The sequence below is a fragment of the Mesoplodon mirus genome, assembly GCF_964341445.2.
Source record: "Mesoplodon mirus genome assembly, contig: HAP1_SCAFFOLD_752, whole genome shotgun sequence".
NCBI lineage: Eukaryota > Metazoa > Chordata > Mammalia > Artiodactyla > Ziphiidae > Mesoplodon > Mesoplodon mirus.
The window spans coordinates 96,034-240,212 of NW_028295281.1; the positions used below are offsets into that span (position 1 = coordinate 96,034).

Genomic DNA, 144,179 nt, shown 5'->3' on the forward strand with positions numbered 1-144,179 from the left:
CCCCCGAGATATGGAAATGTTCCAGAACCTTCGTGGCGTGGTAGTTGATCTGGAGCCAAGCTCACTCTGGTGTGTGTGGCTCTGAGCATTAAGGCAATGCTGGAGGGTAACCCTGACCAGCAGAGCTTGGAGTGCTTCTTGTCTCTTCCTGTTCTACCTCATTTGCTTTATCCCTTCCAGGGAGAAGAAAGGACCCTCGGGAGAGTAGCAGACAGAATGCCGTGGTCTGAAGGAGGATGAAGGGACCGGCACTCAGTCTAACATCATATGACAATAGAAGCGTCCTATGCAATAAAGGGCATTTTCCAAACCTTTCCTGGAGCTTTGATTTAATGACATTTTTCTATCTATGCATCTATCTGTCAGCTACATCTGTATCTTTCAAGGTTTGTGAACAAGCTTTCACATAAGCGCTTCAGACGTCCGCCAGCATTTTCCAGAAGGAGGCCAGGGAATTGCTGGGGACTTCTCACAAATAGGGAATGGCAACAATCCCTGCCACACAGACTCTGCGCGTGGCCCTCCTGACTTCCTCCCACTCTCTCTGAATTTCCCGAGGTCTGACATGAGGGTGCTGGCTGGAGGCAATGATCCCGTGCAGGCTGAATCTTCTCCAGATTCTGATTCTCTTCCTGGGCATATCGTCCTCAAGCACAGTTTCCATGTCCCTGGCCACACTGATCTCTCTCCTTCAGTCCTTCCCTCCCTCCCTCTCCTGCCTCCCAGTGCAGAGAATACTTTTTTGCATTTGAGACGACATTTATTTTTTGTTCACAGAATTCTCACCTGTTCTACTGTGGCCTCTGTTTTGAACATTCCAAACCTGAGAATTTTCTTTTTTTCTCCCTCATTTCTGATGAGTCTTTACGTTCCTAATGCAGTGAACTCACAGTGCCTAGCTGACTGGATCAGGAAAAAAATCCAGGGAGCAAAGAGACATAAAAAAAGAATATATCAGTTAATTTTTCATAGTGTTATCCAACTACATATTTTTAAAATTTTGGAATAATATTAGGAATCTTCTCTTTATAAAAATCTGAATTATTGGGCCTCCCTGGGGGAGCAGGGGTTAAGAATATGCCTGGGAATACAGGGGACATGGGTTCGAGCCCTGGTGTGGGAAGATCCAACGTGCCATGGAGTAACAAACCCCACGCGCCACAACTACTGAGCCTGCGCTCTAGAGCCCGTGTGCCACATCTACCGAGCCCACGTGCCACAACTACAGAAGCCTGCATGCCTAGAGCCCATGCTCCGCAACAAGAGAAGCCACTGCAATGAGAAGCTCGTGCACCACAGCCAAGAGTAGCCCCCGCTCTCTGCAACTAGAGAACGCCCGCTAGCATCAACAAGACCCAATGCAGCCCAAAATAAATTAATTAATTTTAAAAAATTGAATTAGTTTCAAGGGTACAATGTATAAAAGTACAATAAAAGCCCCCCTTCATAACCCCCCAACCCCACTCTCAAGATGGAATAGATATGCTGTGATACAATTTATAGTCGTAGTACTACTACTCCTCCCACCACATCCGAAATCCTCTGAGCCAGGTGCAGCAGCTTCCTTTCACAATGCTAGGACCCGCCACAAGACAGATGATAATCCCTTTGGACATTTCAAGGAGCGGCACCAGGGGAACAGTTCCTGGGAAATGCCACTGACAGCTCAGAATATCCATGGCATTTCTAGAGCCTCGGCACTGCTCACGCTCTGGGAATGAAGGTCCAAAAAGCACATCGGAGAATGTTCATAGTTGTAAACAAGCTCCACCTTTGAAACACAATCTACATAGAACCACATATACAAGCCTGCACAATGGATGAAGCCAACGTCTCCTCCATGATTGACCTTCTAACCACCTTATTGTCTCCTCAACCATAAAAGTTCAACTTCAGACTCACGGCCTTGCCTTGCCACCAGAAACATCCAAGCTTGGATCAGTCTTTCTAAGAGCAGATATTTGCTCTGTGAACTATTAGAGACTTGTCACATACACAGAAGTAAAACAGGATTGTTTCTATCTACCTGGGGACCTGGAGTCTTTCACATTGCTCCTGTTAAAACTCTCAGAGCACCAAAACTTTACCTACAAAGGGTTCAAGCTATGACACTCCCAATTTTCACAAACCTCCTCAGCTCTTGTGAGTCACATGCAGCCAATTCCAGGAATTGGACACATGGTTGTGAGGATGAAACTGACTTTGGGGCTCCCCTTGGATATGGTCTTCCAGACTTACCAAAAGGCCATTAAGAGGAAGGTTTACCCCACCTCAGGGAAACCCGAGGCAGTACTTGCAGTCAAGGGCTGGCCATGGCTTCTGAGCTACATCCAAAAAGAATTTCATACTGTACCTGGATCTGCTGATGCCATTTTTGAGTGTCCAAGAGCCAGCATGTACCGTTCCTGAACTGCCTTCATTGTGGATCATCAGTAGGGCTGTCACCTTTACTAAATAAAAATACAGGATACCCAGTTAAACTTGAACTTCACATGGATAATAAGTCATCACTTTTAGTATAAGTAGATCCTATGAACTATTTGGGGCATACTTACCTTAAAACTGTACTCGTTGTTTTTCTGACATTCATATTTAACTGAAGAGCCTATATTTTATCTGTCAACCCTACTCAGCAGAAATGCTGGAGGCTTATAGAGATCCAAGAGATGCCTCAGAGCATCCTCAGCTTTTATTTCTATGTCCTGGACTGTGAGCCCGAGCTTCCCACTCCCATTAATTTGCTATAATGGAGTATAGTCTCCATTTTAGAGGTTTTGCTACTTGTCATTGTTATTATCTTCCTCTCACAGCAGTGAGAGGCCCGCATATTGCAAAACAAACAAACAAACAAACAAACAAAAAGGAATAAGCTTGAATAATTCCTCCAAATCTCAGTGGTTTAAAACAACAAAGTTTCATTTCCCGCTCGTTGTACATGCCCATCATGGGCTGCCTAGGAGTTCTGCTCTTCGTTTTCCTTATTCCTGCCCCCAGCTTGACAAAGCCACCTCTCTCAGTCATCTTTGTAGAGAGAAAGAATTCTGGAGCCTCACACTGGCAGTGTGAGTTCTCGCCCAAAAGTAACACACATCACTTCCACCCAAAATTGTTGACCACAATCTTATTTTTAGGGAAACCACTGCCCAAAACTGCCTGCCCTGACCAGGCCCGACAGTAACCACTTTCACGAGTTATCTTAAAACAGGAGGTCCTGGTAAGGAACGCGGAACTAACCAACTACCACCAACCGGAAGAATTAGGGAAAGGTCAAAAGGAGAGAGGAGACTCCTGTCCATATGTCCTACCAACCTCCCAGAATCCTTCTCTCTGGAACCTATCTTAGCTGAGCAATGTGTGCACCACCAGAAAGGATCCTGAGTCAGAATGACTGGCCGGAGACAACCCAGAAACTAACCCCATCACCATAAAACCTGAGACTGCGAGCCACATGGCAGAGCAGTTCTCCTGGGTTCCCTTCCCCTCCTGCTCTGCACCCGGACACCCCCTTCCCAATAAAGTCTGTTGCTTTGTCAGCACGTGTGTCTCCTCAGAAAATTCTTTTCTGAGTGGTAGACAAGAGCCCACTCTTGGGCCCTGGAAGAGGTCCCTCTTCCTGCAACATTATCATGTGTCTCTCCATTTTCTAAACTCCTTAGGCAAAAGTAATTGTGAACAATACTACTGAATAGTACAGAAACCATACAGAAAAATTCTAATCCCTCCCTGTTAAATAGGAGACTTGACAAAACCACCAAGCTATGCATTCACAAAACTGGGTCTAGAACTCACATCTCTTAGGTCATGATTCAGAACCTTTGCCCACTATGCTATATGTTAGGATTTTTACACCAAGACAATGTAGTTGGGTTAATAATGCCTTTCATTTTTTGTTTTTGTTTTTTTTTTTCATAAATGGATTCAGGAGGGAGGCTTTGGAAGCCCCTAAAACACTTGCCTTAAACTGAAAAGCAACTGGAAAATAATCCCACTGCCTTTTGAAATGTTTGACCTAGTAAAGATTAGATGTCTGGGAGGCTTTTATGTTCTGAATATAAGGAATAAAAAGGAAACAATCTTCCTAAGACTTTAGGAAACAGGCGGAAAAACTCTTGACTCCCACTTTGTTATTTTGATTAGCTCGTTGACACTTCAGTTCTTTGACTAATAGCAGTGGCAACAGCTGGAGTTTAGCCAAGATATAAGTATATATAATAGGGTGGCGGCCCCTGCAGAACCACATACCACTGTAAATGCTTTAGCTCAATCCTACTTGCTCATAGGTCTGTGTAAAGTAACAAATGGTACTGAAACATTTATTCCAAATAGCTTTCTTATTATTACTTTAAAGATAACTTGGCTGCCAAATACTTGCTCCCTGGTGAAAAAGAATGCATATATGGGAGGAGGATTTATGTATCAAGATATGCTGCTTATTTCCCTCCTGCTGATACAATGCACATCTAATGAATTAGAGATAATCTTCCTCTCTTCCCCAAATTGTAGGTAAATGAGTATGTCGTTTCTCCCTCCCTTCAATTCATCCTGGTCATAGTTATTTTCTTTAAGAATATTATTCCCCTGCTTAAATCTTAAATGGCTTCCCAGTGCGAGAAGAAGAAAACCGAAAAGAGTCAACCGAACGTTCAAAGCCCCGTAGGGTTGAAGACCCTGCCGAGTTTTCCAGACTAAGCATAACACTCACCTTCCCGCCTCCACTCAACTAGGCCAGACTTCTCTCCCTCCATCAGAGGACAGGCGCTTGCTCAACTCAGTTCTTTCAAGAGCATAATTTTTCAAAGTACAAATTGTTTTTAAGTTCAATTAAAATCCCACTTTCTACAGGAAGCCCTTCCAGATATCCCAGTGAGAATGGACCACACATTTTCCCAGCATGTTAGTTGTACCTCTGTGATAACTCTTTTCACATCCTTCAATCGGGCAGACTCTTAATGAATGCGTCTGATTTCCCCCACAACATAGAGTAGGAGCCCTTGGAAAGTAAGAGGCCATGATTCCTTATCTCTGGATTTTCCACATCTCCTTGCACTGAGGATGATCCCTAGCAGGACCCTGTGGGCTCCTGGGCACAAAGCCTGTATCGGTGTCCCCCATTTCTTGATTACAGGAAATAGGCTTCATTCAGCCTCCATGACCTTCCCTGAGTTCCAAGGAGCAGGTTCAAACAGTTGCTAATTAGAGAAGGGAGGGGATGCGAGACAAGGGAGGAATAGTCAAAAGAAACACTAGTGCAGCCTTCGGGCAGGGTCTTGGTTCCCCCTTAAGGGATACACATAACAATATCTTTGAGCTGTTTTGCAGATACTGAAACCCCCACTAGGTGGGAGAAGTTAATGGTGTGCTACCCACAAACACGCAGACCCCAGAACCAGTTGGAACCGTAAGGTTGATGATGCTGACACCCACTTACCACACCACCAACCAATCAGAGAAATGTCCATGAGCTGATCATGCTCTCCTCTTTGAACGATTACTATAAAACTCCTCACTACCCTCTCCAGGTCAGGGACACAGAGTTTTGAGGGCAATCGCCTGCTCTAGCCCCCTTTGCCTGGCAAAGCAATAAAGCTATTCTTTTCTACTTCACCCACAACTCTGTCTTGAGATTTAATTCAGTGTCAGGGTATGGAGGCCGGATTCGGCTTCAAGTATGAGCTCCCCTACTTGCTCCTCTATCCCGCAAAAAAAAAAAACAAAAGCTTAAATAAATTACCAAAGTACTGGATCTTCTTCCTCCCTAGGCAAAACAATGTCCTGACCAGTGGCCTCTCTTCCTTTTCCCCATACCAGCACAGGAATGCCATCTCTGCATTTATGCTTGCCTGTCACCATGTTCATGTAACTGAACAAAAGTGACAGCCCTCGGGCTTCCCTGGTGGCGCAGTGGTTGGGAGTCCGCCTGCCGATGCAGGGGACACGGGTTCGTGCCCCGGTCCGGGAGCATCCCGCATGCCGCGGAGCCGCTGGGCCCGTGAGCCATGGCCGCTGGGCCTGCACGTCCGGAGACTGTGCTCCGCAACGGGAGAGGCCACAACAGTGAGAGGCCCGCGTACCGCAAAAAACAAAAAAAGTGACAGCCCTGTTCATCCCATGTCCTGTGTAATCCACCCAACTCCCTTCGTCTCCATCTAAAACTATTTTTTACACTCCCTAAAATTTAACCATAGAGAATCAGGACTTTGAATGTTTACCCTTCAAAGATTTTTATTAAAATACAAGTAACCTCATGAGAAGTGGTGCCTTAACTTACACCATCATCAGCCACTGTTTTAGCAAGGACTAGGGGAAAACAGGCTGAGAATTGGGCCATTTTTTAATGGCATTGGAAATGTAGAGACAGGAAGAAGAAGAAATGGTATCTGATCAGGAGGTAGATGTTGGGGAGGTGGTGAAAAAGTACTAAAAATAAATATTCAACTTCCTCATAAATTTGCAACAGACAAAATCTTCCTGAGCTGGTGCCCCTGTGTGAAGCAATGTATTAAGGACATAAGCCACAGAGATCCACTGCAAATTAATCATGTTAATAAACTGAGCTGAGACTCAGAGAGTTCAAATAACTAGGGTTGAGAAGAATATTCGAAGTTTATTTTTAAAGGAGCCCAGAGATTGAGGTAAAACCCACAGCTGTAAAGAACATCTTTGCATCAAGGACTTAGCTTCTATGTATGAATTGTAAGTAAGGGAAGCAGCCTTAGAAAGCAGAATCAGATGATTACTGGTGCCTAGGAAAACCTCTGGCCTAAAGAAGTCATCTGAAGTTAGCCCCATCTTCCTCTAACCCCATTTGGTAGGGTTTTGAAAATCTCCTCCATGAACATAATACACTTGACATGAATTCATGGAAGTAAATGAGGTTAACAGGATCTGACCAACACCTTAGTGTCTCTTCCAAAGGATGGGCAGTGTATCCATAATGAGGAAAGGGATATGAAATGCTCACAAATCCCATGATGAAAATGCCTCTTGGTCTATAAATCATGTTTCCCTGCTGTTCATAGCTCTGAAAAGGATTAGAGAGAAACCTACTCCTGGGTGTGACAACTGGGGTCACTGAAGATTAGATGTTGCCATGAGCCCACAGAGTCTGCCCTGCAGAAAGCAGTAAAATGATCAAACCCCCACTCCTTCTGCTGGAATATTTACTGTTGACACAAGAGTTCAGCTGTAGACTATGAGCAAAAACCTTCTGTCAATCACTTTCAGTCCTTAATTGGATAAAAAGAGCTAGAGATCTTTCAAAACAGTTGAAGATTGCTACCTGACGGGGGGGGCTGGGAGTAGTGCAACTGGCATATGGGTAATTTTTAAGGCTACTTTTAAGTGTGAAGCCCTTTGACTGGTTCTCTGTCTCATGGGTGTCCCAAAATTTCCATCTCACTGAAATTTGGAAAAGAATTCAGGTTCTGTCTTTCCCCAGAGAGGGGAGGCAGCCACAAGCTTTACAGACCTAGCGTTTGTACATACAGCGAAGTTAGATTCGCTTACTATTGGAGCCTGACAATACTTGATACCTGATAAAAATCACTGTCAAATAACATTTATAAGAACCCAATTGCATGAGATGGGGTACGATGTTGAGGATCACAAGCAGTTACAGCAAAGGCCTCCAGGTGCCCAGAGTTTAGGGCAAGCAAATGAGTATATAGGAAAGGCAAAATTTAAAAATGGCAGACCAAACTTGAATGGACCAAGTAACTGCTTTGTCATTGTACATTCTTCCTATTCCCCGTCACCCATCCATCTATCCATCCCCCCAAAACATACCCCAACCCTAGTGACAAAGGTGGAGGCAAAGCCTGGAAGGACAGTCCACAGGTACTGAGATGCTCAGGGTTGGGAAGGACTTTGATGCTTGTGAAATCCAATCCACGGTACCTTTGAATTTCCTCTGCCATGGCTCCACCAAGTAATTACTTGGCACATGTCCTAGGACCTTCAGGGACTGGGAATCCACCACTTTCTAAAACAACAGCAAAACTCAACATATTTAGGCAGATAAAACATATTTAGGCAGATAGAACAAAAAATTCTTCCTTGTAAGGACAAATCCACTTCCCCAGAGCCTGTGGCTTCTGGTTGCATCTTTTAGGGCCACAGAGAAAAAAAAATCAACATTCCTCTTCCACAAGACAATCCTTCTAATATTTGAAGACTGTTATCTCAGCCCTTCAAGTCTTTTCTTCAGCTGCACAGCCCTATTTCCCTAAACGTCCAGATTTCATTTCCTCATTGTGATCCAAACTTTCTCCTGAATGTGGGTCCTAGTTGCTTTAGATTTATCTTAGTCTACAGTCCCCAGAACTTAACACAGTATTCCAACTAAGGTCTGACCAAGGCAAAGTAGAGTGGGGTTCTTACCTCCCCCACCAGAGATACTTCTCTTAAGACTGGCTTTTTGGTAGCCACATCAAACTGCTAACTCCTACTGAGCTGATACAGCCACTTTAAAGTAGCCAAGTCATACTTCAAAACCATTATTTCTCACCAAGTAATGGAGCTATCTGGGTTATCCAGACCTCTTCTATCCCTCACCCAAAGACCATCCATAAGCCTCACCCCACCAACATAAAAGCACAAGAAATGGGTAAAGTTTTCTGTTTTGTACTTTCCTTGGAAAAAGCTGAAAATTATTTGATTCGCCCAAGACTCCTCAAAATACCCCAGGTCAGGGGCTTCCCCGGTGGCGCAGTGGTTGAGAGTACGCCTGCCGACACAGGGGACACGGGTTCATGCCCCGGTCCGGGAAGATCCCACATGCCATGGAGCGGCTGGGCCCGTGAGCCATGGCCGCTGAGCTTGCACGTCTGGAGCCTGTGCTCCGCAACGGGAGAGGCCACAACAGTGAGAGGCCCGCGTACCACAAAAAAAAAAAAAAGAAAGAAAAAAAAATACCCCACGTCAAAAATTGTCATCTCAAAACGTTATGCAACTCGGTGAGCTAATTTCGTGAATCTTTAAATCCCATGAAGGATACCTAATACGTTAGACCATTAAGTGGATCCTGCCTAATTAACAGCAAATCCTAGGGGAAAGAGTGCAGGTCTGTCATTAGAGTCACCTGAGTCTGAATCTCAGCCATATTCATAAAGTGCTGTTGGCCCAGGACAACTTACTCTGAGTCTTGCTTTCCTCCCCTAGAAATGGGGCTAATACATCCATCTTGCCATGGCCTTGTATAAAGTACTTGACACAATGCCTGGCCTGTGGCGGATGGGCAGTAAATGCTACGTTTCCCCTCGCAGCACAGATTATTACAGCTTACACCCCATTTCCCTTAGTAGATTCCCAGCTCTTAGACAAAGGGCCCGGGACTTGCTTGTCTTCACATCCCCCAGACCCTCAACACCAGCGTTAAGTAGACACACATTCCTCTTGAATATAAATGCGAGCATTTGGCTTTAAATTCAGTTGTGTATCATCTAGAAATAATTACATTTCTGCTCTGGCCTCTCAGTTTCAAAGGGGTATTTTTTAATTCCCAGGGAATAGCTAAGATTACCTATTATTAAAAAGAAAAAAGATAGACTCTACTCAAGTCTCGGGCAATCGTGTTCAAATGGTGCTCTAAGTCTCGGAGAACAGGTTGACATTGACATTTCTAATATTCTTAATGTTGACCCAACTTTAAGCTCTATTCCTCTCCTCAGGTAACCGCGTTTCAAGACACAGCCAGAAACAGGAGGGGCAAGACGAGGCTCTGACGGGGAAAGCCAACCTCTGATATATCCAATTTCTGACCTATGGCTCAGTCAGCTCAAGGAAAGTTTTGTGGGTCCCCAGTGTCTTCCCAGGGCGACAGACACTCCCACACGGCCTCAACCAGGCTGAGGTAATTGTTACTGTTATGGCTTTAACGATGTGAGTGGGAGAACATGAGAATTCTGAAAGAGATTTATTTACTGCAAAGCATCCCAAATATCTCATTAATCTGCTTTTCATTTGGCAAACTCTTCCTTCGTTGAAAGTGCCACACTCTGCTCTGCGGTTTATGACAAAGCAAAAACGTCTCTGGGAGGCAAAGCAGCAAAATGGAAAGAATGGGGGCTCTGGAACAAATCAGACGTGAGTTTGATTTCCAAGTGTGCTATTTACTTGTTCTGTGACTGTGGGCAGTTTTCCTTAGCCTGTTAGAGCCCCATCTTCCTCATCTGTCAAGAGAAGGTGATTGTCCTGTGCTGGTTTATGAATATTGAGATCAGCCCTGGGCCATAGGGCACTATGTTTGTTTCTCCTTTAAGGTTCAGTGGTCACCTGCAAAAGGAAGATCATTATATTACCAACTTCATACACTTCGTGATGAGGATTTAAATGGGTGAATGTATGTAAACTAATTAGAACAGAGTCTGGCACAGAGGAAGTTCTATACAAGTGTGTGTTATCATCAATAAGGATTAAATGACACACATAAAGGACGCTTTGAATGGTGACTTGCACCTGTTACATATGAGGTGCTCAATACATGTACGGGAAAACATCTCCCCTCCCAACTAGAGACTTTTCCTCGGGGTCTGAAGAAACTCCTTGGATGGGAGGAGCTTTTCAAAATTATATACTCAGGGCTTCCCTGGTGGCGCAGTGGTTGAGAGTCCGCCTGCCGATGCAGGGGACGCGGGTTCATGCCCTGGTCCGGGAAGATCCCACATGCCGCAGAGGGGCTGGGCCCGTGGGCCGTGGCCGCTGAGCCTGCACGTGTGGAGACTGTGCTCCGCAATGGGAGAGGCCACAACAGTGAGAGGCCCGTGTACCGCAAAAAAAAAAAAAAAAAAAAAAAAAAAATATATATATATATATATATACATATATATATATATATATATATATATATATATATATATATATATATATATATATATATATATATATACTTTCTTGCTCTACCATTTGAAAATAAGTTCCAGACACCATGACAGTTCATCCCTAAATATCACACATCTGCTAAGAATGAGTGTTCTCCTATATATTCAGAGTATCACTTTCATATATCCACATTCAAATTTCCCCAGTTGACCAAAATTGTTTTTTTTAATTGTTTTACTTTTTCAATCTAGGGTCAAATCAAGGTTCACACATTGCCTTTGATTATGTCTTTTAGTATCTTATCTTTTTTTTTTTTTTTGCTGTACACGGGCCTCTCACTGTTGTGGCCTCTCCTGTTGCGGAGCACAGGCTCCAGACGCGCAGGCTCAGCGGCCATTGCTCACAGGCCTAGCCGCTCCACGGCATGTGGGATCTTCCCAGACCAGGGCACGAACCCGTGTCCCCTGCATGGGCAGGCGGACTCCCAACCACTGCGCCACCAGGGAAGCCCTGTCTTTTAGTATCTTACATCTTTTCCTGAAGAGCATTCTTTTTGTTTCTGTTTCTATCTTCACAACATTGAAAAATTCAGGACAGTTGTCCTATATTATGCCCCACATTCTATATTTAATTGTTCTTCACCACAAGAATCAGGTTAAATATTTTGGCATAAGTACTACATAGCACACAGGGGACACTGTATGCCTCCCATTGTGTCAGGTATCTATTCTAAAGGTTAATTTTCCTTGGCAATGGAAACACATAATCCATGGGATAATACCTCTTGCCACCTCCAACAACATTTTACTCAAAAGTTTTAGTATTCTTTGATGATCTTTGCTTGAATTGCATTCAGGTGCAAAATGGTGATTTTTAAAAAAATTCTCTCCTTTTTCTACATTTACTATAATCTTCTGTAAAGAAGAGCTTTCCTACTTATTTCTTCTCTCTCCCTCTCTTTCCCCTCTTCTTTCTATCACTCTAGATTTATGTTCAATGTGATATAATCTCGTACCATCATTATTCTTTTCAATGCTCAAATTGTCCCATTTTGACAAGTGGAAGCCCCTTCATCCTGGCTTCTGTTATTCTTTTGACATGATCCCATTAGTCTTGGCACTTCCCTGCTTTACAGTATGACAAGATATCCCAGACTTACCTTGTATTGTCCTTGCCCCAAACCTGGACTTAGTTCTCCAAGAAACCCTGGTTCCTTTCAGTACACGCCAATATCTGTGCGTTGTAACCACTCTGATGAAACAGAATGGATCTCCCACCCCAAATTTGGTTGGAATGTCAAGACTGATGACACACAGGAAGAGGGTATGAAAGGTTTATTACTTACTTAATGAGGCTTTCTGGGGAGAGCAGGGTAGTCTTCATAAGCTGGACTGAAAATGGTTTGTGAGAGCTGGAAGAAGACCTGCGGGGGCTTTTATGGTGGTTAGAGGGTGAGGCTGGTATGAGGGCCTCTGTGCACAGGCAGGGGCTTGTGTGGCTTGAACTTCCCATCAACACCAAAGGTGGAAGCACTCAGACTTTCTTTTTTTTTCTGTTTTTTTTTTTGTGTGTGTGTGGTATGCAGGCCTCTCACTGTTGTGGCCTCTCCCGTCGCGGAGCACAGGCTCCGGACACGCAGGCTCAGCGGCCATGGCTCACGGGCCCAGCCGCTCCACGGCATGTGGCATCTTCCCGGACCGGGGCATGAACCCGCATCCCCTGCATAGGCAGGCAGACTCTCAACCACTGGCGCCACCAGGGAAGCCCTCACTCAGACTTTCTTATCAGATTTCCCGGAAGTGGGGCACAAGGGGAGGAGGGAAGGATGAGGTTTAAGATGTCAGCAAACATCAAATAAATGGGGTCAGATAAAATTTAAAGTAAATAAAATCTAAAATATTTTTAAAATTTGTTTAATTTAAAAATCGTTAAAAATAGAAAAAATTTTAAATTTTTAAAAGTATTTTTAATTTTAAAAAATCAAAATAAATTAATTAAAATGCTTTACAAATGCGGTCAGACTATTACACTGGGCTACACTTACATTCTTTTACATAAGTCTATGAGATAGAGATCTGTTACATAGGTACCATGTGTGCCCAAATCACCTTCACAGGGTACATGTCAAGTACCTGGAATAAGAACACAAGGCACTTCCAGCTCTTTAAGTGGGAAACAACCTCTATTAATACACAGTAGCAGCAGCAAAATCATTATTCCTTTGCAAGTTACCTGACATTTTCCAATTGTTTCTAAATCAGTTATGGACCGGGCTATCAATTTTCTGTTTAGAAAATCAACTTTAGAAAGGATATGTGATTTCATGATGTCAGAGGGCTCCCCAGAGGGTCAAAAGCATTTAAACTTCTCTCTCAGTCAAGACATCAAGATAATTCTAAGAGCCTCTGTATTTCATAAAAATGTCAGATTAGAGCAGCTCATCACTAAATTCAATTAATAGAAATAACCATTACATTTAAACACTCAAAAAATAAACCTACAGATCTTTGTCAAAACATATAATGATAATAACAATAATATTAGCAGCTAACATGAATTGAATGTCTTTATGTTCCAAACACATTACAGTCATCCTCGTAACAGTTCTTTGGATTTACTATTATCTCAAGTTTGCAATGAGGAAATTGAAGCCCAAAGAGGTGAAGTAATGTGACCAACATCCCACAGCAGGTAAGTGAAGAAGTGAGAATTCAAACACAAAGCAGAAAAATAACATTGAAAATTCAACATTTCGGGACTTCCCTGGTGGTCCAGCGGTTGAGATTCTTTGCTCCCAGTGCGGGGGCCCCAGGTTCAATCCCTGGTCAGGGAACTAGATCCCGCATGCCGCAATTAAAAGATCCCACACGCTGCAACAAAGACTCTGCAGGTCACAACTAAGACCTGGCACAGCCAAATAAATAGACAGACAGATATTTTTTTAAAAAAGAAAATTCAACATTTCATAACTGTATTTTAGCTCTGAAACTAGAACACAGATTGATTTCCACTCAAGACAGAAAGTACCAGACTGGCTCAGATTTTAACCTAGTCAGCATAAACTTTTATTCTCTGCTCTTCTATTTTTACCTTAGAATATTAGGGTCCAGCATCCAAGACAGCCAGTAGCCAAATGACCAGGGATGGGGCAGATGAACTGTTTGGACTTTTCCAATCCAAAGGATCACATCAGCAATCAGTTTGGAATTCAGTGAAGTATGCCCTGTTGCGGTCTTGAGGTGATTTTTTTTCGGCTGAAATCCAGATTTCTCTGTGTTGTAACCACTCTGAAGAAACAGAATAAACCCCCCACCCAAAATCTGGTTGGAAAGTCAAGACTGATGACACACAACAAGAAGGTATGAAAGGTTTATTACTTACATGAAATGAGAGGTATTGAGTTCAAAAGTACCTGCAGACTAATGGGTTAAAAAAATTGTTCAACCACTGCTTGACCTTCAGCTTTGGAGATCTCAATATCACATGGGTAGTGTAATAGTCTACATGACATAGCTTTCAGAGCACTTGTACACACATCTCATTGAATCACCTCAATAACTGAGTGTGAATGACAGAAAATTTACCTATGCAAACGTGAAGCAAATATCTCATGGAATCAATATGTGTATTCCTGTAGGCAGAAGGTGCTAAACACCTTTATAACCCCTTGGCGCACGGCTTTGCTCAAATGGCTGTGGCAACCAGCTGTGCCGCAGATATAACCTTTGACAAAATGACACACCTCTGCTGCACTGCCCGTCACTTGCTTTCTGGCCCAAGCTTCTCTGTCCACTGAGATTCTGGGCTGTGATGGGTCATGTGCAAAACTGTAAGTACAAGGAAATTAACACCCCTGAAGCAACGCTTGATTAACATAGGATAGGAACTGGGAAATAAACACTCACCTTTCCCCATCCCTGGTGGACGATTCTGAGGCATATTCTGTATAACTCCAGTGCGGCCCTGCTAGCATTGAGCCCCAGCTGCACCCGGCCACCCTCTTAAAACTGCATCCTTGGATTGGCTTCCTTTCTTCCCTGTTCCACTCTTCCCAATCTGCTGTGCTTATCCTGCTTTATCAGATTTGGCTACAGTCGTTAATTAATAAATCGTTAATATACACTTCAAGAAAAATCACATTCCCTAGGGACCATTCATCAAGCCCTTGTCATAGAATCTGCTTTAGGGGGGAACCCAAACAAAATCAGAGAGTTTAAGTAACTTAAAAAAGAGTCAGTTAACGTTGCAGTTAGAAAATAGCTCTGCTGTCTCCTTATGGGATGTGATTAAAAGCACAGGCACTAAAGTCACATTCAACTGGGTCTCAAACTAACTGGTGTACCTTAAGAATGTGACTTGATTCTTCTGATGCTCAACCACTTAACTGGAATATTAATATAAATGGTAATAACAATGGCCAGTCATTATTGAGTGCTTCCATGTGTACACTCTTTGCATATGTTAACCTTCTAATCCTCACCGTAACCTTATGAGATATATATATATATATTTAATTCAAGACCCATTTATTCTCTAATTCTGCCCACATGGAGACACTCTCCTGGAAAAGGCATTGAATCCTTCCATTCACTTTAACACCTTGTGCTGAAAACATGTGTTCCGAGGTTTCACCTATGAGATCCACATTCTTAAAGCACTGATTCTTAAACCTCATCTAGATTTCTCCCCTTGGATGGGGGGAGACGACGCAAACACAGTGAAGAACAGCTCAGGACTGTGGGCTCTGCTCACCCAGAAGACCTTGCAGCTCCCCTGACCACCCGGCTGGATCCAGGACTAGGGCCCTGAGACGAGGGGCGCCTGCTGGGCTGCTGCCAGCGCCCCCGCCCCCAGCTCCTGTCCTCTTCACTAGGCTGGCTGTCGCCTCTAGTTTCCCTGGAGCTCGGGGATTCCAGACGCTCTCCGCTCACACTTCTGTGTCACGCCTGCTGCCTCAGCACTGCTGATCCACACCAAGGGGGAAAAGCACACAGAACTGCTTTTCAACCCACCAACGTTCCACACAAAAGTTATTTTATAAGCCTGCGGGTTCTTTTACAGCAGGAGGAGACTCCCAAGGCCATGACTTCCCCCGGCTCCCCACTGCCCTTGCCGGCAGACTGGACGTGCGTGGCCACCGTGCTGAGCCGGGCAAACACCCCCCCCCGGCTCCACTCCGGAGCACCCTCCTGGAGAATCCAGGACGGTTCCCTGGCCTCATCTGTCCTGAAGCCAGCCCTAGAGTGACAAGAGCCACACCTGCAGGTCTATTCCACTGACCAGCCGCACAGGACCGAGCTGGGCCCACGGACCTTGGTCTGGATTGTGTTGGCTGGTCATTCTTGTCTAGGTTCACAGGCCAACAGCCAGTGTCCTTCCTTCCCTGCTCATCACTGCACCAGCGGCTCACTCCTACCTGCTGCCGTCACACGCTTGGCAACCTCGTGTTCGGGGCCAGCCAAGAACTGAGACCCCAGCAGGCCCCTAGTTCCCAGCAGGCAAACTCCCCGTTCAACTACCGCTGCCTGGCCGTATTCTCGAGGCTTCAGAGCCGGGAAAGTGCGGAGGGCAGAGCAAGGCGCGGCGCCCCCAGCCCCCGACCCGCCATGCTCCGCGGAGGCGCCGGATCCTCGCCGCACCACTACCCCCAACACAAGCGACCTCGGCGCCTGCCTGTCCCGCGGACCCGGATGCGCCTCCGGCCACCGCGACCCAGGACGGAAGCGCGGGGCGTGGGGCTCGGCGCGCGGCGGGCGCGCGGCGGACGCTGGGGTGGGCGGGGACCCCGGGTTCCGGCCCCGAGGCCGCGCGGACCCGCCAGGCCCACCTGCGTCCCAGCCGCCCGGAAAGCGAGATATAGTAATAATAATATTCATAATAATAATAGTATTACTAATATAATAATATTAAGAGATTAGGTTAATAATAATATATAGTTATATAGTATATCATAATACTATGATAATGTTGGTATTCTATTATTAATAATAATAATTATTATATATTATTATTATTGCCACTATTCTGCAGATGAAGAAACTGGGGTACAAAAAGCTTACTATGCCCAAGATCATAGAGCCAATAGGTGACACCTCAGGTATTCCAACCCCAGACGATCAAACTCTAGGGCTCACACATTTAATCATTATTAAACACATTTAAACACTATTAGCCTCCTCACAGGGCTGTAATAATAAAATTTAAAATAAAGCATCTAGCACAGTGCCAGTTGCATCAACAAGTGCTTATGAACATTAACGCAAAAAGGAAAGAAAAATACTTTTTAAAAAGTTTAAATCCTGATGAAAAAATTGACAAATACTTCTTCTCTGTTCATTTATCTTTGTTTCTCTAATTTCATTTTTTCTTGGACTCTCTTCCATTAAAATGTCAGTGCCCTTCCACCACTGTGACTCACTGATGTTTTATCTTTCCCTTGTTCCTGGTCCCCAATCACCTGCTCCAACTACACCCATTTCTTCCTTTCAAAGCTCATTTTTCTCAATTTCAAGGCTGCTGACACATCAGCTTGTGAAACATTAGAGAGTTTATTTTCATACCATTCCCTTCAGAATATCACCAGAATAAACGTGTTTGTGGTACTTGAGACAAACACCCCAAAATACACGGACAGTTGCAATCAGTATTTGTCAGACCCTTCAGTATGTAAACAGAGGCTTCTCCAGTGAGGATAATTTGCATATGCAAAAGATTCACTCAGGGAGCTTTAATTAAGGTCCCTGACAACTTCTCCGATTGCATTTTTCACAACTGCCAAGAAACAGTGAACTGCAGTGCGGACTTCTTTACCCTGGTGGAAGAATATTGTTTATAGAATTCTGAATGATTCAATGATCACTAGTGAAACATCAGCAGATGACACATAGATGATTCCACAACTGATGCACTTTGTCTCCTTAGGCAACCTTGAATTATCCTATGTTTTAGGAAAGCAACATCTGTAACAGCTTGACTCTTCTTTGGAACTAAGCCGAGTATGAATTAATTTAGTTTAGTTTAATTATATTAGGTGTTTCCCAATGAAGAAACATTCCCAGGCACTGTAAGTAAACTTGCAATTTAGGATCTCCCATTGATATAGCCAATATTTTATGATAAGTGTCAATGAGGATAACCTTTAAAAATCGTGAAACACTACATCATAACTTATATAATATTGTACATCAACTATACCGAAATTTCTTTTAAAAAAGACCTTCCATTGAACAACCTTTTCAAGGTGGTTGGCACATTGACATTTCCAAGGTTTGCACTGGTTCCTCTATTCCTGTGGAAAACAGCCATTTGCTCTGACTTCTGCACAATGGTTAATTAATAAAAAAAATTAATCTACACATCAAAAGACCTTAATGGATCCACATCTCACACTGAAATATTCCCCCAGCTGAAGAGCTGACTACATATTGCCTACTCTTTCAGTCATCACTTGTTTCAAATGAGTAATTAAAGGAAAAGCAAAATTCTCAGGACCCACATATTCAATGGTATCTGTGTTTGTCTCATGTCCAGGATGTGCACTTCCTTGCACTTTAGGGGATAATATTTCCATGCCAAATATCAATATACTTCAGTGGTAATCATATCGATGTCTATAATTTCAATTTTCTCTCTGTGTTCCCCGTCTAGTTACCTCAAATATAGAACCCCATCTTAAACATTCTGAAACAGTGTGTCCTCCAGCTGTATCAGTTGAGGAAGTTGTACTGAACTTTAAAATCTACTGACATATGATGCTTGTAAAGGGGAATTCTTAGCACCACTTTCACAGAGCACTCTCGGTACAGGAATCACAATGATTAGCGGTGCCTTTTTTGTTTCTTGTTCTAAGAGACTTCTCATTTGGGGCTCATGCTTGCACCTCTAAATAGATTTCACGCTCCACGCTCAGAGAAAGAAAAGCACACACAGCTCTCCTAGTACCCAAATGATAATCTCTTCACTCATCATCACAAAGGTCCAATCTCTATCCCAGAACCTATTAAATTAACTACAAACTCTTTGCTGGACTCGAGGTCTCATCAAAAAAGCCTGTCTGTGAGGACACTGTACTCATTTAACCTCACTATTCTACAGGATGTTCCTACATTCCAGAATGTACCTGAAAGGGTTAAAAAAAGTCCTTTCCTGTGATCCTCTGAATTAATCATAATGACTGCTCTCAATGACAAAGAAGGTCCCACATGAGGAGAGATCTGAGTGTAAGAACTACTGCTTGGTAAAAGCTCTGGCTTAGGGATATGCCATCACTTAGCCATAGGAAGTTCAACTTATTATAGTTCAAAAACAAGAAAGGGATTACTTGCAGAATCCAACTGAAGATGCTAACAATCCAAGAGGCAATTGATTCCAAGGGAGGCACTGACGCCAAAGCTGAGCAGGGCTCTAAGACAATAGCCAACATTGGAGGTCAGAAATCGGGTCATAGAGTAAGGGTATCAGGAGGGGGCCGCAGGCAATCAGCTCAGAGGACACCTGCTCCCCAGGAGTGACACACCCCCACTGGTCCTTAAAGACCCACCACAGCAATGGTGCCTGGCAGGAAATATTCACGAGAGATGAAAGCTTTTCCTTTTGAAGCTTTGATGGCTCTCCATAGCCTAGTACTACCCAGAATCAGCCTGTGCTGCTGGAAGGCATGCAGCTAACAAGTGAGAATGGCACTTTCATCCATTTGTTTCTCGATTCTAGAATGCTATCATTTTAAAAGAATATTCGAAAGAGATCTTACAGTGACCTCGGAGAAGGGGGACATACTGGGTGCAAGTATGTTGCTGTCACACACGCTCATTTAGGGCTGACTCCACCTCTCCCGATATCACCTTCCCCACAACCATCACTATCAGTCAGTTCACCAGGAACCAATAAGCAACATCACCCAAAGCTACCAAAAATTTAATTTTAAGTTCGAAATGGTCTCAGAGGGTGTCAAAATTGTTAATGCTGCAGGGCCTAAGCCAATGCTTCTCAAACTTTAATGTGCACACAAATCTCCTGAAGGATCTTGTTAAAATTCTAGAGTTCTGGGGTGTTAACTGAGTGCTTGCATTTGTAACAAGCACTCAGGTGATGTCAAAAGCTGCTGATCTATGGATCACACCGTTGAGTCCCTTGGTGACTCAGAACCCCCATAATTGTCCAATACTCTTGATGCTCCTTCAGATTAGAATTCAGCCTAGAATCAAATCAAATTCTCCAAACCAAGGAGTCTCAAACTGAACTCCATGGGTCTCCAGCTCTGGCACCAGACTGTCTAGGTTTTCATCTCAGCTCCTCTGCTTACTTCCTCCATTTCCTCATCTTATAGAATGAGTATAACATAGAACCTGTCTCATCAGGTCATTGCTGGAATTAATTGAGATGACTCAGGTAACATGCATCACATAGTTCTTAGCATGGTAATCAGACAACAAAGGTTAGTTGTCCTTAGAGGACCCCAAGAAGAACTTCCGGGCACTCTACGAAGCCTTCCAAGTTATTTCTAAAATACTCTATGTGCTGAAATTCATTTACCCGAGAGAGAGTCTATGTCTTTCATAGATTCTCAATGGGATTCACAACCCCAAAAAGTTTGAGAACTGAATTTAACAGCACATTAAAAGTACTATACGGGCTTCCCTGGTGGCGCGGTGGTTGAGCGTCCGCCTGCTGATGCAGGGGAGGCGGGTTCATGCCCCGGTCTGGGAGGATCCCACGTGCCGCGGAGCGGCTGGGCCCGTGAGCCATGGCCGCTGGGCCTGTGCGTCCGGAGGCTGTGCTCCGCAACGGGAGAGGCCACAACAGTGAGAGGCCCACATACTGCAAAAAAAAAAAAAAAAAAAAAAAAGTACTATATACCATGCCCAAATGAAATGCAGTGATGATGAAACATATGAAAATCAATCATTGTAATACAGCAAATTAACAGAAGGAAAGACAAAACCACGTGATTATATCAACTGATGTAGAAAAAACATTTGACAAAAGTTTAATACCCTTTCCTGATAAAAACACAGTGAACTATTAATAGAAGGAAAGTACTTCAACATAATAAAAGCCATATATGAAAAACCAACAGCTAACGTCATACTCGGCAGTGAAAGACTTAAAGCTTTTCCTCTAAGACCAGGAAGACGGAAAAGATACCCACTCTCATCACTACTATTCAACATAGTACTAAATGTCCTAGCCAGAGAAATCAGACACACAAAAAAATAAAAGGCATCCAAATTTGAAAGGAAGAAGTAAAATGACCTCTGTTTACAGATGACATATTAGGCACAAAAATTCCTAAAGATTACACACACACACACACACACAAACAAACCTGCTGAACCCAAGAAATAATTTTAGCAAAGTTGCAGAATACAAAATTAACAAACACAATGCAGTTGCATTTTTATACATTAACAATGATCAATCTGAAAGAGAATTAAGAAAATAATCTCACTTACAGCAGCATCAAGAAGGAGAAAATGCTTAGGTATAAAATTAGCCAAGAAGGGGAAGAACTTGTACATTGAAAACTACAACACACTGCTTAAAGATATCAAGGAAGATTGTATTTGTATATAAATGGAAAGACATCCCATGCTCAAGGATTGGAATATCGTTAAAATGGCCAGGCTACCCAAAGAAATCTACAAATTGAATGCAATTCCGATCAAAATCCCAGTAGCAGAAAAATATCTTATGATTCTTATGGAGCCTCAAGTAGCCATAACAATCTTGTAAAAGAACAAAGTTAGAAGCCTCACACTTCCTGATTTCAAAACACAGTACAAAGCAACAGCAATCAAAGTGGTATGGTACTTGTAGAAAAACATTTAGACCAGTTTAACAGAGTAGAGAGCCTAGAAATTAACCCTTGCTTATATGGCCAAACGATTTTTGACAAAGGTGCCAAAAATACACAATGGGGAAAACACAATCTCTTAAACAAATGATATTGGAAAACTGGATATCTACTTGCAAAAGAATAAATTAAAGAACGAAGTACAGGGGTTCCCTGTGGTGCAGTGGTTGAGAGTCCACCTGCTGATGCAGGGGACATGGGTTCGTTCCCCTGGTCCAGGACGATCCCACATGCCGCGGAGCGGCTAGGCCCATGAGCCATGGCTGCTGAGCCTGCGCATGTGGAGCCTGTGCTCCACAACAGGACAGGCCACAACAATGAGAGGCCCGCGTACCGCAAAAAAAAAAAAGAAAGAAAGAAGTACAGGACCAAAACTATAAAACTCCTAGAAGCAAGCATAGGGTAAAAATTTTAGGACATTACATTTGGCAATAATTTCTGGGATACGATACTAAAAGCACATACAACAATGCAAAAGTAGACAAATAGGACTACATCAAATTTTAAAACTTCCATGCAGGTAAGGAAACAATCAACAGAATGACAAGGCAACCTATTGGAATGGGAAAAAATATTTGAAAATCTTATATCTAATGTGGGATTAATATCCAAAATATCTGAGGAACTTCCACAACTCAACAAAAAAACCCACAAATAACTGATTTTTTAAGTGCAAAGAACTTGAATAGACAAGTCTCCAGTGAAGATATACAAATGGCCAACAAGCATATGAAAAGATGCTCAACATCACTAAACTTAAGAGAAATGCAAATCAAGGCCACAATGAGACATTATCTCACACCCATTGGGATGGCCACTGTCAAAAGAACAGAAATAACAAGTGTTGGAGAGGACACGGAGAGGTTAGAACCCTGTGCCCTCTTGCTGGGAATGAGAAATGGTGCAGCCACTATAGAAAATAGTACAGAAGTTCCTCAAAAAATTAAAAATAAAATTACCATATGATCCAGCAATCCCACTTCTGGGTTTATATGCAAAATAATTCAAAGCAGGATCTCAGAAATAAATCTGCACACTCTGCAACATTATCCACAATAGTCAGGAGGTGGAAGCAAACAAAATATTCCTTCACAGATGAATGGACATACAAACAATGAAATATTATACAGCCTTAAAAAAAAAGAAGGGAATCCTGTCAAATGCTACAACATGGATGAATCCTCAGGACATGATGCTAAGCAAAATAAGCCAGTCACAAAAGGACAAATACTGTATGATTCCTCTCATATGAAGTATGTAGAGTACTCAAAATCATAGAAACAGAAAGTAGAAAAGTGGTTGCCAAGGAAGGGCTGGAAGAAGGAGGGTGGGGGAATTAGTGTTTAATGGGTATCGAGTTTCAGTTCTGCAAGATGAAAAAGTTCTAGAAGTCTGTTGCACAACAATGTGAAAACACTTAAAACACTAAACTGTACGCTTAAAATGACTTAGATGATAATCACTGTCATGTGTTTTTAGTACAATTTTTTAAATATATACTGACATCTGAGTGCTAACCACAGAGAATATCATTTAATTTGTCTGGGATGCAGACTGGACACTGGGATTTTATTTTATTTTTTTTAATTTTTTTTGCGGTACGCGGGCCTCTCGCTGTTGTGGCCTCTCCCGTTGCGGAGCACAGGCTCCAGAGGCGCAGGCTCAGTGGCCATGGCTCACGGGCCCAGCCGCTCCATGGCATGTGGGATCTTCCCGGACCGGGGCACGAACCCGTGTCCCCTGCATCGGCAGGCGGACTCTCAACCACTGCGCCACCAAGGAAGCCCGACACTGGGAGTTTTTAAAGGCCTCCTGTAATTCATCAGTGCCATACAGGACCATGGGCCTAGTGTCACATGTTATGATTTTTCCAAGACAGGCTAAAATCAAGATTTTTATCTTTATTTGTAATGTTTATATAAACACTGCTGTTTTTTTTTTTAACGCTGGCAACTAACTTTTTAAATTCTGTGCAAACCAAACACACCACTCTTGCTGCCTCTTGGGCTACCGATCTCCAAGTTCCTTTCTAGTTTAAAATGTCTGTGGATCAAAATTAAGTTTCCTGTGTCTCAGTAGGTGGCCTCCTTACCAGGGGACTCTCCTCTGGCTTTTGAATCTTCCTATGTGAAATACTCATCAATAAAATGGGTCACTATGCACAATGGGGTGTCCCAAGAAGTGTATCATGTATCATGGTTACAAGTCCTTGGCATGTGTGGGTTATCGTTTTGGTCAGTAAAGTCGATTGGAGGTTTCTGAACAACAATTTCAGGCAGAGAAACCTGGTTGTTTTGAGGGGGTGGGGGGATGTTTGTTTATTTGATTTCCAGTTTGAGAGAACCCTGTAGTTTAAGCTGAATAGTACATGGATTCCTAAATACATTTACCATACAAAAGTTGAATGGCTTTGATGTAAGTAGGACTGGAGAAGTGGGAAGTGAATGACTGTAATTCATCTCCTGCCTTATCAACAGGCTTTTCTGTCCTGAGCAAACTCGGCTCCACAGAGCCTCCATCCAGGTTCAAAGGGAAAGGTTCAAGGGCTGGAGGAGGGAAAGCAGTGAGCTGAACATCTTCATTCCCTGCTCCTGAGTAACCACTGCTCTTACCCACTGTACTGAGCTTCTACTTAAGCTTTTGTTAGAAAAGGGGTTCAAGTGCTTTAAAGAAAGAAGTTAAAAAAACCCTGACCTAGATGAGGGTATCTAGAATACTCATTAATTTTTCAGATAACACTAATAGAAAAGTAACTGCACAAATAGAAAATACAAGCACCAATGAACAGTGAATACATGGATGGAAAAGAAAGTGGAATTCTGAGGCTATCCAACAAACCAAATCATACGTTATTGTTTATAACACAACTTCAACCTAGAGAAAGCCTAAGTAAAAGCATGGGGATGTAAGGTCCCTTGCAGCCTGCCCACTCACCTTCCGCGTGGAGCAACACTCCAGGCTAGATTTTAGTGTCTGTGAGAGTGAAAAGCATGCTTAGCAGTGAGGTTAAGTAAAGGTCTATAACATGAATCTTGAGGAAAGAGTAAAATAACCAAGATTATTCTTTCAAGATAAAAACACTATAAAAGATTGAATCTAAAAAGACAAAGGCTGCAGAAGCAGCCAAAGAAAAAAAAATAGGTAAATTGGACTATATCAAAATTTAAAACTTTTATGCATCCAACTTTTGTACTATCAACAAAGTGAAAAGGCAGCTCTTGGAATGAAACAAAATATTTGCGAATTATATGTCTGACAAAGGGTTAATATCAAGAATATAAACAGAACTCCTACAACTCAACAACAAAACAAACAAACAACTCAATTTAAAAATGGGCAAAGGACTTGAATAGGAATTTCTTCCAAGAAAATATACAAATATCTAATAAGCGCATGAAGAGATGGCTTTACATCTCTAATATTAGGGAAATACAAATCAAAACCACAGTGAGACACCACTTCCCATTCGTCAGAATGGTTATTATCAAAAAAAACGGAAAATAACTATTGGTGAAGATGCGGAGAAATCGGAACTCTTGTGCGCTGCTGGTGGGAATATAAAACAGTGCAACACTGTGGAAAGTAGTGTGGCAGTTCCTCAAAAAATTAAAAATAGGATTACTATCTGATCCAACAATTCCACTTTTGGATATATACCCAAAAGAATTGAAAGCAAGGATGTGAAAAGATATTTGCCCACCCACATTCATAGCAGTAGTATTCACAATAGCCAAAAGGAGGAAACAACCCAATTGTGCACCAACGCATGCATGGATAAAGAAAATGTGGTATACACCTAGCGTGAAGTATTATGCAACCTTAAAAAGGAAAGAAATTCTGACACATGCTACAACATGGATGAACCTTGAAGATAGTATGTGAAGTGAAATAAGCCAGTCACAAAAGGACAAATACTGTATATTACCTCACCTATACACGATACCTAGAAGAGTCAAATTCATAGAGACAGAAAGTAGAATGATAGTTGCCAGGGGCTGGGGGAAGGGAGGAAAGAGGAGTTATTGTTTAATGAGTACCGGGTTCCCATCTTACGAGATGAAAAAAGTCCTCGAAGTGGATAGTAGTGATGGTTGCACAACAGTGTGAATGCCACTGAAGTGTATACCTCTTTATAAAATGGTTAAAATGGTAAATTACATGTTATGTATATTTTACCACAATGTTTTCAAACATTTTTTAAAAACAAAGACTATAAAATCATGAAAGCATGTTAGCCCACATGCCAAGTGAGTTTCATGAGATGCCAGCCATACGGACTTAACGTATTTCTTCTTTACAATATCATCCCACTTCATTTGATAGACATGAGAACCTGTGATCCACCAGGGTGAACTCTGAGTGCACCTGCAATGGCAGGACTGGTCATAGGGACTGTGACTTAGGAAGGAAATCAATGGAAACATTAAAGAAAGCTTAGAAGGGCTGGTTGAACACAATGAGGTGAGCAGGAATACTGAAAACATTTCAGCCCAAAGGGATTTTAGTGAACCTGATGATTCTCGAACATTACTGGCAAGGCTACTTATAACAGACATCAAACTACTTATTATAACAGGGGAGATAAAAGTCAACTGGTACAGTTTGTGAGAATGAAGTCTTTAGACTACTAACAGGACAAAAGTGTAGACAGTAGGGACTGTTTATCAGACACTAAATGTAATACAGAGAGAAACTAAAGGATCTCATTCCAAAAACACATAAAATTGCCTCATGGATGCTGAAACAATCTTGCGGTTGGAGACAGCAATGATTTCACACATTTTACAATATTAGAAGGTCTGGCCCCCCTTCCTCTGGAAAAGTGAAGATGCTGATTTTTTTTTCATCCTCTCTGCTTCAGATGGATCTGAGAAACTCAGACGTGTTTGGCATGACGTGTACCACCATTAAATATGCTTAAAGGAGTTACAATATCAACGGATAATGAATAACGTAAAATTAACCATGAATAAAAGACAGACCAAATTTGATACTTCCACGAATTGAGAACTAAGAGCAAATTCACAGCAAGTAAGAGAAAGCTCCAACAAAGGAACCTGGAAAAAGCTCCAAAAGATTTAGTTATAACGTAAAAAAGAATTTTCAAGAAAACGTGTCAATTAAGCTTTTGGCAAGATTTAAGAGCAGAGGCAAAGCTCTCAAGTTCATGGTGGTGCTAGAGGATCCAATCCCCCTGCTGTGCCTGAGGTAGGCAGTGAGGGAAGAAGATAAAGACATGATGCTTCGTGGGAGCAGGAAGATACACAAAGAGCTGCCAATGAGCTCCATCAGCAAGTGGCCCCCCAGCCCACTGGCAGCACAATGGGAACCAGACACCTGCGCACAATGCCTGAAGCACACACCAGAAGGATGCTCTGCGTCCAGAGACATGCCAAGCTTCAGCGGCAAAGACCTCTCCAGGTGGGAAAAATGTAATTGACCTATGTGCTTTTCTTCTTTTCATTCCTCTTTTTATTGATGTCAGGTCACTGAATATTCATATCATAAAAGCTATGTTCCATTTCACAGAGATAGCCATTTCAGGGTTTGGGATTTAGACAAATGATCTACTTCACAACAACCATCCGTAAGACCCACATCACTTTACTTCTCAGTATTCAACCTTCCTAAATCCTCCCAGATGGCTACATTTTACCAAAAGACGTCTCTCCATTCACAGGAGCAGGGCTTCATGGGGGAGCAATTGTTCACACTTTCTGTGACTCGCCAACCACGTTTCTTGTGAGTAAAGGTCACCACGGCTTAATAACACTTTCTGTGTAGAATACGGAGAGGAACACAATTGCATTTTATAATCAGATCTACGTTTGTCCTTGTGACATAGCAACAGAGGAGAATAAAACATTCACTGACTGTCAAGCCTCGAAAGATGACTTTAAATCACCCAGCTTTCTGTTTCAGTGGCCTTTCTTATTGAAACATAATCAACTCATATTTGATGAAACAGACACAAGACTATGGGAAGAACAACGATTCCAAATGTGGAGAAGGTCTGGACTTCTTACTGTTTGTTATTTCAGTAATTTAAGCATTTTGAGATTCAGGTCTATGAAACTCCTTTCTAACCCAAGTCAAGGACTTGGTCTCTCTCCAAAGTTTTTTAAAGAAAACACGGATTGAAAGTCAATGCACATCAGTCATGTGGGGGAAAGGCGGCTTTTGTAGTGAGATATGGATCTGAATCTCAGCCTTATCACTTATTAGTTACATGACCTGACATTAGTGTCGTTACCTCTCTGAGCCTCAATTTTCTGTCTGTAACATGGTGCTGATAATGCTTACTTCTGCTGCTTGCTGAGGATATTAAATGGGGTAATGAATCAACATTACCTGGCACAGAGCCAGGGACAGGGCCAATGTTTTAAAAATTGAAGGTAAAAAGAGGTTAGGACATTTCTGGCTTCTATATGTGCTGAGGAGAAGGAAGAAGGTGGGGAGAGAAGGAAAGAAAAGAAGGAGTATCACAGCACAATGCACTGATACCCCTAAGATACGTCACTATCCTAACATCCTTTCTAACAGAAACACAGAATAGAATCGAAGACCCATCTTATGCAGCCAACTCATAAAGCAGGTATAGGACTCCCACCATAACATCAGGAGTCCAACGGGTTCCACTGTAATTAACTTGGATTTGTACTCAGACCATTCAGATGTGAGGATAAAATCATTTCTTAAATAAACTAAAGGGAACTTAAAGCTATCCCTCTACCCCCAGTCTCTACTGCAAGGGCTAAAGAATTTCCATATTCGTCTCCCTTTCCCACTCACTTCAGACATGCCATGTCCCACCAAGATGCAGTTATCCTACTTCCCTCTCTTCCGTCTCTGTTTGGGTGAAAAAAAAATCATCCATTCCTGTATTGGTTCAGTCTTTTGGACCATTTCTAACCGATTTTCTTCATATCTCATCACAGAATGATAACTTTAGGCAAGGCTTGAAGAGTAAACTGCAGCCAGCTAGCAAATTCAAAACAAGCCCAAGGTCAGCAGCACACCAGTGAGACCAGGGTTCATTACTTAAACGTTAGAATCATTTCACATGAAAATGAAAAGGGGGGTTAATCAGTTAATGAATCTGGCACGGCAGCATCCAGAGCGGCAGGGGAGGACAAAACACTGAATGAGTTCAGAAACCAAGGAGACATTATAAACAAAGAGGGCCATTGCCTACATGTCCCTGCTTCTCTCCTTAAGATCTGAATGTCCTTTGAATCCTAACATTTAAGAGTGCAACCCTTTCCAGCTCTGGGAGGCTTGAATGCCTCTAGTGAAATGCCAGCGTTAATGAGAGTCTAATATACCTTTCCACCTGCAGCACCTGTGCAGACAAATTGTACCAGGCTTCAGACAAGCTGAAAAGCCTCCGTGTGCTGTAGATGGAACAGCTGGTAGAGTCAGTGTTCATTTGCTGAATGGTTCCTGTAGTCCCAGCTTGAGCTGGATAGGAAACTCTACAAAGGTAGCTAACTCGGAGCTTCCACGCAAGAAACATCTGTCAACTAAACAACTTTGTGTGAGACGCCTGCCTTCTCGGCTGTGGCGAATGACGACAAAGACTGCCACCAGATAGACTGACAATGGTAGTCAACGCGTCCTTTCTGAAGTGACACAGCAAGACTCCATCGCCACTAGCTCCAGTTGTTAAACAACATCTGGCACAGAACCAGGGTCATTTACCCAACCCCCTCCTTGGAATAAAATGAACACTTGGTTATTCACAATGCATTTGGTCCCCTTCCATTGAGAGGTATTTTAGCTACCTATTTGTTCTATCTATTGAGTTTATTCTGCATCATTGTATCTACTCTACAAAGCCTGTAAGCACTATTATCCAAAAGAAAGATGAAAAACACCTTTTCAGGAACAGAGTGGTAGAAACCTTCAAACCACCCAACTAACTTCAAAGCATTATCTAACTCCCAGAATTACCCCAGTGGGTACAAGCACATACTATGGAGAGAGTGTATTTTTCAATAAAATATTCCCTTTGTGGGCTGAAACATGCCCTATCTTCTTATGAAATTATTAGTTCATTATTAAAATTCTTCAATTGAACTATTTCTTGAGATCTGTTCCTCTGCTGACTCATACCCACTATCACTGATCCTAATCCCACCCTGTACCAGAGATTCTCAGTAAAAGGAAACGAGAAGATTGTACATACACAAAGCCTACGTTCACACCTTCTCTCCAAAACTAATACACCAATAAAGCCAATAAACCAGTTGAAAATCAACAAAGAGAAAAAGAGATCCTTCCATGCTCCATGCCCACCTGATCTCACATTGTCCTACTTCTACTCTCAGCTTTGTCTTCCATTTCTAGATCTTTTCCTACCTTTTGGGAAAATCTGAACTTATCTTCTGAATGAGAAAACTAAATGCCTTTAGTGAATACTCACCCCTACATCTTCCTTCACTACACAAACTTCACCATGCATTTTCAAGGCAAGCACCTTATCTGAGCTCCCCCTGACTCTCCACAATGAGGGAAGGGGACTGTCCAAAATTTCCCATCAGAATGAAGTTGGATGCAAACAAAGAGCCATCCGAACTTTAAGGCTAGAATAGGTTGTTCTGAATTTCACTCTTTGAGGAAAAGCATTTCTTTAAAGGATGGTCCTTTAAAATGTTAATCTATTGCCAATGTGCTTCAGCATCACTTTAGGGAAAATCAAATGACACTCTGTTTCCTATAGACACTTTACAGTCTACAAGCTGAGGTGATCAACGCTTGATATTCAGTACAACATGGTGGCCCAAAAGCTAATAAGAAGCTCATTATGAATGACTTCACAGCCTAAGACAGTAGCCTACAATTCCTTCCCATTACTGGTTCTGTCCTCCAAGTCTAATGAGTATTCCTGCACATAACTTTACACTTTGAATTTTTATCATTACCAAGCCATCAGACATGGATTAGGAGCAAAGTCAAAGTAATAGGAAGTTATATCCCAATATTATTTTTGAGCAACTAACAGTTCTCACTTGAATGAAATGAATTTTATTTTACACCAAACTCAATGATATAGCTGTCGTCTGGAACTTCAGTGCTATACTCTACTTCCTGGAAGTTTAGCTCATTGGATTCCTGGATTTCAGCACAGAAACCCTGAGTTCCACTCTTCAGGCCTGCCATTGAGTTACTATGTAATCATGCCTAAGTCATTTTTTGATTTGTTTGCTTTTTCTCCATTGGTAAAATGGCAATAATCCAAATTCTCCAAGCCAGGGACCTCATTTTAGGATTTATTTTTAAGCTATGTTTCTAGAAGCCCTAAAATTCTGCATAGTTGTTTCAGGTGTTACATACAAATAATTTAGTCCAAATTTTTTATTTTTAGTGTATATTTTAACACTGTGGGAATATTCTAGGAGTCACTGACTCACAAGTGATATATATTAGGTTTTAACACATTTTGGTGAACCCCCTTGCAAGGCATGTCTGGTTAACTCATTCTTGTCTGCAAATCTCAGTGTAAGACTCCTACCAAATGTGTGTATATAAATGACCTTACTTTAAATATGTTATTGATTAGTAAGTGTGTAGATTGGCCCTGGTCATTTTTTTAAAACAGCAGTACCTGGTTTGCTCTCATTTCTAAAGATGTGTAATCAAGTCCTCATGTCTGTGAAAGCCTTTGTCAAAGCCTACATGCTAAACCAGTCCATATGGGGCATGTGCAGTACCTAGTCTTATCATGCAACCTTTGGGCAATGAGGCAAGATGGTGCTAGTGGTATAGTGAGAAACTGCTAGAGCCAGGTTACAAGGGCTGCTTGATTAATGGCAGATTTTGCAATCATGTTGGGGAATCATGCTGGATTTTCAGGGTGACAAACAGTTTTCAGGATCATAAAGGGTTAGATGAGACACCATTCTGGGTTTCATGCAACTGGATAGGACCTCAGAGAATGGAAAATCCATGTTCCTTGAACATCGCACAGACTGGCCTATTGGTACAATTGGCTAAGTACATATCATCTAAGTTTATCACGGTAAACTGTCCCTTCTCTAAGATTTATATAATAAGAGAATTCCGTTTTCCCCTATCAGTAACCCACTTCTACAATAACATGCCCCTCCAATTTCTATACCATGTAAAATTCAGACTCATCTACCTGGAACCCAGTCTTATCACATAATAGTCAATTACTCAATAACTAATTTCTAACAGATAATGTTTTAATATTACTTAGTTATAAATCTTTTAGTACTTATTAGAAGTTTTGTGTGCTTCTTCCCTGACTTTGATGCTTATGATAAGAAATACAAGGGCTGGGCCTCCCTAGTGGCACAGTGGTTGAGAGTCCGCCTGCCGATGCAGGGGATACGGGTTCGTGCCCCGGTCTGGGATGATCCCATATGCCGCGGAGTGGCTGGGCCCGTGAGCCATGGCCGCTGGGCCTGCGCATCCGGAGCCTGTGCACCGCAACGGGGGAGGCCACAACAGTGAGAGGCCCGCATACCGCAAAAAAAAAAAAAAAAAGAAATACAAGGGCTTCCCTGGTGGCGCAGTGGTTGAGAGTCCGCCTGCCGATGCAGGGGATGCGCACTTGTGCCCCGGTCTGCGAAGATCCCACATGCCGCAGAGCGGCTATGCCCGTGAGCCATGGCCGCTGAGCCTGCGCGTCCGGAGCCTGTGCTCCACAAAGGGAGAGGCCACAGCAGTGAGAGGCCCGCGTACCGCAAAATATAAAAATGAAAAAAAAAAAATACAAGCAGTAGTTAGGCATTGTTGGTGATGCAATTTTGAAATGGGATTTCTTACTATACCTCCCATGGGTTTCTGGGTAAATAATAACTGCAGAGTGTCCTGAGAGCACACAGCAGTCCATTACCATTTTCAGCTACCTGCCTGTCACATCAGTATTTTCATAATATAGTTTATACTATGGAGTTCTAGAGAAAATTATATTTGTAAAAGGAATCAATCACTGGGGGGGAAAAAGTTTGAAAGCTGCTATTTTGACGATACAACCGCTGGCATCATTTGTAAATCAACCTGATAGATAAAACCAAAACATCCAACGTGTATTCCATGTTGTATTTTGTCTGAGTTATGAGTAGGCATACCCACTGAGAGGGAGACTGCTTACTTCAGCCCAACTCAAAACACAGATGGAACAGCTCTCCAAAATCAATTATGCAGTCAATGCATGAAAATAGAAAAAGTAAGTTTTGTGGGGAGACAGAAAATTTGGGTTTCATCTGAATCAGAAAGAATACACAGAGGTCTCATGATGATACTATCATGTCACTGATATTTATTATAAATATTGGATGCCTCTGGCCTGGTTGTATATTTATGATAAGGAATTAAACCAGTTGTTAAACGCCGAGCTGTGATTACACATGGGTTCTGGTCAGATTCAATCTTTTCTTTTCTTTTCTTTTTTAACATCTTTATTGGGTTATACTTACTTTAAAATGGTGTGTTAGTTCATGCTTTATTAAAAAGTGAATCAGCTATATATATACATATATCACCATATCTCCTCCCTCTTGTGTCTCCCTCCCACTCTCCCTATCCCACCCCTCTAGGTGGTAACAAAGCACCGAGCTGATCTCCCTGTGCTATGCGGCCGCTTCCCACTAGCTATCTATTTCACATTTGGTAGTGTATATATGTCCATGCCTCTCTCTCACTTCATCCCAGCTTACCCTTCCCACTCCCCGTGTCCTCAAGTCCATTCTCCACATCTGTGTCTTTATTCCTATCCTGCCCCTAGGTTCTTCAGAACCTTTTTTTTTTTTAGATACCATATATACGTGTTAGCATAGGGTATTTATTTTTCTCTTTCAGACTTACTTCACGCTGTATAGCAGTCTCTAGCTCCATTCACCTCACTACAAATAACTCAATTTTGTTTCTTTTTATGGCTGAGTAATATTCCATTGTATATATGTGCCACATCTTCTTTATCCATTCATCTATCGATGGACACATAGATTGCTTCCATACCCTGGCTGTTGTAAATAGAGTTGCAATGAACATTGTGGCACATGACTCTTTTTGAATTATGGTTTTCTCAGGGTATATGCCCAGTAGTGGGATTGCTGAGTCGTATGGTAGCTCTGTTTTTAGTTTTTTAAGGAACCTCCATACTGACCTCCATAGTGGCTGTATCAATTTACATTCCCAACAACAGTGCAAGAGGCTTCCCTTTTCTCCACAGCCTCTGCAGCATTTACGGTTTGTAGATTTTTTGATGATGGCCATCCTGAGTGGTGTGAGGTGATACCTCATTGTAGCTTTGATTTGCATTTCTCTAATGATTAGTGATGTTGAGCATTCTTTCATGTGTTTCTGGGCAATCTCTATATCTTCTTTGGAGAAATGTCTATTTAGGCCTTCTGCCCATTTTTGGATTGGGTTCTTTGTTTTTTTGATATTGAGTTGCATGAGATGTTTGTGAATTTTGGAGATTGATCCTTTGTCAGTTGCTTCGTTTGCAAATATTTTCTCCCATTCTGAGGGTGGTCTTTTCATCTTGTTTAGGGTTTCTTTTGATGTGCAAAAGCTTTTACGTTTCATTAGGTCCCATTTGTTTATTTTTATTTCCATTTCTCTAGGAGGTGGGTCAAAAAGGATCTTGCTGTGATTTATGTCATAGGCTGTTCTGCCTATGTTTTCCTTGAAGAGTTTTATAGTGTCTGGCTGTATATTTAGGTCATTAATCCATTTTGACTTTCTTTTTCGTATGGTGTTAGGGACTGTTCTAATTTCATTCTTTAACATGTAGCTGTCCAGTTTTCTCAGCACCACTTATAGAAGAGGCTGTCTTTTTTCCATTGTGTATTCTTGCCTCCTTTCTCAAAAATAAGGTGACCATATGTGCGTGGCTTTATCTCCGGGCTTTCTGTCCTGTTCCACTGATCTATATTTCTGTTTTTGTGCCAGTACCATACTGTCTTGATTACTGTAGCTTTGTAGTATAGTATGAAGTCTGGGAGCCTGATTCCTCCAGCTCGTTTTTCTTTCTCAACATTGCTTTGGCTATTCAGGGTCTTTTGTGTTTCCATACAAATTGTGAAAATGTTTGTTCTAGTTCTGTGAAAAATGCCATTGCTAGTTTGATGGGAATTGCACTGAATCTGTCGATTGCTTTGGGTCGTATAGTCATTTTCACAATGTTGATTCTTCCAATCCAAGAACATGGTATTCCTCTCCATCTATTTGAATCATCTTTAATTTCTTTCATCAGTGTCTTACACTTTTCTGCATACAGGTCTTTTGTCTCCTTAGGTAGGTTTATTCCTAGGTATTTTATTCTTTTTGTTGCCATGGTAAATGGGAGTGTTTCCTTCATTGCTCTTTCAGATTTTTCATCATTAGTGTACAGGAATGCAAGAGGTTTCTGCCCATTTTGTATCCTGCTACTTTACCAAATTCATTGATTAGCTCTAGTAGTTTTCTGGTAGCATCTTTAGGATTCTCTATGTAAAGTAGCATGTCATCTGCAAACAGTGACAGCTTTACTTCTTTTCCAATTTGGATTCCTTTTATTTCTTTTTCTCCTCTGATTGCTGCGGCTAAAACTTCCAAAACTATGTTGAATAATAGTGGTGAGAGTGGACAACCTTGTCTTGTTCCTGATCTTAGAGGAAAGGGTTTCAGTTTCTCACCATTGAGAACGATGTTAGCTATGGGTTTGTCATACATGGCCTTTATTATACTGAGGTAAGTTCCCTCTATGCCTAGTTTCTGGATGCTTTTTATCATAAATGGGTGTTGAATTTTGTCAAAAGCTTTTTCTGCATCTCTTGAGATGATCATATTGTTTTGCTCCTTCAATTTGTTAATATGATTTATCACAATGATTGATTTGTGTATATTGAAGAATCCTTGCATCCTGGGATAAACCCCACTTGATCGTGGTGTATGATCCTTTTAATGTGCTGCTGGATTCTGTTTGCTAGTATTTTGTTGAGGATTTTTTCATCTCTGTTCATCAATGATATTGGCCTGTAGTTTTCTATCAATGTGACATATTTTTCTGGTTTTGGTATCAGGGTGATGGTGGCCTTGTAGAATGAGTTTGGGAGTGTTGCTCCTTCTGCTACATTTTGGAAGAGTTTGAGAAGGAGACGTGTTAGCTCTTCTCTAAATGTTTGACAGAAGTTGCCTGTGAAGCCGTCTGGTCCTGGGCTTTTGTTTCTTGGAAGATTTTTAATCACAGTCTCAATTTCAGCACTTGTGATTGGTCTGTTTATATTTTCTATTCCTTCCTGGTTCGGTCTTGGAAGGTTATGCTTTTCTAATAATTTGTCCATTTCTTCCAGGTTGTCCATTTTATTGGCATAGAGTTGCTTGTAGTCATCTCTCACGATCCTTTGTATTTCTGCAGTGTCAGTTGTTACTTCTTCTTCATTTCTAACTGTTGATTTGCATCTTCTCCCTTTTTTTCCTGATGAGTCTGACTAATGGTTTATCAATTTGGCTTCTCTTCTCAAAGAACCAGCTTTTAGTTTTATTGATCTTTGCTACTGTTTCCTTCATTTCTTTTTTGTTTATTTCTGATGTGATCTTAATGATTTCTTTCCTTTTGCTAACTTTGGGGCTTTTTTGTTTTTCTTTCTCTAATTGCTTTAGGTGTAAGGTTAGGTTGTTTATTTGAGATTTTTCCTGTTTCTTGAGGTAGGATTGTATCGCTATAAACTTCCCTCTTAGAACTGCAGTTGCTGCATCCCATAGGTTTTGGGTCATCATGTTTTCATTTCACATAACTGATGTGTCTTAGATGCTTAACATGAAAACAAATATTCTAAAATCAGCAGTGTCCTTTTGCTTTTTGTATCACTTCTATATTATATCATTATTTAAACAATACTGTAGCCAATTAATGTGCATAGGGAAAAATGAATCGACCATAAAGAAAGCTTAAGTTTTTCTAGTATTTAATATCTTTTCATAGAAGGCAACTTGACAACTGTTTTCTCTCAAGAAAATGACTTCCTATGGGTTCTCCCAGAATCAAACCCAGTCATAAACATTCCAGTTCAAATAGTTAATATGAGAAATGGAAGAAACTCCAATAGGAAAGTGAGATAGGGAAGAGAAGGCAAGCATTAAATACTGTGTTATAGCCAGGTAATAGTGTGGAAAAGTGGAGGTAATCCACAGACAAACTCTGGGAAACACAAGCTTCCAACTTGAAGGGCCAGGGAGCTGGGGCATTTAGATGCCCACTCCCATCAGTCCTTGGTTGAGGACTGCTGCTGGGAAGCTATTAATTCCCCTCACTTCCTTCCTGCCATCTACACAGGCAGAGCAGACTTCAACAGCTTCAGAAGTTCCTGGGCTGGAAAATGCCAAATAATGGCAATTGAAAGTTTGCCACATGCACAAAATGGTAGGGTCTAAGAAATATAGGAGGGACATTGAACAAATTGCCAATAGCAGGCAACTGGCAAATGCAAATTCAGAGGGCTTCACAAGTCATCTTAGCAATTAGAATAGATAATAAGAAACCTCTCTCAACAAGAGCCTGAGATGCACTATTCTTATCATTTGAATAATGAGTGCTGGTTTCCATTTATTAAACAGTTCTTATGTGCCAGGTACTGTACCAATGGCCCAACGTCCATGATCTCATTTAATGCCCACAACAATCTTATTAGTACATCACCAGTTTATAGATGAGGAAGCTGGACTCAGGGGCATTAAGTAATTTACTCAAGTAACAGACACCAGCCCAGGTCTCTCAGTTGCCAAAATATTTTCTCTTTCTGCCTCCCACTGTTTTCAGCGTCCCTAGATGGACAGATATATTTTCTTTAGCTTGAGTATGTCATTAGCTCTGGAAATTCTATCTAAAAAACGTCACAGTCCGCCCCTTTCAGAGAAAGACCTGTGTCTTCATATCTTGGAAATTCCAGCCTGTGTACCAAACATGGAGAGACTTCCCACCTGGTGCCCCTGTCATCTCTGCCGCGTGGACTTTTACGAGAGGCTCTCATTTGGTGCTCTGCACCTGCCCCATGGTGGTTAGCACTTTCAAAGGGCTGCAGGCTCCAGGAATCACAAAACCATCTCTGCTTCTATGTCCTTTCCCACCTGATTTCCATTTGCTCTGCCTGGTCATGATGGGAAGTTTCTTTTTTTGTAGCATCATTCCAGTCTGACTTTTCTTTCACCTCTTCACATTCCACATTCCATCAAGTGGCAATTTTATTCTACGATCACCAGTTAGAACTTTAAAATAGATTTTCAAAGAATATCTGACTGTTAGAACTTCAAATAGCTCAAATATAACCATTTTCTTCAATAAACCTAAATTCTAATCTCTTTTAAATAGTATTTTGAGCAAAATAATAATTCATGCTCACTTGTATTAGTCCCTTTTCACTCCTGAGTCTCCAAGTCATTCTTAAAACCTTCAAACTTTAAGTCCTCTAATGCTATCACAGCACACTTTTAATTACTGGTATCAAAAGAAAGGGACTATCATAGGGGAAAAGCCTTCTATGTTATTTTACCAGCTTAATTTCTACACAAAAGCTTTCAAGTAATCAACAAAAAGAAGAAATGCGAATCCAAATAAGCCACAAACTGGGAAGACAGTCCAAGAATGAACAATGAAGGTCAAATCCAAGTACAACAAACCCCATGGAGAATACTGATGTTTTGCTGCAGTGACATTTCATGGTTAATTGGTGGTTTGTTAAAGATTACATTTTCAAGATCAAAAAGAATAATGACAAAACACACTCAGAAATGGAAAGCAAGGGCTCTAGAAACAGTAGCTGTTTGGAAATTATAAATGGTACTAAATGACTAATGAGGAAGATAGAGAGCTTACCAATTCTCAGGGAATTTTGTAACTTTCAAACCACAGACTGTTGTGGGCAGGATTTGATCAAAGGTCTCTAGAGTACACTTTCATCCTCATGAGGTTGGGGTCAGGAAGAGGAGAAGGTAAAGAGGACCAGGAGCTATAAGGCTGTGACTTGGAAAGGCCTTTTGCAGTCATCTACTTCCAGCATCCTGCCCCAGAATTCCTCAAATTCCATGTTTTCCCATAAGCTGTTATTTCCATCCAGGTGTTACATGTACCAGACCCCTTTTCTACAGCAATGGCCCTTTCAGGTCTTGAGGGAATTTAAAATCATACAAAGAAAAATCTGCCTTGCAGAATCTTAGGAGATTTCACTGATTTCACATTGCTCTTAATGGAACGAAGGCATGGCATCATCTGCCTAGCCTCATATAAAAAAGGAGGAAAAAACCAAAAAACATTCATTGCCCCATTGAATCTGGTGCCCTACATAGTCCCATGTGTGACACTGGTCCCACACAGAAAAATTTGAGCTTACTGTCCACGCTCATGCTCAGTTAAACCCACCCTATACACAGTCACCTAAGTGGCTTTTCTAGGACACAGTCTGATGGAGGCACTCCTCTGCCTTCACCTTCAATGAATCCCCATTGATTACAGAACAAAGTCTAAATGACAGAGCCATGGCTCTCGTTCCAGCCATATCTCCTATCAACCCCCTTTCTCAGAGTTCATGTCCCAGCCATGCTGAAGAACATACAATATCCTCTTTATCTTAAGGATTTTGTACAGAGTGGTCCCTCTGCCTGAAACTTCCTTCCTTCCTTCCATCTTTGCCTGGGAAGGTCCTGGAAAATTGCTACTCACCCTGCTGATCTCCACTATCACTTCGTTCAAGAAGTCCCTCTGGGTCTCCCATTCCCTACCTCCACAACTGGACTTAGTTAAATTTACCCTCCTGTTTACACCCACAAACACCTACTTCCTCTATCAAATGACTTATTTCCTATGTTGTAATTACCTATTTCTTTATCAGTCTCTCTGACTGAACTATACACTCCTTAAAGACCGAGAAGTTGTTTCCTTCACTATCGTATCACAAAACCTAACAGACTAACTGACACATGATAGTAACTCAGTAAATACGTGTTGGATGAATGAATGAATGAATGAACGAATGAACAACACACTAACCAGCTGTATGAGCTCAATCTCTAGTCCATCCCTCTGTCCCTTACCTGCAACCTAAAACAATCCCAGTACTTCTGGTTGACTTCCTTGGTCCTGGAGCATTTGTGAAATTGCAACATCATTCCCATCCCAGACAACACCACTTCCAATAATTTGTTGTCCTTGTCTATAGTAACACCAGTTACCTAAATTTGGCCCATCTACTCCAACCACATCCCAAATCCTCTGAGCCAGGAGCAGCAGCTTCCTTTCACAATGCTAGGACCCACCACAAAACAGATGATAATCCCTTTGCACATTTCAAGGAGCAGCACCAAGGGAACAGTACCTGGGACAGGCCATTGACAGCTCAGAATATCCAGGGCATTTCTAGAACCTCGGCACTGCTCTCGCTCTAGGAATGAAGGTCCAAAAAGCATGTCAGAGAATGTTCATAATTGTAAACAAGCTCCACCTTTGAAACACAATCTACATAGAACCAAATATACAAGCCTGCACAATGGATGAAGCCAACGTCGCCTCCATGATTGCCCTTCTGACAACCTTATTGTCTCCGCAACCATAAAAGGTGAACTTCAAACTCACGACCTTGCCTTGTCACCAGAAACATCCAAGCTTGGATCAGTCTTTCCAAGACCAGATATTTGCTCTGTGAGCTACTAGAGACTTGTCACATACACCCAGGTAGAACAGGATTATTTCTATCTACCTGGGGACCTGGAGTCTTTCACATTGCTCCTGTTAAAACTCTCACAACAGCAAAACTTTACCTACAAAGGGTTCAAGCTATGACACTCCCAATTTTCACAAACCTCCTCAGCTCTTGTGAGTCAAATGCAGCCAATTCCAGGAATTGGAAACATGGTTGTGAGGATGAAACTGACTTTGGGGCTCCCCTTGGATATGGTCTTCCAGACTTACCAAAAGGCCATTAAGAGGAAGGTTTACCCCACCTCAGGGAAACCCGAGGCAGTACTTGCAGTCAAGGGCTGGCCATGGCTTCTGAGCTACATCCAAAAAGAATTTCATACTGTACCTGGATCTGCTGGAGCCATTTCTGACTGTCCGAGAGCCAGCATGTACCGTTCCTGAACTGCCTCCATTGTGGATGATCAGTAGGGCTGTCAGATTTACTAAATAAAAATACAGGATACCCAGTTAAACTTGAACTTCACATGAATAGTAAGTCATCACTTTTAGTTTAAGTAGATCCTATGTACTATTTGGGGCATACTTATCTTAAAAATGTACTCGTTGTTTTTCTGACATTCATATTTAACTGAAGAGCCTCTATTTTATCTGTCAACCCTACTCAGCAGAAACGATGGAGGCTTATAGAGATCCAAGAGATGCCTCAGAGCATCCTCAGCTTTTATTTCTATGTCCTGGACAGTGAGCCCGAGCTTCCCACTCCCCTTAATTGCCTGTAATGGCGTATATTCTCCATTTTAGAGTCTTTTCTACTTGTCATTGTAATTATCTTCCTTATTTTAAAGAGATGTATATTTTTTTCCAAAGTTAATAGCTCATCCAAAAGTATTTGGAAGTTCATTCGACAAGGGAAAAACAACATGATTCTGACAAGCGAAGGAAGCCGCCTGGTGCTTAGTAAAGAAGTATTAGGGAGATTGAAAAAGCCAAACTTAATAAGCAAATCTCTCCAAGGGTATTTTCAGAGCTTGATACCCTCCCACACCCTGAAAATATTATTACATCAAGAAGGTAGAACCTGCTAACCAAATGTAAGGCTCCCATATGATTCTATCAAACTGAGGATGCTTCTTTAGTAAGCAGTGAGCCCACTTGCTGCCCCAGGGACCTTGGCAGTTGCAACACAGAGCTCTTCCCTTTGGGATGGAAACAGCAAGTTTTCCTGTGGTCTTCGCACTGGCCCCAAAAATACTACAGTCCCAATACTTGTCAAATTTAAGTATTTTTCTGCATATCTTCATTTTTCTGTTACTATTTGGACTACATCCTAGGCTTGACATTACATAAATTGCATTCAAGAAGCTATTTTTAAAAGTTGGTAGGAAATCAAAAATCTATAGCTTGCAGTCCCTGGCTTACTTTCATCCAGGTGCATAAGGGTTTTCAAAAGTACTCAGGTTAGTTACCCCGTATCACAGTCCCACGCTTGTGTCACAGATATGAAAATGGAACATGATATTTAAGGTTTTAGTTGCCAAATCATCAAGCCTCCCAGACAGAGGCAATAGAGCAAAATGATTACAGAGGCATGGATTTTGATTTGCTCCACTGTCTTGGGCAAGTCACTTGGCCTCTGTATTTATTTGTACTTATCTGCACTTATCTGTCACTTGGGGGTCATAATTGTACCTGGTCCATGGGTATGTTGTACAAATGATCTGTAAAGTAGTTAGAAGATACCGACACAGAGTAAGCACTCCACAGACATTGGCTATTAGCTACTGGAAATATTTCTCCATGAAACAGATGACTTTATCAGTGGATGACTCGGTGGGAGACAGTGAATCACAGAATCACAGCATGTTGAAAGTGACCTAGTTCACACTCTTATGTGAAAAAAAGAAAAGTGTGCATGTGTAGAAAATGTCTGAAAGTTTACATAACAAATAGTTCATCATGGTATCTTTGAGGATTAGAATAAATCAGGAAAGGAGGAAAGCAAAACTTGAGTGTAATTCAATTTCTACATCATTTGTGTTTCTACACAGAGACTCTGAATACATTGGAAGTGCAATTTTTTTTAATGTGGCGGGATAAAGGTTTTCAAGTTTTCCTGATCCATCCGTATTATTATCTCAGAATTGCTGGCATTTCTTGCCATCTTCGGATCTACAGGCATTTGAGTCAGGGGGCCATTCTGGACGGAGGAGATAATAGAGCAGAAGTGAAGTGAGAAAAAAGGAGAGAAAAGATTTTCTCTTTTCTCTTCAAAGAGGAAACGTCTTTGGAATGGGAACAACTCACAACCAAACTTTGGGGAAAGGATGTGATGGAAAATGAGACAAACATCCTACCCCTGTGATGAGAAGGATTCCCTGGGCTGGATGGAGGGAGGTCACAGGTGGCTGGACAAGGAAACCAACTAGGGAGAAACACACACAAGTGCAGAGCAAACACCCCGAGGCCACTCAGCCTGACTCCATGCAAACATGTGTCCAGCAGACAGCCCTTCACCTGTGGCTCCGCAGCAAGTCAGGTACCTCGGGAGTGCCAACTCATTCTGAGTCCATTATGCCTGCCCATTCATAAACTGCTGTCTAACGTGTGAGGAATAAACTCTAAATGTTTATGAGGAAGTTGGGGAAGGAGATTGAAAGGTTACTTAAACGGAAAAAAAAGAATTTCAGGAAGGCAGGATGGTAGAGAGACAAAAAAAAAAGACCTTAAAAGATAGAAAGGATTTGCCAAAGAAGAGAAAGAAAAAGAAATGATTCCGAATGGGTTAACCTGCAGCTAGGAAATTAAGGAAGATTATTGATGGGTGAAGACTATGGAATAAAGTGAATAAAATTTATCAGAAGTTGCTGAGACTATGGTAAGCAGCATGATTATCAAATTATGATTGGCTGCAATGGCATTCTAGGGGGACACTAGGAAGGGGAAGCAAATGTTCATGAGATGACAGTGGCAGGTGGAAAGTTGTTTCAGGGGAAGATCAGTCTTGCAGAGGGTGTATCAGAGGAGGGCAAGTGTGAGCAAACAAGGAAATACTAATTGTATACGATTCGTTCACTGAGTGCACCCAGCCCCGTGGTCAGCCTTGAGAACAAGCAGGACTTCAGGTACTGGAGCTACATTTCAGTCATCAACACTTGAGAAGACACCCTTAACTCAGGTCTTCTCTTCAAACTCCATCTTTCCTTCTTGACCTTCATTTGGCCTCTTCCCTTACCCTCAAGCTGTGCACTGAGGCCACAGAGCAAGACGGGTCACTAGTGTCCTCCATCCCCTGGCGACTGTGGTTCACATCAGTGGAGTACCAAAGGCAATAACCAAGTAACAGACACAAGAGTGTATGAAGAAGAAGAGATTCTGATAAGGCTTTCTGTGACAGTGTGGGCCGAGTTGGCTGTATATGCCTGCTATCACCTGAATGATGAGCAGCCTTAGGGGCGAAGTGCTCAGAAGGCAGAGCCTGGCTCTCTACAGGCTCTGCGTCCTCACAGGCTACTCGAAGACCTCAGTTGCAGCTTCGGCCACCAATCTCTCTCCCTCTGCCTACTCACAGTTTTTGAAGTCTTCTTTCCTCCACATTTCTCTTGAGAGGTGAAGGAGGAAGATGAGCTTCAGGCCAGCTCAGACTCCCCTGGGATCCCAGCAGGATGCCTATCATTAACCTCCCACCTTCTAGGAAGCTCCTAAGATCTCCACACTTGGGGGAGTTTTCATTTCATCAGTGCTTCAAATTGCTGGCTGGAGATGGCCTGTTGAAAGGTGGCTAAAAGCAAGTAGGAACCTTTGGGCAGCCTGGCCCTTCTCGACTGTCAGACATCTTCAGGGATATTCTAGGAAACATTGCTTGTTTTAGAGAAGGGAGGGAAACAATCCAATTGTCCAATAATGCTTGAATGGAAAATAAATGATGCTATACGAATGTGATGAAATAATACCAAACAGTCAAAAATAAAAGACCTAGATCTATATGGATTCACGTGGATAAATCTTGAAAACATTATATTGTTTGAAAGAAAATAAGATAAAGAATGTTAGATTATGATAACAGGTATGTAAGTATTTAAATATTTAAATCAATTCAACATATTGCTTCTATATATAGAGATGCAAGAAAATAAACTTTATCCAATGAACACATTATTTACATTTAATATGTTCATTTATCTAGGAAACCCAAAAGAACCCACCGATAAACTAGCAGGAACTAATAAGACGGTTCAACAAGGCACACACATACAAGATGAATAAATTTTAAAAGTCAATCACGCTCCTCTATACTGGACATAGCAAATTAGAAACTGTAAAAGAAAATAAGAAAAAATAAGATCTAAAAATTGTCACAAGAGCCATATAAATTACTTAGAACTAAGCATACGTAAAAGTAAATAAAACTGACAAACTGAGTACGACCACTTAAACTCCGCCCAACCCAAGGATTAGAAAACGACTGTTCTTACTTTATGAGAACACGCCCTCTTCCTAAGTAGCAGATCAGTACGTGAGAGTGAATCAAAGAAACACAGCATTTGAAAAGTCAACTAGGCCAAGCCTCTCGATCGCACAGACAGAAGCTGAAGCCCAGACAGGTTGAGTTACTTGGTAAAGGGCCCAATGTCCTGACTCAAGGACTAGCATTTTTCACTCATTCATAAGAAACAATCAAATTCAGTACCTTGGAAAGAGATGGGAAAAAATGAAGAAATCAATTATATAGTTACTCATCTTTAAGTACAGAAATAGCTGTGACAAAATTACACGTATTGAGGGAAAATTGAAGTGCAGAGTTTAAAATGTCAATAATCCACAGGGAAACTGGAGACCATTTAAAATATTCATATTAAATCTCTATATAAAAGACATTAAAAGATCTCCACTCAAAATGTTCATTTTATAATAGATATGGTATGATACAACTTATATTAGATATGGTATGAACCTTTCCCTTTCACGGGAAAGCTTCGGCTGGGAAACAGGAATTGTTCTTGAAAACGGGGCCTGTGCTATTGCAGACACTGTGCTCAACCTAGGTCCACCGAATGCTCTGATGTCCTCACTGCGGTCACAGAATTCCACTGTGCGCCTGGCAACTTTGCAAACATAACAGCCCTGGTGAGCACTAGGCAGTACTGCTGGTTCACTAAGTGGTACAAGTTTTTCAGCCATTTAGGAGACTTGACTATTTTTGTTTGTATTGAATCATTTCAACGGATTGCCCAAGAGCCAAGAAGGGCCAACCTGTAGGAAAGAGGAGGAGTTGGACATCTCTTGAGGCATCTTCTAAGGGAGACTTCTAGTTGGTACCATGAAACGGCGACAAAAGAGGAAACATCTGGAAAATGAAGAGTCCCAAGAAACTGCCGAGAACGGAGGAGGTATGTGGGGGGCAACTTGCTGGGGCACATGGGTTTCTGCCAAACTAAACCTTCTCTAGGATGGGGGGGACTGAGAACGTGTCACCTGTGAAGCAGGGAGCGAGAGACCTCGTCTCACTGAGGCTGCCAAATCCATCCGGAGCGTCCCTGTGGTGTGAGACGGCACAGAACGGCCAGATGCCCCTGGGAGATGGGAGGTCAGCTCTGCTGGTCTGGGGACTCTCTCCTGGGGCTGCCGGGCCTGGAGCTTTGTCGGACTCACAGCAGGCTGCATCCTGCTTGCACAGACCTAGAGTTGCATCTTTTCTCAATCCCCGATTTCTCTCTTATGCTCTTGGATCTTTCCCTGGGGTCATGAGGTGGGGGATGTGAAGGATGCAAGGATGCTGAGAGAGACCCATGAGTTGCTTGGCCTCTTTTACCAAAGTGGAAAGAGAAGCCCCATGAGTTGAAGGCCCTGTTGAAAAGTATGTTGACAAGTGGAATGCAGTTCGAAAGAAGATTGTTTGTCTAGGGATGGTGTCATATTGAAAGCAAGGAGGTTTTATTCCTTCAACAGGAAGAATTTCCCAAAGGAGATCAAGGGAAGGGAAGGGTTTTCCAGAGACTGAGACCGCGTGAGCGGGGGTGAGAAATGTCCTCAGGGTCCTGCGGGGAGCTCTGAGAGCCACGGGCCACGGGGTGCCTGCGTGCATTAAATGTAGGCGAGTAGCTTGCCCTGGGCGGAGGTGCTCACACCAGAGTTCCAGCTAGAGGCCTCTGCCCGAGATTAGAGCCCAGTAGCTCCTACCAGGCCCAGGATACTTGAGACTGTAGGGTGGGCCCTGGCAATGGAGGTCTAGACAGCAGGCAGATTTCCAGGCAGTGGCTGGGACAGGCTGGGGAAGGCAATGACTGCCCCTAGCCATTCAGAATATTTTTCTCTATGTTTCTGTGTGTGTGTGTGTGACTGTATCTGTGTGTGTGTGTGTGTGTGTCATAGTGCAGAGATTAGCAGGATGAATGGGGGTAGAGTGCTTATCAGATATAAAGTCTGCGTGGTAAAATTCTTGTCACCCTGCCTGGACGTGGGTGACACTCGGTGTACATAAGAGTGAATACAGAATTCTTGTTAGGGGTGTTTTATGAGACAGTAACTCATACACCCATGTACACTCTGATACAGCAAAAATATCACACACCCCACATATAACTTCCTTAGTAAACCACACACAGCACATAGAGGTATATACACACATCCCTCCTATACTACGTTCTCATACAACCCATCTGTACCACAATCCTGTCCTCCAACACCAAACGCTGGAGATGAGATATGTATATAGACACACACACTATATATATAGGACACACACACACAGACACACTATATATACATGTATCTTCTCAACTGTCGCACAAACACAGCTAACTTCAGCCATCGCTAAATACCTCTATAAGAACCAGTCACGTGTCATACACACCACACTTGGAACACATTCTTGAGTAATGCCAGACCCGCTTTGTACAAACCACAGTAAACCACAGTCTCAGTAACCCATGTCAGGGTTGCCAGAGAAAATATGGGCTATCCAGTTCAATTTGAATTCCAGATAAACAACAAGTAATTTTTCAGTATCAGTATGTCCCAAATATTGTATGGGCCATACTTACACTAAAACTAAGTCAGGCCAAATACTGCATGGGAATACTTACACTAAAAAATTATTCTGGGTTTATCTGAAACTGAAATTTAACTGGGTGCCCTGTATTTTTCTTCGCTTAGTTTGGCAACCCTTATATACTTACCAGCAGCTCAGGTATTATATATTTATTGTATTTTTGTTTAGTCTGTGTCTTCCACTACTAGAATGTGCAGCATTACCAGAGACTAGAACAATGGAAGAGTGCCGGATACACAGGAGTAGCTGCTTACTGAATCTTGGTGAATGAATGAATGAACACACACCATAAATACAAGCCACACCATGTAATGAGGAAAAGTTACATGTCCCAGAATTCCTGACTTGTGAACAGAAACCATGCACACAAAGGCCACAGACACAGATAAGACACATCTGCACCGTGCTCCCGATGCTAACCCCACACTTACCACAGACTTAACTGATACACATCACTCACTCTTCCCACATACTCACAGTCACCACCGAGGCCTACATTACCAACTAGACAGTGAGAGAATAAGTATTGATTGGAATTAAATCCTGGAGGATCCACTGGGAACCACACTCTCAACTGTGTGTATTCACTGCACCTGACACGTGTCACACACTCAGTAAATATTTGTGGACAGCGAACTGATGAACCCACCCTGAGCCTTTCATTCCTCCCTCAGGAATCTCGAAGTCACAAGAGGATCCCCCTCACCTTGGATCCACTGTGGTGGCCCAAGGCTGCAGCCCAGGGGCAGGGGAGGTCTCCTCTGCCCCTAAACACTTCTCCTGTGCTTCTTCTCCGCGCAAGCTCATCTACGCCGGTAAGGGCGCGGGGCTCCTCAGGTGAGGGGGTGCTTGGCTGTGAGGCAGGAGGCACACAGATCCCAGGGAGGCTGAGAGGAAACCCAGGGTCATCAGAGGTGATGAGGGCTCTGTGGAGGAGCCTGGGCAGGATGGCTGAGCTGTTACGAGGGCGTGGATGCCAGCTGTGTCAGGGGTGGGGGGCGGGTGTGAATCCTGGTACTACCATGGTGGGGAAGTCAAGGAGCAGGGGCCGGAAAGGTCTGGACTTGAGGTGGAGGGAAGAGGGACCAGATTAAGCATCTTCAGAGGAAAATGTAGGGTTTCTCTTTGCCTTTGCTTCCAGAGAAGGACAGAGTTCTGCATCATAGTCCTCCAGCCTGAGAGCAGGACCATCCAGCTCAGGTCCACACAGCTCACACACACATGCGCCCTCCAGGCACAGCCCTTCTCAGTGCACACATGAACCCCAAGCACGTGATCCACAGTACTCTCCTCCTGCACCACCGCCCCATTCCACAAGGAATGCACCACCGATATTCCCAAACTCACACTCCTCATCATACACGCATCCATCCGCATCCCTCACATACCACAGTCCTCACCACTGTACTCCACACCCGTGTATACCGACACCGCTCCAGTATCCCCCAACACGCAGAAAAAAGCCCACAGATGACACCAGATACACCACTGCCTCCTACGGCCAACAGACACCAAGCTCACAACATAGCTATTCCGTGCCAATGTCCCTCTCTCGTCTAACACACCTGCTCCCTCAGCTTCCGGCATGGCCCATGCATGTTATTATGTTTTTAATTTCCTTTTTCAGGAATCCGGAGATCACATCGAGACACTGCCCAGCCTACCGCACCCCTAGCCCAGGTTCAGGAAAAAGGGGAGACCGCTCCCCCATCACACTGTGTCTCCTCCTCACCCTCTTCACCCTGTAAGAACGATCTGCACACAGACAAAGAGGAAAGGGGCATGAAAATATACTACATGCAGGTACAAGTGAACAAGGGTGTCGCTGTCTCCTGGAAGACAAACAAACCCTTGGAGTTGCCTGAAAAGCAGCTGACGATAGAAGAAGTGACCCTTCCTGAGGATGCGTGCACAGTAGGCACTTACCCCTCTGATGTGTCCACCGAAAACCTCCTGTCTGACAGTGAGCCCACTGGGGAGGAGAAAGAGTATGAGGAAGGGGCAGAGCCAGGCAGCCCATCAGGGTCACCTGCCGTCGAGGAGACACCCAGGGCCAAGACACCGGACTGGATGGTGACCACGGAGACTGGCTTCAGGTGCATGGCCTGCTGCCGGGTCTTCCCCACCTTGGAGGTCCTCCAGCAGCACGTGAAGTGCGGCGTCCTGGAGGGCTTCAGCTGCCGTATCTTTCATCTCAACATGGCCCAGTGGATGGGCAATGTGGAATCCGAAATCACCCCGAGGAGGAGGACAAGGAGGACGAGGAGGACGAGGAGGAGGAGGAAGAGAAGCAAGAAGGCCCCAGCCCAAAGAGACCCCGTAGGCAGGCTCTTTCCTCTCTTTTGATTTCCACACAGCAACTGAGATTCATGGGACAGAAGATCCTGGAGACGGTGTGGTCTTGGAAGAGGTAAGGCTTGAGGCTGGCAGTCTTCTGAGCCTATGTCACGAGGGCCCAGAGGAGTCTAAGGGAAGGGGCCGCACACATGTGCTGGTTGACCTAATGGCTCTGCAGTTGCATCAAATGGGACACACCCAGCACTAACAAAGGCATTGACCTCTGTTGACGTAAACAAGAAGGTGGAGCCTTTTCCTAGGAGTTTTCTCAGGGTCTGCACGATGGACCTCAACTCTTAGAGGACGTACTGCCAGCAGCTCCTTCTCGGCAGAGAGAGCCAGGAGTGGTCTCAAGAGAGGACAGGGGCCCTTGCAGGACCAGAACTTTGAGGTCTGAGAGCCTTGGGCCTGAGCTGAGATCTCACCCGGACCACTGGACCTAGCCTTCTGTGACAAAGGGGAATAGGAAAGAGAGTCACGTGGAAATGAGGTCCCCCGAGATATGGAAATGTTCCAGCACCTTCGTGGCGTGGTAGTTGATCTGGAGCCAAGCTCACTGTGGTGTGTGTGGCTCTGAGCATTAACACAACGCTGGAGGGTAACCCTGACCAGCAGAGCTTGGAGAGCTTCTTGTCTCTTCCTGTTCTACCTCAGTTGTTTTATCCCTTCCAGGGAGAAGAAAGCACCCTCGGGATAGTTGGTAGTAAACCAGGGTATATCCTCCCTCAAGGGGACCCGGCCTGCCCTTCATTCAAGATGCTCTGGAAATGGGAACTGACTCATGTTATCGAAATGGCTGAGGGAGCACAACTCCCATGTTGATTCCGGTCAGACATGTTCATCAGACCTAGAGCTTTTCTCCTGATTCAAATCAAGTAGGGTATTAGTAGACTTCCCTATTATTTCAGCCCTAGAGATAGCACATGAGCAAATATAAAAAATCTCTGTGTATCAAAGCATTCTAATGAGCCCTTTCATTTTGCTGTTCATTGTGAAAAACACGCTCACTTTATCTCTGCCAATGAAGTGTTTCCACTTGACCCATGATGCCCCACGATCCCATTAGCCTCACTGAATTTAGGGAGCCCATTATGATGACATACTTTCCCTCTCATTCCTGGCCTGCAGAGAAGAGCAGCTACAGAGCATTCCAAGACTGCTAACGCTCCTCTCACCAATACGTTTCTTAAACCTCTGGCAAAGGAAGTGTCCTCTGAGCCCTCCCAGGGCACATAGGGGGTTTGGGTGAGCAGATCTTATGTGATAAACCCACTCCAGTGGTCTGGCATTCCTATGCCTTTGTAAACCTTCTACAATGGTGGTTCTCAGCTGGGGACACTTTTGGTCCCCCCTCCCAGGAAATATGTGGCAGTGTCTTGAGACTTATTTTTTTGTGTGTGGAATGCGGGCCTCTCACTGTTGTGGCCTCTCCTGTTGTGGAGCACAAGCTCCGGACGCACAGGCTCAGTGGCCGTGGCTCACGGGCCTAGCTGCTCCACGGCATGTGGGATCTTCCCGGGCCCTGGCACGGACCCATGTCCCCTGCATCGGCAGGCGGACTCTCAACCACTGCGCCACCGGGGATGCCCCTTGAGACTTTTTTCTTTAAGGAGCTGTGTTATGAATGAGCCCCACGTGGCTGGTGCACACGGATGTATCAAGGCACTTTTTTTTTTTTTTTTGGTATGTGGGCCTCTCACTGTTGTGGTCTCTCCCGTTGCGAAGCACAGGCTCCGGACGCACAGGCTCAGCGGCCATGGCTCACGGGCCCAGCTGCCCCGCGGCATGTGGGATCTTCCCGGACCGGGGCACAAACCCGTGTCCCCTGCATCGGCAGGCGGACTCTCCATCACTGCGCCACCAGGGAAGCCCTCAAGGCACTTTTTATTGTTACAACTAGGGTGGCAGGGAAGAGTATGTGCCACTGGCCCATCTTACATTGCACAGGACAGCTCCCAACAACAAAGAGCTATCCAGTTCAAAATGTCAGTCATGCCAACGTCAAGAAATTTTGCTACAACATACTTAGAAAGTCCTGGCATTTTGACTTTAGCATACGCTAACTTTGGGTACAGGTGTCAGTCATTTGAGCAAACTGTTGAAGGCATTCCCAGGTAGCCAAGCTAACACGCTGAGTCTGGAATGGGTGTTGAATGCACTCGTATCAACAAATCCAGCCTAACCCAATATTACATTACTCCCACCTGCTTCAATACCTACAAAATCCACACACATTATTTCTCAGGTTTCTATTGATATAAATTATACAATTCCTTATTTTAGCAGAGAGTGTCTCCTCATGGTCATCCTTTATACCCGGTGGGTACCCACCCCTTCCCTGCTCCCGTCCCCATTTCAAGGACTCTAGTCTGATTACTAGGTCTGGAAAAACGAGAGGTAGTGGAGGCAAGTCTTGAGGATCCACAGACCCCTGCAAGGAAACTATCTCAGAGTAGAGGCAGACTTCCTTCTAATAGCACAGCAGGCTCAACTAAGAGGTCACAGGTCAGAGGTCACAGGCCTCAGCTTTGTTGGAATCTGCCCATGTATTTCCACCTCAAATTTCCAGGATTCTACTCCTTCCCACTGATGCCCTAGGACATAAGAGAATCTACAAGGTTGTGAATCAATGTGTTGTCATTCAGCCACTGACTGAATTTGACTTTGGATCCCCTTAAAAAAATAAATAAATAAAAAGGAAGGAAAGAAAGATAGAAATGCTGATTATAACAAGTCCCCCAAAGTGTTGCTATGTAGCCAAGCTCAAAGCTAAGACAGAAAATCCCCAACGGTAAAAACAGATTTCGAGCTCAAGCTATCAACTGGGAGTTGAAACTGAAGGCCCTACAAAGGCCAATGGAACTGGATACAAAGCTAAAGATTTAGTCTTTAGCATAGGTGGGAGTCAAGGTTAGAGGAAGCCATGCACTGGGAGTGAGTTGTGAACTACTCAACACTAAGAATGGAAGAGCAGCTCTTTCATTGAATGTGAAGAAAGAAACAGGTAGTCCCTAGTTGCTACCACTGTCTTTGAACCAAACTAAAGAACAAGGTCAACCAGAAGGGCAGATATGAGAATCAAAAAGGAAACCTCTCTGGAATCCTCACTGAACCAAGTCTAAGTTCTGCTCTACTTGTGGTCTTTCACTTACAGAGACAAACCTTTTGGGCTTACCACAGGGATCAACAGACTTTTTCTCTCAAGGGCCAGAAAGTAAATAGTTTAGGTTTTGTGGGCCATCAGTGCTCGTCACAACCACTGAACACTGTCAGCACAATGGGAAACACTCAAAGATGGTAAATAAATGGATGGGCCAATAAAGAGCTTTTATGTTCCAATAAAGCTTTAAAGGCAATGAGCCAGGTTGGGCTCACAGGAGGTAGTTTTCCAGCCCTTGACTTAACTCACTAAACTACAAATTACCTTGAGAGTTGGTGGTTTGATATCTACCAAACCAAACCAAACAAGAAAGCCCTAGGATTTCTGACATCTAATTCAATGCAATTTGAGGTAGCATGGAATTTACATACACATGTGAAGGTGTGGTCTAGGAAACCAATCTTGGAAACCTGCCTCTCACATTAAATACATCTTTTGCTGAGTAAAGCCCTTTAACCAAGTAAGTGTTAAACATCAGTGAAATGACTAAGAAGTAGGAAATGGTATGCAAACCTCCTCCTTAACAACTTGTTCCCATCATTCTAGGTTTCTTCCCTATGCACATTTTTCCTTAGGGAATCGTTGATAAATTTTACCTCTAAAACTTACCTATTTCCACTATCTTCAGGATTTGCCCAATCACTGTTACTTTGTAAACAATTTTAAAAAGTTTTTTGGGGGGTAAGTTCCTTTTTCCCCACAGCTAATGGTTCTCTGTGTCATAGTGTCTGGAGCGACCCAGCTACTTCTCCAGTCAGACCAAGCACTTGAAAGGACAAGCCGGTACCCCGAGCTATCCATCCATTCACCCAGTAAGGAAGCCTGATGAGGAGAACTAGGATGTGTAAATTTCTACTGTTGGAATTAAAACAGAATATTCTGGGCTGCATGGATTTATCCTAAACTTCAAATGCATTAATTATAAATAGACCGTTACACTGACTACTATTCTGTATCTTTGAATAACCATATACATTTTTTCTTTTTATAACTGATTTCTAGAGGTCTATTCCTTAATTTTGGCCATATATATGTATACCTCATGATGATAGGATTTCTTACTGTGAGGGATTAATATGTTCTTAGTAATTTTTAATATTATATTTTACATTATTTTACTACCTATGTTACTATAAAAGTAACAGTATTTTACTGGAAAATTGATGCTCAATGAAAAATTTAAAATATGGAAGTTACATGTGGAAAAAATCCCTGAAAATCTTGCCACTGTTTACCTAAGGGTGAATATCCCTTTACAGATGATAGGATGCATTAACACACACACATACATGTTTGATTAAGGTATGTGATGTACCTACCTAAAATACATTAAACTGTTACATGCTTCTGTCATTAAGTTTAAGCCATCATTTTAACAGACCTGTTATTACATAACTATCTTAAAATATAAAGACATTCCTATTGAATATTTCACTTTTACAAAATTTAGTAACATTGACATGCTACTCACCTTTTCTATTTGAATTTCCTAATTATAAGGTCCTATTCTGTGATTTCTATATCAAAGGGACGCACGTTCTATGTTTTGATATGTACTCAGCAACTTCACTTTGAAAATCAATTTTTCAATCCACCGCTAGGAAAAAGTGTGCAAGTCAGTCGTTGAATAAATATGTTTGATGAAATTACCAGATTTCAACAAATAATTTTTTTCTTTTTATCTCAGGCCAGAGAGGAGTAAGGAGATAGAGAACTTGACAAAAGTAATCTACTTCAAACAGCCTCTTTTCTCTACTTAAGAAGTCTTGATGAAAGTAATGCTAAAACCCTTGGGAGACAATCACATCAAAACCTAGACGGAAATGTGGTGAATAAGAAACCAACGATCAGTTCATTTACTAAGAAATGTTTGTCCTCTGTCACTGTCATTAGTAACTCTTTCTGACACTTAAACCTCTGCCTTGACATTCTTGAAAAAAGGGTCAACAGTATGCTTTCTGTATTGCAAGATGAACAATCCATTTTCAGTAAGTCTATACTGTCACAAAAGATAACTAAATTTGTACTGTATAAGATTCACAGAATATTAGATAGACGAAGTCCAAGATAAGATCCAACTTGAAGCGAGGCTGGGGGGAGACAAATGGAGCTCATCATAACAGGACGATGCCACATTAATATTACAAATTGCAATACTGAGTGGTTTTCTAACACTTCAAATTTTTGTCTCCCTGAATTACTTTTAAGGCCAGATTTAGGTTAACTGCTCTGAATACAAATTTTTATGAAATTTTGGCGGGGATTGCAACATAATTTTCAAAAAGTTTTTCCTCATTCATTAACTGAACAAATATCGAGCACCTACAAAGTAGCTGACAATGTTCAGACTGTAGATTCAGAACAAACGTCGCTGCATTCGTGGAATTTACGTTGTAATGGGCATACATTTTGGCATGTTCATCATACTTTTGTACAAGGCCTGCTAAAACTCACACTAAGGCTTCTCCCCTAATATTTAATAGAGGTCAAAGTTCCAACTTACTACACCATTTACCAGAGTTCTCTGCCGTGTGGCCTCCTGACTACTGGGACATGTTGAGCTATGGCTGAAACACCGACTTTAATGAAACAAATGATTTTTTTTTTCTTTTGAACTTGATGACTGGAAGAATTCACATGACACCTGAGTTGTTTTTGTTTTTGTTTTACTCATTTTATGGAACTTTTCTCGTGTGTGGGCTCTCTGATGGTCTTACCACTCCTCTCACTTTTATAGGATTTATCAGCAGCATGGATTCTGTGATGAACTGTTAGACTGGAGCGCCAACTGAAGCTCTTACCACAGGTCTCACACTTGTAAGGCTTCTCCCCTGTGTGCACTCTTTGATGAGACTGTAGCTGTGAAGGCCGACTGAAGACCTTACTGCATCTGTCACATCTGTACGGCTTCTCTCCAGTGTGGACGCTTTGATGAAGCTGAAGACTTGAGGCCTGAATGAAGTGCTTCCCACACTCCCCACACTTATATGGTTTCTCTCCTGTGTGGACCCTCTGATGCATGTCGAGGTTCAGGCTCCACTTGAAGCCCTTCCCACACTCCTCACATTTGTATGGCTTTTCTCCAGTGTGGACTTTTTGATGGGCTTGAAGGTGTGAACTCCGACCAAAGCTCTTCCCACACTCTTCACATTTGAATGGTTTTTCTCTGCTGTGGACTCTCTCATGGGCCAGAAGATTTGAGGCCTGCCTGAAGACTTTCCCACACTCCTCACAATTACACGGTTTCTCTCCGGTGTGGATTCTGCAATGAATTTTAAGATCTGCTCTACGACTGAATCCCTTCCCACACTCTTCACATTTGTATGGTTTCTCACCGGTATGGATCAGCTGGTGGATCTGAAGTCGTGAACTCTGATTGAAGCCCTGCCCACACTCCTCACACTTGTAAGGTTTCTCTACACTGTGGGCCTTCTGATGGATTTGAAGATATGAACTCTGACGGAAGCCCTTCCCACATACCTCACATTTATAGGGCTTCTCCCCTGTGTGGACAACCAGATGAACTTGATAATGGGAGTTCCTCCTGAAGCTCTTCCCACACTCATTACATTTGTATGGTTTCTCTCCTGTATGGACTCTTTGATGTGCCTGAAGGTTTGAACTCAGAGTAAAGCCTTTACCACACACATTACGTATGTATGATTTCTCTCCAGTGTGGACTCCCTGATGGGCCTGAAGACTTGAAGGCCGACTAAAGCCTTTCCCACATTCCTCACATTTGTAGGGTTTTTCTCCTGTGTGGACCCTCTGATGAATGCATAGATTTGAGCTACAAATGAAGCCCTTCCCACACTCCTCACATTTGTACGGTTTCTCTCCCGTATGGACTCTCTGATGGGACTGAAGGTGTGAATTCCGACTGAAGCTCTTATCACATGTGTCACATTTGAATGGTTTCTCCCCAGTGTGGACTCTCTGATGGTCCTGAAGGTGAGAGGCCTGACTGAAGGCCCTCCCACACTCCTCACAATTATAAGGTTTCTCTCCCGTGTGGACTTTACAATGAATAGGTAAGTGCTGACCTACGGCTGAAGCCTTTCCCACATTCCCCACATTTGAATGGTTTCTCTACAGTGTGGACTTTCTGAGGAGTCTGCAGCTGTGAGCTCTGACTGAACTCCTTGCCACACTCATCACACTCACTGTGTTTTCCTCCCGCGTGAACTCTCTGATGAATATGAAGAACCGAGCTGTAACGGAAGCCTTTTCCACACTCACTGCACGTATGAGACTTCTCTTTTGAGTGCAATTGCTGGTGAAGATCAAAGGTGGAGCGATCGGTGAAGGTTTCTTTACGTTCATTACACTGGTAAGGTTTTTGTCCTGTGTGAATCATGGTATTCTGATCCAGTGTTGAAACCCTCGTGCTATCTTTTCTATAATCACTGTAGCCGTAAGATTTTTGACCCTTGTGTACTCCATGAGCATCAAGGTGATGTGAAATCCAACTGATGGTGTCAACATCCTCTTTACACTGACACCGTTTATTTTTCATGGAAATTTGCTGGTGTCTATGCTGATCATTCTGTGACTCAGCCAATGAAGTTTTCCTCCAAGAATCCTGGGCTCTCAAAGTTGCAAGCCTTGCATTTCCAGTACTACTGGGATCACCTGCTTTATCATTTCATAGACGGTTATCACCTTCAGAAATTTGAATAGAGTCCTGCCCCAATCTGGCAGGGGGAATCACCTTGTTTGTGGAGCTGACAACTATTTATCATGGAGTCTTGGCATCTGGTTAAGTCATTTGCAATTTGTTGCCAGATTTGCCAGCAGGAAAGCTCTTCACGTGATCCTCTGTCTTGAACGGCCCTCAACTCACTTTGATTGTTTTCTTCTAGAAGGACAGAGAATTCAGAGATGTGGACACGTGAAAGCTTTGTTCAAAGATTCAAGATTTTACACTTAAGACACAGTGTGAGACTTTAATGAGCCTCAGGATGGTTCAGCTCATCTTTCGCACGACAAATGAAGTTCTCTGGTTTATATACTAACAGAAACCAAGAGATGGTCTGTTAAACTCCCAAATACTTAGCATTAATGAAACCCATTTAAAACCAAATGACTACTCTGACATACTATTTAAATCATCTTTCAAAAATTACATGTCATTCCTACCATAACACAGTATCAATAAAGACAAGCATTTTGCTGTGCTCACAGCTTTAACAGTGCCTAGCAGTTAGTCAGGGCTCAAGAAATGCATGCACAGGTGAACTCAGTTTGATTTCTAGGATTCTCTACAATTCTGAATCCCAGGTTAAGTTTGAACCAAGTCAGAGAAGCGAAACAGCTTTTACAAGTCAGGTATCAGATACAGGAAAAGGACTGGAAAGTACAGTTTTGCTTAAGTTGAAAGGCTGCACCCGAGGCGGCAGCACACCAAGGGGGTTAGTGCTGAGGAGGATATGAAAGGGGCTAAAAACCGGGACTGCCCCGGTGGCACAGTGGTTAATAATCTGCCTGCCAGTGCAGGGGACACAGGTTCGAGCCCTGGTCCGGGAAGATCCCACATGCCGCAGAGCAACTAAGCCCGTGAGCCATAACTACTGAGCCCACGTGCCACAACTACTGAAGCCCACGTTCCTAGAGACCGTGCTCTGAAACAAGAGAAGCCACTGCAATGAGAAGCCTGCGCACCACAACCAAGAGCTGCTCCCACTCACCACAACTAGAGAAAAGCCCATATGCAGCAACGAAGACCCAATGCAACCAACAATTAATTAATTTTAAAAAAGGGTCTAAGAATCAGTGGGGTTAAAAAAGAGCATGAAGACCTATGCACTGGATCCTTCTCAGGCATTTGTGCTGCCTAATATGTTCCTCCACTCCCCCTGCCAAGCAGGAGTCAAAATTTAGAGGCTAGGGAAGAATGCTGTCTCTTTAAAAACAGCATGGAAAATTTTTGGACACAGATACATTGGTCTTTAACAAGAATGAGTTCCAAAGTGAAGAATGGGCTTTATGAGTGAGCTGGGAATAAATTCCATAGCCTGTGATAAGTATTGAGAAGAAACAGACTAGAAACTATTAAAGAATGATCAAAGCACTCAAGGTGACATTATCTAAAATGCCTTCTACAAGGTACATACAAATGCACACACACACACACACAAAATGTTTGTAGAGCTAACAAAGATCGATTTCTTATTAGTGAGGTGGGCTTTGGAGGAGGCAAATGGGACGCAGCGGGGCAAATCTTTTAAGGGAAAGGCTAACTCACCAGCTGGCTGTTTTCTGAGACCTGTTCTCCCCTGGTATAAGGGATAAGGAAATAGAAATTTCTTTCCTTCTATGGGACGGTTACCTAAGAAGTAGACATAAGAATCCTCATTCCAAACAGTATTTCCTCCCCAAATGAATTTGCTCTGCTACTGAGAGCTCAAGGAAAGTCACAGGGAAAGCATTTTACTCAGTTTGGTTATAATTACAGGTTCTATACATATTTTTTGTGCAAGTTGATGAGGGCCAACTTGTACAGAAAGGCAAACACACACATACACACATCATGGGCACCTGAGAAGTTAGAATTAGGCTAGGAATTCATTTGAAGACAAAAAAACATTTAGCAATATCCCTTATTCACTCGGATTTGTTCACCGCCTACTAGCTATTTTCATGGAAGGCTAATTTCTCTATCCATTAACTCATTCGTTTATTCAAGAAATATTTAAGAGTTCCTGTCATGTACCAAGACTATGCTAAGCACTGAGGCTAGTGAGCAATAAACATATAACAGCCCGAATTCCTCCTGCACTCCTGGATTACCCTCCAGTGGAAGACAGAGAGGTGAGAAACAGGTGAACAAAATGTACATGAGTGAAACGCTTAGAGACAAAACAAGGCAGGGCAGAGAGAGTAAGAAAGAGAGGACTGTATTTTCCATAGGGTGGTCAGAGGACAGCCACCTCCTCATCTTTAAGGTGACTGACTGAAAGAAGTAGAGGCCTAAAAGATTACAGGTGAAAGAGTATTCCAGGCAGAGAGAAGGACCAGGAAAAGGCTCTGTGGCAGAAGCATCCTTTGCAGGTCTGGAAAAGATAGGGTAAGAGGGAGGAGAGGTGGTGTATTCAGGGAGGTGGTGGAGAACGAACAGCAGCCCACAGAAGGCTCTAGAAGCCACTTTAAGTGGTTTTTATTCTAAGTAAAAGAAGCCACAAGAGAATTTTGAAACAAGAACATAACCTGACTTAAAGTTACAAAAGATCACTTTGCCACCTAAAGAACAAACTGTGGGAGGAGAAGGGTGGCAACAGGTGACCAGTACAAAGACTATGCAATAATCCTGGAAAGAGATTTCCAACTGGGACCAGGTGATGGACAGCACAGGGCTGGTGAGAAGCAAAACAGAGAGAGAGCTAACCACAGGAACTCACGGCTGCTTGGTTCTCACCTAAATTTCTATCTGGGTTGCTGAATTCATCAACCAAAGCCTCTCTTCTCTTTCTATATGTTTTGTATCTCGTTTGAAGAATGAGAACATGCAAAGTCACAAGTTCACATGAACGGGCTAGAGCGAAAGTTTACTAGAAATTTGAGTTCCAACTGCATATTCAAGGTATTGAAAGCTGTGTTTTTCAAACTTTGTATCACGACCCACTGAAGAAACAGCATTTATTTCACAACCTAGATACACAGGTAGAAAAGTATACATTACTAAAACGAAGCTTGAATGACCTATATCTAACCAATGTCTCCTTTCATGAAATCTGTTCCCACTGGCTCTCACACCACTCATGCCATCGCCCAGAGTTTCTGCTGCAATGTGTTGTACTCTTCCTAAGAAACTCTGATATTTTCTATACTATTTTATTTCATTAAAAAATCACACGTAGGGCTCAATAAATTGGCTTTATGATCCACTAATGGCGGGGAGGGAAATCTGAAGAAGAATACACAAGGTACAGCAAGATACTGTCGATTTACAGTTCTTTTACAAAATAATTGAAAAGGACCTGAAACACACTGTTTGGAAAGACCAGAGACATCCTCTCGTGTCCCACAGGAATTGCAAAAGTCTGGTCCCCAAACTCAGGGAACCACCTCAAGAGGCCCAAAGCCTTGAAACACCAAGGTCACAAAGACACTCGCAGAGAAAGGCTGTCCTCACCCACTGAGACCAGGTTCCGGAAGTTTTCCACCATCACATCCTGGTACAGCTTCCTCTGGGCCGAGTCCAGCAGCCCCAGCTCCTCCTCTGTGAAGGCCACGGCCACGTCCTTGAAGGTCACCGCCTCCTACGACAAACAACACCACCTCAATCTTATACCCAGTGGCCAGTGGAAGAGGGGCAGCCCCGAGGAGACGAGGAGGATGGGAAGTTGCTCCGGCTCCTGTGAGGTGTGCAGACTTCCCAGCACCCCCTCCTTCCATCCTGCCAATGCCACACACTGACTTTCCTCAGCCTCACCGGACGTGCAGCTATGAAAGAGAAAGCTTTGTGTATTTACCTGGGGCTCTCAGACAACTCATAAGTAAACTCCCTAGAATTCTAACCACTGGATCCTGAACTAAAAAGCTTTCACTCTTTAATTATTATTGCCAAGTGCCCCAGAAACAGTTACCAATTTAGTCCTGGCAGTATTTGATGGCACCTGCTTTCTCACTGAGGTGGGAACCAGCTGAGAAGGAGTGTTATATGTGGAAACTAACCAAAAGGCCGTGCCAGGTCTCTGAATGAAAACTCTCTCTTTCCCCGTTCCTGTCTTTCGCTTGAATGCAATACTCTGACTCCAGACCCTTGGTTTTCTGGGTGAGTCTGAGTTGGTTCCTCCTTTTCTCACAACCCCGATTCTTTATATTTAAAACAAAGATGAAACCAAGCACCTCTTTATACAACTGTTCTGAGCTGTCTATGCAGTGACAAGTGCTTTAAGTACCACTGGACTTTTTCAACTAAGGTCATGTATTACTCTGATTAGAAAAAAATATAAGATGGAAAAAGAAACAAACCAGTAAATAAAATACACAAAGGGTCTGACTCAAGCATGGGGAAGACTGAATCTAACTCTGGTCGAGAGAAAACTTCTAACAATACATGACTTTTTCTGCGTGAAGCAGCAGTTTGATCCTGCTGTGCTCTGCCGTATTTGGATATTCTACCAAAAAACATCCAAGGCACCACATGTAAAACATACCTCTTAAATTCTGAATACCTAAACCTACTATGTTAAGGGCAAAAAGGGGCAATATTCTTCAGAACAGATATTTTGAGAAACAGGTTAAATCAGGAACACCGTCACTGTAGTGCTCCTGAAACAGGAGAAGTCTTTAAACTAAATGTCTGTGAATGAAGAATAGTTTAAAAAATAGGTGCAGGGCTCCCCTGGTGGCGCAGTGGTTGAGAGTCCGCCTGCCGATGCAGGGGACACGGGTTCGTGCCCCGGTCCGGGAAGATCCCACATGCCGCGGAGCGGCTGGGCCCGTGAGCCACGGCCGCTGAGCCTGCGCGTCCGGAGCCTGTGCCCCGCAACGGGAGAGGCCACAACAGTGAGAGGCCCGCATACCAGAAAAAAAAAAAAATAGGTGCATAAGTTTGCAGGAACATGATAAAGCAATTAAAAGTGAACGTTAGCTAGTATTAAATGAAAAAAACAATTTAAAACTGTATCTATGTTATAAATACAAATACACATCCATGAATACATATGATGAAGAGATTACAGAAATATAAAAGCAGCTAATTTGTAAGCAGGTAAGCAGTAGACTGGAAGATGTCCTTCATTTCCCTTAATTTTTCTTTTACTTGTAAAATAAAAAAATGATGAAATAAAACAAATTAAAACCGAAACCAATTACATTTAACAGGAATTTTAAAAAAAGCACACATGGCACACTCAGTTCCTCATATGCTTAGACTCTCCTTGAAAGAGAAAACCCATATGGAACTATACCCAATATTTCGTAATAACCTATAAGGGAAAAGAATCTGAAAATATATGTATATATATGTATAACTGAATCACTTTGCTGTACACCTGAAATTAATACATTGTAAATCAACTATACTCCAATCAAAAAAAAAAAAAGAAAAAGAAAAAAGGAGGAAAACCTGTGTCCAACCTGAGTACAAAAATGGCGTTTTTAACAGCAAGAAAGGCAAGCTCTACTCACCTGGAATGTGCTCATTTTCTCTCTCCTTCTGGGGCAGTGCAGAGTCCTAGCAAGACAGACAGGGAAAGAAGAAGTCAAACTGGAAACTGGTTTAAAGAAAAAGAAGTCACTAACCCACGTGGTGCTAATTGTGAATTACCAAGGCTCCCAGTCCTCGGGGTGGCTACAGCTGACTATGCTTGATGAGCAGAGCCCCACGCAGATACCAGATGCCCCCGTGAACCCCCTCAGTGGCTGTGTGAGGAATGACCTGCCCATCCATACACAGTGGCCCCCTCACAGGGTGCCTGCAGCTTCCACAGGGGTCATTCTTATTCTGGGTATGGTGTAAACAGAGACCATGTAAGTCAGAGTAGGTTTTGGAGTCAATATGCATGGGCTCTGATCAGGCTACGCCATTCACGAGCAGTGTCACCCTGGGCAAGTTATTCACATCTCTTCGCCTCAGTTCTGTCCTCTGCCAGTAGGGGAGAACACGGGCATCCACCTCGTGAGATCGTCATAAGGTAGGAAGCTCTGAGAACACCACTGTCAGGGTTTCTTATTTCTTAGCAACTGCGGTAAAGCAGATGATATTTTAGTGAGAAATTATCCTTAGAGATGTGATTTCTACCAACAGAAGACTGTCAGACATGTGGAGGTCCTACGTTGTTGCCCTGTTATGTGAGAGTCTTTATAGACTTCCGAAAATCTCTGCTTGTCTTCCTAAAGATTTTGTGACTGCAACAATAATATTTAAATTGACATGGACAACTTTTTACAAAAGGTATAAAAAGACGTTAAGTTTCTTTTTAAACAGGAAGTACCCTTTTGACAATTATGCACAGAGGTAAAGAGAACTAATAAAAGCCAGGATTCTGCAACAACAGTAAAAAATAGTTTGACAGTCCATACCTAATTCAAATGAAAAAAAGACAGGAATCTGAATTGTAATTATATCATTATAAATATAGGAAAGTTTAAGAAATAAATGGGAGACTTCCCTGGTGGTGCAGTGGATAAGACTCCACATTCCCAATGCAGGGGGCCCGGGTTCGATCTAGTACAAAAGATGGCAATGATTCCACTCCCCAAAGCTTGGGAGAGAGATATCGTCACAACTTCTAACGACCTCCATTTTGACTCTACACTTGCTGTCTTCTGCTCAATTCAGGATTCTGAAAGGGGCCCTGACAGTTGACAATAATTAGTGGGGGAATAAAATCATTGGACTAAGTAGGCCTTTGGTGAATCCAGCTCAGTTTTATCTGTGACATCCAGCAGGGTCAATTTCCTCGGCCTCAGTTTCCAGAAAAGACCCTCTCTTGAGCTTCTCGAATTTTCAGGTGCATGTGAATTACTGTGGGATCTTGTTGGAACGCAGCCTCCTGGACCCCCTACGCAGAAATTATAAATCAGAAGGTCTCGAATGGGGCTCAAGGCTGGGCACTTCTATCCAAGTGATGCCAAGGCCGCTGGTCTGTGGACCACAATTTGAGTAGCCCTGCAGTGTAACATCAGTCCCACAAAAAAACAGCCTCCACTACACAGAAACATACACAAAGAGTAACCAGACAAAAAGGCACGAAAACATTAACAACTGGTATCTTTACATCCTAAAGTTACAGATAATTAAAATTTTTCTTTATGTATATATCTGCATTTTTCCATAATGATTATGCTACTTCTATGATATACATATTATTTGAAATAAAATAAATGACCCAGTTGAGAAAACTATCTTAAAAACTCATAAAATAGCCTACACCTTGCTCTCAAGGTCCCCACAATTAAGTCCCGACCTCCTTTCATGATATGATTCTAGCCAGTACCCTATGCTCAAAGAGAATATACCAAAGGGATTAGCAAACTCAGCTGCTGGACTCAAACTGCCTGGGTCCCAACCCCAGCTCTGCCTCCTACCATCTGGGTGAGGATGGGCCAACAGGGTTGTGTTCCCTGCCCCCAGCTCCTCAGCCTTAAAGTAGAGAAAACAGCAGTACCAATTCACAGAGCCACCGCCTGATGGAAAAGTGTTCATTTGCATAAAGCTTTTAGAATGGAAATTAGTGACCAAGGCTCAGTTATCATCGTTACCCATGTCTCATACGTTCTACAATTTATAGGAATACCTTAAGGAGAAGAATGCCAAGTCCTACTCACGTGGGGCTCTGTTGCCTCTTCCTCCGTGCAGTGCTTTGTGAGAAGCCAGGGCTGGGGAAGGAAAGGAGACTGTGAAATACCAGGGCTGTGTTTCCATCCCCACTAATTCATACCGCACCCCCTTCCGCCCCCGTACCAGCTACAAGTCCTCTCCTCCCAAAACAGGCCAGGAGTCCAGGACAATTCAGCTTCCTGGGCTCACAGAATCCCGCTGCGAAATGGGTGCCTCCCGAATTAGCGTAGTATTAATACCAACAATGTATCAGGCAGTTGTAGACCTTTTACTTGTGCTATCTCGTTTCTTCTCACAACACTATATTAACAAGGCGTTCCTTTTTCCCCCCTTTTACCGAACAGCAACCGAGGCACAGAGGAGTTAAGCAACTCACCCAGTGTGACGCCGTATGAAGCGGTAGGGCTAGCTCATAGGTGGGGGACGGGGTCAGGTTAGGGGTGAAGAAAACCGGGGAGACCCTCAAACCCCAGGAGGCACGACCTGAGCCCACCCCATCCCGGGTACGTTACCAAACGCAAAGAAGCTCCGCCCGCGGGACGTACATCACCACTCCAGGCCCTCAAACCTCCGCTTTTAGCCGCTCCTCCTCTTTCTCCCCAAATGAAAGGTCTGCAAAGGGGAAGCTTGAATGGGTCGTGAAGAGCGGACCTGAAACTCCGTCATCAGGCAAAACATGGCTGCTGCGTGTCCTCCTGGGGCGGAAGTGCCTGCGACTAACCCGGAACTCCTGGACCACATTTCCCAGAATTCCGCGGGTAAACCTTTACAGCGAGGCGTTACTGTAGCTGCAGTATATGGGACTACACGAGTTTACGAGCTCTGGACTACATGTCCCAGAATGCAAGGGTGGGTGCGGGGGTGTCTACCGGCACGAGCTCTGGACTACATGTTTTCACTCTGGTTTTCACTTTCCGGAATCCCTGAGAAGGTCTCAGGCCGTCTTGCCGTTCTACTGTGTAGGCCTCAGAAGAGTGTAGATTCTGTTCATTGAAAGGCGTACAAACTCAGTAGAATTTTGGACGTCTTCCAGAGGCTAAGCGACATAAAAGCATTACCAGCCACGAAGGCTTCCTGGTAAACCCCAAAGAGTTTCACCATTGGAATAAGGGGAGAAGGAAACTGGGCTTTCTTTGGCAGGGACTGAAGCCAAACGCCAAAACACCTCATTCCCTGAAATTGTGTAAAGGTGAACGTGTTTGGTTAGCATCTTACAACCCGTGCAGAAGCAAGGGAAAATCCTTTCTAGAGACAGACATCAACATCCTAGGTCTCAAGTTATTTCTGTAATTATCAAATCTGTGACATTGCTATTTGACCAAGTGAACTTTAAGGGGAAGGAAAAAGCATTAGTTGACATACGGAGGGACACTTCACAGTCATAAAAGTTTCAAATTCTCAGAAACTAATAACTTCAGCTGATACTTTATAAAGCAAACATTGACAGAACCATGAAGAGAAACATTCAAATTCATAATTGGATCTGGAGATTTGAACACATACATGGAGGGAAATGTTGAGCCTTAAAAGCATATATTAAAGTAGAAAGGGGGGCTTCCCTGGTGGCGCAGTGGTTGAGAGTCCGCCTGCCGATGCAGGGGACACGGGCTCGTGCCCTGGTCCGGGAAGATCCCACATACCACGGAGCGGCTGGGCCCGTGAGCCATGGCCGCTGAGCCTGGGTGTCCGGAGCCTGTGCTCCGCAACGGGAGAGGCCACAACAGTGAGAGGCCCGCGTACAGCAAGGAAAACAAAAACAAAACAAAACAAAACAAAGTAGAAAGGAAGTTGAAAATTGATTCAGAAAACATCCATTTCAGGAAATTAATAAATGAATAATAAAACTGAAGAAGGCAGATGGAAAAATATAAGATCAGATGAATGAAATACAAAATAAAGTAGATCCCACACACACCCACAAAACAGAAATTAAAGAAACAAACAAAACAAACAAAAAAAGATCATCCATAGTATAAACAAAGATTTTTTCAAAAATGTGTTCCAAATTCTTTCAGGAAAATATCCTCCAAGAACTATTCCTGACTTAAGCCAACATAGCACACAGGATTTCTTTCCACTACAAGTAAAGTGAAATCTTGGATATAGCATGATGAAATACGGTAACATGATTAAGTTTTATTTATTCACCTCCTGTTCCCTATGGCACCCTCCACTCCCTTCTCTACCCCGTAAGCTACCATTCTAATTTGTTTGATGTGTTTTCTTTTGGGTGTGTTCTTGTGCAAAATGTGCACTTGTGTATAGTTTCAATTCATATCAATAATATTGTGTCATAAAATTCATTCTGGTGTTTATTTCCTTCATTCAGGAGTATATTTTTAAGATTCACCCATCCAGGCTTCCCTGGTGGCACAGTGGTTGAGAGTCTGCCTGCCGATGCAGGGGACGCGGGTTCACGCCCCAGTCTGGGAAAATCCCACATGCTGTGGAGCAGCTGGGCCCGTGAGCCATGGCTGCTGAGCCTGCACGTCCGGAGCCTGTGCTCCGCAGCGGGAGAGGCCACAACAGCGAGAGGCCCACGTACCGCAGAAAAACAAACAAACAAAAAAAACATTCACCCATCTATCTAATTTGTTTCATAGAGTTCCATTTTCTGCACCCACATTTTACCTGTACTCTTCCAACTGCCATGCCAATGATAATAAAATAAACATCTTCTTACATTTGTTTATAGACGTATCTGAGAATTTCTTTGGAGTACATACCCGAGGGAAATTATTTCATAGCAAATATGTATACCTTAATAATATAGCCAGATTGACTTCCTGAACGGCTACACCAGTCCAGATTACCAAAGAGTTGCACGTCAGGTTTTTGTGCAACCACTTACCTTCATTTGGACGACTCATCACCATTTTGCTAGTGTATTAAATGTATAGTAGTATCTTGTTTTAGTTAAATTTCTCTGATTTCTAATAAGTTTGATCTTTTTTCAAATGCTTGGTAGCTTCATCTATAAGTGTCTACTTACAACTTTTGCCCCATTTTCTAATGTGGATGCTATCCTTTTCTTCCTCATTTCTATTACATATTCTGATTATTAATACCTTTTCAGTTTTACCAATTACAAGTATCCTTTCCTAATTGGGCACGTGTTTCTAAAATTTTTCTATTGTGTTCTTCATGGAATAGAAATCTTTCATTATAAGATAATCAACCAATAATTTCTTAATATCTGTGCTTCTGAAACTCCTCAGGTGAAAAAATATATTTCTACCTTTTAAAAATTAACTTTCTAGACTTATCTTTCACATGTAGGTCCTTTAAATATTTTGGAGTCTATTTATGTACATTTTATTACATGGGATCCACTTTTATTTTTCTCCAAGAGAAATTCTTAAAAATAGTGATATTCATGGCTTGAAGATTCAATATTACAAAGATATCAGTAATCCTCAAAATGATCTATAGGCTCAATCAAACCCCAATAAAAACATCAGCATTTTTTCCCTTGGAAATTGATGAGATGTTTACAAATATTATGTGGGAAAGCAAAGAGCTACAAGAAGAGCTGGGGGCTTCCCTGGTGGCGCAGTGGTTGAGAATCTGCCTGCTAATGCAGGGGACACGGGTTTGAGCCTTGGTCTGGGAAGATCCCACATGCCACGGAGCAACTAGGCCCGTGAGCCACGTACTGAGCCTGCGCGTCTGGAGCCTGTGCTCCCCAACAAGAAGCCGTGATAGTGAGGCCCACGCACCACGATGAAGAGCGGCCCCCACGATGAAGAGTGGCCCCCGCTTGCCACAACTAAAGGAAGCCCTCGCACAGAAACGAAGACCCAACACAGCAAAAATAAGTAAAGAAACTCCTACCCCCAACATCTAAAAAAACATAAAAATAAAAAATAAAAGAAGAGCTGGGACAATCTGAAAGAAGAATGAAAAGAAAGATATGAGTCACATTAAATCTTACTATAAATCTACAATATAAGATAGTCTGGTGTTTGCTCAAGGATAGACAAGATAATAGACATCAAAATCCATGTTGAAACAGACATTATAACAACGTGTAAAAAGAAAACACTGCAGGGAGCTCCCTGGTGGTCTAGTGGTAAGGATTTGGCGCTTTCACTGTGGTGACCCTGGTTCAATCCCTGGTCAGGGAACTGAGATCCTGCAAGCCACGCAGCACGGCCAAAAGAAACAAGAAAGAAAAGAAAACACTGCAGCAGAGAGGGGAAAGAACTCTTGCTAATACAGTTGATCCTTGAACTAGGGTTCAAGGGGGTTAGGGGTGCCAACCCTCTGCTAAGTTGAAAATCCAAGTATAACTTATAGCCAGTCCTCTGTACGTACATGGTTCCTCCATAATCGGCAATTCTGCATCTGAGGATTGAACCAACCTTGGATCGTGTAGTAGTGCAGTATTTACTATTAAAAAAAATCCTCGTATAAGTGCACTTGTGTAGTTTAAACCCATGTTGTCCAAGGGTCAACTCTTGGTTCTCAGTCAGCTGGATATCCATATGGGAAAAATATTAATCATTACTGCATAGGATATAAAAATATAAATTCCAGAAGATCTGCAGACTTAAATTTGAAAAGTAATCAATGATGCTTTAGGAAAGAAACGTAAGATAACAGCCTTTTTGCCTTGGAGTAGGAAGAATTTCTTAAGACCAAAAAAATCACCAACTGTGAAAGAAAAAATTGAAAAATTGGACTATTTCAAAGTTAAGAAACACCGTAAACCCAAACGCAGCACTCTTGGGCCAAAAGTGAGAGAGATTTTAAAAACATCTATGGAATAAAAGACTCAGATGCATCCCTCATGCCCATGCATTCTTCAAGGGTCAACTGTATCTACCAAAGTTGAACATATACCCTATAACCCTTTGGTTCCACCCATAGAAATATCCCTCAAACAAGTGCACAAGGCACATTCTAGATTGCTCACATCACCACTAACTGTGATAGCCAAGAATGGGGAAGTACCCAATACCCACCAATAATGGGATTAATAAATAGATTTTGATATGTTTACACACTGCAATAATATCCACCAATGAAAATGAATCAACGGTATCCACTCCCATCAATATGGATAAATGTCATGGATATACTGTGGAGCAAATGAAGCCAACACAAAATAGCACCTATTACATGACTCCATTTATATCAAGTACAAAATAGGCTAAGTGAATCTACACCATTACAAACTAGTGGCTACCATATGGAAAGGAAGGTTACTAGAAAGAGCCAAAAAGGGATGCTTCTAGGGTTTGGGGTTTGTCCTGGTCCTCCAAGAACTAGACGGCAAAGTGCTGAGAAAGACTTTAATGAACAAATATTTCATTAGGGGAAACATCGGAGAGAAAATGGCAGGGAGCTCTGGAAGGCTGGCAGAACTATCAGCGCATAGTGCAAGTCTGACCCTGAGTGAAGATTTGGAAGAAAGATTTGGTAAATCATCCGAGACTGCCTTGTCATCTACGTAAAATCCTTCAAGGCTGTCAGAGTCCTTGAAAACAGGTCACTGGACAGAGGAATGCTGGTCTCCAAGAAATGGCCTGCCTTAGGATCCCTGCTGTGCTGACTAGGAGCAATCAGGGGCAAGGCCGGCCTCCAGGCAAACGTGGTGATGGATTTAAGAGCAGCAGCTGGGACCTTTGGCCAGTTATGCTCCCTGTGGTCATAACTGTGAAACAGGAGACTCTCAACGTGGATGCTTCCTTGTGATAAGATCGGGTTGTTTATTTCTGTCAGAAATAATACTGAAGCAACGTTGCGTCCTTCTCAGTATATCATACCCCAGAGATCTAAAACGTTCGTTTGTTCTGTTATTGATAATGTTCACCTCTTGGCTAAGGTAGTGTTCACCAAATTTATACCTACTGTATTTCTTGTTGTGATCAATACTTTGTGGAGAGATATTTTGGGTTTTGTAGCATCCTGCTCCTTGTAAACTTTCAACCAGTAGTTTTATAATTCATTGATTACTCTTGCCAGAACCTATCATTACTATGATGGTTGTAAATAATGATTTTTACATTACGTCATTCCTTCTATATATTTATGGTTTGGCATTCTATTATGAGAGCCCTTCCTTCCCTCCCTTCCTCTTTTTTTATTCATATTCTGTATGATAATTATTTATTTTACGGTCAAATTGCTCAGATTTACCCAGTGTGAGTCTCTTCAAGCTGGATCTTTTTACACGTCCCACCACTCTTTCCTACTTTCTGGCACAGTAAATTTTCTCCAGGATCATTCTACACTTTCCTTGCTCCAGCCCTGAAATAGAAACGTGGATATACATGCTTATATACATCACATGCACATGTGTGTGTTTGTATATCCTCGCACTTCCATATCTACTTCTGTAAATACCTAGCACGTGCACTCACTCCCTCTCTCTCTCTACAGATGGGTGGACGGATGGATGGATGGGTAGACAGATCTGTATAAATAACTTATGGTCAGACTTCCATATCCGTGGTTCCTCTGTATCTGCAATTCTGCAACCATGGGTTCAACCAACCACAGATCATGTAGTACTGTAGTAATTACTATTAAAAAAAACCCTGCATATAAGTGGACCTGCCCAGTTCAAACCCATATTGTTCAAGGGTCAACTGTAACTTGCTAAATAAAGCCCTTTAACCAACTATATTAAAAATACCACCATTGGTCTGCGTATGGAATGCCATCCAAACCTGCTTTGTCCTTACTGGTTCCACATCCAGAGGGTCCTCTGCTATTATGCTCAGTTCTCTCCTCATGTGCATCTTTTCAACAAGAGAAAATTTTTTTTTTAAACCTCCACAATGTAGGTATATCCACTTTTGTTTCTAGCTCCAGGATTTTCCCTCTCCCTATTATGGATCTGTAGTTAAAGCACAGCATAAATAATAAAGCTTCAACTGTTGAAACTCATGAATTTTTCTGTGTATGCAAAATAATCTGAGAACTGTTTTGTTTTTGAAATTGGCTTCCAGAGTTCATACCATAATTTTGATCTTATATGCCTTATGACAATATAGAACAATCATATGAGGTCTTAACTGCAAGGGATAATTATTTAATACTTTTTCAAATTCTATTAAAATAATTTCCTGCTTTGGCAATACCCACTATTCAATGAAAAAAATATAACATGAAGCTATAAAATGGAAAAATATCACAAAATGCTCCTTGCCTAGGAAAACCACTCTGGAAGAGTATCCCTTTACACATGATCTTATGCATGTACACATACATGTGTGCACATGCACACATACACAAACACTAACAAAGATTTATGGTTGATTATACTATGAAGGCTACAATCTGTGACCTCTCAAAGCCCATACTGTGTACCTCCTGCGATTATGATATGTCATAAATTTTTAAAATAAATTTTTTATTTAATTAATTTATTTTTGGCTGCATTGGGTCTTCGTTGCTGCGTGCGGGCTTTCTCTAGTTGCAGTGAGTGTGGGCTACTCTTCATTGCGGTGCGCGGGCTTCTCATTGCAGTGGCTACTCTTGTTGCGGAGCACAGGCTCTAAGCACGTAGGCTTCAGTTGTTGTGGCACACAGCCTCAGTAGTTGTGGCACACGGGCTTAGTTGCTCCACAGCATGTGGGATCTTCCTGGACCAGGGCTCGAACCCGTGTCCCCTGCATTGGCAGGCGAATTCTTAGCCACTGTACCACCAGGGAAGTCCCTGTCATCATTTTTCCGGCTTCAGATTAATATAGGAATCTATCAAAACTCAATTTCTTACAGCTGTACACTAATTTCCATTAAAAAATTTAGTGACATCATTGATGTGGTGTTCATCTTTTTGGTATTTTAATCTCATAATCAATAACTTCCAATTCTATGATTTCTAAATCAAAGAGATCTAATATATTCTGATATATATACTCCTTTCCTGAAACCATGCTTTACTGCAACCAATAGGGAAAAGCACATAAATGTCAGTCTTGTCTCAATAATACACTGGATAATTTTATCAAATTCCTACAAGTTTTCTGGGTATTTGCCTCATGGATGTGGGGGAAGAATATGGCATAGCCCCTACCTGAGAAGTTTAGAAGAAATGCTACAATAATTAGAAGGCAAACATTTCAAAGTCTGGATGAAAATGCAGAGAATTAGAAATCAGTAAGTTCAAGGTCAACTAAAAATTTTTTTTCTAGGGACAAACAATTTTTGTGACACTTTCAAAGTGTTACAGTAAACCCTGCCTTAATATTGACAGACAAAAAATCAATTGTATACCATGCAGTTACTGTTGTTGCAAAGTTAATCATGTTTTTTCACTCTGTACCATCAGGAAAAAAAATCACAAGGTAGTTCAATTTCTACTGAACACAGTCCTTGGAAAACTAGACGGGTTCTCAAATAACCACACAACTTGAGAACAGAGGCTGCGGGAGGCAAGGAGTCAGTTGCGTTAGGCTAATAGCATATTAATATTGAAGACTGGGGGTCTTCCCTTCCCTGGTGGCGTAGTGGTTAAGAATCTGCCTGCCAATGCAGGGGACACGGGTTTGAGCCCTGGTCCAGGAAGATCCCACATGCTGCACAGCAGCTCAGCCGCGTGCCACAACTACTGAAGCCTGCACACCTAGAGCCCGTGCTCCACAAAGAGAAGCCACTGCAATGAGAAGCTCACACACTGCAATGAAAAGTAGCCCCCACTCACTGCAACTAGAGAAAGCCTGCGTGCAGCAATAAAGACCCAAGGCAGCCAAAAATAAATTTAAAAAATATATATTGCAGATTGGTTTTCTGCAGTGGTTTTCAGTATTTCAACAAAAGTTCATGTCCTGAATTAATTTTATTTGGCAGGTTTCCCCATCTGGATACAACTTTCATATATTATACATTTCCCCCTTTTGGTTTATTTAAAACACAAGTGGTGAGCACACCTAAAAGCACTAGTCAATGATAAGGTTGTGTAGATTCAGCAGCCAAGTCCCTGCCCTCATGGAGCGCACATTCTCATGGACATCAATTTTGACTAGCTCATCCTTACACTTTTGTTAAAGCCCAGACCAAACTCTTTTCCTTTCTAAGTGCTATCTCCTAAGTGACATCTGATAAATGTCAAAGTTCTGAATGCAGCCCTTACTGCACCACTCAGAAGGGATCTCTGCTGTGTGCTCTGCTGAACACTAGGATCTGTTTAGCTACTGCTTCAACACCAACTAATTTAAAATACTTTCTCTCCTATGAGACCTGACGCTTGCAAGAATTCACGTTGCACGTGAGTTTTTTGAAAACAACATTTTGTAGAACTTCTATCCTCTGACAGTTCCTTGATGTTCTTACCACTCTCGCTGCTTTCATAAAATGTATCCCCAGTATGCATTTTGTGATGACTTATAAGATTGGAGCACCAACTGAAGCTTTTACCACACGTCTCACACTGGTAAGGTTTCTCCCCTGTATGAACTCGCCTGTGATACTGAAGCTGTGAACACCGACTAAAGACTTTACCACACACATCACATCTGTATGGCTTCTCTCCAGTGTGGATGCTCTGATGAAGCTGAAGACTTGAGGCCTGACTGAAGTGCTTACCACGCTCCCCACACGTATATGGTTTCTCTCCTGTGGGGACCTTCCGATGCATGTCGAGGTTCAGGCTCCACATGAAGCCCTTCCCAGTGTCTTGGGCAAGTCACTTGGCCTCTGTATTTATTTGTACTTATCTACACTTATCTGTCACTTGGGGGTTATAATTGTACCTGTTTCATGGGTACGTTGTACAAAAGATCTGTAAAGTAGTTACAAGAAACTGACACAGAGTAAGCACTCCACAGACATTGGCTATTAGCTATTGGAAATCTTTCTCCATGAAACAGATGACTTTATCAGTGGATGACTCGGTGGGAGACAGTGAATCACAGAATCACAGCATGTTGAAAGTGACCTAGTTCACACTCTTATGTGAAAAAAAGAAAAGTGTGCATGGGTAGAAAATGTCTGAAAGTTTACATAACAAATAGTTCATCATGTTAACTTTGAGGATTAGAATAAATCAGGAAAGGAGGAAAGAAAAACTTGTGTGTAATTCAATTTCTCTATCATTTGTGTTTCTACACTGAGACTCTGAATACACTGGAAGTGCAATTTTTTTTAATGTGGCGGGATAAAGGCTTTCAAGTTTTCCTGATCCATCCGTATTATTATCTCAGAATTGCTGGCAGTTCTTGCCATCTTCGGATCTACACCCATTTGAGTCAGTGGGCCATTCTGGATGGAGGAGATAATAGAGCAGAAGTGAAGTGAGAGGAAAGGAGAGAAAAGATTTTCTCTTTTCTCTTCAAAGAGGAAAGGTCTTTGGAATGGGAACAACTCACAACCCAACTTTGGGGAAAGGATGTGATGGAAAACGAGACAAACATCCTAAACCTGTGATGAGAAGGATTCCCTGGGCTGGATGGAGGGAGGTCACAGGTGGCTGGACAAGGAAACCAACTAGGGAGAAACACACACAAGTGCAGAGTAAACACCCTGAGGCCACTCAGCCTGACTCCATGCAAACATATGTCCAGCAGACAGCCCTTCACCTGTGGCTCCCCAGCAAGACAGGTACCTCGGGGGTGCCAACTCATTCTGAGTCCATTATGCCAGGCCATTCATAAACCGCTGTCTAACGTGTGAGGAATAAACTCTCAATGTTTATGAGGAAACTGGGGAAGGAGATTGAAAGGTTAATTAAACGGAAAAAAAAGAAGTTCAGGAAGGCAGGATGGTAGAGAGACAAGAAAAAGACATTAAAAGATAGAAAGGATTTGCCAAAGAAGAGAAAGAAATAGCAATGATTCCGAATGGGTTAACCTGCAGCTAGGAAGTTAAGGAAGATTATTGATGGGTGAAGACTATGGAATAAAGCGAATAAAATTTATCCAAAATTGCTGAGAATATGGTAAGCAGCATGATTATCAAATTATGAATTGGCTGCAATGGCATACTAGGGGGGCACTAGGAAGGGGAAGCAAATGATCCTGAGATGACAGTAGCAGGTGGAAAGTGGTTTCAGGGGAAGATCAGTCTTGCAGAGGGTGTATCAGAGGAGGGAAAGTGTGAGCAAGCAAGGAAATACTAAGTGTATACGGTTCCTTCACTGAGTTCACCCAGCCCCGTGGTCAGCCTTGAGAACAAGCAGGACTTCAGGTACTGGAGCTACATTTCATACATCAAGACTTGAGAAGACACCGTTAACTCAGGTCTTCTCTTCAAACTCCATCTTTCCTTCTTGACCTTCATTTGGCCTCTTCGCTTACGCTAAAGCTGTGGACTGGGGCCACAGAACAAAATGGATCACTACTGTCCTCCATCACCTGGCGACTGTGGTTCACATCAGTGGAGTACCAAAGGCAATAACCAAGTAACAGACACAAGATTGTATGAAGAAGAAGAGATTCTGATAAGGCTTTCTGTGACAGTGTGGGCCAAGTCGGATCTATATGGCTGGTATCACCTGAATTATGATCAGCCTTAGGGGAGAAGTTCTCAGAAGGCAGAGCCTGGCTCTCTAGAGGCTCAGTGTCCTCACAGCCCACTCCAAGACCTCAGTTACAGCTTCGGCCCCAAATCTCTCTCCATCTGCCTGCTCACAGTTTTTGAAGTCTTCTTTCCTCCACATTTCTCTTGAGAGGTGGAGGAGGAAGATGAGCTTCAGGCCAGCTCAGACTCCCCTGGGATCCCAGCAGGATGCCTATCATTAACCTCCCACCTTCTAGGAAGCTCCTAACATCTCCACATTTGGGGGAGTTTTCCTTTCAGCTGTGCTTCAAATTGCTGGCTGGAGATGGCCTGTTGGAAGGTGGCTAAAGGCAAGTAGCAATCCTTCGGGCAGCCTGGCCCTTCTCGACTGTCAGACATCTTCAGGGATATTCTAGGAAACGTTGTTTGTTCTAGAGAAGGGAAGGAAACAATCCAATTGTCCAATAATGCTTGAATGGAAAATAAATGATGCTATATGCATGTGATCAAAGAATATCAAACAGTCAAAAATCAAAGACCTAGATCTATACGGATTCACGTTTATAAATCTTTAAAACATAACATTGATTGAAAGAAAATAAGATAAGACAAAGAATGTTAGATTGTCATAACAGGTATGAAAGTATTTAACTATTTAATTCAATTCAAAATATTGCTTCTATATATAGAGATGCAAGAAAATAAAATTTATCCAAAGAACACATTATTTACATTTAATATGCTCATTTATCTAGGAGACCCAAAAGAACCCACAGATAAACTAGCAGGAACTAATAAGACGGTTCAACAAGGCACACACATACAAGATCAATAAATTTTAGAAGTCAATCAGGCTCTTCTACACTGGCGATAACAAATTAGAAACTGTAAAAGAAAATAAGAAAAAAAGAAGATCTAAAAATAGTCACAAGAGCCATATAAATTATTTAGAGCTAAGCATACGTAGAAGGCAATATAACTAACAAACTGAGTACGAACAGTTAAACTCCGCCCAACCCAAGGTTAGGAAAAGACTGTTGTTACTTTATGAGAACAGACCCTCTTCTTAAGGAGCAGATCAGTAAGTGAGACTGAATCAACGAAACACAGCATTTGAAAAGTCAGCTAGTCCAAGCCTCTTGATCGCACATACAGAAGCTGAAGCCCAGATAGGTTGAGTTACTTGCTAAAGGGCCCAATGTCCTGACTCAAGGACTAGCATTTTTGACTCAGTCGCAAGACACAATCAAATGCAGTACCTTGGAAAGAGATGGGGAAAAAATGAAGAAATCAAGTATATAGTTCCTCATCTTTAAGTACAGAAATAGCCGTGACAAAATTACACGTATTGAGGGAAAATTGAAGTGCAGAGTTTAAAATGTCAATAATCCACAGGGAAACTGGAGACCATTTAAAATATTCATATTAAATCTCTCTAGAAAAGACATTATAAGATCTGCAAACAAAATGTGAACTTTATAATAGACATGGTATGATACAATTTATAATAGATATGGTATGAACCTTTCCCTTTCACGGGAAAGCTTCGGCTGGGAAAAAGGAATTGTTCTTGAAAATGGGGCCTGTGCTACTGCAGACACTGTGCTCAACCTAGGTCCACCGAATGCTCTGATGTTATCACTGAGGTCACAGAATTCCACTGTGCGCCTGGCAACCTTGCAAACATAACAGCTCTGGTGAGCACTAGGCAGTACTGCTGGTTCACTAAGTGGTACAAGTTTTTCAGCCATTTAGGAGACTTGACCATTTTTATTTGTATTGAATCATTTCAACGGATTGCCCAAGAGCCAAGAAGGGCCAACCTGTAGGGAAGAGGAGGAGTTGGACATCTCTTGAGGCATCTTCTAAGGGAGACTTCTAGTTGGTACGATGGAACGGCGACAAAAGAGGAAACATCTGGAAAATGAAGAGTCCCAGGAAACTGCCGAGAACGGAGGAGGTATGTGGGGGGCAACTTGTCTGGGGCACATGGGTTTCTGCCAAACTGAAGCTTCTCTAGGAAGCGGGGGACTGAGAACGTGTCACCTGTGAAGCAGGGAGCGAGAGACCTTATCTCACTGATGCTGCCATATCTATCTGGAGGGCCCCTGTGGTGTGAGACGGCACAGAACGGCCAGATGCCCCCTGGGAGATGGGAGGTCAGCTCCGTTGGTCTGAGGACTCTCTCCTGGGGCAGCCGGGCCTGGAGGTTTGTCGGACTCACAGCAGGCTGCATCCTGCTTGCACAGACCTAGAGGTGCAGCTTTCCTCAGTCCCCGATTTCTCTCTTATTCTCTTGGATCTTTCCCTGGGGTCATGAGGTGGGGGATGTGAAGGATGCAAGGATGCTGAGAGAGACCCATGAGTTGCTTGGCCTCTTTTACCAAAGTGGAAAGAGAAGCCCCATGAGTTGAAGGCCCTGTTGAAAAATATCTTGACAAGTGGAATGCACTTTGAAAGAAGATTGTTTGTCTAGGGATGGTGTCATATAGAAAGCAAGGAGGATTTATTCCTTCAACAGGAAGAATTTCCCAAAGGAGATCAAGGGAAGGGAAGGGTTTTCCAGAGAATGAGACCGCGTGAGCGGGGGTGAGAAAGGGCCTCAGGGTCCTGCGGGGGGCTCTGAGAGCCACGGGCCACGTGGTGCCTGCATGCATTAAATGTAGGCGAGTAGCTTGCCCTGGGAGAGGGGTGGTCACCCCAGAGCTCCAGCTAGAGGCCTCTGCCCCAGATTAGAGCCCAGTAGCTCCTACCAGGCCCAGGGCCCTGGAGACTGTAGGATGGGCCCTGGGAATGGAGCTCTAGACAGCAGGCAGATTTCCAGGCAGTGGCTGGGACAGGCTGGGGAAGGCAATGACTGCCCCTGACCATTCAGAATATTTTGCTCTATGTTCCTGTGTGGGTGTGGGTGTGTGAGTGTGTGTGTGTGTCTGTGTTTGTGTGTGTGTGTGTGTGGTAGTGCAGAGAAGAGCGAGATGAATGGGGGTAGAGTGCTTACCAGATATAAAGTCTGCGTGGTAAAGTTCTTGTCACCCTGCCTGGACCTGGCTGACACTCGGTGTACGTAAGAGTGTATACAGAATTCTTGTTAGGGGTGTTTTATGAGACAGTATCTCATACACCCATGTACACTCTAATACAGCAAAAATATCACACACCCCACATATAAATTCCTTAGTAAACCACACACAGCACATGGAGGTATATACACGCATCCCTCCTATACTACGTTCTCATACAAACCACCTGTATCACAATCCTCTCCTCCAACACCAAACGCTGGAGATGAGATATGTATATAGACACACTCACTATATATATAGGACACACACACACACACACACTATATATACATGTATCTCCTCAACTCTTGCACAAACACAGCTAACTTCAGCCATCTCTAAATACCTCTATAAGAACCAGTCACGTGTCATACACACCACCCTTATAACACATTCTTGAGTAATGCCAGACCCGCTTTGTACAAACCACAGTAAACCACAGTCTCAGTAACCCATGTCAGGATTGCCAGAGAAAATATGGGCTATCCAGTTCAATTTGAATTCCAGATAAACAACAAGTAATTTTTCAGTATCCGTATGTCCCACATATTGTATGGGCCCTACTTACACTAAAACTAAGTCAGACCAAATACTGCATGGGAATACTTACACTAAAAAATTATTCTGGGTTTATCTGAAACTGAAATTTAACTGGGTGCCTTCTATTCTTGTTCGCTAAGTCTGGCAACCCTTATATACTTACCACCAGCTGATGTATTATATATTTATTGTAGTTTTGTTTACTGTGTGTCTTCCCCTACTAGAATGTGCAGCGTTACCAAAGACTACAACAATGGAAGAGTGCCGGATACACAGGAGTAGCTGCTTACTGAATCTTGGTGAATGAATGAATGAACACGCACCATAAATACAAGCCACACCATGTAATGAGGAAAAGTTACATGTCCCAGAATTGCTTACTTGTGAACAGAAACCATGCACACAAAGGCCACAGACACAGATAGACACGTCTGCACTGTGCTCCCCATGCCAACCCCACACTTACCACAGACTTAACTGATACACATCACTCACTCTTCCCACACACTCACAGTCACCACCGAGGCCTACATTACCAACTAGACAGTGAGAGAATAAGTATTGATTGGAATTAAATCCTGGAGGATCCACTGGGAACCACACTCTCAACTGTGTGTATTCACTGCACCTGACACGTGTCACACACTCAGTAAATATTTGTGGACAGAGGACTGATGAACCCACCCTGAGCCTTTCATTCCTCCCTCAGGAATCTCGAAGTCACAAGAGGATCCCCCTCGGCTTGGATCCACTGTGGTGGCCCAAGGCTGCAGCCCAGGGGCAGGGGAGGTCTCCTCTGCCTCTAAATACTTCTTCTGTACTTCTACTCTGCGCAAGCTCAGCTACGCTGGTAAGGGCGCGGGGCTCCTCAGGTGAGGGGGTGCTTGGCTGTGAGGCAGGAGGCACACAGATCCCAGGGAGGCTGATAGGAAATCCAGGGTCATCAGAGGTGATGAGGGCTCTGTAGTGGAGCCTGGGCAGGATGGCTGAGCTGTTCCGAGGGCATGGATGCCAGCTGAGTCTGGGTGTCTGTGTGTGAATACTGCTACTACCATGGTGGGGAAGTCAAGGAGCAGGGGCCGGAAAGGTCTGGGCTTGAGGTGGAGGGAAGAGGGACCAGATTAAGCATCTTCAGAGGAAAATGTAGGCTTTGTCTTTGCCTTTGCTTCCAGAGAAGGACAGAGTTCTGCATCATACACCTCCAGCCTGAGAGCAGGACCATCCAGCTCAGGTCCACACAGCTCACACATACACGTGCCCTCCAGGCACAGCCCTTCTCAGTGCACATCAACCCCAAGCACGTGCTCCACAGTACTCTCCTGCACCACAGCCCCATTCCACAAGGAATGCACCACCAATATTCCCAAACACACTCCTCGTCGTACACTCATCCAGCCGCATCCCTCACATACTACAGCCCTCACCACCATACTCCACACCCCTGTATACAGACACCGCTCCAGTATCCCCCCTCCATGCACATGAAAAGCCCACAGATGACACCAGATACACCACTCCGTCCTACGGCCAACAGACACCAAGCTCATGACATAGCTATGCCATGCCAATGTCCCTCTCTCGTCTACCACACCTGCACCCTCAGCTTCCAGCATGGCCCATGCATGTTATTATGATTTTCATTTCCTTTTTCAGGAATCCGGAGATTTCTTCGAGACACTGCCCAGCCTAGACCACCCCTAGCCCAGGATCAGGAAGAAGGAGAGACCGCTTCCCCATCACACTGTGTCTCCTCCTCACCCTCTTCACCCTGTAAGAACGATCTGCACCCAGACAAAGAGGAAAGGGGCATGAAAATATACTACATGCAGGTACAAGTGAACAAGGGTGTCGCTGTCTCCTGGAAGACAAAGAAACCCTTGGAGTTGCCTGAAAAGCAGCTGAGGATAGAAGAAGTGACCCTTCCTGAGGATGTGTGCACAGTAGCCACTGACCCCTCTTCTGATGTGTCCACCGAAAGCCTCCTGTCTGACAGTGAGCCCACTGGGGAGGAGAAAGAGTATGAGGAAAGAGCAGAGCCAGGCAGCCCATCAGGGCCACCTGCCGTCGAGGAGAGACCCAGCGCCAAGACAGCGGACTGGATGCTGACCATGGAGACCGGCTTCAGGTGCATGGCCTGCTGCCGGGTCTTCCCCACCTTGGAGATCCTCCAGCAGCACGTGAATTTCGGCGTCCTGTAGGGCTTCAGCTGCCGTGTCTTTCATCTCAACATGGCCCAGTGGATGGGCAATGTGGAATCCGAGAGCATCCCTGAGGAGGAGGACGAGGAGGAGAAGGAAGAGAAGGAGGAGGAGGAGGAGGAGGAGGAGGATGAAGAGAAGCAAGAAGAAAAGGAGAATGAGGGAGAGCAGCCCACGGGGGAAGGCCCCAGCCCAAAGAGACCCCGCAGGCAGGGTCTTTTCTCTCCTTTGAGTTCCAAACAGCAACTGAGATTCATGGGACAGAAGATCCTGGAAGACGGTGTGGCCGTCCCTTGGAAGAGGTAAGGCTTGAGGCTGGCAGTCTTCTGAGCCTATGTCACGAGGGCCCAGAGGAGTCTAAGGGAAGGGGCCGCACACATGTGCTGGTTGACCTAATGGCTCTGCAGTTGCATCAAATGGGACACACCCAGCACTAACAAAGGCATTGACCTCTGTTGACGTAAACAAGAAGGTGGAGCCTTTTCCTAGGAGTTTTCTCAGGGTCTGCACGATGGACCTCAACTCTTAGAGGACGTACTGCCAGCAGCTCCTTCTCGGCAGAGAGAGCCAGGAGTGGTCTCAAGAGAGGACAGGGGCCCTTGCAGGACCAGAACTTTGAGGTCTGAGAGCCTTGGGCCTGAGCCGAGATCTCACCCTTTCCACTGTACCTAGCCTTCTGTGACAAAGGGGAATAGGAAAGAGAGTCAGGTGGAAATGAGGTCCCCCGGGATATGGAAATGTTCCAGAACCTTCGTTGCGTGGTAGTTGATCTGGAGCCAAGCTCACTGTGGTGTGTGTGGCTCTGAGCATTAAGGCAATGCTGGAGGGTAACCCTGACCAGCAGAGCTTGGAGTGCTTCTTGTCTCTTCCTGTTCTACCTCATTTGCTTTATCCCTTCCAGGGAGAAGAAAGGACCCTCGGGAGAGTAGCAGACAGAATGCCATGGTCTGAAGGAGGATGCAGGGACCGGCACTCAGTCTAACAACATATGACAATAGGAACGTCCTATGCAATAAAGGGCATTTTCCAAACCTTTCCTGGAGCTTTGATTTAATGACATTTTTCTATCTATGCATCTATCTGTCAGCTACATCTGTATCTTTCAAGGTTTGTGAACAAGCTTTCACATAAGCGCTTGAGACGTCCGCCTGCATTTTCCAGAAGGAGGTCAGGGAATTGCTGGGGACTTCTCACAAATAGGGAATGGCAACAACCCCTGCCACACAGACTCTGCGCGTGGCCCTCCTGACTTCCTCCCACTCTCTCTGAATTTCCCGAGGTCTGAGATGAGGGTGCTGGCTGGAGGCAATGATCACGTGCAGGCTGAATCTTCTCCAGATTTTGATTCTCTTCCTGGGCCTATCGTCCTCAAGCACAGTCTCCATGTCCCTGGCCACACTGATCTCTCTCCTTCAGTCCTTCCCTCCCTCCCTCTCCTGCCTCCCAGTGCAGAGAATACTTTTTTGCATTTGAGACGACATTTATTTTTTGTTCACAGAATTCTCACCTGTTCTACTGTGGCCTCTGTTTTGAACATTCCAAACCTGAGAATTTTCTTTTTTTCTCCCTCATTTCTGATGAGTCTTTACCTTCCTAATGCAGTGAACTCACAGTGCCTAGCTGACTGGATGAGGAAAAAAATCCAGGGAGCAAAGAGACATAAAAAAAGAATATATCAGTTAATTTTTCATAGTGTTATCCAACTACATATTTTTAAAATTTTGGAACAATATTAGGAATCTTCTCTTTATAAAAATCTGAATTATTGGGCCTCCCTGGTGGAGCAGGGGTTAAGAATATGCCTGGGAATACAGGGGACATGGGTTCGAGCCCTGGTGTGGGAAGATCCAACGTGCCATGGAGTAACAAACCTCACGCGCCACAACTACTGAGCCTGCGCTCTAGAGCCCGTGTGCCACATCTACCGAGCCCACGTGCCACAACTACGGAAGCCTGCATGCCTAGAGCCCATGCTCCGCAACAAGAGAAGCCACTGCAATGAGAAGCCCGTGCACCACAGCCAAGAGGAGCCCCCGCTCACTGCAACTATAGAACGCCCGCTAGCAGCAACAAGACCCAATGCAGCCCAAAATAAATTAATTAATTTAAAAAAATTGAATTAGTTTCAAGGGTACAATGTATAAAAGTACAATAAAAGCCCCCCTTCATAACCCCCCAACCCCACTCTCAAGATGGAATAGATATGCTGTGATACAATTTATAGTCGTAGTACTACTACTCCTCCCACCACATCCGAAATCCTCTGAGCCAGGTGCAGCAGCTTCCTTTCACAATGCTAGGACCCGCCACAAGACAGATGATAATCCCTTTGGACATTTCAAGGAGCGGCACGAGGGGAACAGTACCTGGGAAATGCCACTGACAGCTCAGAATATCCATGGCATTTCTAGAGCCTCGGCACTGCTCTCGCTCTGGGAATGAAGGTCCAAAAAGCACATCAGAGAATGTTCATAGTTGTAAACAAGCTCCACCTTTGAAACACAATCTACATAGAAACACATATACAAGCCTGCACAATGGATGAAGCCAAGGTCTCCTCCATGATTTCGTTCTGACCACCTTATTGTCTCCTCAACCATAAAAGGTGAACTTGAAACTCAGGACCTTGCCTTGTCGCCAGAAACATCCAAGCTTGGATCAGTCTTTCTAAGACCAGATACTTGCTCTCTGAACTATTAGAGACTTGTCACATACACACAGGTAGAACAGGATTATTTCTATCTACCTGGGGACCTGGAGTCTTTCACATTGCTCCTGTTAAAACTCTCACAACAACAAAACTTTACCTACAAAGGGTTCAAGCTATGACACTCCCAATTTCCACAAACCTCCTCAGCTCTTGTGAGTCACATGCAGCCAATTCCAGGAATTGGAAACATGGTTGTGAGGATGAAACTGACTTTGGGGCTCCCCTTGGATATGGTCTTCCAGACTTACCAAAAGGCCATTAAGAGGAAGGTTTACCCCACCTCAGGGAAACCCGAGGCAGTACTTGCAGTCAAGGGCTGGCCATGGCTTCTGAGCTACATCCAAAAAGAATTTCATACTGTACCTGGATCTGCTGAAGCCATTTCTGACTGTCCGAGAGCCAGCATGTACCGCTCCTCAACTGCCTCCATTGTGGATCATCAGTAGGGCTGTCAGATTTAGTAAATAAAAGTACAGGATACCCAGTTAAACTTGAACTTCACATGAATAATAAGTTATTATTTTTAGTATAAGTAGATCCTATGAACTATTTGGGGCATACTTATCTTAAAAATATACTTGTTGTTTTTCTGACATTCATATTTAACTAAACAGCCTATATTTTATCTGTCAACCCTACCCTTCAGAAATGATGGAGGCTCATAGAGATCCAGGAGACGCCTCAGCGCCTCCTCAGCTTTTATTTATACATCCTGGACAGCGAGCACGCACCTTCCACTCCCAGTCATTGGCTAGAATGGAGGATATTCTCTGTTTTAGAGCTTTTTCTACTTGTCATTGTTGTTATCTTCCTTATTTTAAAGAGATGTTTATTTTCTCCCAAACTTAATAGCTCATCCAAAAGTATTTCAAAGTTCATTAGACAAGGGAAAAACAACATGGTTCTGAAAAGTGAAGGAAACCGCCTGGTGTTTAGTCAAGAAGTAGTAGGGAGATTGAAAAAGCCAAACTTAATAAGCAAATCTCTCCAAGGGTATTTTCAGAGCTTGATACCCTCCCACACCCTGAAAATATTATTACATCAAGAATGTAGAACTGCTAACCAAATGTAAGGCTCCCATATGATTCTATCAAACTGAGGATGCTTCTTTACTAAGCAGTGAGCACACTTGCTGCCCCAGGGACCTTGGCAGTGGCAACGTAGGGCTCTTCCCTTTGGGATGGAAACAGCAAGTTTTCCTGCGGTCTACACACTGGCCCCAAAAATACTACACTCCCAATACTTGTCAACTTTAAGTATTTTTCTACATATCTCCATTTTTCTGTTACTATTTGGACTACATCCTAGACTTGACACTACGTAAATTGCATTCAAGAAACTATTTTTAAAAGTTGGTAGGAAACCTTAAATCTATAGCTTGCAGTCCCTGGCTTACTTTCATCCAGGTGCATAAGGGTTTTCAAAAGTAGTCAGGTTAGTTACCCCATATCACAGCCCCACGCTTGTGTCACAGATATAAAAATGGAACATGATATTTAAGGTTTTAGTTGCCAAATCATCAAGCCTCCCAGACAGAGGCAATAGAGCACAATGATTACAGAGGCATGGATTTTGATTTGCTCCAGTGTCTTGGGCAAGTCACTTGGCCTCTGTATTTATTTGTACTTATCTGCACTTATCTGTCACTTGGGGGTCATAATTGTACCTGGTCCATGGGTAGGTTGTACAAATGATCTGTAAAGTAGTTACAAGAAACAGACACAGAGTAAGCACTCCACAGACATTGGCTATTAGCTATTGGAAATAGTTCTCCGTGACACAGATGACTTTATCAGTGGATGACTCGGTGGGAGACAGTGAATCACAGAATCACAGCATGTTGAAAGTGACCTAGTTCACACTGTTATGTGAAAAGAAGAAAAGTGTGCATGGGTAGAAAATGTCTGAAACTTTACCTAACAAATAGTTCATCATGTTAGCATGGAGGATTAGAATAAATCAGGAAAGGAGGAAGGAAAAACTTGAGTGTCATTCAATTTCTCTATCATTTGTGTTTCTACACTGAGACTCTGAATACACTGGAAGTGCAATTTTTTTTAATGTGGCGGGAGAAAGGTTTTCAAGTTTTCCTGATCCATCCGTATTATTATCTCAGAATTGCTGGCGGTTCTTGCCATCTTCGGATCTACACCCATGTGAGTCAGTGGGCCATTCTGGTCGGAGGAGATAATAGAGCAGAAGTGAAGTGAGAGGAAAGGAGAGAAAAGATTTTCTCTTTTCTCTTCAAAGAGGAAAGGTCTTTGGAATGGGAACAACTCAAACCAAACTTTGGGGAAAGGATGTGATGGAAAATGAGACAAACATCCTACCCCTGTGAGGAGAAGGATTCCCTGGGCTGGATGGAGGGAGGTCACAGGTGGCTGGACAAGGAAACCAACTAGGGAGAAACACACACAAGTGCAGGGCAAACACCCTGAGGCCACTCAGCCTGACTCCATGCAAACATGTTTCCAGCAGACAGCCCTTCATCTGTGGCTCCCCAGCAAGACAGGTACCTCGGGGGTGCCAACTCATTCTGAGTCCGTTATGCCTGGTCATTCATAAACCGCTGTCTAACGTGTGAGGAATAAACTCTCAATATTTATGAGGAAACTGGGGAAGGAGATTGAAAGGTTACTTAAACGGAAAAAAAAAAGAAGTTCAGGAAGGCAGGATGGTAGAGAGACAAGAAAAAGACCTTAAAAGATAGAAAGGATTTGCCAAAGAAGAGAAAGAAATAGAAATGATTTCGAATGGGTTAACCTGCAGCTAGGAAGTTAAGGAAGATCATTGATGGGTGAAGACTATGGAATAAAGTGAATAAAATTTATCAGAAGTTGCTGAGACTATGGTAAGCAGCATGATTATCAAATTATGAATTGGCTGCAATGGTATTCTAGGGGGACACTAGGAAGGGGAAGCAAATGTTCATGAGATGACAGTGGCAGGTGGAAAGTTGTTTCAGGGGAAGATCAGTCTTGCAGAGGGTGTATCAGAGGAGGGCAAGTGTGAGCAAGCAAGGAAATACTAAGTGTATATGGTTCCTTCACTGAGTGCACCCAGCCCCGCGGTCAGCCTTGAGAACAAGCAGGACTTCAGGTACTGGAGCTACATTTCAGTCATCAAGACTTGAGAAGACACCCTTAACTCAGGTCTTCTCTTCAAACTCCATCTTTCCTTCTTGACCTTCATTTGGCCTCTTCCCTTACCCTCAAGCTGTGGACGGAGGCCACAGAGCAACATGGGTCACTAGTGTCCTCCATCCCCTGGAGACTGTGGTTCACATCAGTGGAGTACCAAAGGCAATAACCAAGTAACAGACACAAGAGTGTATGAAGAAGAAGAGATTCTGATAAGGCTTCCTGTGACAGTGTGGGCCAAGTCGGCTCTATATGGCTGGTATCACGTGAATTATGAGCAGCCTTAGGGGAGAAGTCCTCAGAAGGCAGAGCCTGGCTCTCTAGAGGCTCTGCGTGCTCACAGCCCACTCCAAGACCTCAGTTACAGCTTCGGCCCCCAATATCTCTCCCTCTGCCTGCTCACAGTTTTTGAAGTCTTCTTTCCTCCACATTTCTCTTGAGAGGTGGAGGAGGAAGATGAGCTTCAGGCCAGCTCAGACTCCCCTGGGATCCCAGCAGGATGCCTATCATTAACCTCCCACCTTCTAGGAAGCTCCTAAGATCTTCACATTTGGGGCAGTTCTCATTTCAGCTGTGCTTCAAATTGCTGGCTGGAGACGGCCTGTTGGAAGGTGGCTAAAAGCAAGTAGCAATCCTTCGGGCAGCCTGGCCCTTCTCGACTGTCAGACATCTTCAGGGATATTCTAGGAAATGTTGTTTGTTCTAGAGAAGGGAGGGAAACAATCCAATTGTCCAATAATGCTTGAATGGAAAATAAATGATGCTATATGCATGTGATCAAATAATATCAAACAGTCAAAAATCAAAGACCTAGATCTATATGGATTCACGTGGATAAATCTTGAAAACATAATATTGATTGAAAGAAAATAAGATAAAGAATGTTAGATTGTGATAACAGGTATGTAAGTATTTAAATATTTAAATCAATTCAACATGTTGCTTCTATACATAGAGATGCAAGAAAATAAACTTTATCCAAAGAACACATTATTTACATTTAATATGCTCATTTATCTAGGAGACCCAAAAGAACCCACAGATAAACTAGCAGGAACTAATAAGACGGTTCAACAAGGCACACACATACAAGATCAATAAATGTTAAAAGTCAATCAGGCTCCTCTACACTGGCGATAACAAATTAGAAACTGTAAAAGAAAAATAAGAAAAAAAGAAGATCTAAAAATTGTCACAAGAGTGATATAAATTATTTAGAGCTAAGCATACGTAGAAGGCAATATAACTAACAAACCGAGTACGAACAGATAAACTCCGCCCAACCCAAGGTTAGGAAAAGACTGTTGTTACTTTATGAGAACAGACCCTCTTCTTAAGGAGCAGATCAGTAAGTGAGATTGAATCAAAGAAACACAGCATTTGAAAAGTCAGCTAGTCCAAGCCTCTTGATCGCACATACAGAAGCTGAAGCTCAGATAGGTTGAGTTACTTGGTAAAGGGCCCAATGTCCTGACTCAAGGACTAGCATTTTTCACTCAGTCGCAAGACACAATCAAATGCAGTACCTTGGAAAGAGATGGGGAAAAAATGAAGCAATCAATTATATAGTTCCTCATCTTTAAGTACAGAAATAGCCGTGACAAAATTACACGTATTGAGGGAAAATTGAAGTGCAGAGTTTAAAATGTCAATAATCCACAGGGAAACTGGAGACCATTTAAAATATTCATATTAAATCTCTCTAGTAAAGACATTAAAAGATCTCCAATCAAAATGTGAATTTTATAATAGACATGGTATGATACAATTTATAATAGATATGGTATGAACCTTTCCCTTTCACGGGAAAGCTTCGGCTGGGAAAAAGGAATTGTTCTTGAAAATGGGGCCTGTGCTACTGCAGACACTGTGCTCAACCTAGGTCCACCGAATGCTCTGATGTCATCACTGAGGTCACAGAATTCCACTGTGTGCCTGGCAACCTTGCAAACATAACAGCCCTGGTGAGCACTAGGCAGTACTGCTGGTTCACTAAGTGGTACAAGTTTTTCAGCCATTTAGGAGACTTGACTATTTTTATTTGTATTGAATCATTTCAACGGATTGCCCAAGAGCCAAGAAGGGCCAACCTGTAGGGAAGAGGAGGAGTTGGACATCTCTTGAGGCATCTTCTCAGGGAGACTACTAGTTGGTACGATGGAACGGCGACAAAAGAGGAAACATCTGGAAAATGAAGAGTCCCAGGAAACTGCCGAGAACGGAGGAGGTATGTGGGGGGCAAATTGGCTGGGGCACATGGGTTTCTGCCAAACTGAAGCTTCTCTAGGAAGCGGGGGACTGAGAACGTGTCACCTGTGAAGCAGGGAGCGAGAGACCTTGTCTCACTGATGCTGCCGTATCTATCCGGAGGGTCGCTGTGGTGTGAGACGGCACAGAACGGCCAGATGCCCCCTGGGAGATGGGAGGTCAGCTCCGCTGGTCTGAGGACTCTCTCCTGGGGCAGCCGGGCCTGGAGCTTTGTCGGACTCACAGCAGGCTGCATCCTGCTTGCACAGACCTAGAGGTGCAGCTTTTCTCAGTCCCCGATTTCTCTCTTATTCTCTTGGATCTTTCCCTGGGGTCATGAGGTGGGGGATGTGAAGGATGCAAGGATGCTGAGAGAGACCCATGAGTTGCTTGGCCTCTTTTACCAAAGTGGAAAGAGAAGCCCCATGAGTTGAAGGCCCTGTTGAAAAATATCTTGACAAGTGGAATGCACTTTGAAAGAAGATTGTTTGTCTAGGAATGGTGTCATATTGAAAGCAAGGAGGATTTATTCCTTCAACAGGAAGAATTTCCCAAAGGAGATCAAGGGAAGGGAAGGGTTTTCCAGAGACTGAGACCGCGTGAGCAGGGGTGAGAAATGTCCTCAGGGTCCTGTGGGGAGCTCAGAGAGCCACGGGCCATGTGGTGCCTGCGTGCATTAAATGTAGGCGAGTAGCTTGCCCTGGGAGAGGGGTGGTCACCCCAGAGCTCCAGCTAGAGGCCTCTGCCCCAGATTAGAGCCCAGTAGCTCCTACCAGGCCCAGGGCCCTGGAGACTGTAGGATGGGCCCTGGGAGTGGAGCTCTAGACAGCAGGCAGATTTCCAGGCAGTGGTTGGGACAGGCTGGGGAAGGCAATGACTGCGCCTGACCATTCAGAATATTTTGCTCTATGTTCCTGTGTGTGTGTGTGTGTGTGTGAGTGTGTGTGTGTGTGTGTGTGTGTGTGTGTGGTAGTGCAGAGAAGGGCGAGATGAATGGGGTTAGAGTGCTTACCAGATATAAAGTCTGCGTGGTAAAGTTCTTGTCACCCTGCCTGGACCTGGCTGACACTCGGTGTACGTAAGAGTGTATACAGAATTCTTGTTAGGGGTGTTTTATGAGACAGTAACTCATACACCCATGTACACTCTGATACAGCAAAAGTATCACACACCCCACATATAACTTCCTTAGTAAACCACACACAGCACATGGAGGTATATACACGGATCCCTCCTGTACTACGTTCTCATACAACCCACCTGTATCACAATCCTCTCCTCCAACACCAAACGCTGGAGATGAGATATGTATATAGACACACACACTATATATATAGGACACACACACACACACACACACACACACACTATATATACATGTATCTCCTCAACCCTTGCACAAACACAGCTAACTTCAGCCATCTCTAAATACCTCTATAAGAACCAGTCACGTGTCATACACACCACACTTGTAACACATTCTTGAGTAATGCCAGACCCGCTTTGTACAAACCACAGTAAACCACAGTCTCAGTAACCCATGTCAGGATTGCCAGAGAAAATATGGGCTATCCAGTTCAATTTGAATTCCAGATAAACAACAAGTAATTTTTCAGTATCCGTATGTCCCACATATTTTATGGGCCCTACTTACACTAAAACTAAGTCAGGCCAAATACTGCATGGGAATACTTACACTAAAAAATTATTCTGGGTTTATCTGAAACTGAAATTTAACTGGGTGCCTTGTATTCTTGTTCGCTAAGTCTGGCAACCCTTATATACTTACCACCAGCTGATGTATTATCTATTTATTGTAGTTTTGTTTAGCGTGTGTCTTCCCCTACTAGAATGTGCAGCGTTACCAAAGACTACAACAATGGAAGAGTGCCGGATACACAGGAGTAGCTGCTTACTGAATCTTGGTGAATGAATGAATGAACACGCACCATAAATACAAGCCACACCATGTAATGAGGAAAAGTTACATGCCCCAGAATTCCTGACTTGTGAACAGAAACCATGCACACAAAGGCCACAGACACAGATAGACACGTCTGCACTGTGCTCCCCATGCCAACCCCACACTTATCACAGCCTTAACTGATACACATCACTCACTCTTCCCACACACTCACAGTCACCACCGAGGCCTACATTACCAACTAGACAGTGAGAGAATAAGTATTGATTGGAATTAAATCCTGGAGGATCCACTGGGAACCACACTCTCAACTGTGTGTATTCACTGCACCTGAAACGTGTCACACACTCAGTAAATATCTGTGGACAGAGGACTGATGAACCCACCCTGAGCCTTTCATTCCTCCCTCAGGAATCTCGAAGTCACAAGAGGATCCCCCTCGGCTTGGATCCACTGTGGTGGCCCAAGGCTGCAGCCCAGGGGCAGGGGAGGTCTCCACTGCCTCTAAAAACTTCTTCTGTACTTCTACACTGTGCAAGCTCAGCTACGCTGGTAAGGGCGCGGGGCTCCTCAGGTGAGGGGGTGCTTGGCTGTGAGGCAGGAGGCACACAGATCCCAGGGAGGCTGAGAGGAAATCCAGGGTCATCAGAGGTGATGAGGGCTCTGTGGAGGAGACTGGGCAGGATGCCGGCGCTGTTCCGAGGGCATGGATGCCAGCTGAAACTGGGTGTCTGTGTGTGAATACTGCTACTACCATGGTGGGGAAGTCAAGGAGCAGGGGCCGGAAAGGTCTGGGCTTGAGGTGGAGGGAAGAGGGACCAGATTAAGCATCTTCAGAGGAAAATGTAGGCTTTGTCTTTGCCTTTGCTTCCAGAGAAGGACAGAGTTCTGCATCATACACCTCCAGCCTGAGAGCAGGACCATCCAGCTCAGGTGCACACAGCTCACACATACACGCGCCCTCCAGGCACAGCCCTTCTCAGTGCACATCAACCCCAAGCACGTGCTCCACAGTACTCTCCTGCACCACAGCCCCATTCCACAAGGAATGCACCACCGATATTCCCAAACTCACACTCCTCGTCGTACACGCATCCAGCTGCATCCCTCACATACTACAGCCCTCACCACCATACTCCACACCCCTGTATACAGACACCGCTCCAGTATCCCCCCCCACGCACATGAAAAGCCCACAGATGACACCAGATACACCACTCCGTCCTACGGCCAACAGACACCAAGCTCACGACATAGCTATGTCGTGCCAATGTCCCTCTCTCGTCTACCACACCTGCTCCCTCAGCTTCCGGCATGGCCCATGCATGTTATTATGATTTTCATTTCCTTTTTCAGGAATCCGGAGATTTCATCGAGACACTGCCCAGCCTAGACCAACCCTAGCCCAGGATCAGGAACAAGGAGAGACCGCTTCCCCATCACACTGTGTCTCCTCCTCACCCTCTTCACCCTGTAAGAACTATCTGCACCCAGACAAAGAGGAAAGGGGCATGAAAATATACTACATGCAGGTACAAGTGAACAAGGGTGTCACTGTCTCCTGGAAGACAAAGAAACCCTTGGAGTTGCCTGAAAAGCAGCTGAGGATAGAAGAAGTGACCCTTCCTGAGGATGTGTGTGCAGTAGCCACTGACCCCTCTTCTGATGTGTCCACCGAAAGCCTCCTGTCTGACAGTGAGCCCACTGGGGAGGAGAAAGAGTATGAGGAAAGAGCAGAGCCAGGCAGCCCATCAGGGCCACCTGCCGTCGAGGAGAGACCCAGCGCCAAGACAGCGGACTGGATGCTGACCATGGAGACCGGCTTCAGGTGCATGGCCTGCTGCCGGGTCTTCCCCACCTTGGAGATCCTCCAGCAGCACGTGAAGTTCGGCGTCCTGTAGGGCTTCAGCTGCCGTGTCTTTCATCTCAACATGGCCCAGTGGATGGGCAATGTGGAATCCGAGAGCACCCCTGAGGAGGAGGAGGAGGAGGAGGAGGAGGAAGAGAAGCAAGAAGAAAAGGAGTATGAGGGAGAGCAGCCCACGGGCGAAGGCCCCAGCCCAAAGAGACCCCGCAGGCAGGGTCTTTTCTCTCCTTTGAGTTCCAAACAGCAACTGAGATTCATGGGACAGAAGATCCTGGAAGACGGTGTGGCCGTCCCTTGGAAGAGGTAAGGCTTGAGGCTGGCAGTCTTCTGAGCCTATGTCACGAGGGCCCAGAGGAGTCTAAGGGAAGGGGCCGCACACATGTGCTGGTTTACCTAATGGCTCTGCAGTTGCATCAAATGGGACACACCCAGCCCTAACAAAGGCATTGACATCTGTTGACGTAAACAAGAAGGTGGAGCCTTTTCCTAGGAGTTTTCTCAGGGTCTGCACGATGGACCTCAACTCTTAGAGGACGTACTGCCAGCAGCTCCTTCTCGGCAGAGAGAGCCAGGAGTGGTCTCAAGAGAGGACAGGGGCCCTTGCAGGACCAGAACTTTGAGGTCTGAGAGCCTTGGGCCTGAGCCGAGATCTCACCCTGACCACTGGACCTAGCCTTCTGTGACAAAGGGGAATAGGAAAGAGAGTCACGTGGAAATGAGGTCCCCTGAGATATGGAAAAGTTCCAGAACCTTCGTGGCGTGGTAGTTGATCTGGAGCCAAGCTCACTGTGGTGTGTGTGGCTCTGAGCATTAAGGCAATGCTGGAGGGTAACCCTGACCAGCAGAGCTTGGAGTGCTTCTTGTCTCTTCCTGTTCTACCTCATTTGCTTTATCCCTTCCAGGGAGAAGAAAGGACCCTCGGGAGAGTAGCAGACAGAATGCCGTGGTCTGAAGGAGGATGAAGGGACCGGCACTCAGTCTAACATCATATGACAATAGAAGCGTCCTATGCAATAAAGGGCATTTTCCAAACCTTTCCTGGAGCTTTGATTTAATGACATTTTTCTATCTATGCATCTATCTGTCAGCTACATCTGTATCTTTCAAGGTTTGTGAACAAGCTTTCACATAAGCACTAGAGACGTCCGCCTGCATTTTCCAGAAGAGGCCTGCAAATTGCTGGGGACTCCTCACAAATAGGGAACGGCCAAAACCCCTGCCACACAGACTCTGCGTGTGGCCCTCCTGACGTTCTCCCAATGTCTCTCTCTGAATTTCCCAACGTCTGAGATGAGGGTGCTGGCTGGAGGCAATGATCACGTGCAGGCTGAACCTTCTCCAGATTCTGATTCTCTGATTCTCTGATTCTGATTGGGCATATCGTCCTCAAGCACAGTCTCCATGTCCCTGGCCACACTGATCTCTCTCCTTCAGTCCTTCCCTCCCTCCCTTTCCTGCCTCCCAGTAGAGATAATACTTTTTTGCATTTGAGACGACATTTATTTTTTGTTCACAGAATTCTCACCTGTTCTACTGTGGCCTCCGTTGTGAACATTCCAAAGCTGAGAATTTTCTTTTTTTCTCCCTCATTTCTGCTGAGTCTTTACCTTCCTAATGCAGTGAGCTCACAGTGTCTAGCTGACTGGATGGGGAAAAAAAATCCAGGGAGCAAAGAGAAATAATAAAAGAATATATCAGTTAATTTTTCATAGTGTTATCCACCTACATATTTTTAAAATTTTGGAATAATATTAGGAATCTTCTCTTTATAAAAAACTGAATTATTGGGCTTCCCTGGTGGAGCAGTAGTTAAGAATATGCCTGCGAATGCAGGGGACATGGGTTCGAGCCCACGTCTGGGAAGATCCCACGTGCCACGGATTAACTAAGCCCGCGCGCCACAACTACTGAGCCTGCGCTCTAGAGCCCGTGTGCCACATCAACCAAGCCCACGTGCCACGACTACGGAAGCCTGCGTGCCTAGAGCCCATGCTCCGCAACAAGAGAAGCCACTGCAATGAGAAGCCCGTGCACCACAGCCAAGAGGAGCCCCGGCTCACTGCAACTAGAGAACGCCCGCTAGCAGCAACAAAGACCCAATGCAGCCCAAAATAAATTAATTAATTTTAAAAAATTGAATTAGTTTCAAGGGTACAATGTATAAAAGTACAATAAAAGCCCCCCTTCATAACCCCCCAACCCCACTCTCAAGATGGAATAGATATGCTGTGATATAATTTATAGTCGTAGTACTACTACTCCTCCCACCACATCCGAAATCCTCTGAGCCAGGTGCAGCAGTATCCTTTCACAATGCTAGGACCCGCCACAAGACAGAGGATTATCCCTTTGGACATTTCAAGGAGCGGCACGAGGGGAACAGTACCTGGGAAATGCCACTGACAGCTCAGAATATCCATGGCATTTCTAGAGCCTCGGCACTGCTCTCGCTCTGGGAATGAAGGTCCAAAAAGCACATCGGAGAATGTCCATAGTTGTAAACAAGCTCCACCTTTGAAACACAATCTACATAGAACCACATATACAAGCCTGCACAATGGATGAAGCCAAGGTCTCCTCCATGATTTCCCTTCTGACCACCTTATTGTCTCCTCAACCATAAAAGGTGAACTTGAAACTCAGGACCTTGCCTTGTCGCCAGAAACATCCAAGCTTGGATCAGTCTTTCTAAGACCAGATACTTGCTCTCTGAACTATTAGAGACGTGTCACATACACACAGGTAGAACAGGATTATTTCTATCTACCTGGGGACCTGGAGTCTTTCACATTGTTCCTGTTAAAACTCTCACAACAGCAAAATTTTACCTATAAAGGGTTCAAGCTATGACACTCCCAATTTCCACAAACCTCCTCAGCTCTTGTGAGTCACATGCAGCCAATTCCAGGAATTGGAAACATGGTTGTGAGGATGAAACTGACTTTGGGGCTCCCCTTGGATATGGTCTTCCAGACTTACCAAAAGGCCATTAAGAGGAAGGTTTACCCCACCTCAGGGAAACCCGAGGCAGTACTTGCTGTCAAGGGCTGGCCATGGCTTCTGAGCTACATCCAAAAAGAATTTCATACTGTACCTGGATCTGCTGAAGCCATTTCTGACTGTCCGAGAGCCAGCATGTACCGCTCCTCAACTGCCTCCATTGTGGATCATCAGTAGGGCTGTCAGATTTAGTAAATAAAAGTACAGGATACCCAGTTAAACTTGAACTTCACATGAATAATAAGTTATTATTTTTAGTATAAGTAGATCCTATGAACTATTTGGGGCATACTTATCTTAAAAATATACTTGTTGTTTTTCTGACATTCATATTTAACTAAACAGCCTACATTTTATCTGTCAAACCTACCCTTCAGAAATGATGGAGGCTCATAGAGATCCAGGAGACGCCTCAGCGCCTCCTCAGCTTTTATTTCTGCGTCCTGGACAGCGAGCACGCACCTTCCACTCCCAGTCATTGGCTAGAATGGGGGATATTCTCTGTTTTAGAGCTTTTTCTACTTGTCATTGTTATTATCTTCCTTATTTTAAAGAGATGTTTATTTTTTCCCAAACTTAATAGCTCATCCAAAAGTATTTCAAAGTTCATTAGACAAGGGAAAAACAACATGGTTCTGAAAAGTGAAGGAAACCGCCTGGTGTTTAGTCAAGAAGTAGTAGGGAGATTGAAAAAGCCAAACTTAATAAGCAAATCTCTCCAAGGGTATTTTCAGAGCTTGATACCCTCCCACACCCTGAAAATATTATTACATCAAGAATGTAGAACTGCTAACCAAATGTAAGGCTCCCATATGATTCTATCAAACTGAGGATGCTTCTTTACTAAGCAGTGAGCACACTTGCTGCCCCAGGGACCTTGGCAGTGGCAACGTAGGGCTCTTCCCTTTGGGATGGAAACAGCAAGTTTTCCTGCGGTCTACACACTGGCCCCAAAAATACTACACTCCCAATACTTGTCAACTTTAAGTATTTTTCTACATATCTCCATTTTTCTGTTACTATTTGGACTACATCCTAGACTTGACACTACGTAAATTGCATTCAAGAAACTATTTTTAAAAGTTGGTAGGAAACCTTAAATCTATAGCTTGCAGTCCCTGGCTTACTTTCATCCAGGTGCATAAGGGTTTTCAAAAGTAGTCAGGTTAGTTACCCCATATCACAGCCCCACGCTTGTGTCACAGATATAAAAATGGAACATGATATTTAAGGTTTTAGTTGCCAAATCATCAAGCCTCCCAGACAGAGGCAATAGAGCACAATGATTACAGAGGCATGGATTTTGATTTGCTCCAGTGTCTTGGGCAAGTCACTTGGCCTCTGTATTTATTTGTACTTATCTGCACTTATCTGTCACTTGGGGGTCATAATTGTACCTGGTCCATGGGTAGGTTGTACAAATGATCTGTAAAGTAGTTACAAGAAACAGACACAGAGTAAGCACTCCACAGACATTGGCTATTAGCTATTGGAAATAGTTCTCCGTGACACAGATGACTTTATCAGTGGATGACTCGGTGGGAGACAGTGAATCACAGAATCACAGCATGTTGAAAGTGACCTAGTTCACACTGTTATGTGAAAAGAAGAAAAGTGTGCATGGGTAGAAAATGTCTGAAACTTTACCTAACAAATAGTTCATCATGTTAGCATGGAGGATTAGAATAAATCAGGAAAGGAGGAAGGAAAAACTTGAGTGTCATTCAATTTCTCTATCATTTGTGTTTCTACACTGAGACTCTGAATACACTGGAAGTGCAATTTTTTTTTAATGTGGCGGGAGAAAGGTTTTCAAGTTTTCCTGATCCATCCGTATTATTATCTCAGAATTGCTGGCGGTTCTTGCCATCTTCGGATCTACACCCATGTGAGTCAGTGGGCCATTCTGGACGGAGGAGATAATAGAGCAGAAGTGAAGTGAGAGGAAAGGAGAGAAAAGATTTTCTCTTTTCTCTTCAAAGAGGAAAGGTCTTTGGAATGGGAACAACTCAAACCAAACTTTGGGGAAAGGATGTGATGGAAAATGAGACAAACATCCTACCCCTGTGAGGAGAAGGATTCCCTGGGCTGGATGGAGGGAGGTCACAGGTGGCTGGACAAGGAAACCAACTAGGGAGAAACACACACAAGTGCAGGGCAAACACCCTGAGGCCACTCAGCCTGACTCCATGCAAACATGTTTCCAGCAGACAGCCCTTCATCTGTGGCTCCCCAGCAAGACAGGTACCTCGGGGGTGCCAACTCATTCTGAGTCCGTTATGCCTGGTCATTCATAAACCGCTGTCTAACGTGTGAGGAATAAACTCTCAATATTTATGAGGAAACTGGGGAAGGAGATTGAAAGGTTACTTAAACGGAAAAAAAAAAGAAGTTCAGGAAGGCAGGATGGTAGAGAGACAAGAAAAAGACCTTAAAAGATAGAAAGGATTTGCCAAAGAAGAGAAAGAAATAGAAATGATTTCGAATGGGTTAACCTGCAGCTAGGAAGTTAAGGAAGATCATTGATGGGTGAAGACTATGGAATAAAGTGAATAAAATTTATCAGAAGTTGCTGAGACTATGGTAAGCAGCATGATTATCAAATTATGAATTGGCTGCAATGGTATTCTAGGGGGACACTAGGAAGGGGAAGCAAATGTTCATGAGATGACAGTGGCAGGTGGAAAGTTGTTTCAGGGGAAGATCAGTCTTGCAGAGGGTGTATCAGAGGAGGGCAAGTGTGAGCAAGCAAGGAAATACTAAGTGTATATGGTTCCTTCACTGAGTGCACCCAGCCCCGCGGTCAGCCTTGAGAACAAGCAGGACTTCAGGTACTGGAGCTACATTTCAGTCATCAAGACTTGAGAAGACACCCTTAACTCAGGTCTTCTCTTCAAACTCCATCTTTCCTTCTTGACCTTCATTTGGCCTCTTCCCTTACCCTCAAGCTGTGGACGGAGGCCACAGAGCAACATGGGTCACTAGTGTCCTCCATCCCCTGGAGACTGTGGTTCACATCAGTGGAGTACCAAAGGCAATAACCAAGTAACAGACACAAGAGTGTATGAAGAAGAAGAGATTCTGATAAGGCTTCCTGTGACAGTGTGGGCCAAGTCGGCTCTATATGGCTGGTATCACGTGAATTATGAGCAGCCTTAGGGGAGAAGTCCTCAGAAGGCAGAGCCTGGCTCTCTAGAGGCTCTGCGTGCTCACAGCCCACTCCAAGACCTCAGTTACAGCTTCGGCCCCCAATATCTCTCCCTCTGCCTGCTCACAGTTTTTGAAGTCTTCTTTCCTCCACATTTCTCTTGAGAGGTGGAGGAGGAAGATGAGCTTCAGGCCAGCTCAGACTCCCCTGGGATCCCAGCAGGATGCCTATCATTAACCTCCCACCTTCTAGGAAGCTCCTAAGATCTTCACATTTGGGGCAGTTCTCATTTCAGCTGTGCTTCAAATTGCTGGCTGGAGACGGCCTGTTGGAAGGTGGCTAAAAGCAAGTAGCAATCCTTCGGGCAGCCTGGCCCTTCTCGACTGTCAGACATCTTCAGGGATATTCTAGGAAATGTTGTTTGTTCTAGAGAAGGGAGGGAAACAATCCAATTGTCCAATAATGCTTGAATGGAAAATAAATGATGCTATATGCATGTGATCAAATAATATCAAACAGTCAAAAATCAAAGACCTAGATCTATATGGATTCACGTGGATAAATCTTGAAAACATAATATTGATTGAAAGAAAATAAGATAAAGAATGTTAGATTGTGATAACAGGTATGTAAGTATTTAAATATTTAAATCAATTCAACATGTTGCTTCTATACATAGAGATGCAAGAAAATAAACTTTATCCAAAGAACACATTATTTACATTTAATATGCTCATTTATCTAGGAGACCCAAAAGAACCCACAGATAAACTAGCAGGAACTAATAAGACGGTTCAACAAGGCACACACATACAAGATCAATAAATGTTAAAAGTCAATCAGGCTCCTCTACACTGGCGATAACAAATTAGAAACTGTAAAAGAAAAATAAGAAAAAAAGAAGATCTAAAAATTGTCACAAGAGTGATATAAATTATTTAGAGCTAAGCATACGTAGAAGGCAATATAACTAACAAACTGAGTACGAACAGATAAACTCCGCCCAACCCAAGGTTAGGAAAAGACTGTTGTTACTTTATGAGAACAGACCCTCTTCTTAAGGAGCAGATCAGTAAGTGAGATTGAATCAAAGAAACACAGCATTTGAAAAGTCAGCTAGTCCAAGCCTCTTGATCGCACATACAGAAGCTGAAGCTCAGATAGGTTGAGTTACTTGGTAAAGGGCCCAATGTCCTGACTCAAGGACTAGCATTTTTCACTCAGTCGCAAGACACAATCAAATGCAGTACCTTGGAAAGAGATGGGGAAAAAATGAAGCAATCAATTATATAGTTCCTCATCTTTAAGTACAGAAATAGCCGTGACAAAATTACACGTATTGAGGGAAAATTGAAGTGCAGAGTTTAAAATGTCAATAATCCACAGGGAAACTGGAGACCATTTAAAATATTCATATTAAATCTCTCTAGTAAAGACATTAAAAGATCTCCAATCAAAATGTGAATTTTATAATAGACATGGTATGATACAATTTATAATAGATATGGTATGAACCTTTCCCTTTCACGGGAAAGCTTCGGCTGGGAAAAAGGAATTGTTCTTGAAAATGGGGCCTGTGCTACTGCAGACACTGTGCTCAACCTAGGTCCACCGAATGCTCTGATGTCATCACTGAGGTCACAGAATTCCACTGTGTGCCTGGCAACCTTGCAAACATAACAGCCCTGGTGAGCACTAGGCAGTACTGCTGGTTCACTAAGTGGTACAAGTTTTTCAGCCATTTAGGAGACTTGACTATTTTTATTTGTATTGAATCATTTCAACGGATTGCCCAAGAGCCAAGAAGGGCCAACCTGTAGGGAAGAGGAGGAGTTGGACATCTCTTGAGGCATCTTCTCAGGGAGACTACTAGTTGGTACGATGGAACGGCGACAAAAGAGGAAACATCTGGAAAATGAAGAGTCCCAGGAAACTGCCGAGAACGGAGGAGGTATGTGGGGGGCAAATTGGCTGGGGCACATGGGTTTCTGCCAAACTGAAGCTTCTCTAGGAAGCGGGGGACTGAGAACGTGTCACCTGTGAAGCAGGGAGCGAGAGACCTTGTCTCACTGATGCTGCCGTATCTATCCGGAGGGTCGCTGTGGTGTGAGACGGCACAGAACGGCCAGATGCCCCCTGGGAGATGGGAGGTCAGCTCCGCTGGTCTGAGGACTCTCTCCTGGGGCAGCCGGGCCTGGAGCTTTGTCGGACTCACAGCAGGCTGCATCCTGCTTGCACAGACCTAGAGGTGCAGCTTTTCTCAGTCCCCGATTTCTCTCTTATTCTCTTGGATCTTTCCCTGGGGTCATGAGGTGGGGGATGTGAAGGATGCAAGGATGCTGAGAGAGACCCATGAGTTGCTTGGCCTCTTTTACCAAAGTGGAAAGAGAAGCCCCATGAGTTGAAGGCCCTGTTGAAAAATATCTTGACAAGTGGAATGCACTTTGAAAGAAGATTGTTTGTCTAGGAATGGTGTCATATTGAAAGCAAGGAGGATTTATTCCTTCAACAGGAAGAATTTCCCAAAGGAGATCAAGGGAAGGGAAGGGTTTTCCAGAGACTGAGACCGCGTGAGCAGGGGTGAGAAATGTCCTCAGGGTCCTGTGGGGAGCTCAGAGAGCCACGGGCCATGTGGTGCCTGCGTGCATTAAATGTAGGCGAGTAGCTTGCCCTGGGAGAGGGGTGGTCACCCCAGAGCTCCAGCTAGAGGCCTCTGCCCCAGATTAGAGCCCAGTAGCTCCTACCAGGCCCAGGGCCCTGGAGACTGTAGGATGGGCCCTGGGAGTGGAGCTCTAGACAGCAGGCAGATTTCCAGGCAGTGGTTGGGACAGGCTGGGGAAGGCAATGACTGCGCCTGACCATTCAGAATATTTTGCTCTATGTTCCTGTGTGTGTGTGTGTGTGTGTGAGTGTGTGTGTGTGTGTGTGTGTGTGTGTGTGGTAGTGCAGAGAAGGGCGAGATGAATGGGGTTAGAGTGCTTACCAGATATAAAGTCTGCGTGGTAAAGTTCTTGTCACCCTGCCTGGACCTGGCTGACACTCGGTGTACGTAAGAGTGTATACAGAATTCTTGTTAGGGGTGTTTTATGAGACAGTAACTCATACACCCATGTACACTCTGATACAGCAAAAGTATCACACACCCCACATATAACTTCCTTAGTAAACCACACACAGCACATGGAGGTATATACACGGATCCCTCCTGTACTACGTTCTCATACAACCCACCTGTATCACAATCCTCTCCTCCAACACCAAACGCTGGAGATGAGATATGTATATAGACACACACACTATATATATAGGACACACACACACACACACACACACACACACTATATATACATGTATCTCCTCAACCCTTGCACAAACACAGCTAACTTCAGCCATCTCTAAATACCTCTATAAGAACCAGTCACGTGTCATACACACCACACTTGTAACACATTCTTGAGTAATGCCAGACCCGCTTTGTACAAACCACAGTAAACCACAGTCTCAGTAACCCATGTCAGGATTGCCAGAGAAAATATGGGCTATCCAGTTCAATTTGAATTCCAGATAAACAACAAGTAATTTTTCAGTATCCGTATGTCCCACATATTTTATGGGCCCTACTTACACTAAAACTAAGTCAGGCCAAATACTGCATGGGAATACTTACACTAAAAAATTATTCTGGGTTTATCTGAAACTGAAATTTAACTGGGTGCCTTGTATTCTTGTTCGCTAAGTCTGGCAACCCTTATATACTTACCACCAGCTGATGTATTATCTATTTATTGTAGTTTTGTTTAGCGTGTGTCTTCCCCTACTAGAATGTGCAGCGTTACCAAAGACTACAACAATGGAAGAGTGCCGGATACACAGGAGTAGCTGCTTACTGAATCTTGGTGAATGAATGAATGAACACGCACCATAAATACAAGCCACACCATGTAATGAGGAAAAGTTACATGCCCCAGAATTCCTGACTTGTGAACAGAAACCATGCACACAAAGGCCACAGACACAGATAGACACGTCTGCACTGTGCTCCCCATGCCAACCCCACACTTATCACAGCCTTAACTGATACACATCACTCACTCTTCCCACACACTCACAGTCACCACCGAGGCCTACATTACCAACTAGACAGTGAGAGAATAAGTATTGATTGGAATTAAATCCTGGAGGATCCACTGGGAACCACACTCTCAACTGTGTGTATTCACTGCACCTGAAACGTGTCACACACTCAGTAAATATCTGTGGACAGAGGACTGATGAACCCACCCTGAGCCTTTCATTCCTCCCTCAGGAATCTCGAAGTCACAAGAGGATCCCCCTCGGCTTGGATCCACTGTGGTGGCCCAAGGCTGCAGCCCAGGGGCAGGGGAGGTCTCCACTGCCTCTAAAAACTTCTTCTGTACTTCTACACTGTGCAAGCTCAGCTACGCTGGTAAGGGCGCGGGGCTCCTCAGGTGAGGGGGTGCTTGGCTGTGAGGCAGGAGGCACACAGATCCCAGGGAGGCTGAGAGGAAATCCAGGGTCATCAGAGGTGATGAGGGCTCTGTGGAGGAGACTGGGCAGGATGCCGGCGCTGTTCCGAGGGCATGGATGCCAGCTGAAACTGGGTGTCTGTGTGTGAATACTGCTACTACCATGGTGGGGAAGTCAAGGAGCAGGGGCCGGAAAGGTCTGGGCTTGAGGTGGAGGGAAGAGGGACCAGATTAAGCATCTTCAGAGGAAAATGTAGGCTTTGTCTTTGCCTTTGCTTCCAGAGAAGGACAGAGTTCTGCATCATACACCTCCAGCCTGAGAGCAGGACCATCCAGCTCAGGTGCACACAGCTCACACATACACGCGCCCTCCAGGCACAGCCCTTCTCAGTGCACATCAACCCCAAGCACGTGCTCCACAGTACTCTCCTGCACCACAGCCCCATTCCACAAGGAATGCACCACCGATATTCCCAAACTCACACTCCTCGTCGTACACGCATCCAGCCGCATCCCTCACATACTACAGCCCTCACCACCATACTCCACACCCCTGTATACAGACACCGCTCCAGTATCCCCCCCCACGCACATGAAAAGCCCACAGATGACACCAGATACACCACTCCGTCCTACGGCCAACAGACACCAAGCTCACGACATAGCTATGTCGTGCCAATGTCCCTCTCTCGTCTACCACACCTGCTCCCTCAGCTTCCGGCATGGCCCATGCATGTTATTATGATTTTCATTTCCTTTTTCAGGAATCCGGAGATTTCATCGAGACACTGCCCAGCCTAGACCAACCCTAGCCCAGGATCAGGAACAAGGAGAGACCGCTTCCCCATCACACTGTGTCTCCTCCTCACCCTCTTCACCCTGTAAGAACTATCTGCACCCAGACAAAGAGGAAAGGGGCATGAAAATATACTACATGCAGGTACAAGTGAACAAGGGTGTCACTGTCTCCTGGAAGACAAAGAAACCCTTGGAGTTGCCTGAAAAGCAGCTGAGGATAGAAGAAGTGACCCTTCCTGAGGATGTGTGTGCAGTAGCCACTGACCCCTCTTCTGATGTGTCCACCGAAAGCCTCCTGTCTGACAGTGAGCCCACTGGGGAGGAGAAAGAGTATGAGGAAAGAGCAGAGCCAGGCAGCCCATCAGGGCCACCTGCCGTCGAGGAGAGACCCAGCGCCAAGACAGCGGACTGGATGCTGACCATGGAGACCGGCTTCAGGTGCATGGCCTGCTGCCGGGTCTTCCCCACCTTGGAGATCCTCCAGCAGCACGTGAAGTTCGGCGTCCTGTAGGGCTTCAGCTGCCGTGTCTTTCATCTCAACATGGCCCAGTGGATGGGCAATGTGGAATCCGAGAGCACCCCTGAGGAGGAGGAGGAGGAGGAGGAGGAGGAAGAGAAGCAAGAAGAAAAGGAGTATGAGGGAGAGCAGCCCACGGGCGAAGGCCCCAGCCCAAAGAGACCCCGCAGGCAGGGTCTTTTCTCTCCTTTGAGTTCCAAACAGCAACTGAGATTCATGGGACAGAAGATCCTGGAAGACGGTGTGGCCGTCCCTTGGAAGAGGTAAGGCTTGAGGCTGGCAGTCTTCTGAGCCTATGTCACGAGGGCCCAGAGGAGTCTAAGGGAAGGGGCCGCACACATGTGCTGGTTTACCTAATGGCTCTGCAGTTGCATCAAATGGGACACACCCAGCCCTAACAAAGGCATTGACATCTGTTGACGTAAACAAGAAGGTGGAGCCTTTTCCTAGGAGTTTTCTCAGGGTCTGCACGATGGACCTCAACTCTTAGAGGACGTACTGCCAGCAGCTCCTTCTCGGCAGAGAGAGCCAGGAGTGGTCTCAAGAGAGGACAGGGGCCCTTGCAGGACCAGAACTTTGAGGTCTGAGAGCCTTGGGCCTGAGCCGAGATCTCACCCTGACCACTGGACCTAGCCTTCTGTGACAAAGGGGAATAGGAAAGAGAGTCACGTGGAAATGAGGTCCCCTGAGATATGGAAAAGTTCCAGAACCTTCGTGGCGTGGTAGTTGATCTGGAGCCAAGCTCACTGTGGTGTGTGTGGCTCTGAGCATTAAGGCAATGCTGGAGGGTAACCCTGACCAGCAGAGCTTGGAGTGCTTCTTGTCTCTTCCTGTTCTACCTCATTTGCTTTATCCCTTCCAGGGAGAAGAAAGGACCCTCGGGAGAGTAGCAGACAGAATGCCGTGGTCTGAAGGAGGATGAAGGGACCGGCACTCAGTCTAACATCATATGACAATAGAAGCGTCCTATGCAATAAAGGGCATTTTCCAAACCTTTCCTGGAGCTTTGATTTAATGACATTTTTCTATCTATGCATCTATCTGTCAGCTACATCTGTATCTTTCAAGGTTTGTGAACAAGCTTTCACATAAGCACTAGAGACGTCCGCCTGCATTTTCCAGAAGAGGCCTGCAAATTGCTGGGGACTCCTCACAAATAGGGAACGGCCAAAACCCCTGCCACACAGACTCTGCGTGTGGCCCTCCTGACGTTCTCCCAATGTCTCTCTCTGAATTTCCCAACGTCTGAGATGAGGGTGCTGGCTGGAGGCAATGATCACGTGCAGGCTGAACCTTCTCCAGATTCTGATTCTCTGATTCTCTGATTCTGATTGGGCATATCGTCCTCAAGCACAGTCTCCATGTCCCTGGCCACACTGATCTCTCTCCTTCAGTCCTTCCCTCCCTCCCTTTCCTGCCTCCCAGTAGAGATAATACTTTTTTGCATTTGAGACGACATTTATTTTTTGTTCACAGAATTCTCACCTGTTCTACTGTGGCCTCCGTTGTGAACATTCCAAAGCTGAGAATTTTCTTTTTTTCTCCCTCATTTCTGCTGAGTCTTTACCTTCCTAATGCAGTGAGCTCACAGTGTCTAGCTGACTGGATGGGGAAAAAAAATCCAGGGAGCAAAGAGAAATAATAAAAGAATATATCAGTTAATTTTTCATAGTGTTATCCACCTACATATTTTTAAAATTTTGGAATAATATTAGGAATCTTCTCTTTATAAAAAACTGAATTATTGGGCTTCCCTGGTGGAGCAGTAGTTAAGAATATGCCTGCGAATGCAGGGGACATGGGTTCGAGCCCACGTCTGGGAAGATCCCACGTGCCACGGATTAACTAAGCCCGCGCGCCACAACTACTGAGCCTGCGCTCTAGAGCCCGTGTGCCACATCAACCAAGCCCACGTGCCACGACTACGGAAGCCTGCGTGCCTAGAGCCCATGCTCCGCAACAAGAGAAGCCACTGCAATGAGAAGCCCGTGCACCACAGCCAAGAGGAGCCCCGGCTCACTGCAACTAGAGAACGCCCGCTAGCAGCAACAAAGACCCAATGCAGCCCAAAATAAATTAATTAATTTTAAAAAATTGAATTAGTTTCAAGGGTACAATGTATAAAAGTACAATAAAAGCCCCCCTTCATAACCCCCCAACCCCACTCTCAAGATGGAATAGATATGCTGTGATATAATTTATAGTCGTAGTACTACTACTCCTCCCACCACATCCGAAATCCTCTGAGCCAGGTGCAGCAGTATCCTTTCACAATGCTAGGACCCGCCACAAGACAGAGGATTATCCCTTTGGACATTTCAAGGAGCGGCACGAGGGGAACAGTACCTGGGAAATGCCACTGACAGCTCAGAATATCCATGGCATTTCTAGAGCCTCGGCACTGCTCTCGCTCTGGGAATGAAGGTCCAAAAAGCACATCGGAGAATGTCCATAGTTGTAAACAAGCTCCACCTTTGAAACACAATCTACATAGAACCACATATACAAGCCTGCACAATGGATGAAGCCAAGGTCTCCTCCATGATTTCCCTTCTGACCACCTTATTGTCTCCTCAACCATAAAAGGTGAACTTGAAACTCAGGACCTTGCCTTGTCGCCAGAAACATCCAAGCTTGGATCAGTCTTTCTAAGACCAGATACTTGCTCTCTGAACTATTAGAGACGTGTCACATACACACAGGTAGAACAGGATTATTTCTATCTACCTGGGGACCTGGAGTCTTTCACATTGTTCCTGTTAAAACTCTCACAACAGCAAAATTTTACCTATAAAGGGTTCAAGCTATGACACTCCCAATTTCCACAAACCTCCTCAGCTCTTGTGAGTCACATGCAGCCAATTCCAGGAATTGGAAACATGGTTGTGAGGATGAAACTGACTTTGGGGCTCCCCTTGGATATGGTCTTCCAGACTTACCAAAAGGCCATTAAGAGGAAGGTTTACCCCACCTCAGGGAAACCCGAGGCAGTACTTGCTGTCAAGGGCTGGCCATGGCTTCTGAGCTACATCCAAAAAGAATTTCATACTGTACCTGGATCTGCTGAAGCCATTTCTGACTGTCCGAGAGCCAGCATGTACCGCTCCTCAACTGCCTCCATTGTGGATCATCAGTAGGGCTGTCAGATTTAGTAAATAAAAGTACAGGATACCCAGTTAAACTTGAACTTCACATGAATAATAAGTTATTATTTTTAGTATAAGTAGATCCTATGAACTATTTGGGGCATACTTATCTTAAAAATATACTTGTTGTTTTTCTGACATTCATATTTAACTAAACAGCCTACATTTTATCTGTCAAACCTACCCTTCAGAAATGATGGAGGCTCATAGAGATCCAGGAGACGCCTCAGCGCCTCCTCAGCTTTTATTTCTGCGTCCTGGACAGCGAGCACGCACCTTCCACTCCCAGTCATTGGCTAGAATGGGGGATATTCTCTGTTTTAGAGCTTTTTCTACTTGTCATTGTTATTATCTTCCTTATTTTAAAGAGATGTTTATTTTTTCCCAAACTTAATAGCTCATCCAAAAGTATTTCAAAGTTCATTAGACAAGGGAAAAACAACATGGTTCTGAAAAGTGAAGGAAACCGCCTGGTGTTTAGTCAAGAAGTAGTAGGGAGATTGAAAAAGCCAAACTTAATAAGCAAATCTCTCCAAGGGTATTTTCAGAGCTTGATACCCTCCCACACCCTGAAAATATTATTACATCAAGAATGTAGAACTGCTAACCAAATGTAAGGCTCCCATATGATTCTATCAAACTGAGGATGCTTCTTTACTAAGCAGTGAGCACACTTGCTGCCCCAGGGACCTTGGCAGTTGCAACGTAGGGCTCTTCCCTTTGGGATGGAAACAGCAAGTTTTCCTGTGGTCTGCACACTGGCCCCCAAAATACTACACTCCCAATACTTGTCAACTTTAAGTATTTTTCTACATATCTCCATTTTTCTGTTACTATTTGGACTACATCCTAGACTTGACACTACGTAAATTGCATTCAAGAAGCTATTTTTAAAAGTTGGTAGGAAACCTTAAATCTATAGCTTGCAGTCCCTGGCTTACTTTCATCCAGGTGCATAAGGGTTTTCAAAAGTAGTCAGGTTAGTTACCCCATATCACAGCCCCACGCTTGTGTCACAGATATAAAAATGGAACATGATATTTAAGGTTTTAGTTGCCAAATCATCAAGCCTCCCAGACAGAGGCAATAGAGCAAAATGATTACAGAGGCATGGATTTTGATTTGCTCCAGTGTCTTGGGCAAGGCACTTGGCCTCTGTATTTATTTGTACTTATCTGCACTTATCTGTCACTTGGGGGTCATAATTGTACCTAGCCCATGGGTACGTTGTACAAATGATCTGTAAAGTAGTTACAAGAAACCGACACAGAGTAAGCACTCCACAGACATTGGCTATTAGCTATTGGAAATAGTTCTCCGTGACACAGATGACTTTATCAGTGGATGACTCGGTGGGAGACAGTGCATCACAGAATCACAGCATGTTGAAAGTGACCTAGTTCACACTCTTATGTGAAAAGAAGAAAAGTGTGCATGGGTAGAAAATGTCTGAAACTTTACCTAACAAATAGTTCATCATGTTAGCATGGAGGATTAGAATAAATCAGGAAAGGAGGAAAGAAAAACTTGAGTGTCATTCAATTTCTCTATCATTTGTGTTTCTACACTGAGACTCTGAATACACTGGAAGTGCAATTTTTTTTAATGTGGCGGGATAAAGGTTTTCAAGTTTTCCTGATCCATCCGTATTATTATCTCAGAATTGCTGGCAGTTCTTGCCATCTTCGGATCTACACCCATGTGAGTCAGTGGGCCATTCTGGACGGAGGAGGTAATAGAGCAGAAGTGAAGTGAGAGGAAAGGAGAGAAAAGATTTTCTCTTTTCTCTTCAAAGAGGAAAGGTCTTTGGAATGGGAACAACTCACAACCAAACTTTGGGGAAAGGATGTGATGGAAAATGAGACAAACATCCTAACCCTGTGATGAGAAGGATTCCCTGGGCTGGGATGGAGGGAGGTCACAGGTGGCTGGACAAGGAAACCAACTAGGGAGAAACACACACAAGTGCAGGGCAAACACCCTGAGGCCACTCAGCCTGACTCCATGCAAACATGTGTCCAGCAGCCAGCCCTTCATCTGTGGCTCCCCAGCAAGACAGGTACCTCGGGGGTGCCAACTCATTCTGAGTCCGTTATGCCCGGTCATTCATAAACCGCTGTCTAACGTGTGAGGAATAAACTCTCAATGTTTATGAGGAAACTGGGGAAGGAGATTGAAAGGTTACTTAAACGGAAAAAAAAAGAAGTTCAGGAAGGCAGGATGGTAGAGAGACAAGAAAAAGACCTTAAAAGATAGAAAGGATTTGGCAAAGAAGAGAAAGAAAAAGAAATGTTTCCGAATGGGTTAACCTGCAGCTAGGAAGTTAAGGAAGATGATTGATGGGTGAAGACTATGGAATAAAGTGAATACAATTTATCAGAAGTTGCTGAGACTATGGTAAGCAGCATGATTATCAAATTATGAATTGGCTGCAATGGCATTCTAGGGGGGCACTAGGAAGGGGAAACAAATGTTCATGAGATGACAGTAGCAGGTTGAAAGTTGTTTCAGGGGAAGGTCAGTCTTGCAGAGTGTGTATCAGAGGAGGGCAAGTGTGAGCAAGCAAGGAAATACTAAGTGTATACGGTTCCTTCACTGAGTGCACCCAGCCCCGCGGTCAGCCTTGAGAACAAGCAGGACTTCAGGTACTGGAGCTACATTTCAGTCATCAGGACTTGAGAAGACACCCTTAACTCAGGTCTTCTCTTCAAACTCCATCTTTCCTTCTTGACCTTCATTTGGCCTCTTCCCTTACCCTCAAGCTGTGGACGGAGGCCACAGAGCAAGATGGGTCACTAGTGTCCTCCATCCCCTGGCGACTGTGGTTCACATCAGTGGAGTACCAAAGGCAATAACCAAGTAACAGACACAAGAGTGTATGAAGAAGAAGAGATTCTGATAAGGCTTTCTGTGACAGTGTGGGCCAAGTCGGCTCTATATGGCTGGTATCACGTGAATTATGAGCAGCCTTAGGGGAGAAGTCCTCAGAAGGCAGAGCCTGGCTCTCTAGAGGCTCTGCGTGCTCACAGCCCACTCCAAGACCTCAGTTACAGCTTCGGCCCCCAATATCTCTCCCTCTGCCTGCTCACAGTTTTTGAAGTCTTCTTTCCTCCACATTTCTCTTGAGAGGTGGAGGAGGAAGATGAGCTTCAGGCCAGCTCAGACTCCCCTGGGATCCCAGCAGGATGCCTATCATTAACCTCCCACCTTCTAGGAAGCTCTTAAGATCTTCACATTTGGGGCAGTTCTCATTTCAGCTGTGCTTCAAATTGCTGGCTGGAGACGGCCTGTTGGAAGGTGACTAAAAGCAAGTAGCAATCCTTCGGGCAGCCTGGCCCTTCTCGACTGTCAGACATCTTCAGGGATATTCTAGGAAATGTTGTTTGTTCTAGAGAAGGGAGGGAAACAATCCAATTGTCCAATAATGCTTGAATGGAAAATAAATGATGCTATATGCATGTGATCAAATAATATCAAACAGTCAAAAATCAAAGACCTAGATCTATATGGATTCACGTGGATAAATCTTGAAAACATAATATTGATTGAAAGAAAATAAGATAAAGAATGTTAGATTGTGATAACAGGTATGTAAGTATTTAAATATTTAAATCAATTCAACATATTGCTTCTATATATACAGATGCAAGAAAATAAACTTTATCCAAAGAACACATTATTTACATTTAATATGCTCTTTTATCTAGGAGACCCAAAAGAACCCACAGATAAACTAGCAGGAACTAATAAGATGGTTCAACAAGGCACACACATACAAGATCAATAAATGATAAAAGTCAATCAGGCTCCTCTACACTGGCGATAACAAATTAGAAACTGTAAAAGAAAATAAGAAAAAAAGAAGATCTAAAAATTGTCACAAGAGCCATATAAATTATTTAGAGCTAAGCATACGTAGAAGGCAATATAACTAACAAACTGAGTACGAACAGATAAACTCCGCCCAACCCAAGGTTAGGAAAAGACTGTTGTTACTTTATGAGAACAGACCCTCTTCTTAAGGAGCAGATCAGTAAGTGAGAGTGAATCAAAGAAACACAGCATTTGAAAAGTCAGCTAGTATGACTGATTCACTTTGTTATAAAGCAGAAACTAATAAAAAAATTGTGTAAAAAAAAAAATAAAATAAAATAAATAAAATCAAAACAAAAAAAAAAAAAAAAAAAAAAAGAAAAGTCAGCTAGTCCAAGCCTCTTGATCGCACAGACAGAAGCTGAAGCCCAGATAGGTTGAGTTACTTGCTAAAGGGCCCAATGTCCTTACTCAAGGACTAGCATTTTTCACTCAGTCGCAAGACACAATCAAATGCAGTACCTTGGAAAGAGATGGGGAAAAAATGAAGCAATCAATTATATAGTTCCTCATCTTTAAGTACAGAAAGAGCCGTGACAAAATTACACGTATTGAGGGAAAATTGAAGTGCAGAGTTTAAAATGTCAATAATCCACAGGGAAACTGGAGACCATTTAAAATATTCATATTAAATCTCTCTAGTAAAGACATTAAAAGATGTCCAATCAAAATGTGAATTTTATATTAGACATGGTATTATACAATTTATAATAGATATGGTATGAACCTTTCCCTTTCACGGTAAAGCTTCGGCTGGGAAAAAGGAATTGTTCTTGAAAATGGGGCCTGTGCTATTGCAGACACTGTGCTCAACCTAGGTCCACCGAATGCTCTGATGTCAGCACTGAGGTCACAGAATTCCACTGTGCGCCTGGCAACCTAGCAAACATAACAGCCCTGGTGAGCACTAGGCAGTACTGCTGGTTCACTAAGTGGTACAAGTTTTTCAGCCATTTAGGAGACTTGACCATTTTTATTTGTATTGAATCATTTCAACGGATTGCCCAAGAGCCAAGAAGGGCCAACCTATAGGGAAGAGGAGGAGTTGGACATCTCTTGAGGCATCTTCTAAGGGAGACTTCTAGTTGGTACGATGGAACGGCGACAAAAGAGGAAACATCTGGAAAATGAAGAGTCCCAGGAAACTGCCGAGAATGGAAGAGGTATGTGGGGGGCAACTTGTCTGGGGCACATGGATTTCTGCCAAACTGAAGCTTCTCTAGGAAGCGGGGGACTGAGAACGTGTCACCTGTGAAGCAGGGAGCGAGAGACCTTGTCTCACTGATGCAGCCGTATCCATCCGGATGGCCCCTGTGGTGTGAGACGGCACAGAACGGCCACATGCCCCCTGGGAGATGGGAGGTCAGCTCCGCTGGTCTGAGGACTCTCTCCTGGGGCAGCCGGGCCTGGAGGTTTGTCGGACTCACAGCAGGCTGCATCCTGCTTGCACAGACCTAGAGGTGCAGCTTTTCTCAGTCCCCGATTTCTCTCTTATGCTCTTGGATCGTTCCCTGGGGTCATGAGGTGGGGGAAGTGAAGGATGCAAGGATGCTGAGAGAGACCCATGAGTTGCTTGGCCTCTTTTACCAAAGTGGAAAGAGAAGCCCCATGAGTTGAAGGCCCTGTTGAAAAATATCTTGACAAGTGGAATGTACTTTGAAAGAAGATTGTTTATCTAGGGATGGTGTCATATTGAAAGCAAGGAGGTTTTATTCCTTCAACAGGAAGAATTTCCCAAAGGAGAGCAAGTGAAGGGAAGGGTTTCCAGGAGACTGAGACCGCGTGAGCGGGCGTGAGAAGGGTCCTCAGGGTCCTGCGGGGAGCTTTGAGAGCCACGGGCCACGTGGTGCCTGCATGCATTTAATGTAGGCGAGTAGCGTGCCCTGGGAGAGTGGTGGTCACCCCAGAGCTCCAGCTAGAGGCCTCTGTCCCAGATTAGAGCCCAGTAGCTCCTACCAGGCCCAGGGCCCTGGAGACTGTAGGATGGGCCCTGGGAATGGAGCTCTAGACAGCAGGCAGATTTCCAGGCAGGGGCTGCGACAGGCTGGGGAAGGCAATGACTGCCCCTGACCATTCAGAATATTTTGCTCTATGTTCCTGTGTGTGTGTGGGTGTGTGAGTGTGTGTGTGTGTTTGTGTGTGTGTGTGTGTGTGTGGTAGTGCAGAGAAGAGCGAGATGAATCGGGGTAGAGTGCTTACCAGATATAAAGTCTGCGTGGTAAAGTTCTTGTCACCCTGCCTGGTCCTGGCTGACACTCGGTGTACGTAAGAGTGTATACAGAATTCTTGTGAGGGGTGTTTTATGAGACAGTAACTCATACACCCATGTACACTCTGATACAGCAAAAATATCACACACCCCACATATAACTTCCTTATTAAACCACACACAGCACATGGAGGTATATACACGCATCCCTCCTATACTACGTTCTCATACAACCCACCTGTATCACAATCCTCTCCTCCAACACCAAACGCTGGAGATGAGATATGTATATAGACACACACACTATATATATAGGACACACACACACACACAGACTATATATACATGTATCTCCTCAACTCTTGCACAAACACAGCTAACTTCAGCCATCTCTAAATACCTCTATAAGAACCAGTCACGTGTCATACTCACCACACTTATAACACATTCTTGAGTAATGCCAGACCCGCTTTGTACAAACCACAGGAAACCACAGTCTCAGTAACCCATGTCAGGATTGCCAGAGAAAATATGGGCTATCCAGTTCAATTTGAATTCCAGATAAACAACAAGTAATTTTTCAGTATCCGTATGTCCCACATATTGTATGGTCCATACTTACAATAAAACTAAGTCAGGCCAAATACTGCATGGGAATACTTACACTAAAAAATTATTCTGGGTTTATCTGAAACTGAAATTTAACTGGGTGCCTTGTATTCTTCTTCGCTAAGACTGGCAACCCTTATATACTTACCACCAGCTGATGTATTATATATTTATTGTAGTTTTGTTTAGTGTGTGTCTTCCCCTACTAGAATGTGCAGCGTTACCAAAGACTACAACAATGGAAGAGTGCCGGATACACAGGAGTAGCTGCTTACTGAATCTTGGTGAATGAATGAATGAACACGCACCATAAATACAAGCCACACCATGTAATGAGGAAAAGTTACATGTCCCAGAATTCCTGACTTGTGAAAAGAAAAAATGCACACAAAGGCCACAGACACAGATAGACACGTCTGCACTGTGCTCCCCATGCCAACCCCACACTTACCACAGACTTAACTGATACACATCACTCACTCTTCCCACACACTCACAGTCACCACCGAGGCCTACATTACCAACTAGACAGTGAGAGAATAAGTATTGATTGGAATTAAATCCTGGAGGATCCACTGGGAACCACACTCTCAACTGTGTGTATTCACTGCACCTGACACGTGTCACACACTCAGTAAATATTTGTGGACAGAGGACTGATGAACCCACCCTGAGCCTTTCATTCCTCCCTCAGGAATCTCGAAGTCACAAGAGGATCCCCCTCGGCTTGGATCCACTGTGGTGGCCCAAGGCTGCAGCCCAGGGGCAGGGGAGGTCTCCTCTGCCTCTAAATACTTCTTCTGTACTTCTACTCCGTGCAAGCTCAGCTACGCTGGTAAGGGCGCGGGGCTCCTCAGGTGAGGGGGTGCTTGGCTGTGAGGCAGGAGGCACACAGATCCCAGGGAGGCTGAGAGGAAATCCAGGGTCATCAGAGGTGATGAGGGCTCTGTGGAGGAGCCTGGGCAGGATGCCTGAGCTGTTCCGAGGGCATGGATGCCAGCTGAGTCTGGGAGTGTGTGAGTGAATCCTGGTACTACCATGGTGGGGATGTCAAGGAGCAGGGGCCGGAAAGTTCTGGGCTTGAGGTGGAGGGAAGAGGGACCAGATTAAGCATCTTCAGAGGAAAATGTAGGCTTTGTCTTTGCCTTTGCTTCCAGAGAAGGACAGAGTTCTGCATCATACACCTCCAGCCTGAGAGCAGGACCATCCAGCTCAGGTGCACACAGCTCACACATACACGTGCCATCCAGGCACAGCCCTTCTCAGTGCACATCAACCCCAAGCACGTGCTCCACAGTACTCTCCTGCACCACAGCCCCATTTCACAAGGAATGCACCACCGATATTCCCAAACTCACACTCCTCGTCGTACACGCATCCAGCCGCATCCCTCACATACTACAGCCCTCACCACCATACTCCACACCCCTGTATACAGACACCGCTCCAGTATCCCCCCCCCACGCACATGAAAAGCCCACAGATGACACCAGATACACCACTCCGTCCTACGGCCAACAGACACCAAGCTCACAACATAGCTATGTCGTGCCAATGTCCCTCTCTCGTCTACCACACCTGCTCCCTCAGCTTCCGGCATGGCCCATACATGTTATTACGATTTTAATTTCCTTTTTCAGGAATCCGGAGATTTCATCGAGACACTGCCCAGTCTAGACCACCCCTAGCCCAGGATCAGGAAGAAGGAGAGACCGCTTCCCCATCACACTGTGTCTCCTCCTCACCCTCTTCACCCTGTAAGAACTATCTGCACCCAGACAAAGAGGAAAGGGGCATGAAAATATACTACATGCAGGTACAAGTGAACAAGGGTGTCGCTGTCTCCTGGAAGACAAAGAAACCCTTGGAGTTGCCTGAAAAGCAGCTGAGGATAGAAGAAGTGACCCTTCCTGAGGATGTGTGTGCAGTAGCCACTGACCCCTCTTCTGATGTGTCCACCGAAAGCCTCCTGTCTGACAGTGAGCCCACTGGGGAGGAGAAAGAGTATGAGGAAAGGGCAGAGCCAGGCAGCCCATCAGGGCCACCTGCCGTCGAGGAGAGACCCAGCGCCAAGACAGCGGACTGGATGCTGACCATGGAGACCGGCTTCAGGTGCATGGCCTGCTGCCGGGTCTTCCCCACCTTGGAGATCCACCAGCAGCACGTGAAGTTCGGCGTCCTGCAGGGCTTCAGCTGCCGTGTCTTTCATCTCAACATGGCCCAGTGGATGGGCAATGTGGAATCCGAGAGCACCCTTGAGGAGGAGGACGAGGAGGAGGAGAAGGAGAACGGTGAGGAGGAGGAGGAGGAGGAGAAGGAGGAGGAGGAGGAGGAGGAGGAGGATGAAGAGAAGCAAGAAGAAAAGGAGAATGAGGGAGAGCAGCCCACGGGGGAAGGCCCCAGCCCAAAGAGACCCCGCAGGCAGGGTCTTTTCTCTCCTTTGAGTTCCAAACAGCAACTGAGATTCATGGGACAGAAGATCCTGGAAGACGGTGTGGCCGTCCCTTGGAAGAGGTAAGGCTTGAGGCTGGCAGTCTTCTGAGCCTATGTCACGAGGGCCCAGAGGAGTCTAAGGGAAGGGGCCGCACACATGTGCTGGTTGACCTAATGGCTCTGCAGTTGCATCAAATGGGACACACCCAGCACTTCCAAAGACATTGACCTCTGTTGACGTAAACAAGAAGGTGGAGCCTTTTCCTAGGAGTTTTCTCAGGGTCTGCACGATGGACCTCAACTCTTAGAGGACGTACTGCCAGCAGCTCCTTCTCGGCAGAGAGAGCCAGGAGTGGTCTCAAGAGAGGACAGGGGCCCTTGCAGGACCAGAACTTTGAGGTCTGAGAGCCTTGGGCCTGAGCCGAGATCTCACCCTGACCACTGGACCTAGCCTTCTGTGACAAAGGGGAATAGGAAAGAGAGTCACGTGGAAATGAGGTCCCCCGAGATATGGAAATGTTCCAGAACCTTCGTGGCGTGGTAGTTGATCTGGAGCCAAGCTCACTGTGGTGTGTGTGGCTCTGAGCATTAAGGCAATGCTGGAGGGTAACCCTGACCAGCAGAGCTTGGAGTGCTTCTTGTCTCTTCCTGTTCTACCTCATTTGCTTTATCCCTTCCAGGGAGAAGAAAGGACCCTCGGGAGAGTAGCAGACAGAATGCCGTGGTCTGAAAGAGGATGAAGGAACCGGCACTCAGTCTAACATCATATGCCAAAAGAAGCGTCCTATGCAATAAAGGGCATTTTCCAAACCTTTCCTGGAGCTTTGATTTAATGACATTTTTCTATCTATGCATCTATCTGTCAGCTACATCTGTATCTTTCAAGGTTTGTGAACAAGCTTTCACATAAGCACAAAAGACGTCCGCCAGCATTTTCCAGAAGAGGCCTGCAAGTTGCTGGGGACTCCTCACAAATAGGGAACGGCCACAACCCCTGCCACACAGACTATGTGCGTGGCCCTCCTGATGTACTCCCACTCTCTCTCTGAACTTCCCGACGTCTGAGATGAGGGTGCTGGCTGGAGGCAATGATCACGTGCAGGCTGAATCTTCTCCAGATTCTGATTCTCTTCCTGGGCATATCGTCCTCAAGCACAGTCTCCATGTCCCTGGCCACACTGATCTCTCTCCTTCAGTCCTTCCCTCCCTCCCTCTCCTGCCTCCCAGTGCAGAGAATACTTTTTTGCATTTGAGACGACATTTATTTTTTGCTCACAGAATTCTCACCTGTTCTACTGTGGCCTCCGTTGTGAACATTCCAAAGCTGAGAATTTTCTTTTTTTCTCCCTCATTTCTGCTGAGTCTTTACCTTCCTAATGCAGTGAGCTCACAGTGCCTAGCTGACTGGATGAGGGAAAAAAATCCAGGGAGCAAAGAGAAATAATAAGAGAATATATCAGTTAATTTTTCATAGTGTTATCCAACTACATATTTTTAAAATTTTGGAATAATATTAGGAATATTCTCTTTATAAAAAACTGAATTATTGTGCTTCCCTGGTGGAGCAGTAGTTAAGAATATGCCTGCGAATGCAGGGGACATGGGTTCGAGCCCTGGTCTGGGAAGATCCCACGTGCCACGGAGTAACTAAGCCCGCGCGCCACAACTACTGAGCCTGCGCTCTAGAGCCCGTGTGCCACATCAACCGAGCCCACGTGCCACGACTACGGAAGCCTGCGTGCCTAGAGCCCATGCTCTGCAACAAGAGAAGCCACTGCAATGAGAAGCCCGTGCACCACAGCCAAGAGGAGACCCGGCTCACTGCAACTACAGAACGCCCGCTAGCAGCAACAAAGACCCAATGCAGCCCAAAATAAATTAATTAATTTTAAAAAATTGAATTAGTTTCAAGGGTACAATGTATAAAAGTACAATAAAAGCCCCCCTTCATAACCCCCCAACCCCACTCTCAAGATGGAATAGATATGCTGTGATACAATTTATAGTCGTAGTACTACTCCTCCTCCCACCACATCCGAAATCCTCTGAGCCAGGTGCAGCAGCTTCCTTTCACAATGCTAGGACCCGCCACAAGACAGAGGATAATCCCTTTGGACATTTCAAGGAGCGGCACCAGGGGAACAGTTCCTGGGAAATGCCACTGACAGCTCAGAATATCCATGGCATTTCTAGAGCCTCGGCACTGCTCTCGCTCTGGGAATGAAGGTCCAAAAAGCACATCGGAGAATGTTCATAGTTGTAAACAAGCTCCACCTTTGAAACACAATCTACATAGAACCACATATACAAGCCTGCACGATGGATGAAGCCAAGGTCTCCTCCATGATTTCCCTTCTGACCACCTTATTGTCTCCTCAACCATAAAAGGTGAACTTGAAACTCAGGACCTTGCCTTGTCGCCAGAAACATCCAAGCTTGGATCAGTCTTTCTAAGACCAGATACTTGCTCTCTGAACTATTAGAGACTTGTCACATACACACAGGTAGAACAGGATTATTTTTATCTACCTGGGGACCTGGAGTCTTTCACATTGCTCCTGTTAAAACTCTCACAACAGCAAAACTTTACCTACAAAGGGTTCAAGCTATGACACTCCCAATTTCCACAAACCTCCTCAGCTCTTGTGAGTCACATGCAGCCAATTCCAGGAATTGGAAACATGGTTGTGAGGATGAAACTGACTTTGGGGCTCCCCTTGGATATGGTCTTCCAGACTTACCAAAAGGCCATTAAGAGGAAGGTTTACTCCACCTCAGGGAAACCCGAGGCAGTACTTGCAGTCAAGGGCTGGCCATGGCTTCTGAGCTACATCCAAAAAGAATTTCATACTGTACCTGGATCTGCTGAAGCCATTTCTGACTGTCCGAGAGCCAGCATGTACCGCTCCTCAACTGCCTCCATTGTGGATCATCAGTAGGGCTGTCAGATTTAGTCAATAAAAGTACAGGATACCCTGTTAAACTTGAACTTCACATGAATAATAAGTCATTATTTTTAGTATAAGTAGATCCTATGAACTATTTGGGGCATACTTATCTTCAAAATGTACTCGTTGTTTTTCAAACATTCTTATTTAACTAAACAGCCTACATTTTATCTGTCAACCATACTCAGCAGAAATGATGGAGGCTCATAGAGATCCAGGAGACGCCTCAGCGCCTCCTCAGCTTTTATTTCTACGTCCTGGACAGCGAGCACGCACCTTCCACTCCCAGTCATTGGCTAGAATGGAGGATATTCTCTGTTTTAGAGCTTTTTCTACTTGTCATTGTTATTATCTTCCTTAGTTTAAAGAGATGTTTATTTTTCCCCAAACTTAATAGCTCATCCAAAAGTATTTCAAAGTTCATTAGACAAGGGAAAAACAACATGGTTCTGAAAAGTGAAGGAAACCGCCTGGTGTTTAGTCAAGAAGTAGTAGGGAGATTGAAAAAGCCAAGCTTAATAAGCAAATCTCTCCAAGGGTATTTTCAGAGCTTGATACCCTCCCACACCCTGAAAATATTATTACATCAAGAATGTAGAACTGCTAACCAAATGTAAGGCTCCCATATGATTCTATCAAACTGAGGATGCTTCTTTACTAAGCAGTGAGCACACTTGCTGCCCCAGGGACCTTGGCAGTTGCAACGTAGGGCTCTTCCCTTTGGGATGGAAACAGCAAGTTTTCCTGTGGTCTACACACTGGCCCCCAAAATACTACACTCCCAATACTTGTCAACTTTAAGTATTTTTCTACATATCTCCATTTTTCTGTTACTCTTTGGACTATAACCTAGACTTGACACTACGTAAATTGCATTCAAGAAGCTATTTTTAAAAGTTGGTAGGAAACCTTAAATCTATAGCTTGCAGTCCCTGGCTTACTTTCATCCAGGTGCATAAGGGTTTTCAAAAGTAGTCAGGTTAGTTACCCCATATCACAGCCCCACGCTTGTGTCACAGATATAAAAATGGAACATGATATTTAAGGTTTTAGTTGCCAAATCATCAAGCCTCCCAGACAGAGGCAATAGAGCAAAATGATTACAGAGGCATGGATTTTGATTTGCTCCAGTGTCTTGGGCAAGGCACTTGGCCTCTGTATTTATTTGTACTTATCTGCACTTATCTGTCACTTGGGGGTCATAATTGTACCTGGTCCATGGGTACGTTGTACAAATGATCTGTAAAGTAGTTACAAGAAACCGACACAGAGTAAGCACTCCACAGACATTGGCTATTAGCTATTGGAAATAGTTCTCCGTGAAACAGATGACTTTATCAGTGGATGGCTCGGTGGGAGACAGTGCATCACAGAATCACAGCATGTTGAAAGTGACCTAGTTCACACTCTTATGTGAAAAGAAGAAAAGTGTGCATGGGTAGAAAATGTCTGAAACTTTACCTAACAAATAGTTCATCATGTTAACTTGGAGGATTAGAATAAATCAGGAAAGGAGGAAAGAAAAACTTGAGTGTCATTCAATTTCTCTATCATTTGTGTTTCTACACTGAGACTCTGAATACATTGGAAGTGCAATTTTTTTTTAATGTGGCGGGATAAAGGTTTTCAAGTTTTCCTGATCCATCCGTATTATTATCTCAGAATTGCTGGCAGTTCTTGCCATCTTCGGATCTACACCCATTTGAATCAGTGGTCAAGGAGGCCGAGTTCCTTGACAAGTAGGCCGCGAGAGAACAGTTTCCCTGGAGCCGTTGCAGTGCTGAGGAAGTCTAGCTCTCCCCCAAGGAGGTGTGCTGTGCGTTGCCCCGCGCTCGGCATACACAGGGTGAGTGACTGGGAAGGGCTTCCGGGCCCGGATGCCGCTGAGCAGGCCAGTGGAGCCTGCCGGTACTCAGGGGTCTTGCAGGGAACAGGGTGCAAACGCGAGGGTCCTGGGTGTCCTGAACGGTGCACGACCTAGAAAAGAAAGCACAGCTGCGACGGAGGCCTCTTGGAAGGTGCCGCATGCCTCCGCTTCAGCAGGGCAATAAAGCGACTCTCCTCGAGGCAAGGGCTGACGTTCGGTCTCCAGCTAGGTCTAGAGCAGAGCAGCGTGAGCTCCCAGCCAGGCCCTGGGCGCACCCGGTTTCACCAGGGAGAGCTCACTTTCTTCCCAGAGCCATGCCTACCGTGACGAGAGGCCCGTCAGAAAGGGCGTCTCTCCGTGTAATTCAAGGCCGAGGGAGCTTTCAAACTGGGAAAGACGGCCTGTGCCTTCAGGCCCGCATTTCAAGCCAGACAGGCAGGAAACGTAAGCTGGCGATTCCACAAGCCGCAAACCACGCAAGGTACACAGTGGGCCCTTCCCTGAATCCACTTGTTTACGCAGGGTGTTCTGCGTGGAGCGAACGGCCTCAACCAAGGCAGGCTCTCGTTCGGCCTCTAAGCGCCTGCCTCTTCCGAAAGACTGAAGCGTTGCCTGAAGAGCCCTGCTTTAGTCGCCGCTGCAGTGCAAGCTGACTTTCTCCGCGAGGAGAGTGACTTTCCAACCGAGGTGCCAGAGGGCGTTCCAGGCAGACTCTTTCCTCAGGGCAGCCGAGAGACGGTCAATGTGGAAACCTTCCAGGGCACGGTGGACTGGCTAGAAATGCGTTCCGGATGCTGTTGGCGTGCCGAGGAATCGGAGCCGTCCCCTTTCAAAGCGCTGGGTGTGGTCCTTCCCTCGGCGTACACAGTAGCCCCTCTCTCAAGGGCCTAGGGGCCTGGGTGTGGCACAGCATGCCCACGGGGGCCGGGGGTTTCCGCAGGGCAAAGGCTGCGCACCTGAAGCGTCTAGGACTCCCGAAAAGGGCAGCACCGTTCAAATAAAGCACGGCAGGGACTAAGACCTCAGAGAGCTTGCTGTATGCTCCGTTCCTGCAGGGAGACTCAAAGCCTTTCTCGAGGCAGGCCCTCAAGTGGCCGTTCCCTGTAGTCCTACGGCCTGACAGGATGAGCTCCCAACACGGCTCCGGAAGCACCCTGGTTATTGAGAGAAAATTCCTTCTCTTCCCCGAGCCCTGCGTCCAGGGCCTAGAGGCCCCTCAGAAACCGTGTTCTGCAGGTGGCTTCAAGGCAGCATGAGGGGAGCTTTCACAATGGGGAGACGAGGCTTCTGCCCTCAGAGCCCCGCTTTCAGTGAAGCCGCGCTTCAGCTCCTTGCGATTTCTGGTAAGTGCACAGGGACACTAGCTACACACTCGCCCCTTCCCTGAATCCGCTTTTCTTCACCGGGTGTTCTGCATGGAGCCAACTCCCTCATCCAAGGAACCCTCTAGGTAAGGCTCTACGGGGCCTTAGCCTCTACCTGAAGGCCTGCAGTGTAAGAGGAAGCACTGTACTTTAGGGGCAGCGGGAACGCAAGCTGACTTTCCTCCCACAGCTATGGTGCCCTCGGCGAAGGGTTCCTAGGAGGCCTGCGAAGCAGACTGTTTTCCTAAGGGCAGCTCAGACAGGGGCAAGGAGGCCGAGTTCCTTGACAAGTAGGCCGCGAGAGAACAGTTTCCCTGGAGCCGTTGCAGTGCTGAGGAAGTCTAGCTCTCCCCCAAGGAGGTGTGCTGTGCGTTGCCCCGCGCTCGGCATACACAGGGTGAGTGACTGGGAAGGGCTTCCGGGCCCGGATGCCGCTGAGCAGGCCAGTGGAGCCTGCCGGTACTCAGGGGTCTTGCAGGGAACAGGGTGCAAACGCGAGGGTCCTGGGTGTCCTGAACGGTGCACGACCTAGAAAAGAAAGCACAGCTGCGACGGAGGCCTCTTGGAAGGTGCCGCCTGCCTCCGCTTCAGCAGGGCAATAAAGCGACTCTCCTCGAGGCAAGGGCTGACGTTCGGTCTCCAGCTAGGTCTAGAGCAGAGCAGCGTGAGCTCCCAGCCAGGCCCTGGGCGCACCCGGTTTCACCAGGGAGAGCTCACTTCCTTCCCAGAGCCATGCCTACCGTGACGAGAGGCCCGTCAGAAAGGGCGTCTCTCCGTGTAATTCAAGGCCGAGGGAGCTTTCAAACTGGGAAAGACGGCCTGTGCCTTCAGGCCCGCATTTCAAGCCAGACAGGCAGGAAACGTAAGCTGGCGATTCCACAAGCCGCAAACCACGCAAGGTACACAGTGGGCCCTTCCCTGAATCCACTTGTTTACGCAGGGTGTTCTGCGTGGAGCGAACGGCCTCAACCAAGGCAGGCTCTCGTTCGGCCTCTAAGCGCCTGCCTCTTCCGAAAGACCGAAGCGTTGCCTGAAGAGCCCTGCTTTAGTCGCCGCTGCAGTGCAAGCTGACTTTCTCCGTGAGGAGAGTGACTTTCCAACCGAGGTGCCAGAGGGCGTTCCAGGCAGACTCTTTCCTCAGGGCAGCCGAGAGACGGTCAATGTGGAAACCTTCCAGGGCACGGTGGACTGGCTAGAAATGCGTTCCGGATGCTGTTGGCGTGCCGAGGAATCGGAGCCGTCCCCTTTCAAAGCGCTGGGTGTGGTCCTTCCCTGGGCGTACACAGTAGCCCCTCTCTCCAGGGCCTAGGGGCCTGGGTGTGGCACAGCATGCCCACGGGGGCCGGGGGTTTCCGCAGGGCAAAGGCTGCGCACCTGAAGCGTCTAGGACTCCCGAAAAGGGCAGCACCGTTCAAATAAAGCACGGCAGGGACTAAGACCTCAGAGAGCTTGCTGTATGCTCCGTTCCTGCAGGGAGACTCAAAGCCTTTCTCGAGGCAGGCCCTCAAGTGGCCGTTCCCTGTAGTCCTACGGCCTGACAGGATGAGCTCCCAACACGGCTCCGGAAGCACCCTGGTTATTGAGAGAAAATTCCTTCTCTTCCCCGAGCCCTGCGTCCAGGGCCTAGAGGCCCCTCAGAAACCGTGTTCTGCAGGTGGCTTCAAGGCAGCATGAGGGGAGCTTTCACAATGGGGAGACGAGGCTTCTGCCCTCAGAGCCCCGCTTTCAGTGAAGCCGCGCTTCAGCTCCTTGCGATTTCTGGTAAGTGCACAGGGACACTAGCTACACACTCGCCCCTTCCCTGAATCCGCTTTTCTTCACCGGGTGTTCTGCATGGAGCCAACTCCCTCATCCAAGGAACCCTCTAGGTAAGGCTCTACGGGGCCTTAGCCTCTACCTGAAGGCCTGCAGTGTAAGAGGAAGCACTGTACTTTAGGGGCAGCGGGAACGCAAGCTGACTTTCCTCCCACAGCTATGGTGCCCTCGGCGAAGGGTTCCTAGGAGGCCTGCGAAGCAGACTGTTTTCCTAAGGGCAGCTCAGACAGGGGCAAGGAGGCCGAGTTCCTTGACAAGTAGGCCGCGAGAGAACAGTTTCCCTGGAGCCGTTGCAGTGCTGAGGAAGTCTAGCTCTCCCCCAAGGAGGTGTGCTGTGCGTTGCCCCGCGCTCGGCATACACAGGGTGAGTGACTGGGAAGGGCTTCCGGGCCCGGATGCCGCTGAGCAGGCCAGTGGAGCCTGCCGGTACTCAGGGGTCTTGCAGGGAACAGGGTGCAAACGCGAGGGTCCTGGGTGTCCTGAACAGTGCACGACCTAGAAAAGAAAGCACAGCTGCGACGGAGGCCTCTTGGAAGGTGCCGCATGCCTCCGCTTCAGCAGGGCAATAAAGCGACTCTCCTCGAGGCAAGGGCTGACGTTCGGTCTCCAGCTAGGTCTAGAGCAGAGCAGCGTGAGCTCCCAGCCAGGCCCTAGGCGCACCCGGTTTCACCAGGGAGAGCTCACTTTCTTCCCAGAGCCATGCCTACCGTGACGAGAGGCCCGTCAGAAAGGGCGTCTCTCCGTGTAATTCAAGGCCGAGGGAGCTTTCAAACTGGGAAAGACGGCCTGTGCCTTCAGGCCCGCATTTCAAGCCAGACAGGCAGGAAACGTAAGCTGGCGATTCCACAAGCCGCAAACCACGCAAGGTACACAGTGGGCCCTTCCCTGAATCCACTTGTTTACGCAGGGTGTTCTGCGTGGAGCGAACGGCCTCAACCAAGGCAGGCTCTCGTTCGGCCTCTAAGCGCCTGCCTCTTCCGAAAGACCGAAGCGTTGCCTGAAGAGCCCTGCTTTAGTCGCCGCTGCAGTGCAAGCTGACTTTCTCCGCGAGGAGAGTGACTTTCCAACCGAGGTGCCAGAGGGCGTTCCAGGCAGACTCTTTCCTCAGGGCAGCCGAGAGACGGTCAATGTGGAAACCTTCCAGGGCACGGTGGACTGGCTAGAAATGCGTTCCGGATGCTGTTGGCGTGCCGAGGAATCGGAGCCGTCCCCTTTCAAAGCGCTGGGTGTGGTCCTTCACTGGGCGTACACAGTAGCCCCTCTCTCAAGGGCCTAGGGGCCTGGGTGTGGCACAGCATGCCCACGGGGGCCGGGGGTTTCCGCAGGGCAAAGGCTGCGCACCTGAAGCGTCTAGGACTCCCGAAAAGGGCAGCACCGTTCAAATAAAGCACGGCAGGGACTAAGACCTCAGAGAGCTTGCTGTATGCTCCGTTCCTGCAGGGAGACTCAAAGCCTTTCTCGAGGCAGGCCCTCAAGTGGCCGTTCCCTGTAGTCCTACGGCCTGACAGGATGAGCTCCCAACACGGCTCCGGAAGCACCCTGGTTATTGAGAGAAAATTCCTTCTCTTCCCCGAGCCCTGCGTCCAGGGCCTAGAGGCCCCTCAGAAACCGTGTTCTGCAGGTGGCTTCAAGGCAGCATGAGGGGAGCTTTCACAATGGGGAGACGAGGCTTCTGCCCTCAGAACCCCGCTTTCAGTGAAGCCGCGCTTCAGCTCCTTGCGATTTCTGGTAAGTGCACAGGGACACTAGCTACACACTCGCTCCAGCCCTGAATCCGCTTTTCTTCACCGGGTGTTCTGCATGGAGCCAACTCCCTCATCCAAGGAACCCTCTAGGTAAGGCTCTACGGGGCCTTGGCCTCTACCTGAAGGCCTGCAGTGTAAGAGGCAGCACTGTACTTTAGGGGCAGCGGGAACGCAAGCTGACTTTCCTCCCACAGGTATGGTGCCCTCGGCGAAGGGTTCCTAGGAGGCCTGCGAAGCAGACTGTTTTCCGAAGGGCAGCTCAGACAGGGGCAAGGAGGCCGAGTTCCTTGACAAGTAGGCCGCGAGAGAACAGTTTCCCTGGAGCCGTTGCAGTGCTGAGGAAGTCTAGCTCTCCCCCAAGGAGGTGTGCTGTGCGTTGCCCCGCGCTCGGCATACACAGGGTGAGTGACTGGGAAGGGCTTCCGGGCCCGGATGCCGCTGAGCAGGCCAGTGGAGCCTGCCGGTACTCAGGGGTCTTGCAGGGAACAGGGTGCAAACGCGAGGGTCCTGGGTGTCCTGAACGGTGCACGACCTAGAAAAGAAAGCACAGCTGCGACGGAGGCCTCTTGGAAGGTGCCGCCTGCCTCCGCTTCAGCAGGGCAATAAAGCGACTCTCCTCGAGGCAAGGGCTGACGTTCGGTCTCCAGCTAGGTCTAGAGCAGAGCAGCGTGAGCTCCCAGCCAGGCCCTGGGCGCACCCGGTTTCACCAGGGAGAGCTCACTTTCTTCCCAGAGCCATGCCTACCGTGACGAGAGGCCCGTCAGAAAGGGCGTCTCTCCGTGTAATTCAAGGCCCGACCGAGGGAGCTTTCAAACTGGGAAAGACGGCCTGTGCCTTCAGGCCCGCATTTCAAGCCAGACAGGCAGGAAACGTAAGCTGGGGATTCCACAAGCCGCAAACCACGCAAGGTACACAGTGGGCCCTTCCCTGAATCCACTTGTTTACGCAGGGTGTTCTGCGTGGAGCGAACGGCCTCAACCAAGGCAGGCTCTCGTTCGGCCTCTAAGCGTCTGCCTCTTCCGAAAGACCGAAGCGTTGCCTGAAGAGCCCTGCTTTAGTCGCCGCTGCAGTGCAAGCTGACTTTCTCCGCGAGGAGAGTGACTTTCCAACCGAGGTGCCAGAGGGCGTTCCAGGCAGACTCTTTCCTCAGGGCAGCCGAGAGACGGTCAATGTGGAAACCTTCCAGGGCACGGTGGACTGGCTAGAAATGCGTTCCGGATGCTGTTGGCGTGCCGAGGAATCGGAGCCGTCCCCTTTCAAAGCGCTGGGTGTGGTCCTTCCCTCGGCGTACACAGTAGCCCCTCTCTCAAGGGCCTAGGGGCCTGGGTGTGGCACAGCATGCCCACGGGGGCCGGGGGTTTCCGCAGGGCAAAGGCTGCGCACCTGAAGCGTCTAGGACTCCCGAAAAGGGCAGCACCGTTCAAATAAAGCACGGCAGGGACTAAGACCTCAGAGAGCTTGCTGTATGCTCCGTTCCTGCAGGGAGACTCAAAGCCTTTCTCGAGGCAGGCCCTCAAGTGGCCGTTCCCTGTAGTCCTACGGCCTGACAGGATGAGCTCCCAACATGGCTCCGGAAGCACCCTGGTTATTGAGAGAAAATTCCTTCTCTTCCCCGAGCCCTGCGTCCAGGGCCTAGAGGCCCCTCAGAAACCGTGTTCTGCAGGTGGCTTCAAGGCAGCATGAGGGGAGCTTTCACAATGGGGAGACGAGGCTTCTGCCCTCAGAGCCCCGCTTTCAGTGAAGCCGCGCTTCAGCTCCTTGCGATTTCTGGTAAGTGCACAGGGACACTAGCTACACACTCGCCCCTTCCCTGAATCCGCTTTTCTTCACCGGGTGTTCTGCATGGAGCCAACTCCCTCATCCAAGGAACCCTCTAGGTAAGGCTCTACGGGGCCTTAGCCTCTACCTGAAGGCCTGCAGTGTAAGAGGAAGCACTGTACTTTAGGGGCAGCGGGAACGCAAGCTGACTTTCCTCCCACAGCTATGGTGCCCTCGGCGAAGGGTTCCTAGGAGGCCTGCGAAGCAGACTGTTTTCCTAAGGGCAGCTCAGACAGGGGCAAGGAGGCCGAGTTCCTTGACAAGTAGGCCGCGAGAGAACAGTTTCCCTGGAGCCGTTGCAGTGCTGAGGAAGTCTAGCTCTCCCCCAAGGAGGTGTGCTGTGCGTTGCCCCGCGCTCGGCATACACAGGGTGAGTGACTGGGAAGGGCTTCCGGGCCCGGATGCCGCTGAGCAGGCCAGTGGAGCCTGCCGGTACTCAGGGGTCTTGCAGGGAACAGGGTGCAAACGCGAGGGTCCTGGGTGTCCTGAACGGTGCACGACCTAGAAAAGAAAGCACAGCTGCGACGGAGGCCTCTTGGAAGGTGCCGCATGCCTCCGCTTCAGCAGGGCAATAAAGCGACTCTCCTCGAGGCAAGGGCTGACGTTCGGTCTCCAGCTAGGTCTAGAGCAGAGCAGCGTGAGCTCCCAGCCAGGCCCTGGGCGCACCCGGTTTCACCAGGGAGAGCTCACTTTCTTCCCAGAGCCATGCCTACCGTGACGAGAGGCCCGTCAGAAAGGGCGTCTCTCCGTGTAATTCAAGGCCCGACCGAGGGAGCTTTCAAACTGGGAAAGACGGCCTGTGCCTTCAGGCCCGCATTTCAAGCCAGACAGGCAGGAAACGTAAGCTGGGGATTCCACAAGCCGCAAACCACGCAAGGTACACAGTGGGCCCTTCCCTGAATCCACTTGTTTACGCAGGGTGTTCTGCGTGGAGCGAACGGCCTCAACCAAGGCAGGCTCTCGTTCGGCCTCTAAGCGTCTGCCTCTTCCGAAAGACCGAAGCGTTGCCTGAAGAGCCCTGCTTTAGTCGCCGCTGCAGTGCAAGCTGACTTTCTCCGTGAGGAGAGTGACTTTCCAACCGAGGTGCCAGAGGGCGTTCCAGGCAGACTCTTTCCTCAGGGCAGCCGAGAGACGGTCAATGTGGAAACCTTCCAGGGCACGGTGGACTGGCTAGAAATGCGTTCCGGATGCTGTTGGCGTGCCGAGGAATCGGAGCCGTCCCCTTTCAAAGCGCTGGGTGTGGTCCTTCCCTCGGCGTACACAGTAGCCCCTCTCTCAAGGGCCTAGGGGCCTGGGTGTGGCACAGCATGCCCACGGGGGCCGGGGGTTTCCGCAGGGCAAAGGCTGCGCACCTGAAGCGTCTAGGACTCCCGAAAAGGGCAGCACCGTTCAAATAAAGCACGGCAGGGACTAAGACCTCAGAGAGCTTGCTGTATGCTCCGTTCCTGCAGGGAGACTCAAAGCCTTTCTCGAGGCAGGCCCTCAAGTGGCCGTTCCCTGTAGTCCTACGGCCTGAGAGGATGAGCTCCCAACACGGCTCCGGAAGCACCCTGGTTATTGAGAGAAAATTCCTTCTCTTCCCCGAGCCCTGCGTCCAGGGCCCAGAGGCCCCTGAGAAACGGTGTTCTGCAGGTGGCTTCAAGGCAGCGTGAGGGGAGCTTTCACAATGGGGAGACGAGGCTTCTGCCCTCAGAGCCCCGCTTTCAGTGAAGCCGCGCTTCAGCTCCTTGCGATTTCTGGTAAGTGCACAGGGACACTAGCTACACACTCGCTCCTGCCCTGAATCCGCTTTTCTTCACCGGGTGTTCTGCATGGAGCCAACTCCCTCATCCAAGGAACCCTCTAGGTAAGGCTCTACGGGGCCTTGGCCTCTACCTGAAGGCCTGCAGTGTAAGAGGCAGCACTGTACTTTAGGGGCAGCGGGAACGCAAGCTGACTTTCTCCCACAGGTATGGTGCCCTCGGCGAAGGGTTCCTAGGAGGCCTGCGAAGCAGACTGTTTTCCTAAGGGCAGCTCAGACAGGGGCAAGGAGGCCGAGTTCCTTGACAAGTCGGCCGCGAGAGAACAGTTTCCCTGGAGCCGTTGCAGTGCTGAGGAAGTCTAGCTCTCCCCCAAGGAGGTGTGCTGTGCGTTGCCCCGCGCTCGGCATACACAGGGTGAGTGACTGGGAAGGGCTTCCGGGCCCGGATGCCGCTGAGCAGGCCAGTGGAGCCTGCCGGTACTCAGGGGTCTTGCAGGGAACAGGGTGCAAACGCGAGGGTCCTGGGTGTCCTGAACGGTGCACGACCTAGAAAAGAAAGCACAGCTGCGACGGAGGCCTCTTGGAAGGTGCCGCCTGCCTCCGCTTCAGCAGGGCAATAAAGCGACTCTCCTCGAGGCAAGGGCTGACGTTCGGTCTCCAGCTAGGTCTAGAGCAGAGCAGCGTGAGCTCCCAGCCAGGCCCTGGGCGCACCCGGTTTCACCAGGGAGAGCTCACTTTCTTCCCAGAGCCATGCCTACCGTGACGAGAGGCCCGTCAGAAAGGGCGTCTCTCCGTGTAATTCAAGGCCCGACCGAGGGAGCTTTCAAACTGGGAAAGACGGCCTGTGCCTTCAGGCCCGCATTTCAAGCCAGACAGGCAGGAAACGTAAGCTGGGGATTCCACAAGCCGCAAACCACGCAAGGTACACAGTGGGCCCTTCCCTGAATCCACTTGTTTACGCAGGGTGTTCTGCGTGGAGCGAACGGCCTCAACCAAGGCAGGCTCTCGTTCGGCCTCTAAGCGTCTGCCTCTTCCGAAAGACCGAAGCGTTGCCTGAAGAGCCCTGCTTTAGTCGCCGCTGCAGTGCAAGCTGACTTTCTCCGTGAGGAGAGTGACTTTCCAACCGAGGTGCCAGAGGGCGTTCCAGGCAGACTCTTTCCTCAGGGCAGCCGAGAGACGGTCAATGTGGAAACCTTCCAGGGCACGGTGGACTGGCTAGAAATGCGTTCCGGATGCTGTTGGCGTGCCGAGGAATCGGAGCCGTCCCCTTTCAAAGCGCTGGGTGTGGTCCTTCCCTGGGCGTACACAGTAGCCCCTCTCTCAAGGGCCTAGGGGCCTGGGTGTGGCACAGCATGCCCACGGGGGCCGGGGGTTTCCGCAGGGCAAAGGCTGCGCACCTGAAGCGTCTAGGACTCCCGAAAAGGGCAGCACCGTTCAAATAAAGCACGGCAGGGACTAAGACCTCAGAGAGCTTGCTGTATGCTCCGTTCCTGCAGGGAGACTCAAAGCCTTTCTCGAGGCAGGCCCTCAAGTGGCCGTTCCCTGTAGTCCTACGGCCTGAGAGGATGAGCTCCCAACACGGCTCCGGAAGCACCCTGGTTATTGAGAGAAAATTCCTTCTCTTCCCCGAGCCCTGCGTCCAGGGCCCAGAGGCCCCTGAGAAACGGTGTTCTGCAGGTGGCTTCAAGGCAGCGTGAGGGGAGCTTTCACAATGGGGAGACGAGGCTTCTGCCCTCAGAGCCCCGCTTTCAGTGAAGCCGCGCTTCAGCTCCTTGCGATTTCTGGTAAGTGCACAGGGACACTAGCTACACACTCGCTCCTGCCCTGAATCCGCTTTTCTTCACTGGGTGTTCTGCATGGAGCCAACTCCCTCATCCAAGGAACCCTCTAGGTAAGGCTCTACGGGGCCTTGGCCTCTACCTGAAGGCCTGCAGTGTAAGAGGCAGCACTGTACTTTAGGGGCAGCGGGAACGCAAGCTGACTTTCTCCCACAGGTATGGTGCCCTCGGCGAAGGGTTCCTAGGAGGCCTGCGAAGCAGACTGTTTTCCGAAGGGCAGCTCAGACAGGGGCAAGGAGGCCGAGTTCCTTGACAAGTCGGCCGCGAGAGAACAGTTTCCCTGGAGCCGTTGCAGTGCTGAGGAAGTCTAGCTCTCCCCCAAGGAGGTGTGCTGTGCGTTGCCCCGCGCTCGGCATACACAGGGTGAGTGACTGGGAAGGGCTTCCGGGCCCGGATGCCGCTGAGCAGGCCAGTGGAGCCTGCCGGTACTCAGGGGTCTTGCAGGGAACAGGGTGCAAACGCGAGGGTCCTGGGTGTCCTGAACGGTGCACGACCTAGAAAAGAAAGCACAGCTGCGACGGAGGCCTCTTGGAAGGTGCCACATGCCTCCGCTTCAGCAGGGCAATAAAGCGACTCTCCTCGAGGCAAGGGCTGACGTTCGGTCTCCAGCTAGGTCTAGAGCAGAGCAGCGTGAGCTCCCAGCCAGGCCCTGGGCGCACCCGGTTTCACCAGGGAGAGCTCACTTTCTTCCCAGAGCCATGCCTACCGTGACGAGAGGCCCGTCAGAAAGGGCGTCTCTCCGTGTAATTCAAGGCCCGACCGAGGGAGCTTTCAAACTGGGAAAGACGGCCTGTGCCTTCAGGCCCGCATTTCAAGCCAGACAGGCAGGAAACGTAAGCTGGGGATTCCACAAGCCGCAAACCACGCAAGGTACACAGTGGGCCCTTCCCTGAATCCACTTGTTTACGCAGGGTGTTCTGCGTGGAGCGAACGGCCTCAACCAAGGCAGGCTCTCGTTCGGCCTCTAAGCGCCTGCCTCTTCCGAAAGACCGAAGCGTTGCCTGAAGAGCCCTGCTTTAGTCGCCGCTGCAGTGCAAGCTGACTTTCTCCGCGAGGAGAGTGACTTTCCAACCGAGGTGCCAGAGGGCGTTCCAGGCAGACTCTTTCCTCAGGGCAGCCGAGAGACGGTCAATGTGGAAACCTTCCAGGGCACGGTGGACTGGCTAGAAATGCGTTCCGGATGCTGTTGGCGTGCCGAGGAATCGGAGCCGTCCCCTTTCAAAGCGCTGGGTGTGGTCCTTCCCTCGGCGTACACAGTAGCCCCTCTCTCAAGGGCCTAGGGGCCTGGGTGTGGCACAGCATGCCCACGGGGGCCGGGGGTTTCCGCAGGGCAAAGGCTGCGCACCTGAAGCGTCTAGGACTCCCGAAAAGGGCAGCACCGTTCAAATAAAGCACGGCAGGGACTAAGACCTCAGAGAGCTTGCTGTATGCTCCGTTCCTGCAGGGAGACTCAAAGCCTTTCTCGAGGCAGGCCCTCAAGTGGCCGTTCCCTGTAGTCCTACGGCCTGACAGGATGAGCTCCCAACACGGCTCCGGAAGCACCCTGGTTATTGAGAGAAAATTCCTTCTCTTCCCCGAGCCCTGCGTCCAGGGCCTAGAGGCCCCTCAGAAACGGTGTTCTGCAGGTGGCTTCAAGGCAGCATGAGGGGAGCTTTCACAATGGGGAGACGAGGCTTCTGCCCTCAGAGCCCCGCTTTCAGTGAAGCCGCGCTTCAGCTCCTTGCGATTTCTGGTAAGTGCACAGGGACACTAGCTACACACTCGCCCCTTCCCTGAATCCGCTTTTCTTCACCGGGTGTTCTGCATGGAGCCAACTCCCTCATCCAAGGAACCCTCTAGGTAAGGCTCTACGGGGCCTTAGCCTCTACCTGAAGGCCTGCAGTGTAAGAGGCAGCACTGTACTTTAGGGGCAGCGGGAACGCAAGCTGACTTTCCTCCCACAGGTATGGTGCCCTCGGCGAAGGGTTCCTAGGAGGCCTGCGAAGCAGACTGTTTTCCTAAGGGCAGCTCAGACAGGGGCAAGGAGGCCGAGTTCCTTGACAAGTAGGCCGCGAGAGAACAGTTTCCCTGGAGCCGTTGCAGTGCTGAGGAAGTCTAGCTCTCCCCCAAGGAGGTGTGCTGTGCGTTGCCCCGCGCTCGGCATACACAGGGTGAGTGACTGGGAAGGGCTTCCGGGCCCGGATGCCGCTGAGCAGGCCAGTGGAGCCTGCCGGTACTCAGGGGTCTTGCAGGGAACAGGGTGCAAACGCGAGGGTCCTGGGTGTCCTGAACGGTGCACGACCTAGAAAAGAAAGCACAGCTGCGACGGAGGCCTCTTGGAAGGTGCCGCATGCCTCCGCTTCAGCAGGGCAATAAAGCGACTCTCCTCGAGGCAAGGGCTGACGTTCGGTCTCCAGCTAGGTCTAGAGCAGAGCAGCGTGAGCTCCCAGCCAGGCCCTGGGCGCACCCGGTTTCACCAGGGAGAGCTCACTTTCTTCCCAGAGCCATGCCTACCGTGACGAGAGGCCCGTCAGAAAGGGCGTCTCTCCGTGTAATTCAAGGCCCGACCGAGGGAGCTTTCAAACTGGGAAAGACGGCCTGTGCCTTCAGGCCCGCATTTCAAGCCAGACAGGCAGGAAACGTAAGCTGGGGATTCCACAAGCCGCAAACCACGCAAGGTACACAGTGGGCCCTTCCCTGAATCCACTTGTTTACGCAGGGTGTTCTGCGTGGAGCGAACGGCCTCAACCAAGGCAGGCTCTCGTTCGGCCTCTAAGCGCCTGCCTCTTCCGAAAGACCGAAGCGTTGCCTGAAGAGCCCTGCTTTAGTCGCCGCTGCAGTGCAAGCTGACTTTCTCCGCGAGGAGAGTGACTTTCCAACCGAGGTGCCAGAGGGCGTTCCAGGCAGACTCTTTCCTCAGGGCAGCCGAGAGACGGTCAATGTGGAAACCTTCCAGGGCACGGTGGACTGGCTAGAAATGCGTTCCGGATGCTGTTGGCGTGCCGAGGAATCGGAGCCGTCCCCTTTCAAAGCGCTGGGTGTGGTCCTTCCCTCGGCGTACACAGTAGCCCCTCTCTCAAGGGCCTAGGGGCCTGGGTGTGGCACAGCATGCCCACGGGGGCCGGGGGTTTCCGCAGGGCAAAGGCTGCGCACCTGAAGCGTCTAGGACTCCCGAAAAGGGCAGCACCGTTCAAATAAAGCACGGCAGGGACTAAGACCTCAGAGAGCTTGCTGTATGCTCCGTTCCTGCAGGGAGACTCAAAGCCTTTCTCGAGGCAGGCCCTCAAGTGGCCGTTCCCTGTAGTCCTACGGCCTGACAGGATGAGCTCCCAACACGGCTCCGGAAGCACCCTGGTTATTGAGAGAAAATTCCTTCTCTTCCCCGAGCCCTGCGTCCAGGGCCTAGAGGCCCCTCAGAAACGGTGTTCTGCAGGTGGCTTCAAGGCAGCATGAGGGGAGCTTTCACAATGGGGAGACGAGGCTTCTGCCCTCAGAGCCCCGCTTTCAGTGAAGCCGCGCTTCAGCTCCTTGCGATTTCTGGTAAGTGCACAGGGACACTAGCTACACACTCGCCCCTTCCCTGAATCCGCTTTTCTTCACCGGGTGTTCTGCGTGGAGCCAACTCCCTCATCCAAGGAACCCTCTAGGTAAGGCTCTACGGGGCCTTAGCCTCTACCTGAAGGCCTGCAGTGTAAGAGGAAGCACTGTACTTTAGGGGCAGCGGGAACGCAAGCTGACTTTCCTCCCACAGGTATGGTGCCCTCGGCGAAGGGTTCCTAGGAGGCCTGCGAAGCAGACTGTTTTCCTAAGGGCAGCTCAGACAGGGGCAAGGAGGCCGAGTTCCTTGACAAGTAGGCCGCGAGAGAACAGTTTCCCTGGAGCCGTTGCAGTGCTGAGGAAGTCTAGCTCTCCCCCAAGGAGGTGTGCTGTGCGTTGCCCCGCGCTCGGCATACACAGGGTGAGTGACTGGGAAGGGCTTCCGGGCCCGGATGCCGCTGAGCAGGCCAGTGGAGCCTGCCGGTACTCAGGGGTCTTGCAGGGAACAGGGTGCAAACGCGAGGGTCCTGGGTGTCCTGAACGGTGCACGACCTAGAAAAGAAAGCACAGCTGCGACGGAGGCCTCTTGGAAGGTGCCGCATGCCTCCGCTTCAGCAGGGCAATAAAGCGACTCTCCTCGAGGCAAGGGCTGACGTTCGGTCTCCAGCTAGGTCTAGAGCAGAGCAGCGTGAGCTCCCAGCCAGGCCCTGGGCGCACCCGGTTTCACCAGGGAGAGCTCACTTTCTTCCCAGAGCCATGCCTACCGTGACGAGAGGCCCGTCAGAAAGGGCGTCTCTCCGTGTAATTCAAGGCCCGGCCGAGGGAGCTTTCAAACTGGGAAAGACGGCCTGTGCCTTCAGGCCCGCATTTCAAGCCAGACAGGCAGGAAACGTAAGCTGGGGATTCCACAAGCCGCAAACCACGCAAGGTACACAGTGGGCCCTTCCCTGAATCCACTTGTTTACGCAGGGTGTTCTGCGTGGAGCGAACGGCCTCAACCAAGGCAGGCTCTCGTTCGGCCTCTAAGCGCCTGCCTCTTCCGAAAGACCGAAGCGTTGCCTGAAGAGCCCTGCTTTAGTCGCCGCTGCAGTGCAAGCTGACTTTCTCCGCGAGGAGAGTGACTTTCCAACCGAGGTGCCAGAGGGCGTTCCAGGCAGACTCTTTCCTCAGGGCAGCCGAGAGACGGTCAATGTGGAAACCTTCCAGGGCACGGTGGACTGGCTAGAAATGCGTTCCGGATGCTGTTGGCGTGCCGAGGAATCGGAGCCGTCCCCTTTCAAAGCGCTGGGTGTGGTCCTTCCCTGGGCGTACACAGTAGCCCCTCTCTCCAGGGCCTAGGGGCCTGGGTGTGGCACAGCATGCCCACGGGGGCCGGGGGTTTCCGCAGGGCAAAGGCTGCGCACCTGAAGCGTCTAGGACTCCCGAAAAGGGCAGCACCGTTCAAATAAAGCACGGCAGGGACTAAGACCTCAGAGAGCTTGCTGTATGCTCCGTTCCTGCAGGGAGACTCAAAGCCTTTCTCGAGGCAGGCCCTCAAGTGGCCGTTCCCTGTAGTCCTACGGCCTGACAGGATGAGCTCCCAACACGGCTCCGGAAGCACCCTGGTTATTGAGAGAAAATTCCTTCTCTTCCCCGAGCCCTGCGTCCAGGGCCTAGAGGCCCCTCAGAAACCGTGTTCTGCAGGTGGCTTCAAGGCAGCATGAGGGGAGCTTTCACAATGGGGAGACGAGGCTTCTGCCCTCAGAGCCCCGCTTTCAGTGAAGCCGCGCTTCAGCTCCTTGCGATTTCTGGTAAGTGCACAGGGACACTAGCTACACACTCGCCCCTTCCCTGAATCCGCTTTTCTTCACCGGGTGTTCTGCATGGAGCCAACTCCCTCATCCAAGGAACCCTCTAGGTAAGGCTCTACGGGGCCTTAGCCTCTACCTGAAGGCCTGCAGTGTAAGAGGAAGCACTGTACTTTAGGGGCAGCGGGAACGCAAGCTGACTTTCCTCCCACAGCTATGGTGCCCTCGGCGAAGGGTTCCTAGGAGGCCTGCGAAGCAGACTGTTTTCCTAAGGGCAGCTCAGACAGGGGCAAGGAGGCCGAGTTCCTTGACAAGTAGGCCGCGAGAGAACAGTTTCCCTGGAGCCGTTGCAGTGCTGAGGAAGTCTAGCTCTCCCCCAAGGAGGTGTGCTGTGCGTTGCCCCGCGCTCGGCATACACAGGGTGAGTGACTGGGAAGGGCTTCCGGGCCCGGATGCCGCTGAGCAGGCCAGTGGAGCCTGCCGGTACTCAGGGGTCTTGCAGGGAACAGGGTGCAAACGCGAGGGTCCTGGGTGTCCTGAACGGTGCACGACCTAGAAAAGAAAGCACAGCTGCGACGGAGGCCTCTTGGAAGGTGCCGCATGCCTCCGCTTCAGCAGGGCAATAAAGCGACTCTCCTCGAGGCAAGGGCTGACGTTCGGTCTCCAGCTAGGTCTAGAGCAGAGCAGCGTGAGCTCCCAGCCAGGCCCTGGGCGCACCCGGTTTCACCAGGGAGAGCTCACTTTCTTCCCAGAGCCATGCCTACCGTGACGAGAGGCCCGTCAGAAAGGGCGTCTCTCCGTGTAATTCAAGGCCGAGGGAGCTTTCAAACTGGGAAAGACGGCCTGTGCCTTCAGGCCCGCATTTCAAGCCAGACAGGCAGGAAACGTAAGCTGGGGATTCCACAAGCCGCAAACCACGCAAGGTACACAGTGGGCCCTTCCCTGAATCCACTTGTTTACGCAGGGTTTTCTGCGTGGAGCGAACGGCCTCAACCAAGGCAGGCTCTCGTTCGGCCTCTAAGCGCCTGCCTCTTCCGAAAGACCGAAGCGTTGCCTGAAGAGCCCTGCTTTAGTCGCCGCTGCAGTGCAAGCTGACTTTCTCCGCGAGGAGAGTGACTTTCCAACCGAGGTGCCAGAGGGCGTTCCAGGCAGACTCTTTCCTCAGGGCAGCCGAGAGACGGTCAATGTGGAAACCTTCCAGGGCACGGTGGACTGGCTAGAAATGCGTTCCGGATGCTGTTGGCGTGCCGAGGAATCGGAGCCGTCCCCTTTCAAAGCGCTGGGTGTGGTCCTTCCCTCGGCGTACACAGTAGCCCCTCTCTCAAGGGCCTAGGGGCCTGGGTGTGGCACAGCATGCCCACGGGGGCCGGGGGTTTCCGCAGGGCAAAGGCTGCGCACCTGAAGCGTCTAGGACTCCCGAAAAGGGCAGCACCGTTCAAATAAAGCACGGCAGGGACTAAGACCTCAGAGAGCTTGCTGTATGCTCCGTTCCTGCAGGGAGACTCAAAGCCTTTCTCGAGGCAGGCCCTCAAGTGGCCGTTCCCTGTAGTCCTACGGCCTGACAGGATGAGCTCCCAACACGGCTCCGGAAGCACCCTGGTTATTGAGAGAAAATTCCTTCTCTTCCCCGAGCCCTGCGTCCAGGGCCTAGAGGCCCCTCAGAAACGGTGTTCTGCAGGTGGCTTCAAGGCAGCGTGAGGGGAGCTTTCACAATGGGGAGACGAGGCTTCTGCCCTCAGAGCCCCGCTTTCAGTGAAGCCGCGCTTCAGCTCCTTGCAATTTCTGGTAAGTGCACAGGGACACTAGCTACACACTCGCCCCTTCCCTGAATCCGCTTTTCTTCACCGGGTGTTCTGCATGGAGCCAACTCCCTCATCCAAGGAACCCTCTAGGTAAGGCTCTACGGGGCCTTGGCCTCTACCTGAAGGCCTGCAGTGTAAGAGGCAGCACTGTACTTTAGGGGCAGCGGGAACGCAAGCTGACTTTCTCCCACAGGTATGGTGCCCTCGGCGAAGGGTTCCTAGGAGGCCTGCGAAGCAGACTGTTTTCCTAAGGGCAGCTCAGACAGGGGCAAGGAGGCCGAGTTCCTTGACAAGTAGGCCGCGAGAGAACAGTTTCCCTGTAGCCGTTGCAGTGCTGAGGAAGTCTAGCTCTCCCCCAAGGAGGTGTGCTGTGCGTTGCCCCGCGCTCGGCATACACAGGGTGAGTGACTGGGAAGGGCTTCCGGGCCCGGATGCCGCTGAGCAGGCCAGTGGAGCCTGCCGGTACTCAGGGGTCTTGCAGGGAACAGGGTGCAAACGCGAGGGTCCTGGGTGTCCTGAACGGTGCACGACCTAGAAAAGAAAGCACAGCTGCGACGGAGGCCTCTTGGAAGGTGCCGCCTGCCTCCGCTTCAGCAGGGCAATAAAGCGACTCTCCTCGAGGCAAGGGCTGACGTTCGGTCTCCAGCTAGGTCTAGAGCAGAGCAGCGTGAGCTCCCAGCCAGGCCCTGGGCGCACCCGGTTTCACCAGGGAGAGCTCACTTTCTTCCCAGAGCCATGCCTACCGTGACGAGAGGCCCGTCAGAAAGGGCGTCTCTCCGTGTAATTCAAGGCCCGGCCGAGGGAGCTTTCAAACTGGGAAAGACGGCCTGTGCCTTCAGGCCCGCATTTCAAGCCAGACAGGCAGGAAACGTAAGCTGGGGATTCCACAAGCCGCAAACCACGCAAGGTACACAGTGGGCCCTTCCCTGAATCCACTTGTTTACGCAGGGTGTTCTGCGTGGAGCGAACGGCCTCAACCAAGGCAGGCTCTCGTTCGGCCTCTAAGCGCCTGCCTCTTCCGAAAGACCGAAGCGTTGCCTGAAGAGCCCTGCTTTAGTCGCCGCTGCAGTGCAAGCTGACTTTCTCCGCGAGGAGAGTGACTTTCCAACCGAGGTGCCAGAGGGCGTTCCAGGCAGACTCTTTCCTCAGGGCAGCCGAGAGACGGTCAATGTGGAAACCTTCCAGGGCACGGTGGACTGGCTAGAAATGCGTTCCGGATGCTGTTGGCGTGCCGAGGAATCGGAGCCGTCCCCTTTCAAAGCGCTGGGTGTGGTCCTTCCCTCGGCGTACACAGTAGCCCCTCTCTCAAGGGCCTAGGGGCCTGGGTGTGGCACAGCATGCCCACGGGGGCCGGGGGTTTCCGCAGGGCAAAGGCTGCGCACCTGAAGCGTCTAGGACTCCCGAAAAGGGCAGCACCGTTCAAATAAAGCACGGCAGGGACTAAGACCTCAGAGAGCTTGCTGTATGCTCCGTTCCTGCAGGGAGACTCAAAGCCTTTCTCGAGGCAGGCCCTCAAGTGGCCGTTCCCTGTAGTCCTACGGCCTGACAGGATGAGCTCCCAACACGGCTCCGGAAGCACCCTGGTTATTGAGAGAAAATTCCTTCTCTTCCCCGAGCCCTGCGTCCAGGGCCCAGAGGCCCCTGAGAAACGGTGTTCTGCAGGTGGCTTCAAGGCAGCGTGAGGGGAGCTTTCACAATGGGGAGACGAGGCTTCTGCCCTCAGAGCCCCGCTTTCAGTGAAGCCGCGCTTCAGCTCCTTGTGATTTCTGGTAAGTGCACAGGGACACTAGCTACACACTCGCTCCTGCCCTGAATCCGCTTTTCTTCACCGGGTGTTCTGCATGGAGCCAACTCCCTCATCCAAGGAACCCTCTAGGTAAGGCTCTACGGGGCCTTGGCCTCTACCTGAAGGCCTGCAGTGTAAGAGGCAGCACTGTACTTTAGGGGCAGCGGGAACGCAAGCTGACTTTCTCCCACAGGTATGGTGCCCTCGGCGAAGGGTTCCTAGGAGGCCTGCGAAGCAGACTGTTTTCCTAAGGGCAGCTCAGACAGGGGCAAGGAGGCCGAGTTCCTTGACAAGTAGGCCGCGAGAGAACAGTTTCCCTGGAGCCGTTGCAGTGCTGAGGAAGTCTAGCTCTCCCCCAAGGAGGTGTGCTGTGCGTTGCCCCGCGCTCGGCATACACAGGGTGAGTGACTGGGAAGGGCTTCCGGGCCCGGATGCCGCTGAGCAGGCCAGTGGAGCCTGCCGGTACTCAGGGGTCTTGCAGGGAACAGGGTGCAAACGCGAGGGTCCTGGGTGTCCTGAACGGTGCACGACCTAGAAAAGAAAGCACAGCTGCGACGGAGGCCTCTTGGAAGGTGCCGCATGCCTCCGCTTCAGCAGGGCAATAAAGCGACTCTCCTCGAGGCAAGGGCTGACGTTCGGTCTCCAGCTAGGTCTAGAGCAGAGCAGCGTGAGCTCCCAGCCAGGCCCTGGGCGCACCCGGTTTCACCAGGGAGAGCTCACTTTCTTCCCAGAGCCATGCCTACCGTGACGAGAGGCCCGTCAGAAAGGGCGTCTCTCCGTGTAATTCAAGGCCCGACCGAGGGAGCTTTCAAACTGGGAAAGACGGCCTGTGCCTTCAGGCCCGCATTTCAAGCCAGACAGGCAGGAAACGTAAGCTGGGGATTCCACAAGCCGCAAACCACGCAAGGTACACAGTGGGCCCTTCCCTGAATCCACTTGTTTACGCAGGGTGTTCTGCGTGGAGCGAACGGCCTCAACCAAGGCAGGCTCTCGTTCGGCCTCTAAGCGCCTGCCTCTTCCGAAAGACCGAAGCGTTGCCTGAAGAGCCCTGCTTTAGTCGCCGCTGCAGTGCAAGCTGACTTTCTCCGCAAGGAGAGTGACTTTCCAACCGAGGTGCCAGAGGGCGTTCCAGGCAGACTCTTTCCTCAGGGCAGCCGAGAGACGGTCAATGTGGAAACCTTCCAGGGCACGGTGGACTGGCTAGAAATGCGTTCCGGATGCTGTTGGCGTGCCGAGGAATCAGAGCCGTCCCCTTTCAAGGCGCTGGGTGTGGTCCTTCCCTGGGCGTACACAGTAGCCCCTCTCTCAAGGGCCTAGGGGCCTGGGTGTGGCACAGCATGCCCACGGGGGCCGGGGGTTTCCGCAGGGCAAAGGCTGCGCACCTGAAGCGTCTAGGACTCCCGAAAAGGGCAGCACCGTTCAAATAAAGCACGGCAGGGACTAAGACCTCAGAGAGCTTGCTGTATGCTCCGTTCCTGCAGGGAGACTCAAAGCCTTTCTCGAGGCAGGCCCTCAAGTGGCCGTTCCCTGTAGTCCTACGGCCTGACAGGATGAGCTCCCAACACGGCTCCGGAAGCACCCTGGTTATTGAGAGAAAATTCCTTCTCTTCCCCGAGCCCTGCGTCCAGGGCCTAGAGGCCCCTCAG

The 144,179-nt window shown here is 46.4% G+C and overlaps 1 protein-coding gene and 1 long non-coding RNA gene across 6 annotated transcripts; both read right to left on the reverse strand.

The window, feature by feature from the left end:
• Positions 1 to 783: 783 nt before the first annotated feature.
• Positions 784 to 118,196, reverse strand: LOC309797580. Of its 5 annotated transcripts, none has more exons than XR_014292714.1 (8): positions 118,168 to 118,196; positions 109,291 to 109,375; positions 107,722 to 107,838; positions 97,381 to 97,465; positions 95,812 to 95,928; positions 94,230 to 94,390; positions 85,472 to 85,556; positions 784 to 903 (listed from the first exon to the last, which is right to left on the reverse strand). It is a non-coding gene; the product is annotated as an uncharacterized lncRNA (long non-coding RNA). The 5 variants fall into 5 exon arrangements; XR_014292715.1 differs by lacking the exon at positions 784 to 903 and adding an exon at positions 83,764 to 84,022 and having other exon boundaries at positions 94,278 to 94,390; XR_014292716.1 differs by lacking the exon at positions 784 to 903 and adding an exon at positions 83,764 to 84,022.
• On the reverse strand, positions 13,837 to 65,794 carry LOC309797579 (uncharacterized protein). Its single transcript, XM_082646074.1, has 5 exons — positions 65,663 to 65,794; positions 65,138 to 65,188; positions 62,996 to 63,041; positions 60,993 to 61,119; positions 13,837 to 14,105 (listed from the first exon to the last, which is right to left on the reverse strand). Exons 1-5 carry the CDS (start codon positions 65,695 to 65,697, stop codon positions 14,008 to 14,010), a joined length of 357 nt encoding a protein of 118 aa, XP_082502200.1. The 5' UTR covers positions 65,698 to 65,794; the 3' UTR covers positions 13,837 to 14,007.
• Positions 118,197 to 144,179: the final 25,983 nt, after the last annotated feature.

Bases quoted from the DNA above. Each gene is read 5' to 3' on its own strand.
- LOC309797579 (XM_082646074.1), bottom strand. From the start codon at position 65,697: ATGTACGTCCCGCGGGCGGAGCTTCTTTGCGTTTG. The intron at 61,120-62,995 runs GTGAGTAGAGCT...TGTTTGTCGTAG, and splicing joins AGAAAATGAGCACATTCCAG to GAGGCGGTGACCTTCAAGGA. The intron at 14,106-60,992 runs GTGAGGACAGCC...CTGTTTCTTCAG, and splicing joins CCGGAACCTGGTCTCAGTGG to AGTGGTTACAACACAGAGAA.